The sequence below is a fragment of the Phaseolus vulgaris genome, chromosome 11 (assembly GCF_000499845.2).
Source record: "Phaseolus vulgaris cultivar G19833 chromosome 11, P. vulgaris v2.0, whole genome shotgun sequence".
Taxonomy (NCBI): Eukaryota; Viridiplantae; Streptophyta; class Magnoliopsida; order Fabales; family Fabaceae; genus Phaseolus; species Phaseolus vulgaris.
In genome coordinates this window covers 50,234,861-50,375,847 of record NC_023749.2, presented here as the reverse complement: position 1 = coordinate 50,375,847, position 140,987 = coordinate 50,234,861, and the positions used below count along the sequence as shown (strand labels likewise).

At 30.4% G+C, this 140,987-nt stretch overlaps 14 protein-coding genes, 1 long non-coding RNA gene and 4 other non-coding genes across 23 annotated transcripts; 5 read left to right on the top strand and 14 right to left on the bottom strand.

Annotated features, from left to right (window-relative positions):
• Window positions 1-8,349: 8,349 nt before the first annotated feature.
• LOC137811876 (U2 spliceosomal RNA) lies at window positions 8,350-8,546 on the bottom strand. Its single transcript, XR_011081188.1, has one exon. It is a non-coding gene; the product is annotated as a U2 spliceosomal RNA (small nuclear RNA).
• A 3,504-nt stretch (window positions 8,547-12,050) lies between these two features.
• On the bottom strand, window positions 12,051-12,246 carry LOC137811699 (U2 spliceosomal RNA). The gene has a single exon (XR_011081122.1). It is a non-coding gene; the product is annotated as a U2 spliceosomal RNA (small nuclear RNA).
• A 3,251-nt stretch (window positions 12,247-15,497) lies between these two features.
• Window positions 15,498-15,691, bottom strand: LOC137811908 (U2 spliceosomal RNA). Its single transcript, XR_011081194.1, has one exon. It is a non-coding gene; the product is annotated as a U2 spliceosomal RNA (small nuclear RNA).
• An 894-nt stretch (window positions 15,692-16,585) lies between these two features.
• Window positions 16,586-16,781, bottom strand: LOC137811929 (U2 spliceosomal RNA). The gene has a single exon (XR_011081198.1). It is a non-coding gene; the product is annotated as a U2 spliceosomal RNA (small nuclear RNA).
• A 3,925-nt stretch (window positions 16,782-20,706) lies between these two features.
• Window positions 20,707-26,647, bottom strand: LOC137828108 (protein ZINC INDUCED FACILITATOR-LIKE 1-like). 4 transcript variants are annotated; one of them, XM_068634556.1, is made up of 18 exons: window positions 26,483-26,530; window positions 26,135-26,342; window positions 25,485-25,525; window positions 24,990-25,050; window positions 24,791-24,893; window positions 24,605-24,707; window positions 24,444-24,497; window positions 24,298-24,360; window positions 24,047-24,096; window positions 23,870-23,945; window positions 23,582-23,770; window positions 23,389-23,476; window positions 22,276-22,361; window positions 22,087-22,194; window positions 21,924-21,968; window positions 21,745-21,833; window positions 21,316-21,359; window positions 20,707-21,074 (listed from the first exon to the last, which is right to left on the bottom strand). In XM_068634556.1, exons 2-18 carry the CDS (start codon window positions 26,289-26,291, stop codon window positions 20,962-20,964), a joined length of 1,470 nt encoding a protein of 489 aa, XP_068490657.1. In that variant the 5' UTR covers window positions 26,292-26,342; window positions 26,483-26,530; the 3' UTR covers window positions 20,707-20,961. The 4 variants fall into 4 exon arrangements, with proteins under 4 accessions (XP_068490657.1, XP_068490648.1, XP_068490665.1 ...); XM_068634547.1 differs by having other exon boundaries at window positions 26,135-26,647; XM_068634564.1 differs by lacking the exon at window positions 21,316-21,359 and having other exon boundaries at window positions 26,135-26,647.
• Window positions 26,648-34,896: 8,249 nt separating this feature from the next.
• Window positions 34,897-41,616, bottom strand: LOC137828103 (protein ZINC INDUCED FACILITATOR-LIKE 1-like). The gene is made up of 18 exons (XM_068634532.1): window positions 41,546-41,616; window positions 41,206-41,409; window positions 40,284-40,324; window positions 39,653-39,713; window positions 39,467-39,569; window positions 39,279-39,381; window positions 39,081-39,134; window positions 38,933-38,995; window positions 38,657-38,706; window positions 38,451-38,526; window positions 38,068-38,256; window positions 37,856-37,943; window positions 37,296-37,381; window positions 37,095-37,202; window positions 36,938-36,982; window positions 36,766-36,854; window positions 36,257-36,300; window positions 34,897-35,220 (listed from the first exon to the last, which is right to left on the bottom strand). The coding sequence occupies exons 2-18, from the start codon at window positions 41,366-41,368 to the stop codon at window positions 35,108-35,110; spliced, it is 1,476 nt and encodes a 491-aa protein (XP_068490633.1). The 5' UTR covers window positions 41,369-41,409; window positions 41,546-41,616; the 3' UTR covers window positions 34,897-35,107.
• Window positions 41,617-47,286: 5,670 nt separating this feature from the next.
• LOC137809458 (protein ZINC INDUCED FACILITATOR-LIKE 1-like) lies at window positions 47,287-55,828 on the bottom strand. The gene is made up of 17 exons (XM_068610569.1): window positions 55,669-55,828; window positions 54,934-54,974; window positions 54,610-54,670; window positions 54,416-54,518; window positions 54,225-54,327; window positions 54,020-54,073; window positions 53,870-53,932; window positions 51,517-51,566; window positions 51,340-51,415; window positions 51,048-51,233; window positions 50,834-50,921; window positions 49,813-49,898; window positions 49,616-49,723; window positions 49,481-49,525; window positions 48,971-49,059; window positions 48,062-48,105; window positions 47,287-47,396 (listed from the first exon to the last, which is right to left on the bottom strand). Exons 1-17 carry the CDS (start codon window positions 55,826-55,828, stop codon window positions 47,287-47,289), a joined length of 1,467 nt encoding a protein of 488 aa, XP_068466670.1.
• A 1,365-nt stretch (window positions 55,829-57,193) lies between these two features.
• Window positions 57,194-58,198, top strand: LOC137809450 (uncharacterized). The gene has a single exon (XM_068610560.1). It carries the CDS (start codon window positions 57,194-57,196, stop codon window positions 58,196-58,198), a length of 1,005 nt encoding a protein of 334 aa, XP_068466661.1.
• A 4,490-nt stretch (window positions 58,199-62,688) lies between these two features.
• Window positions 62,689-68,649, bottom strand: LOC137830739 (protein ZINC INDUCED FACILITATOR-LIKE 1-like). The gene is made up of 18 exons (XM_068638251.1): window positions 68,582-68,649; window positions 68,299-68,491; window positions 67,209-67,249; window positions 66,234-66,294; window positions 66,040-66,142; window positions 65,851-65,953; window positions 65,645-65,698; window positions 65,503-65,565; window positions 65,271-65,320; window positions 65,094-65,169; window positions 64,725-64,910; window positions 64,522-64,609; window positions 64,124-64,209; window positions 63,929-64,036; window positions 63,765-63,809; window positions 63,571-63,659; window positions 63,342-63,385; window positions 62,689-63,030 (listed from the first exon to the last, which is right to left on the bottom strand). Exons 2-18 carry the CDS (start codon window positions 68,459-68,461, stop codon window positions 62,918-62,920), a joined length of 1,473 nt encoding a protein of 490 aa, XP_068494352.1. The 5' UTR covers window positions 68,462-68,491; window positions 68,582-68,649; the 3' UTR covers window positions 62,689-62,917.
• Window positions 68,650-75,696: 7,047 nt separating this feature from the next.
• LOC137828094 (protein ZINC INDUCED FACILITATOR-LIKE 1-like) lies at window positions 75,697-81,211 on the top strand. The gene is made up of 18 exons (XM_068634520.1): window positions 75,697-75,888; window positions 76,011-76,202; window positions 76,625-76,665; window positions 77,136-77,196; window positions 77,288-77,390; window positions 77,466-77,568; window positions 77,723-77,776; window positions 77,863-77,925; window positions 78,070-78,119; window positions 78,464-78,539; window positions 78,761-78,949; window positions 79,057-79,144; window positions 79,439-79,524; window positions 79,614-79,721; window positions 79,879-79,923; window positions 80,028-80,116; window positions 80,483-80,526; window positions 80,718-81,211. Exons 2-18 carry the CDS (start codon window positions 76,046-76,048, stop codon window positions 80,828-80,830), a joined length of 1,470 nt encoding a protein of 489 aa, XP_068490621.1. The 5' UTR covers window positions 75,697-75,888; window positions 76,011-76,045; the 3' UTR covers window positions 80,831-81,211.
• Window positions 81,212-83,799: 2,588 nt separating this feature from the next.
• LOC137832150 (uncharacterized) lies at window positions 83,800-88,674 on the top strand. Of its 2 annotated transcripts, XM_068640175.1 has the most exons (6): window positions 83,802-84,186; window positions 85,620-85,934; window positions 86,050-86,098; window positions 87,233-87,506; window positions 87,754-87,832; window positions 88,334-88,674. In XM_068640175.1, the coding sequence occupies exons 1-6, from the start codon at window positions 83,872-83,874 to the stop codon at window positions 88,532-88,534; spliced, it is 1,233 nt and encodes a 410-aa protein (XP_068496276.1). In that variant the 5' UTR covers window positions 83,802-83,871; the 3' UTR covers window positions 88,535-88,674. The 2 variants fall into 2 exon arrangements, with proteins under 2 accessions (XP_068496285.1, XP_068496276.1); XM_068640184.1 differs by lacking the exon at window positions 87,754-87,832 and having other exon boundaries at window positions 83,800-84,186; window positions 88,334-88,527.
• Window positions 88,675-89,744: 1,070 nt separating this feature from the next.
• On the bottom strand, window positions 89,745-91,718 carry LOC137830854 (putative 12-oxophytodienoate reductase 11). Its single transcript, XM_068638289.1, has 5 exons — window positions 91,556-91,718; window positions 91,137-91,277; window positions 90,911-91,041; window positions 90,649-90,798; window positions 89,745-90,481 (listed from the first exon to the last, which is right to left on the bottom strand). The coding sequence occupies exons 1-5, from the start codon at window positions 91,624-91,626 to the stop codon at window positions 89,889-89,891; spliced, it is 1,086 nt and encodes a 361-aa protein (XP_068494390.1). The 5' UTR covers window positions 91,627-91,718; the 3' UTR covers window positions 89,745-89,888.
• Window positions 91,719-98,350: 6,632 nt separating this feature from the next.
• LOC137810154 (putative 12-oxophytodienoate reductase 11) lies at window positions 98,351-100,267 on the bottom strand. The gene is made up of 5 exons (XM_068611305.1): window positions 100,108-100,267; window positions 99,755-99,895; window positions 99,359-99,489; window positions 99,097-99,246; window positions 98,351-99,012 (listed from the first exon to the last, which is right to left on the bottom strand). The coding sequence occupies exons 1-5, from the start codon at window positions 100,176-100,178 to the stop codon at window positions 98,420-98,422; spliced, it is 1,086 nt and encodes a 361-aa protein (XP_068467406.1). The 5' UTR covers window positions 100,179-100,267; the 3' UTR covers window positions 98,351-98,419.
• Window positions 100,268-102,059: 1,792 nt separating this feature from the next.
• Window positions 102,060-103,085, bottom strand: LOC137809445 (uncharacterized). The gene is made up of 3 exons (XM_068610554.1): window positions 102,900-103,085; window positions 102,299-102,580; window positions 102,060-102,182 (listed from the first exon to the last, which is right to left on the bottom strand). Exons 1-3 carry the CDS (start codon window positions 103,083-103,085, stop codon window positions 102,060-102,062), a joined length of 591 nt encoding a protein of 196 aa, XP_068466655.1.
• Window positions 103,086-106,981: 3,896 nt separating this feature from the next.
• Window positions 106,982-108,161, bottom strand: LOC137833250 (cytosolic sulfotransferase 15-like). The gene has a single exon (XM_068641611.1). It carries the CDS (start codon window positions 108,061-108,063, stop codon window positions 107,119-107,121), a length of 945 nt encoding a protein of 314 aa, XP_068497712.1. The 5' UTR covers window positions 108,064-108,161; the 3' UTR covers window positions 106,982-107,118.
• A 4,308-nt stretch (window positions 108,162-112,469) lies between these two features.
• Window positions 112,470-115,696, top strand: LOC137810254 (putative pectinesterase/pectinesterase inhibitor 24). The gene is made up of 3 exons (XM_068611432.1): window positions 112,470-113,051; window positions 114,147-114,650; window positions 114,833-115,696. Exons 1-3 carry the CDS (start codon window positions 112,517-112,519, stop codon window positions 115,507-115,509), a joined length of 1,716 nt encoding a protein of 571 aa, XP_068467533.1. The 5' UTR covers window positions 112,470-112,516; the 3' UTR covers window positions 115,510-115,696.
• Window positions 115,697-116,019: 323 nt separating this feature from the next.
• On the bottom strand, window positions 116,020-121,613 carry LOC137832619 (probable pectinesterase/pectinesterase inhibitor 47). Its single transcript, XM_068640883.1, has 3 exons — window positions 120,574-121,613; window positions 117,360-117,717; window positions 116,020-116,885 (listed from the first exon to the last, which is right to left on the bottom strand). The coding sequence occupies exons 1-3, from the start codon at window positions 121,387-121,389 to the stop codon at window positions 116,197-116,199; spliced, it is 1,863 nt and encodes a 620-aa protein (XP_068496984.1). The 5' UTR covers window positions 121,390-121,613; the 3' UTR covers window positions 116,020-116,196.
• Window positions 121,614-130,509: 8,896 nt separating this feature from the next.
• On the top strand, window positions 130,510-131,671 carry LOC137825105 (cytosolic sulfotransferase 15-like). The gene has a single exon (XM_068630783.1). It carries the CDS (start codon window positions 130,534-130,536, stop codon window positions 131,515-131,517), a length of 984 nt encoding a protein of 327 aa, XP_068486884.1. The 5' UTR covers window positions 130,510-130,533; the 3' UTR covers window positions 131,518-131,671.
• A 4,295-nt stretch (window positions 131,672-135,966) lies between these two features.
• LOC137822590 (uncharacterized) lies at window positions 135,967-136,878 on the bottom strand. Its single transcript, XR_011082944.1, has 2 exons — window positions 136,455-136,878; window positions 135,967-136,332 (listed from the first exon to the last, which is right to left on the bottom strand). It is a non-coding gene; the product is annotated as an uncharacterized lncRNA (long non-coding RNA).
• Window positions 136,879-140,987: the final 4,109 nt, after the last annotated feature.

Sequence of the window (140,987 nt, the reverse complement as noted above, 5' to 3'; positions counted from 1 at the left end):
ATTTTTTTCGTGGACGAATACTGGTCTGTTAGACCTGAAATTTGTCGCGTTTTGCCGTTAAATCAGTGGAGATTCTTACGTGGAATTTCAGGAAAAAAATATTTCGGGAGAATTTTTCGGAAATTTTGTGCAAACCAAGGCTATCCTCTACCAAAACATGTGAAATTTCGTCCTACTTTTTGCAATTTTTATTCTGGGTCCATATTGTGATGAAAAAATTCACACAAGTACTTCCATATGTTGTTTGCACCAAGGTAAGGAGGCACGTCCATAAAACAATCACAAAAAGGAGATACGGGCAAGAAAATCCAGGACGTTTTGTTTTCGGAAAACCAGTTTTGTTCACTCTCGGTTTGGGACTTACTACACGTTACTCCTTCTGTGTTTTGGTATGAAATTTTTACCAGACGTCCGTCACTGTGTCTACTAAGTTATGGTTGAGATTTGAGGCCCAGATTCGTCCGATAAGTATGGCAATAAATTTTTTTTTTATCATTGCCAGGGCCGGAAGGAAGGTTCTTTTGTGTGTGAAACTGTTATTTTTTTTCATGGGCGAATACTCGTCCGTTTGACCTGAAATTTGTTGCGCTTTCTCCCAAATTCAGTGGAGATTCTTACATGGAATTTCAGGAAAGAACTATTTCGGGAGAATTTTTCAGAATTATTTTGCAAACCAAGGCTATCCTCTACCAAAAACTTGTGAAATTCCCGCCTTGCTTTCTACAATTCTTTTATGAGTTCATATTGCGCTGATAAAATTCACACAAGTACTTCCATATGCTATTTTCACCCAAGTAAGGTGGCACGTACATAAACAAATCACAAAAAGAAGATACGGGGTAGAAAAGCCAGGACGTTTTGTTTTTGAAAAACCAGTTTTTGCACTCTCGGTATGGGACTTACTACGCCTTACTCCTTAGGTATTTTTAATAGAAAGGAAGGTTAGTTTGTGTGTGAAACTGTCTGATTTTTTTCCTAGATGAATACTCATCCGTTTGACCTGAAATTTGTCGCGTTTTGTCCCAAATTCAGTCGAGATTCTTACATCGAATTTAAGGAAAAAACTATTTTGGAAGAATTTTTCAGAAATTTTTTTCAAACCAAGGCTATCCTTTATAAAACTTGTGAAATTCCGCCCTACTTTTTGCAAAAAAAAATTGGCTCTGTATTGCGCTGAAAAAAATTCACAGAAGTACTTTCATATGCTGTTAAGGAGGCACGTCGATAAACAAGTCACAAGAAGAAGATACGGGGCAGAAAAGCCGAGATGTTTTGTTTTTGTAAAACCAGTTTTGTTCACTCTCGGTCTGGGACTTACTACACGTTACTCAATGGGTGTTTTGGTCTGAAATTTTTACTAGACGTCCGTTACTGTGTCTATTGAGTTTTGGCTGGGATTTGAGGCCCAAATTCGTCATAAGAGTTTGGAAATAAATTTTTTATTGATCACTGCCAGAGCCGGAAGGAATGTTCGTTTGTGTGTGAAACTGTTTGATTTCTTTCGTAGGCGAACACTCGTCCGTTTCACCTGAAATTTGTCGCGTTTTGTCCCAAATTCAGTGGAGATTCTTACGTGGAATTTCAGGAAAAAAACTATTTCGGGGGAATTTTTTGGAAATTTTGTGCAAACCAACCAAGGCTATCGACTACCAAAACTTGTGAAATTTCGCCCTGCTTTCTGCAATTTTTATTCTGGCCCGTATTGCGATGAAAAAGTTCACACAAGTACTTCCATATGTTGTTTGCACCCAGGTAAGGAGGCACGTCCTTAAAACAATCACAAAAAGGAGATACGGGGAAGAAATTCCAGGACGTTTCATTTTTGGAAAACCAGTTTTGTTCAATTTCGGTATGGGACTTACTACGCGTTACTCATTAGGTGTTTTGGTCTAAAATTTTTACCAGAGGTCCGTCACTTTGTGTATTGAGTTTTGGCTGAGATTTGAGACCCATATTCGTCCGAAAATTATGGCAATAAATTTTTTTTTGATCATTGCCAGGGTCGGAAGGAAGGTTCTTTTGTGTGTGAAACTGTTTGATTTTTTTTCATGGGCGAATACTCGTCCGTTTGACCTGAAATTTGTCGTGTTTTATCCAAAATTCAGTGGAGATTCTTACGTGGAATTTCAGGAAAAAACTATTTCGGGAGAATTTTTCGGAAATTTTGTGCAAACCAAGGCTATCGTCTACCAAAACTTGTGAAATTTCACCCTACTTTCTGCAATTTTTATTCTGGGTCCGTATTGCGATGAAAAAGTTCACACAAGTACTTCCATATGTTGTTTGCACCCAGGTGAGGAGGCAAGTCCATAAAAAAATCACAAAAAAGAGATACGGGGAAGAAAATCCAGGACGTTTTGTTTTTGGAAAACCAGTTTTGTTCACTCTCGGTCTGGGACTTACTACACTTTACTCCGTGAGTGTTTTGGTCTGAAATTTTTACTAGACGTCCGTTACTGTGTCTATTGAGTTTTGGGTGGGATTTGAGGCCTAGATTCGTCCCAAGAGTTTGGCAATAAATTTTTTATTGATCACTGCCAGGGCCGGAAGGAAGGTTCGTTTGTGTGTGAAACTCTTTGATTTTTTTCGTGGGCGAACACTCGTCCGTTTGACCTGAAATTTGTCGCGTTTTGTCCCAAATTCAGTGGAGATTCTTACGTGGAATTTTAGGAAAAAATTATTTTGGGAGAATTTTTTGGAAATTTTGTGCAAACCAAGGCTATCGACTACCAAAACTTGTGAAATTTCGCCCTGCTTTCTGCAATTTTTATTTTGGGCCCGTATTGCGATGAAAAAGTTCACACAAGTACTTCCATATGTTGTTTGCACCCAGGTAAGGAGGCACGTCCTTAAAACAATCACAAAAAGGAGATACGGGGAAGAAAATTCAGGACGTTTTATTTTTGGAAAACCAGTTTTATTCAATCTCGGTCTAGGACTTACTACGCGTTACTCATTGGGTGTTTTGGTCTGAAATTTTTACCAGAGGTCCGTCACTTTGTGTATTGAGTTTTGGCTGAGATTTGAGGCCCATATTCGTCCGACAAGTATGGCAATCAATTTTTTATTGATCACTGCCAAGGCCGGAAGGAAGGTTCTTTTGTGTGTGAAACTGTTTGATTTTTTTATGGGCGAATACTCGTTCGTTTTACCTGAAATTTGTCGCGTTTTGTCCCAAATTGAGTGGAGATTCTTACATGGAATTTCAGGATAAAACTATTTCGTAGAATTTTTCAAAAATTTTGTGCAAACCAAGGCTATCCTCTACCAAAACTTTTGAAATTTTGCCCTATTTTCTGCAATTTTTATTCTGGGTCCGTATTGCGATGAAAATGTTCACACAAGTACTTCGATATGTTGTTTGCACCAAGGTAAGGAGGCACGTCCATAAACAATCACAAAAAGGAGATACGGGGAAGAAAATCCAGGACGTTTTCTTTTCGGAAAACCAGTTTTGTTCACTTTCGGTCTGGGACTTACTACGCGTTAATCCTTGGGTGTTTTGCCCTGAAATTTTTACCAGACGTCCGTCACTGTGGCTATTGAGTTTCGGATGAAATTTGAGGCCAAGATTCGTCCCACAAGATTCCCAATAAATTTTTTATTGATCATTGCCAGGGCCGGAAGGAAGGTTCATTTGTGTGTGAAACTGTTTGATTTTTTTGGTGGGCAAATACTCGTCCATTTGACTTGAAATTTATCGCGTTTTTTCTTAAATTTCAGTGGAGATTCGTAAGTCGAATTTTAGCAAAAAACTATTTCGGGAGAATTTTTCAGAAATTTTGTGCAAACCAAGGCTATCCTCTACCAAAACTTGTGAAATTTCGCCCTACTTTCTGCAATTTTTATTCTAGGTCCGTATTGCGATGAAAAAGTTCACACAAGTACTTCCATATGTTGTTTGCACCCAGGTAAGGAGGCACGTCCATAAAAATATCTCAAAAAGGAGATACGGGGATGAAAATCCAGGGCGTTTTGTTTTCGGAAAACCAATTTTGTTCACTCTCGGTCTGGGACTTACTACGCGTTACTCCTTGGGTGTTTCGGTCTGAAATATTTACCAGACGTCCGTCACTGTGTCTATTGAGTTTTGGCTGAGGTTTGAGGCCCAGATTCGTCCCAGAAGATTGGCAATAAATTTTTTATTGATCACAGCCAGGGTTGAAAGGAAGGTTCGTTTGTGTGTGAAACTGTTTGATTTTTTTCGTGGGCGAATACTCGTCCGTTTGACTTGAAATTTGTCGCGTTTTGTCTTAAATATTTCAGCAAAAAAATATTTCGGATAATTTTTCAGAAATTTTGTGCAAACCAAGGCTATCCTCTACCAAAACTTGTGAAATTTCGCCCTACTTTTTGCAATTTTTATTCTGGGTCCGTATTACGATGAAAAATTTTTCACAAGTACTTCCATATGTTGTTTGCACCCAGGTAAGGAGGCATGTCCATTAAACAATCACAAAAAGGAGATACGGGCAAGAAAATCCAGGACGTTTTGTTTTCGGAAAACAAGTTTTGTTCACTCTCGGTTTGGGAATTACTACACGTTACTCCATTGGTGTTTTGGTCTGAAATTTTTACCAGACGTTCGTCACTGTGTCTACTGAGTTATGGTTGAGATTTGAGGCCCAGATTCGTCCGACAAGTATGGCAATAAATATTTTTTTATCACTGCTAGGGCCGGAAGGAAGGTTCTTTTGTGTGTGAAACTGTTTGATTTTTTTTCATGGGCGAATACTCGTCCGTTTGACCTGAAATTTGTCGTGTTTTCTCCCAAATTCAGTGGAGATTCTTACGTGGAATTTCAGGAAAAAACTATTTTGGGAGAATTTTTCGGAAATTTTGTGCAAACCAAGGCTATCGTCTACGAAAACTTGTGAAATTTCGCCCTACTTTTTGCAATTTTTATTCTGGGTCCGTATTGCGATGAAAAAGTTCACACAAGTACTTCCATATGTTGTTTGCACCCAGGTGAGGAGGCACGTCCATAAAACAATCACAAAAAAGAGATACGGGGAAGAAAATCCAGGACGTTTTGTTTTCGGAAAACAAGTTTTGTTCACTCTCGGTTTGGGACTTACTACACGTTACTCCATTGGTGTTTTGGTCTGAAATTTTTACTAGACGTCCGTCATTGTGTCTACTGAGTTTTGGCTGAGATTTGAGGCCCAAATTCGTCCCACAAAATTGGCAACAAATTTTTTATTGATCACTGCCAGGGCTGGAAGGAAGGTTCGTTTGTGTGTGAAACTTTTTGATTTTTTTCGTGGACGAATACTCGTCCGTTTGACCTGAAATTTGTCGCGTTTTGTCCCAAATTCAGTGGAGATTCTTATGTGGAATTTCAGGACAAATCTGTTTTGGAGAATTTTTCGGAAATTTTGTGCAAACCAAGGCTATCCTTTACCAAAACTTGTGAAATTTCGTCCTACTTTTTGCAATTTTTATTCTGGGTCCGTATTGCAATGAAAAAGTTCACACAAGTACTTCCATATGTTGTTTGCACCTCGGTAAGGAGGCACGTCCATAAAACAATCACAAAAAGGAGATACGGGGAAGAAAATCCAGGACGTTTTGTTTTCGGAAAACCAGTTTTGTTCACTCTCGGTCTAGGTCTTACTACGCGTTACTCCTTGGGTGTTTTGGTCTGAAATTTTTACCAGACGTCCATCACTGTGTCTATTGAGTTTTGGCTGAGATTTGAGGCCCAGATTCGTCCCACAAGATTGGAAATAAATTTTTTATTGATCACTGTCGGTGCTGGAACCAAGGTTCGTTTGTGTGTGAAACTTTTTGATTTTTTCGTGGACGAATACTCGTCCGTTTGACCTGAAATTTGTCGCGTTTTCTTCGATATTCTGTGGAGATTCTTACGTGGAATTTCAGGAAAAAAACTATTTCGGGAATTTTGTGCAAACCAAGGCTATCCTCTACCAAAACATGTGAAATTTCCCTCTCCTTTCTGCAATTTTTATTCTGGGTCCGTATTGCAATGAAAAAGTTCACACAAGTACTTCCATATGTTGTTTGCACCCAGGTAAGGAGGCACGTCCATAAAAATATCGCAAAAAGGAGATACGGGGATGAAAACCCAGGGCATTTTGTTTTCGGAAAACCAATTTTGTTTTGTTCACTCTCGGTCTGGGACTTACTACGCGTTACTCCTTGGGTATTTCGGTCTGAAATTTTTACCAGACGTCCGTCACTGTGTCTATTGAGTTTTGAGGCCCAGATTCGTCCCACAAGATTGGCAATAAATTTTTATTGATCACTGCCGGTGCTGGAACCAAGGTTCGTTTGTGTGTGAAACTTTTTGATTTTTTTCGTGGACAAATACTCGTCCGTTTGACCTGAAATTTGTCATGTATTCTCCCATATTCTGTAGAGATTTTCTACGTGGAATTTCAGGAAAAAAAACTATTTTGGAAGAATTTTTTGGAAATTTGGTGCATACCAAGGCTATCCTCTACCAAAACTATTTCATTCTCTTTTCTGCAATTTTTATTCTAGGTCCGTATTGTGATAAAAAAGTTATCACAAGTACTTCCATATGTTAAGGAGGCACATCCATAAAACAATCACATAAAGGAGATACGGAAATGAAAGGTATGATTTGTTTGAGGTGGGTATTTTGGTTTTGTACTATGAGCTTCATCTTCTTGACAGAGTCCTGACAAATGTGGAACTTTTTCAGTTGAATAAGGATAAAAATAATTTTATATACTTCCATACAGTTTTAAGTTTCATTTTGAATGTCTTGGTAGGAGACCGCTATGGTCCAAGAAATCCGACACAGAAACATGACAAACTTGAACCTGTTAGTTTAATATTTTCTCATAAACAAAGAAAAGAAGTCATGCTAGTTATTTGTAATAATATGTTTAATATAAAAGGGAAAAAAAGGAAAATGACCACAATCCTGTTTTCTCATAGTTCACATGTTTATGTGAGGATGACTGTAGAAAGATATTGAGCCTCATGCATAAGAACAGGCACACCTCACATGATGGAAGAGTTGCAATCAAAAGAATAGGCACACCTCATAGGATGGAAGACTTGCAATCAAAGGAAGAGTGTCATGTTACTAGTGATGAAGAGTTTGTTAATATAGTTAGAAGTAGTTAGTCATGGTAATTCATGTACTTGGCATCGGGCAAACTCTTCTGAAAAAAAGTGTTAATTTTTCTTTGCTAACGGTACCTAAATCTGAGTAAATATTTTTTTAAGAATGAAATTGCAATGGCCCAAAAGTTTGCCCAACTTAATCTTTCTGCACCTACTCATTAATGAGATCATAAAACATGTAAAAAAACATCCTCCAGCAATTTTTAAATCAATTTAACACTTTTTCTTCTGATCTGTGAAGACCTTTACTATTCCAAAACGATTTTGACAAAAAATAGGTGATGGCAGACCAGCCTCACCATGCTCTGCAGCAGTGATCCCTCCACTGTTGTGAAACCAGTCTCACACTAATAATCTAGTATAAAATAGTTAAATGTTTGAACCAGTCTCACATGTTCCTTGATTTAGATGCTTTAGGAATGCTAGAGTGCAAAATAATTTTAGAATTAAATCAATGTTCAAATTTGACACTGAGAAGTGAGTATATTCTTCTTCCAATAGTTCACTTGAACTTATTATGTGTACTATGTTGTTTCTTTTCATAGTCTCTGAAGTTTTATTTTGAATGCCTCAAAATTCTAGGAGAGAGTCTTTTTAAACAAATAAGTAACAAAAACATGGCAAGCTTGAAGCTGTGAAATGTTCTAAACAAAATAGTTCTTTTGTAACAATGTCAATGAAGCTTCTTGAGACCATATTGTTGTTCAATAACATTACAAAAAAGATGAAAAAGACTCAATTTTCTCAGATTTCACATGTGTATAATGAGGAAGAAACATAGAAATATGTGGACTGATAGATAGTGGCACTGCCACTAAGCATCAGCTAGATTCATATTAAGTTTTATTCTTTTTTTGGTAAAAGTTACGCAAATCTGTTCTAAGTAAGATTATCAGATTTTGAAAAAAAAAGTGTAGTTAGTCAAACTAGGCTCACCAGGCCATTAGGGACCTAAGGAGCTCACAGTGCAGTCCAGTGGGAGGATTCAACTTCCTTACATTGTCGTATAATTCACCTATTTTAAAGGTTCATCAAACACTGATTTTAGTGGAAGTCTCAAATTTTGTTGAAGAGAAATCACAAGTTTGATTGAAAGTCTCATTTAATTTGTGAATATATAAATAACACATAAAACAGATTTAAGAGAAGATGGTAATATCCATCAAAAGCAACATAAATAACACAAGACACTCATATCACAATAAAAGGAAAATTGAACTATTTTGAGTGAGATGCACCATTCTCTTGCAGTAGTGCAAAACAAGAGCGATGCTTGAGAGCCTCAGTAGCAAGCCACTGCAGTTGACCCTCTCTCAGAAAAAAATAAATTTAATATCGTATGAACCAATGGTCCATATATCAGATATTAAACTGATAAGAACAGATACTACACTTGATCTTAGCCAAAAGGCCGAGAAAGGTATGATTTCAACAGTGTAAGTGTTGAGTTCTTATTTTGTGAGCTCCAGATACTTGTCAGAGTTCTGACTAATGTGGGATCTAAAGATGGTTAAAACACTGAAACTGATACGTACAATGCTGTTCCTCTAATGTGATATGGGTGAAGGAGGATTGTCCCTTTACTATGATAAAAAAGGAGAGAAAGATTTGTGATAATATTTATTTATTTTCATTCATATCAATTATGTAAGTATACAAATATTTCATTCATTTTCAATTATTTTCACTCATTTGCAATGAGTAGATGCAGAAATTGCTGCTTGGCTTCCTTTGCAATGGCAGGTCCATTTGTTCGTTTCAGTTCTGCAACTGCCTCAGCACTCTCCTCTGTAATCCAAGGTAATACTCTGCAACTCATGGCTATCAATGATTTCCTGAGACATGCTCTGACATAACACACGACACACTTTTTGTTTAGAATTAACACATGACTTATAATCTAGGACGAAACAGTACTTAAATTGTTTATTTTGATATGTATTTTTAGAATAAAGTTCAAATTTATAATATTATTAACACAAATATACAATATTAATACTACTGATATTTTAGTTTCTATTATTAATTAAGCAAAAGAAAATCTCAGTTTTTGCTTTCATACAAATAGGCCCATTTGAAAATAAAAACGGAGAGGACATGGCAAATGCTCCTTGCACCCAACACTTTTGAACCTGCACCCAACATAATTTCAAAAATTCCGAAAATATCCTTTATTCTGGAATTGAAAATCTGAAATTGAAAATAATACATTCTGAAAAAATAAATCCATAAGAGATTTTTGTGTTTCGGATATAAAAATCTGAAGAAAAAAAATTAAAATCCCATTCCGGATAAAAAAAATCCAGAACTGAAAATAATACATTTCCTGGAAGAGATTATTTTATTCCGGAAAAGGGGGTCCAGAATGTAATTTTATATGTACCCCATTTTTTTAAGGGTATTTTCGGTTTTTCTCCTGTGATTGGGTGCAGTGATATGGTGCAGGAAGCAATTGCGAGAGGACATTTGTAGGTTTGAGCTCAACTTGAAACAATCAAACATTCTTATTTCACTTGAACAAAATTTCTTAAAAGCATCCTTGTGATCATGTCATGATCTATCACAATGTGAACACAAAAGCTGTTTCGATTCAATTTGCCCCTTTTTCATATATCTCATTTGCACAAAGAGTCCCATTACGACAACTCTTTCTTCCTTTGTTTTGGTGATCATTTTCATCCTTTCTTCTTGTACCAAGGTTGTGTGCACCCTGTTGAGTGAAGGCATGGGCGAGAATATTGGATCACACTATCCCATAAGCCACATCATCCAACCTCATCAGGAATTGATGGACTCTTTCTTCTTCCCTTCTCTAAGCGTGATCCAATGTGCACTTGCATTCTCCACACGTGTATTTTGGAATTTGTTCGTAGTTTGCTAACTCATTCCAAAGGGTCTTCATCTTTTCATAGTAAATAACTATTGTTGTCCCTTGTTGCTTGCACTCCGCTAGTTCAACTTTTAGTTGTTGAATTCGTGACCCATTCTCCACATAAAAATGCTTCTTGATGTCCTCCCGAAAAAAAAAACATGATAAAATCTTTAAGGAAAGAATGGGTCTTCAAAACAAAAATTGGATTCTGAAGTACATTTCGTGAAGGAAAAATCACTCTACGAAGTTTGTCTTTCAGAGAATTACTTTTAATTAAATGTACTAAATTAAATTAACTCTTAAAATATTTATTTTTCTTCTAAAATTGAATAAAGATATATGTAAAAAATATTTTTTAATTTTTTTTACTAAATTAAATTAACTTTTAAAATATGTATTTTTCTCCTAAAATTAAATAAAGATATATGTAAAAAATATTTTTTAGAACTGATAAAGTCAAAAGTATTAATTAAAGTCAAAACTTTAAAATAAAGTATAATTAAAAATGTTATTAGTTAATATTAAAGAAAGTAGTAGACCTATTGTGAAGTGAAGAGAACAAAGTAATGGACTTATTAGGGTTAATATAAATAACAATGCAATTAATTTATTGGTGAGAGAATTAATGAATATTTAGAACTAAAACTGACTTAAATTGAGAGATTGTTAACACACACTGAGTAGTGGAGAATGAAGGTCAAGTAGCTGGAGGTCACATGAGCATTAGCTGGGTCCACTCTCCCCTATACATGTTTTAGGAAATTGAAGATCAGACAAAGATGAAATACTAAAAACTATACAAACACCTAAATAAAAATAAAAGTAATAGTCCAAGCAGACTAGGCTGAGCAGGCCATCATCACAGTAATGCTCCCACTTGGGAAACAAGCTGGAGTAAACCAGCTCAGCAATCTGACAACTTGTCAGTGAAATTATAAACACACTTTTGTATCATTTTCTTTGGGATGTGGGATGTAATTATCATAAAGTGTGTAATATAGCCACTCAGTTTTAAAATACTTCAGAATACTTTGGGAGCGACAAAACAGAGAAGAGTTGATATACTTTGTTTTGGTTGTTGCTTTTAGATATAGACACTGTTATGTTAGATTGTCAATCTTATGTAGTCACTCTTTTGCTAAAGCATCTAGTATTTGTATAGATGATCTCCGTTAGACCGTCTAGTCTATTTTTTGTTTAGAATATCTAAACATCAAGTCGTTTATTCTTACTAGATCGTTAAGTTGATAAACATTCTAGACCTTGTTTTATACCAGACCGTCTAACTTTTTTTGCAGATTGTTTAGACCATCTTGATGGTTAGTTAGTCTTGCTATGTTAGTTTGTTTTCTTTTGGTTTTTGCTTATGTTTTCGCTGTATGTATACACCCTTCCCTGCCTTTGCCTTAACGAGAATAATACATGTGCTCTGTTTTTTTTTTTTTCTTCACATTTTCCCTTCCTTCTCTCTCTTTTTTCTCTTTAAGTTTTCTTGCTGTCATGGAGAATTTCATGAACCTGCCAAAGTGAACCCACCAAATTCCATATAAAAAAGCACTACAATCATAAACACCCTGCCCTTCTGATGAGCTAGTAAACAATCACAGTGACCATAGTGGAAGAGTAGTTCTGCAGCAAAGTGAACTGCATATTCTCAGTTTGTAATATGTTGAGTCCAACCCTATATAAGCGATGGTATATGAGCATAGAATTCTCACCTGCCAACATTTTGCTCTGGACTGTACCCTATATCACAGGGTTTAGAGTAAGCAACTACGTGTTCTGTACCAATGCAAAAACCTCTCCGAAATACTTTTTAATTTTATGATTCCAAATTTCCTAAACAATACCATCCACATTTTCCTCCAAATAAAACTGTTCCTAACCTTATCACACCTATAATTTCAAAAGTGTAGAGCCCTTGAGGATCTTCCTATCCACAACTCACTGCCAAATGTTATCCACTATCTTACAACTAAAAAGAAAGGTGATTGACATTTTCTTCTTCACGTGGAGAACAAAAGTACACGTATGTAAACATTCTAAACTTCTTTGAGTGGGATGCACCAGACTCTTGCAATAGTGCAAGACAAGAGTTATGCATAAGAGTCCCAATAGCAAGCTATTGTAATGGACTCTTTCCCTCAAAATATTAATTTAATATCGTGTGAATCAATGATCCACATATCAGATATTAAACTGATAAGAACAGATACTACACTTGATCTTAGCCAAAAGGCCGAGAAAGGTATGATTTGTATCATGTAAGTATTCTATTCTTATACTGTGATCTCCATCTTCTTGACAGACTCCTGACAAATGTGGAACTTTGTCAGTTGAATAAGATGCATCAACAATGTCAGAGGATAAAAATACTTTTTTTAATTTCCATATATATTTAAGTTTGATTTTGAATGCCTCAAATTTTGTAGGAGACAGTTTTCGTTAACAAATCAGCGACAGAAACATGACAAACTTGAAGCTGTTTTCTCTATATTTTCTCACAAACAAAGAAAAGTCATGCTAGTTATTTGTAACAATGTCGTTGAGTATAAAAGGGAAAGAAATGAAAATGACCACAATCCTGTTTTCTCAGAGTTCACATGTTTATAATAAGGATGAACTGCCTCATGCATAAGAACAGGCACACCTCCTAGGATGGAAGACTTGGAATCAAACAAAGAGCCTCAGGTGACTAGTGATAAAGAGTTTGTTAATATAGCTAGAGTATACATTCAACTGCCACAGTTTCGTTGATTTCTTATGCTGTGTTTAAAATCTAGAGAAGAATGGATTCTGTGAAAAGTGTATAGTTAGTCAGGGTTATTCATGTACTTGTTGGCATCAGGCTAAGTCTTTTGAAAGAAGTGTTATTTTAACAGTACCGAAATCTGAGTAATTAAATTTTTTAGAATGAAACTGGAATGACTCAAAAGGTTTACAAACCTTATTTTCTTGCAGCTACTCATTAATGAGATGATAAAATATATAAAAGAAATTCTCAATGTTGTTCCACACTTTAATGCTCCCACTATGGAGTAACTCACCTCAGCAATCTGGACATGACAGTGAAGTTATAAAAAACATTTTTGTTTCATTTACTCTATTATCTGATATAAAGATTAAATGTTTGAAACTATTAAAAGCTTGTATTATCTGATACTTTATATTTAATTATTTTTAACACTCAATCAAAAAATTTAGGGTGTTAACTTTTATTCTAAAAAACAGATGAAATATGATAAAAAAAATGCAGGGTGTTGAACTTTTACTCTAAGAATGTGATATGTAACTAAAAAATGGAACAACATAAAGTTATGCTTCTAGGGTAGTGGTTTTAGTTTTTAAAGTAGGAATTACTCTAGGCTATCAAATTTACAGAAACTATCCGAAGTTGTTGTGTCCAAATTTGATTCTTTGATCAACGCTTGGGTTATTGAGGCTTCTGTTTTCAATGGACCTTTTGCTGTCTACAAGAATTTCATACTGTCCATGAATCAATATGGAGAGCCAAGGTCATATGATCCAATATATTGATGGTTGTAGTCATTCTCATCATCAAACCTTAGTAGCCATTGAGGCCAAACAAAAATCTTTAGCAAGTCTATTACATATCCTAATCAAGTTCTTGCTCCTTAACTTCAGTAAATTAATATAAAAGGCATAACAACACCGATGTGCTACATGACTGGAGATATCAACTCCGTTTTATCCTTCATGGAACACCGAGACAATGGAGTGATAAGCGGCGTGACTGGATAAGGAATGAAAAGGACAAAGAGTTTGGAAAAAATAAAAGTATTCTCAAGGTATTATTTTGCTGATATGCCTCCAAGTATGCAGAGGCACTTTGAAATAATAGAAAGTTTAGATGTAAGTTAGTACTTCATACTTTATAGGTCCAAACTTTTTAAACATTGACAGAAGAAGTAAAGCTAAAAAAAAAAGTGATGGTCCAAGCAGAATAGACTCACTAGGCCATACTGAACCATGGATGCAGCAGCATGTGATCCTTCCACTGTTGGGAATGGGAGGTGATCGCTGCTCTGTGAAACCAGCCTCACGCTGTGCCCTCCACTCTAAGAGACAAGAGGCCTTAGTCTTCACCAAGGTCACAAACTCAGTTCTCAACTTGGAATGGGCAGGCCAGCAATTTGCAAACACAGCCCAACCCAGCAAGCCTCATTGTTGTTCCATCACATTGATGCTCCCACTTGGGTCACAAGCTGGAGTAACCCAGCTCAGCGATCTGACACCTTGTCAGTAAATTTATAAACACACTTTTGTTTCATTTTCTTTCTGATGTGGGATATATTTAGCATAAAGTTTGCAGTGTAACCACTCAATTTGAAAATGTCTTTTTTACATATGTATGAAATATAGAATAGTTGGATGTATTTTGAGGATGACAAGATCTTAATCTGTATCCTAAGATCTGGTACATAGTGATTAAATGTTTGAAACTGTTAAAATATTGCATATGTCAGCATTCTCTGTAACTTTCTGGTATTCTCAAAATGTCTTCTTTACTACCATTTCATTTCATAATAAGATGAATTCTTCTGACTCAACTAAAGAATTACGGATAGAAACTTTTATAATGTTTTCCATGTCAGACATTTTGACGCCCTTATATACAATACACACTGAACATATTCAATATTTATGCATCATGCCAAACATTCTGCATTGATATATATGTCATACACATTGAACTTTCAATATTTATGCACAATGTCAAACAATAGTTAAACAGTTGAACATTCCATAGAATTGGTGCATTTCTTTAAAAACCTAAGATTCTTATTCTTTGAGCAAATTAGTTCCTTAAAGGACTTTTACTTAGTATCATTCAGAAGTTACAGAAACTATTTGAAATTGTTTTGTATAAATTTTGTAACCTGAAATCTTGTGGGAAGTGATCACATCCCTACATTGTTTTAGTCTGGAAAGATAGAGGAAAACAATAAAAGTGAACAATTAGAAAAAAAAACGTATAAACAAGGATGTAATAGAGAATTGTGTTGAAAAAAAAAACAGCATAGCAAAATATAAATAATACACATCATGAACTTAACCAAAAAAACAAAAGTATAAATTATACACACATCACATGACCCTTGTTAAATAACTAACTAACTACAATGCAGAAATATAATCTATACAGAAGTAATGCAGAAATATAAGCTATACAGAAGTATAAGCTATACAGAAGTAATGCAGAAATATAAGCTTATACAGAAGTAATGCAGAAATATAAGCTTATACAGAAGTAATGCAGAAATATAAGCTTATACAGAAATTAAGCTATACAGAAATAAAGCAGATATTAAGCTATACAGAAATAATGCAGAAATTAGGCTATACAGAAGCAATGAAGAAATTATGCCATACAGAAATATAAGCATAAGTTATAGAATTTTTAACTGATCTTGTTGGATACACTAGCTTTTATAAGCAATATAAGAACCATACAAAATTAATAAGAAATTAAACTGATTTAGTGGGATGCACCGGTCTTTGCAGTAGTGCAAAGCAAAGACAATGATTGAAGACCTCAGTAGCAAGCTACTGCAATTGGCCCCCTCCCATAAAAATTAATTTAATATCGTGTGAATCAATGATTCACATATCAGATATTAAACTGATAAGAACAGATACTACACTTGATCTTAGCCAAAAGGCCGAGAAAGGTATGAGTATGACTATCTAAGTGTTCTGCTTTTATATTCTGCCTTCCAGTTATTGTCAGAGTTCTAAGGAATGTGGGGCTTATGTTCAACAATGCTTGAGGAAAATAATTGGATATGTATCATTTTATAATGCACCAATTCTTTGAACTGTTATATGTAATTTCTTTCTAGAAAGTGTATATACAGTAATTTAATTTTGTTCTACAAAGATGCTAGTTGCAGTAATATATTTGCAGTATGAAAATACTTGTTTGTAAAAATAATTTTTTTTTTTTAAATATTGTTGTAGTATTTAGTATTTTTTTGCATTTTAATTCTATTTTAAGTCTGTTGTTTATTATATTTAATATTTGTTGTTTGCTATATTTTAAATCTTCTGTTGGTGAACTTTAGCAATCACTGTTTATCTTAATTTAAAATGCTGTTTGCTGTATTTAACCTTGTTCACTGTTGGAATCTATATAACAAAAAAAAAAAAAAATCTGTTCTGGAAAAAAAATGAAAGAGGAGGTTGGAAAAAAAATAAACGGATTCAGAAAGATGTTCTGGAATCAAAGATTCTTGGTGGAGACAGAATTCTCAGCTACCAACATTTTTGCTCTGGACTGTACCCTATATCACAAGGTTTAGGGTAAGCAACTATGTTTCTGTACCAATGCAAAAACCTCTCCTAAATACCCTAATCAATTACCATCCACATTTTCCTATAAATAAAACTGTTCCTAACCTTATCACATTATACATACTTATAATTTCAAAAGTGTAGAACCCTCAAGGATTTTCCTATCCAAAAATCACTCAACTGCCAAATGTTATCAACTACCTTACAACTAAAAAAAGGTGATTGACATGTAAAACAAAAGAACCCATTCGTAAACATTCTAAAAACTTGTTTAGAGTGGGATGCACCATACTCTTGCAATAGTGCAAAACAAGAGCGATGCCTAAGAGTCCCAATAGCAAGCTACTGTAATGGACACTCTCCCTCAAAATATTAATTTAATATCGTGTGAACCAATGATCCACATATCAGATATTAAACTGATAAGAACAGATACTACACTTGATCTTAGCCAAAAGGCCGAGAAAGGTATGCTTTTAACATTGAAAGTGCAGAGTTTTTATTTTCTGAGCTCCGGATACTTGTCAGAGTTCTGACTAATGTGGGACATGGGAGATGATCATATGCAGGATTTCTTTTCAGTTTATATTTAAGATTTGATATCTCTGTAATGCTATTGGGTTACATCTATGTTTGGGTGGTGATTAAAGATTTGTTCTCTGTGCACAACTGATAAATATATCTTGGTGCAGTTTTCTTTTGCATATACTGATAGACACAAACTATACTTTGAAACTAAGGCTTTGAAATCAACATGTAATAAAATTTCATTTTCAACCCTCTTTTCTATATTTTTTTCTCACTCCATTGACATCAAGCATAGAGTAGTTAAGGCCAGAGTTCAGTAAAATGGTTGTGCAAAGTAAATCAATGGTGAGCAGAAACAAAATTTAGCAGTTTATTGGTGGATGAGAGGAGAATTAATGAGATTATAAATGAGAAGAACCAATAAATTTAGCAGTAATAAGTTTAATATTTTTATTGGTGGATGAGAGGAGAGGCAGAGCATTCAACATGCTTATACTAATCATAATCACGTTTTAAATTATATAATTTTAAAATATATTTATCTTTTTAAATAATTAAGTATTAAGTATAAGATGTCATACACATTTTTAATCAGAAAATTAAATGTGGTGCAGAAACCATAGTTATATTTAATTTATCAGTACGAGAATCACCTAATCATTCAGACTCCTTGCAACAACATGTGTACAATGAACAGATTTTGAAAAAAAAAAGTGATAGTCCAGCAGACTGGGCTGACCAGGCCATTAAGGACTGAGGTTGCTGCAGCCTGCGATCCCTCCCACTGTTGGGAGTGGGAGGTGGTCGCTGCTCTGTGAAACCAGCCTCACGCTGTGCCCTCCATTCTAAGAGCCAAGAGACCTTAGCCTTCACTAAAGTCACAAGACCCAACTCTCAACTTGGAGTGGACAGGCCAACATATTGCAAACAAGCCCAAACCCAGCAAGCCTCAGTGTTGTTCCATCACAGTAATGCTCCCACTTGGGTCACAAGCTGGAGTAACTCAGCTCAGCAATCTGACCTCTTGTCAGTGAAGTTAGTTGTTGTAATTGTTGTTGGCATCAGGCTAAGTCTTCTGAAAAAAGTGCTATTTTTTTTTTCTCTAATGGTACCTAAATCTGAGTAATTAAATTTTCTCTCTGCATCTACTCATTAATGAGATGATAAAACATATAAAAAAATGCATCTTCCAACAAAGTTATAGACCCAGCAAGCTTCAATGTTGTTACATCACATTAATGCTCCCACTTGGTCACAAGCTCAACTCAACAATCTGACATTTTGTCAGTGAAAATACTATACTCAGTTTTGAAAGAATTGTCCTTTTTTTATGAAATATAGAATAATTGTATAAATAAAAGACAAAATATCCTAATTTTTAGCCTACTATCATTCACTTCAAATTTGTCTAGTATTCACCAAATGTCTTTTTCTATTGTCATTTCATAATATGATGAATTTTTCTGTTACTACAGAATTTGAAACTGAACTTTCATGTTGACTTTTTAGTTATGTAGGAGGTGGTCAACATCCTTCCATAGTTTCAGTTTGTGCCAAATACCTATTTTAAAATCTTCTCAATAATAAAAAACTGATGATTGTAAATCAAAGATCATTTGTATTCTAATATATAATTACAAATTAAAAAAAATTGAACTGTTTTGAGTGAGAAGCTCAAAAGCCTCTGTAGCAAGTTACTGTTGTTGTTGATCCTCTCATTCAAAATATTAATTTAATATCATATGATTCATATATCATATCATATATTAAATTTATAAGAACAGATGCTATATACTTGATCTTAATCAAAAGTCTGATAACCCACCTCAAACACATCCCACACTTTTAAGAAATGACCTGTTTGAATATCTTATTAGGTAGGATGATGTCTTTTCAATGCACTCGAAGTTGGTGAGACTGATGCAGTTGAAGTATAAAACTCAATTATTTTATGCAATTATGGAAGAGTAAAACAACATATAACCATTTATCATCACAAAGACAATAGCATCAGCAGGTGTATATTTCCTCTCCCTCCAACCCCAAATGCAATGTTAGGGTTTGATGAATGATTGGTAGAAAAAGTGTGATAAAAGTAAATTATAAATAAATAATTAATTATATAATAATATAAATATATTTAAAATTTTCTTTACAAATCTAAAAGATTTTCTCAACTATAGTGCAGAGTCCAGTCTTCGTGTTGTTCCATCACATTTAATGTTCCCGTGAGAACCACAAGCAAGATTCATTTAGCATAGCAATCTACATCTTGTCAGTGAAATTATAAACAATTTTGTTTTCATTTTCTTTTTTTCTTTTTGATGTGGGATATAATTACCATAAAGTTTGCACCGCTCAATTTTAAAAGATTTCTGTCCTTTTATTCGATGGTACGAAATATAGCATAATTGGATGAATTGTACAAGACAAAAATCCTAATTTGTCCTTTAAGATATGGTACAAAGTGATTAATAGGGTGTTGTTTTAGGTATGCCCAATGATAAGGGAGGAAACATTAACTTTTTGTTGTGTTTGATTTAGTGGGTTTGAGAGTGGAGAGATGGTAAAAATATTTGTGTATGAATTTTATTATAATATATAATATAAAATTAATTATTATATAAATTTACTTCATAATTTTAAAAATATTTAATTATACTATTAATTATAACATATAATAAGAAATAATAAAAATAATAAAATACAATTATAATATCATAAATTCTTTATAGTTATATAAAATAAGAAATGTATATAATAATAAATATTATTCTCATAAATTTTAATACATTTAATAAATTTATTTTAATTTAACACAAAATATTTTTTATTCTTAATTTTTTATTAAAAAATACAAATAATTATGAACATTATATATTAGAAAAATTTACTTAACTCAAATCTAAAAATAATATATCATAATTTATTATTTAAATAATTTTTAACAACAAAGATAAATTTGTAAACTTACATTATTTAAAATAATTTTTAAATTCTTAACTATTACATCACTCACAAATTTTAATAAATCATCATCACAAATCAACTTTATTTTCCTTTAATCCAAACAACTTCATATTTTCTCTAATCCTCATAAATTCACTTTCTCTTCTTTTCTCAAATCCTCTCCACAAATCCAAACACAGCATAAATGTTTGAAACTGTTAAAATATTGTATATGCCAATTTTCTAGTATTCACAAAATGTCTTTTCTATTCTCATTAAAATGTCTTTTCTATTCTCATTTTATTTCATAATAAGATGAATTCTTCTGATACAACTAAAGAATTACTGACAGAAAAAATAATCTCAATGATATTGAAATTGAAACTGAATATTCCTGATGTTTCCATGATGCATTACACACTTAACTTTCAATATTTATGCTTCATGCCAAACATTCTGCACTGGTGCATTTCTTCTAAAACTATATTGAGATAGGAAATCAATTAAAGTGAACAATTATAAAAAATAACCAGAAAGTAAAAAGGATGTAATAGGGAAATTAAGATGAGTGCTGTGTTGAAACAAAACAAAAAAAAACACACCAAACATGAATCTAAATTCTTTCATTTTTGCTTAACTATGCATCACAAACTACCAATTAGGTGGAAAAGTAACCCCTTGGAATTTTATGTATTCATAAAGAACATATCTTGTTACATGTGATATGAAAGAATGTAATAATTGTCTGATTAAATGTGAAATAATTGCAAAGATTGAAACATAGAAAATTGTAAGGTCGTTTTAGAACAAAACAAAAGTTAGTTATTAACTGATGTATTGATTTGCTTAATGTCTAAGAACACCTTAAATCAGAAAATACATCGAAATTAAAAGAGTATTGTATTGTAATAACAAATATGTAGTCATAAATAATATTGTATTATAATAACAAATAAGTAGTATATAATTGTAGGGTATACTAGTCACAAAAGTATATTATACTACTACATTGAAACAATTGAAGAAAAAAAAATGGGGTGTAAGGCTTAATTGGCCTTTCGCTAGCTTTCTCCTTACTATTTTAAGGCAAGTTACAGATTGAATTGGTTCCCTTAATTTAACTTCAATATGACAGTTCATGCATCTAGTTAGCAACATTCCATGGAGATGCTATATCAGTGTAACTGATCTGATTGTGTTTTCTTCTTCTGAGCAAGGAATGGTTTGAACATCATTATTATTCCAACTGCTTCAATTATGTTCAGAACAAAGAACACCATATTGGTTCCTGCATTCAAACACATGTAAATCAGTAAGTAACTTCCTAGCAAAAGAACCAATGCTCTTAACAACTACATTGACATCATGGTCTCTAGCTAGACAGTACTTAATTATACCACCACATGCATACTGCTACTCAAGCATATCTTGTTCTGCGTTTTGATAATAGAAAAACATGCAATATCTCATGTGCACACAGATAAAAAGCTTCTGTTATTATAGTCAAATAAATTGGGTGAGTATCATACCAGGGAGGAATGAAGCATCCATCCTCTTCTGTGACCAAGTTAATCTGCATTCATCATCATCATATAAGAGAATAGGAGAGAATTCTTAAAGTATATGATACTTGTGGTAAGAAAGTATGTGGTTAAGAACTACTAATGAAAACTTTTCAACTGCTAATGGATCAAAGTGGAGTGGAGTAATTTCTGTTAAATATGATTCTATGCCAACAAGGGTCAAGGGATACATTGACAGGTAATGTGCTACCTATATCTTTCAATCTAGTTCACTATGAAAAAACCATATCATAAACAGATGAATTAGATTACTCTTCTGTGTTATTATAGACAGATCAAATGAAAAACCTGTGTATTAACATGCAAGTATATTTGACATTTTTTGAACTGACATGTAAGTGCAATAAAAGCTGAACATGTCACAGGAACACTCACACTGCACCACCTGTGGCAGGGCCAATTGCTTTGAATAGAGACATGCAAGTCATAGAAATGCCATTAGCTGCCCCTCTTTGGTGTTGTTCCTGTTTTCCAAATGAATATGTCATATATGTTACAGTTCCATCAACAAATAGTCTCAACCAATAAAAATTGCAATAATTCAAAAAGTTTACCACTGCTCGGTTTTGTAGGAGGAACAAACCAGTTATAATGGTGGTCTAAATCCAACAAAAAGAGTACAATCAGTCAAATTTGTAACATACAGAACTTTTCTGAGTCAATTTGAACACTCAAAATCACTGATAAACAATTAAATAAACAAAGAGGTGCACTTACAGACAGAATATTCTTTAGAATTGAAGCAATAACTATGACTATGGTTAGTGCTACGCCAGACAACAATGCTATGAGGGGGTAGCTTTGCAAAAGAGGTATTGATAACATCTGCATATGGAAAAACTTCAGATAACAAAAAAATTGAAATGTTAAAAACGAAATAATAGCTACAATTTGATGAAAACTAACCCCTGTAATGCGGGCAATTCCAACAGCTCCACAAGCTCTTTCAATAGATGGATAGACCGAAAGTTGGTAAATTATAAGTGTAGCACCTGAACATTTGATAAAACATTTGAGAAGTGAGTAAGTAATTATACAAACTATCAATTGTACAATAGGACAATAAAGATCAACACCAAATCCAAAAATCTTTCTACCACTCTCAAACCCAAAATGCAAACAATTTTGTAAAAGTATAGAACTAAAGGAACAAGTACAAGAAAATCATTAAATATAAACTAATTTAGAAACAAAAAATAATTAAACATTATATTGACTAAGTTAGATACTATTTTATAAATAAAATAGTCATTTATATTTAAAGTAGTTTATATTATTAATAAGGAATTTATAAAGTTAAAATCTAAAGTAGTTAACTAAAACTTTGTAACTAATGTTAGATACCAATTTAGAGACTACTTCATAAATTTGTATTAATAATAAGAACAACTTTAGATTATAATAATCTTTTAGTTTATAAAGTAATATCTAACTTAGTCAATATAATGACTAATTATTTGTTTATCACTAAATTAGCCTATCTTTCATGCTTCCTCTTTTATAAAGAAAAAGATACAAGAACTTTGCAGTAAAAGCAGTAAAAGATATAGCATCTTGGTGTTGTAACTAGAAAATTTTGGCAAGTAATAGAGCTTCGAATAGATTTACTATTATCATATGACTTCAGATTGACCAACTGAATAAATAGTTGAATTACTAACCTTTTGAGATCAAAGTAATTTTCACCATACATTTAGCACAGAAAGAGTTGATATTTGTTATGTCTATAACATATGTGAATTTACAAAGCCACATTCGGAACATGACCGCAGTTCAAAGAAGTCATTCTCAAAACGAAGTTATGGAAATGAACAAGACATGACTAAACATTATTTGAACAAAGTTTGGCAATCCAAATCAGTAAAATTCATTCAACAAGACACACAAAATAAGAACAACCCCAGAAGGAAATTACACGCCTCATGTAAATGCATAAAATTTGTGTGCAATCTTTGCTGATGAAAAGTTAGGAAGGTGAAGAGTAATAAGCATCATCAATTGTTAGTTCCAGAGATGCACCTGTTATTGAAAGAACATTGCCAACATTATTTGTTGAGAAGTTCAAACCCCCCAGCTTTCGAGGACTCACAGCCCATAATGAGAAAACCTAAAGAAAGCAAGATGAATCGATGTTGTTCACTTAAAACACAAAAAGAATAAAAATCAGGAAAATCTAAACAACATATATCAAATGAAATGCATAGAGTGATACCTCTTGATAAGCAATATCATGAAGTGAGAAAACACAATAAATTATGACAGATGACATTAAGGGCCAATTCAGGAGGAGGTTTTCATTCTTTTGGATTGTCATGTCAGTGCCAGCTCCACTGTTTCCATTTTCTAAAGCTTCAGCATCGTCTATGGACTCATCGCTAGAACTGTGGTTGTGAAGTGTTTCCTGTAAAAAGTCATCATAAAATTGTTACAAGACTAAAAAGCCACAGAACATAAAGAAGATAGAAACATATGTAATCAATGAAGAACCTTAGAAACATACCGGAATCCAGAAGCAGCAAATAATCACTATAAATGCTAATACTGATATTACAAGGTTGGGCAAGAAGTATGGAAACCTGCACAATGATTTATATGTTTTGGTAAATGAAAATCAGAGCATCATTAAAAGGATAAAAAGACAAAGAAGAGAGGAAAATTGAATCCAAACTCCACTTACTTATCCCAAAAGGAACCCTTTGGAAATATATGTGGGTACTTCTCTACTGGCTACAATGAAAATATTCCCAAAGTATTAGATAAACAAGTGATAAATGTGCACACTTACACAGAAACTTGAGTACTTATCAGTGTAAAATGTAAAAAAAAACATACATGAGGCCATTTTTTCTAGATGACACATTCCCTCATGCTAAGGCTCCTAAAATCACTCTGATAGCAATATTAAAAAGTGAAGAGTATAGAAAGTACCTGAGCCAAATAGCCTCCCAATGCTGGGCCAATGATTAAACCTGTGCCCCAAGCTGCACTGACCTAAAAGCAAATCACACTTTGAATTATTATTGTGGAAATGTAGTTCCAAGAACTAATAGTATAAAAGAGATGATGATGCTAACAGTTGAGAGTCCTAGAGAATGGTGTTCTTCTCGGAAAATTTCAGTGGCATAGGCCTGTTAAGAAAAGGAGTTAGGAAAACAGACATGTATAAAGAAAGTTTGAACCAGATTGAACATGGAATATATGAAACTGCTAACTATTTGGTGTTAAAATGTGATACCTTCACTGGTCCAAGCATACCGTTTAAACTTCCCAGAAGAAATCTCGTAACAACAGCCATCCAAAAACTTGTGCTAAGGCCAAATAGTGTGTTGAAAATGACACTGAAATAAAGTAAGCATTGAGAATTATAGGAAGCTGTACACAAATATAAAGAAAGCACCAATTCATTGACAGATATACTTACACTACAACAACCCCTATAACAATTACAGGCTTTCTACCATAGCGATCAGCAACAACTCCCCATAATACAGATGTCAAACATCTTCCAAGCATGAATGAAGAACCTGCAACATTTTTTATCATACAGAGCCTCCCTAATAAGTAACTTACAAGGATTGTTGAAGACTCAAAAAAACTGAAAATAACAGAAGTGATCTTACCGATATAACCAGCATAATAACTAATATCAGCTTCTGTTTTCGCAATATTAAAATCCCTTACCTGAAAATAAATGTTTCATTTTTGAGTAATCGTGATGTGTATTATGCGAATCCATGACATGAAGTTAAACATTAATCACAGATTTGGTTTTGTAAGTATTTCATAAAAAATGACAAAGCAGAACGGAGAACAGTAACCACTTAAAAATTGACTTTGGCATGCAATTTATCAGTGTAGTACTCCAATATTGTGAAACCATTTTTTTATATTATGCCTAAAAATGATGATTATTAAGTGAGTTGATACTTAGATTCAGTTTTGAAATGCCAGGGAGATGTTGTGAGGATTTACCAGAGGTTCCCTTTAAATCTTCAATTTAAAGTTATGAACACAAAGTAAATAAAAGCTGAAAATGATGCTTAAGCACTCAAATAAATGTATTCATAGAACCTCGAATAATGTCACAATTGAGTTCAATTGATAGCTAAACTCACCATGAAATAAAGGAACGGAAAGAGAGATGATATAGGCAGTGCTGCAGAGAACAAAATAAAGTCACATCAGAGTACACTAAGCAGTTTCAAATGAGTGAGAGAAACAGAATAATGCCAACTGGTAAAACAAAGAAACAAATGATGATTTTCTTTTCAAAATATTATGGTATCAGAAGGCACTGCTCTTTTTAGCCAAGCTACACAATATCACACATTCAAGATAAAGATGAAATAATCACGTCAACTTAATCAGACATCATTAAAGGGGGTCCTTTTCTCAATTTTCTCCAAGAAAAATACTTGTATTGCAGTTTTAGCTTAAGATTAACTGTTAAGGTAACGTGTCAACTTTATATATTCAGTTTCAGTTTTGAATAAGCACCAAAGTTTGAACTTTTAGCAACCCCTATAGGCAAATCTGTTGCAAAAGAAGATAAGAGCAGTGAAAAAAGTTAGATCATTCTCATGAGAAAGGCCCTTTCACAGTTAACAGGAAGTTAAGGAATCTAAACATTGAGTTAGAAGTTAGAACAGTAGCATTAGCAAAACATTGCACTCACAAACACCTCAAAAGTCGCACCAACAACACAAAACAGGGACAACCAACTTTTCCAGAAGTTAAAATGCTCAAAATATAGTGAAATGTTTACCATTAGACACCACCAATATCCAAATGATAACAAGATTTTTAACGGGTACACCTTGTCCCTCACTCAACTCTTTGGCTTCATCCACTTTGCAACCGGGGCAGTTCTCGTAGTACTTCTTCCTCCTCAACAATGGCTGCTTAACGTTTTCCTCTCCCATGTCTGTGATTGAACAGCACCCTGCAACTTGTTTCACTCAGGTCCCTCTTTCCTTTTACATGCATCAACCATTCAAACCCAGAAAAGATTATCAGAAAAGATGGCCACTTTGTTTTGAAGCACGTAATGGAGAATCACAGGTTGAGGAAACAAACGTAAACACGGACACAACCAAAGGAGAACCTATAGTACCCGTGCTCGCTATAATGCTAAGGTAGGAACAAGACAACACAAACTCTGTTTTCTCTCACGTGTTATATGATGGCACATGACAATTACTCTACAGAGCCGTAGACGAACAAAACTAGTGGCATCATTGCACACGTCACGGTGAAAAAAATGTGCAAAGAAGGCAATGATGAAGGTGGAAAAGTTCTGTAAGAAAGAGTTGTTATTGGGTATGAAGGTTTTGAATCTATGTATCTAACCTCATGTTTAGCATTAAAACAAAGAAAATAAGTAATAACAAAACAAAGGGGTCTTACATCAAAAGAGAAAAGATAGGAACAAGAACAGAACGATGTCGGAAGTGAAGACAACATAATTGTCAAACAGGATTAATTCCATCGTTTGAAGTGAATCGAATCTATGGCTCTAATTTGACTAGGTAAGGTTCGAATTAAAATTTGTAGAACATGTTTAATTTTTGGTTTTAAACACGTTTTTAGTTCAACTTGTTTGATCTTTGATCTTTCTCAAAAGATGGTAAATGTTTGACCAAGTAAGTGAATACCTTATATATGCTCTAAATTTAGTTTTGTAAAAATGAAAAATTTGATTTAGTCTGTCTAAAAAATACAGATAGATTATTGCATTAATAAAAAAATGTTGTTTAGTGTCTTTAAAATAAAAATAAAAAGATTTTTTTTTTTAAAAAAGATAGAAACAACACTTATTGTGAAACTTTCTACAAATCTAGGAACTAAATCATAACATTTTTTAAAAGGATTGAGTTGATAATATCTTATGCATGTAAGAATTTTAATTTATCTCAAAATATTGTTTGGCTTTCATTACTTGTAAAAATTATTAACTATTGGTTTGGTGAAAAAGAATAATAAGGAAATGAAAGAAAAAGAATGAGAAATAAAATTTAAATAATGATTATTTATTCGAAAAATATAAATATAAAATATAAACTAAGCAAGTTTGTTTTGATACTGCTTTTTTTAATGTCCTGAAGATTGAGGAAAATTAGAATTTATTTTTATTCTCACTTCTATCTTACAATTGGAAAAAATTAGAATGTAAAAATATCGTTGTCCTGTACTGCATTTTGGTAGTGGTAAGAAATATAAGAAATAAAAGTTGATGATATATTTTATAAAGTGGGAAAAAACTGAAGGAAAAGGGAATAAGAGTAAAAAGGAAAAAAAAATAGTGAGAATAGAAGTTATTTAGTTGAAGACAAATTCAAGAAAATAGTTGAAATAAGATTATTTTGAATTTAAAAATAAAAATATTCTTTTACTACTATGTTATTTTATTTTATCACTAATATTTATTAATTTTTGTTGTTATAGTAATAACAATTTTGTTATTAATATCATTCTTCTTATAAAAATATTAATATTATTTCTTTGTCTGTTATTATAATAAAAAACCAGGATTTTTACGAGAAAAAATAGGTTTAAATAATTTATTAATTCCCATATGATTTGTTGTTTTGCTTTTCGGTAAATTTCCTATCTAGCACCATTTACACTTTTACCATTTTGTTTTTATTTCCCTATCTAATACCCTTTTGTTTTTATTTCTCTATCTAGTACCATTTCAAAAATAAATAAATAAATAAATAATAAATTAATTTCTTTTATAATTTTAATTTTAAATGCATTAAAAAATAAATATTTTTAATGTTTAAAATAGTTAGAAATATAATTAATAAATAAATAAATGAGTTTTTACAAAATAAAAATAAAAAGTAATAAATTTAAAATGTTTAGTTTAAAATTATTTTATTTAAGAATGAAGAAAATAAAAAATTAAACCCTACAACAACATAAAAGTTGAATCTATAAACATAAATTAGTATTTATTTTTATTATTATTGGTGATGTAATTATGTTAATTTCAAGTAAAAAATACATGACATAATTATAAAAAAAAACAAAGTTAATTAGTATTAATTAATAGTGGACACACAAATAATATTGAAGTATCTACCTTAAATGCAAAATCCTTAAAAAAAACTAATGCAAATGTTATAATTAATTAATGCTTAAAAATGAGAAGAAGAAAAATGCAAAAATAAATAAGTCTAGAAAATAAAAACAGCAACAATAAAATAAAAACAAAAAACAGAAATAAATAAAGAATGACAGAAAATAATAACTAAAAACATAAAAGTTATAAAATAAATGCAAAATAAAATAAGATAAAGATAAAAGATATAAAAAAAATCCAAATAAGATAAATATAAGAGATATAAGGCGATATGAAATAGGTATATGTTGATCATGAAAAGGAAAATAAATGAAAGATGATCATTCATTTAATATTTTTTTCGATGGTACATTAAATATTTTGTGCGAAATGAAACATAATTAATGACGAAAAGTGCACAATCCAGTAATGTTCAGACATGTTTTTTTATGTGTGTCCTGGTGTTTGACAATATGAACATTTTTTTGTTTTATCATATTGCTCACTTATGTCCATATCAGTTCTTATTCAACTTAGTTTTTTTATAATTATGTCCTGTATTTTTTACTTAAAATTAACATAATTACATAATCAATAATAATAAAAATAAATATTAATTTATGTTTATATATTCAACTTTTATGTTGTTGTAGAGTTTAATTTTTTATTTTATTTTTTCTTAAAAAAAATAATTTTCAAACTAAAAATTTATTACTTTTTTTTTATTTTGTAAAAACTCATTTATTTATTCATTAATTATATTTTTAACTATTTTAAACATTAAAAATATTTATTTTTTAATGCATTCAAAATTAGAATTATCATTTTTTTAATTTATTATTTATTTATTTTTTAAATGATGCTAGATAGGAAAATAAAAAATAAATGATGTTAGATAGGGAAATAAAAATAAAAGGGTATTAGATAGAGAAATAAAAATAAAAGAGTGCTAGATAAGAAAATAAAAGTATAAATGGTGTAAACGAGTCTTTAATTTTTTTTTTTAAATGTGAATGTCGTTACTAGGTTTTTATAAGTGTTGACGTGTGTACGTGTATGGTGTCCATATCAACATGAGTTGGTGAAGTTATCAAATATGTTATTTCCACATATTTTTATTCATTATAAATTGAATAAAAAAAAAAGGATCAAAATGAAATAACTTTGTTGCTTCTCATAGTTCAAAGAATACAAGAAAAAAATTATGGAGATGCTCACTGAAATGCAAGTCACTTTCATTTATGGTTATGTATTTTTGTTTGATTTTTTAGGATTGGGATATTAATATTTTTTGGTTTATTTCAGGAAACAAGTAGCTGCAATTTTTGTTGTTGAATAGTTTGACTAAGGAAGTTAGAGAAGATGTTCTTTATGAATATTGTAAACAATGAAAATTGTAGGAAAAAGTTATTTCATTAATTAAGCAAAAGACAAGTCTATGTGAAAGAGATGACATATTAAAACAAAATTGTAATAGAAAAACAACATAAACATGGTAATTGTAGGTGGTGGGACAAGGTAAAGATTTGGGATTAGTTTATATTCAATAGAGTTCTAATAGGGTTTTTTAGAGGGGTAGTTTTTTTTATATCATAAATGATATGGAGATTAGTCTTTTGAGACACTACATGGTTTATGATCATTTATATTTTTATAAATTTATGTTTTCATGTTTCATGAACTAAATTGTAATTTTAAAAAGGATCAAGTTGATAATATCTGATGCATTTAAGAATTTGTAGTTTATCTCAAAATATTGTATAGCTTTCAATTACTTACAGAAATTATTAACTATTGCTTGGGTGAAAAAAAATAATAAGTAAATCAAAAGAAAACTAAATAAAAAATAAAATTAAAATACTGATTATTTATTTGAAAAATATAAAATCACTAATATAAAATAATTACTAATAAAAGTAGTATTGTATTCTTATAAAATTACTACAATATGTAACTTTTATTCATCAATCACAATCAATAACCATTATATATAAATATGATGTATATTTATAATTTTGTTACATTAAAACATACATATAGTTTATAATTTTATTATTTGCATGAATAATTAATTAAAAAAATTTAAATATATATATATATAATTATATAGTTGTTATTTATAAAAGGGGAATGATTTAATTATTAATTTTATTAAATAAAAAAAATTATTAAAAAGTAAAATCGTTGAATTAAAAAGTAATACTGGAAAAGTTATTTTGACATGGTAGAGGACAAAAGAAGAAAATAAACTCTGGCCATTACATATAAATAAGAAAGGAGAGAAAGAAGAAAGGAAAACTTTTCTTCACAATATACTTCATAATTCTTTATAATAATATTTTATATTAAAGAATAAATAAAAATAATAAAAATATTAATATTTTAGGGTATTAAGTTTTTTTTTTCTATTATTCATTATGTCAATGTATGACAACTCTATAAATATAGTTTCTTGATGTGACAAGTTTATTCTATGTGGACCTAATACCTTGACACCCTTCTTTAGTACACACATACACTTAACAAAAAGATAAATTAATATTTTAATTATTTTTATTTATTTAAAATATTATAATATTATTATAAAGAGTTGTTCAATGGTGTTATTTACTGTATAGGTGTCAACAAAACTTTTCCCTTCTTGTATTCTCATTTGGCACGACAATAAAGTAATATAAACAAAAAAAATATGTTTTCATGGAAACTTTAAAATTAATCTTTTATTTAAAAAAAAATCCATATATTTTCTCAATTTTCTCATTTATATTTTATGTAGAAATTCACACTTATATTCTGATCCATCAAACAAATATTGCCAAGAAAGCTTGTTTTGAAAAACCCTAAATGCTGTTTTTTTTTTCTTCTTGAACATGTGAGGTTTATGTAAGTGACTTTTTTTAACTTTTCTTCTCACAGAAGGACAGAAGAAGGTGTAGAGAGGTTTTCAAGTTTGATTTCGCCCTTTCTACCCTACCAAGTGGAACAACTTTGTAGGACACTCATCTGACTTCTCTTCTATTATTATTATTTTTTTTCTTTTTCTTAGTTGTTTCCAATCATTCAAAAATAATGTGTAGTATTTTGGTACAGTGGTAATAAATATGAAAATAAAAGTTGATGGTATATTTTATGAAGTGGGGAAGAAACGAAGGAAGAAGGAATTAGTGTGAAAAGGAAAAAAAAATAGTGAGAATATAAGTTATTTAGTTGAAGAAAAATAAAAGAAAATAGTTGAAATAAGATTATTTTGAATTTTAAAATAAAAAATTTCTTTTATTACTATGTTATTTTATTTTATCACTAATACTGATTAATTTTTGTTGTTATAGGAATAACAATTTTGTTGTTAATATCATTCTTCTTTTTAATAATATTAATATTATTTATTTCTTTGTTATTATAATAAAACACCAGGATTTTTTCGAGGAAAAAATATGTTTAATTAATTTTTTAATTCTCATATGACCTGTTGTTTTGTTGTTTTGTCTTTAATTTTTTTAAATGGTCAATTTATGGTGTCCATCTCAACATGTATTGGTGTAGTTATCAAATAGCTGTTTCCACATATTTCATTAATTAAGCAAAACAAGTTTAGGTCGAAGAGATGACATATGAAAAAAAGAGATTGTAAAAGAAAAATAACAAAAGCATGGTAGGTGGTGGGACAAGGTAAACATTGGGGGCATTAATTTATATTCACTAGAGTTCTAATAATTGTTTTTTAGAGTGGTAATTTTTTTTTTAATTTTGGAAGAAAGAAAATTAAATTTAGCTCTCATTTAAATCTTTAGTACACATAAAAAGTAAAATTGATAGATTTTTTTGTTAAGGATCAATAATTAATATATATATATATATATTTGGATTTCAATTAGAAAATCAAATTGAGTTAAATCAACTAGAATTTAATTAAATTTTGATACTAACTTAATCTAAAAAAAGTCAAATATATAAAAAGTTATTTCAAATATTCTAACCTAAATCATGGTCAAAAGTATAATCATGGTTGAAGGGTTTTTGATAATCTTTCTCTTGATACCCTAATTGATATATTGAGACACTAGACGATTTATCATCCATTTATGTTTTTATCAGTTTATAATTTTATGTTTTGATGATAACAAAATTAACTAAACGGTTTACTTGTATATTAGATGAAAATAGTGTTGTTGAAATATTTAATAGACCCTTTAAGCGTCTATAATTTTTGGTCATTAGACGGTATGATGTAGCAAATTTTGTTTTAAGATAGTTAATTTTGAAAAACAAAATCTCTAGAGAATATATACTTACTAAATTGTGTTTAATCAAAAGTAATATGATATCTGAAAACAAAATATTTTATTTGTAAGTTTTGTGAAATAAAGAGATATTCACAACGTTTTTAGTTCAAAAAATATGTTTATTATCTATTTCAAAATTATCTTGGTCAAACAAATTATATTAAATGCGAATCCAAGTTTTCTATCTTAAGCGTCTAACATATAAAAATAATGAAGATATGAATTTTTGAAAAATCTAAAATTAACAATTCAAGTATCAAATAAGATATTAAAAAATTATATATAAAAAGATTGGTGATGGAAAACAATGTAGAACAATATAAAAAGATTGGAGGTGAATAATAATGTAGGCACCTATTATATCTTTATTGATTGATTTAGGTTCAAAGTCCTACACATTTTTGAATTCACCAATTATTTCGTTCAATGTCATGTCTACAATAGTTGCTAAGGTGCTGGATATTACCCAAAACAACAGAATTCATAAACCAAATGAAAGAAAAACAAACAAAACAATGAAAAAACATGACAAAAAGAATAGGAGAGAAGAGGAAAACAACAAACATAACTTCTCATTAAAATAAAATGTACTTAAAAAAAAAATTATTAGTATCTAAAGTATTTTTTATTATTAATAAAAATTTATAAAATAGTTGTTAAATTTATATCTAACTTAATGTTTTAGCTACCAATATTTTAGATTTTAAATTAGTTTCTAAAAGACTAATAGAGACTAATGTAGAATATAAAGTAATTAGTAGATAAAATCTTAGTAGCTAATGATTATATACCAATTTAGAAATTATTTTATATTTTTTTTATTAATAATAGAAACTACTTTAAATACCAATAATTTTTAGTTTATAAGATGATTTCTAATTTAGTCAATATAATAACTAATTATTTTGATATATAAAATTAGTTTTTATTTCACAATGCTAATTTGCATAACCAAGAAAATCACACCCATTAAAATCTGAAAACTTTGTATTAAGATTGGAACACCTCTAAAGTGTTTTTTTTTTAATTTAATTTATTTATTCTTTGTTAAATAAAAAAAACACCCATGAAGACATTTTAGTTTTAAATGATTCAATTTGTTCTAATTTTTTTCAACATTGAATAAAGCTTTGCTTTTAAATATGCACAACCAAAAATTCCCTATTTTATGAAAAAATAAATAATCAAGTCTTTAAAAAAAATTATATATTTATAAACATTATAATTTAATCTTTTAACGTATTAGGCAAGTGTGGGTGGCTGAACTTAGCCTAATTCTGCTGCCAAAATCCAATTTGAATACGTAAATCACCAAACAGTGGCAATTATTGTTGTTACTAGTAACGTGGATCACTTTCAACCAACAATTAATGATTAATAAGAGATTAACAATGGTGCTACACCATGGATGATGTATTATGATGTGCAGAAGAAATTAAAATTATCACTCTTGATAACTTCTAAATGATTTTTTTTTTCATTTTAGTTTTCAAATGGATATTTAGTTTTTGCAATATTATTGACAACAATATAATTCTAAAAAAAAAATATAAATATTATAAGTTAATTATTTAAACCTCTATTTTAGAAAGTTATTGATACTTAAATTTGAATTAACTTTAGAAGTCTATCCGTACAAGAAAATCACAAAATATAAACCAATTTTATAGATCAAAATTAATTAGTTGCTATAGTGACTAAATTAAAGACCATTTTAAAAATTAAAAAAATTTAAAGTTTCTAAATTAGTTTCCATTATTATTAAAAGGTTTTTAAATTGGTATCTAATTAGCTACCAATGTTTTTCTACCAAATTTAGAATCCAAATAATTGGTAGTTAAAACTTTGGTAGTTAATTAGAGACCAATTTATAAACTATTTAATAATAATAGAAATAACCTTTGAAACAATTTTTTGGTTAATCCCTAAAATGATCTCTAATTTAGTTACTATCACAACTAATTAATTTTGATATCTAAAATTAGTTTTTATTTCATGATTTTCTTGTATTGTATTAATGGTTAAAAATAACATTATATCACTGTATAAATTATATATTATAAACCTAAACTATATATATATTTGACATATCATAAAGGAACTTGGACCATTAAAATAATAGTGTCATACAAAGTATTTTTTGAAATATTAAATAATCATTATCATATATCAAATCTTCTTATCAAAATTGTCCCATTTATTAAAATAATATAAATGATCTAAAAAAATCTTCTAAGCAATAAAATACCAAAATTTTAGAATAACCATATTATCAATGTTAATCTAGGTTTGATAATCATTGTGTTCAAGATAAAAAGGTTGATGCTACCTATGATAGACAACAATGTCTCACAGATTCAGTAAATGTCTTTAGCAAAATTGATTGAAATCAGCTTAACTGATTCGTTTGTGTTTTCCTCTTTTCGACAAGGAAAGGTTTGAAAGTCATTAGTGTTCCAAGTGCTACAACTGTGTTCAGGATAAAGAACACCATCTGAGTGCCTGCAATTAGATTTACAACAATAAGTAAATAAACTACCAAGAAATCACTCATTTTAATATCTAAAAAAATTATTAAATAAAAATTATTTTTAAAATAAATATAATTAATTGTTATATTCATTAGATATTAAATAAATTATTGATATCTAAATTATAAATAATTTTTAAATTATATTTAATTAGTTATTAAAATTTTAACTATCAATTATTTAGATTTTAAAATTTATGATTTTATTAAAATCAGAATATATTTGGATGGATCTTTTCATAAACTTCATTCAACATAGAAAAATATGAAGAAAAATTAAAATGTGTTTTTACATAAACTAAAATTAATTTATACTTAAAAAAATTTCTTGAAGCCTCCACAAGAAAATCATGAAATAGAAACCAATTTTTAGATACCAAAATAATTAGTTGCAATAATAACTAAATTGGATACCATTTTAGAAACTAAAAAAAAATTGGTTTCTAAATTAGTTTTTATTATTGTTAAATAATTTTTAAATTGGTATCTAATTAGCAACCAAGGTTTTAACTACCAATTATTTAGTTTCTATGCTAATTAGATATCAATTTAGAAACTATTTAACAATAATATAAACTAATTTAGAAACCAATTTTTTTTTTTAGTTTTTAAAATGGTCTCCAATTTATAATTATTTTGGTATATAAAAATTGGTTTCTATTTCATGATTTCCTTGTAATAATATAATTTTTTAATTATTTTATATTTTTAAATTGTGTATAAAATAAGTTTAAATGCAAAAACTCATCTAAACAAACCCTAAAATTTCGTGTCATTTATCTTAAAAAAATAAGTCAATGTAATTGATGTCATTTAATTTTGTTTTCAATCAATGTGGAACCACTAATCCAACCAAAAAAATATCTCAAGCATGTTTATACTTAACTCAATCTTAGAAATGGAGAAGGACCAACAAATACTATTATTGCCATTTAAATTAGGCAAATGATTACCATTTGAAGTATGTAAAACAGAAAACAAGACAAATATATTAGTTGAACATCATACCTGGGAGGAATGAAGCATCCATTCGCTTCTGTGACAAAGTTAATCTGCATCACCATCATCATGTAAGAAAATTGGAAATCATTTTCATTTTACTTAATCTCACAAAATCAACTTATAAGTCTAACTCAATCTTACAAAATCAACTCATAAATTCAGGTTTGCATCCATATATATAAAAATAAATCAGTTTTATCTCTAGTTGACGAAGAATCTCCAACGGTGTCTAATCAAATTAATTAGTTTTCTTAATCTTCCTGATTTAGTTAAAACAATTTTATATTTAAAGATGAAGAAATATATAAAATTAATAGTTAGGAGTGAAATAACCATATTATAAAGGAACTTGGCATGAAGTATCAGGCACACATGAATTAAGTTATCTAAGTTAGTATGTGATATATGAAAATACCAGAACATTAAAATGCAAGTGTCATAACAAGGATCTTCTGTCATATTAGAAAATACTTGAAAATCAAACAAAAAGCTGAAGAAATCATAGGAACACTCACAATGCACCACCTCCAGCAGGGCCAATAGCTTTGAAAAGAGACAAGCCTGTCATAGAAATGCCATTAGCTGCACCCCTTTGGTATTGTTCCTGTTTCCCAAATGAAAGTTATCATCATCAATATATAACTAGTCTCAACCATTGCTGAGAAACTAAGGCCAATGAAACTTTACCACTGCTCGGTTTTGTAGAAGTAACAGACAAGTTGTAATGGTCACCTAAATCCAATGAAAGAGTACAATGAATCAAGGTTTGTAACATAAGAGAAACTCTTCAGAATCAGTTAAACTGGTCTCTAGGGGTTTAGTGAATCAAATTAGGTGCCCTTACAGCCAGAATATTCTTCAGAATTGAAGCAATACTTATCAGTATGAACATTGCTAAGCCTGATAAGTATCCTATGAAGGTGTAGCTTTGCAGAAGTGGAATGGTTAGTATCTGCATATGGGACCAAAGTAACATGACATATTAAAAGTAACAAAATATGAAATGTTGAAATGAAATAGTTGCAGCAATTTGATGAAAGCTAACCCCTGAGATGCGGGCAATTCCAATAGGTCCACTAGCTTTTCGCACATATGGATAGATAGTAAGTTGGTAAATGATAACTGCAAGACCTGAACATTTGAGAAGTCAGTAACTGTTCATAGTATCAATAACAATAGGACAACAATGATCAACACTAAATGTAAAATTTCTCTGCATCTTTGTCGTTGTGAAACCCAACTAAGAGCAATTGTTATCATGTCAGAACTAATGTTGTGTTTGGATCCAGTGATGTACTGTTCCTAAAGACGGAAAGACGAGTGAATACGTGTTGCTCAAATGGTTTGGAGATCCTACATCGACTATAGATATGGATAAATTATGGTATATAAGTGAGCATAAGCCTTAATTTTTCAATTGATTTTATAAGATTGTGTTTGATTTTAAAATCCATTGTATTTTTGTAGATTTGTTGAACTCTTTTGTATATTTTCACTAGAACTTTATTTTAGAACTTGAACATGAGCTAATTTTAACTTAGGATATATGGAAACATGATATATGCCTAAAAATAATGTCATTTTCTGTTGTTTCCAGAGAAGTACCTGATATTGAAAGAACATTACCAACATCGTTAGTTGTAAAGTTCAAACCCCCCAGTCTTTGAGGACTCACAGTCCATAAGGAGAAAACCTAAAGAAAACAGGATGAATGAATGTTGTTCACTTAAAAATGCACAGATAAAAGAAGGAAAATAAAAACAAAAGGAGATGCATCATAGGGCATTTTAAGCCTCATTAAGTACCAGTGAATATACCTCATGATAAGCACCATCATGAAGGGAGAAAACACAAAAGATAATGATAGATGACATTAAGGGCCAGTTCAAGAAGAGTTTCTCCTTCTTTTGAATTGTCTTGTCTATACCAACCACTCTGTTTCCAACTTCTAAAGCTTCAACATTGTCTATGGATTCATTGCTACATTTATGATTGTGAAGTGTTTCCTGCATATATTTTAAACAGTGATACTGATTTAGGAGACATACTAGACAATATAAAGAACCAAGACACTGAGCTGAAAATATCATACAGAAATGGTTCTGCATTATAAATTGTCATCATAAAATTGTAAAGTATATGGTCACAAAACATAAAAAAGATAGATACATCTGGTTAAGTCAGAATCTAAGATACTAACCGGAATCCAAATACAGCCAACAGCTACAACAAAAGCAAATGCTGATATTATAAAGTTGGGGAAGAAGTAAGCAAACCTGCAGAATGATTTGTGGTTTTGCAAATAAAAATCAGCACACCATTAAAGGGTAAAATCATAGAAAAACAAAACAAAGGAAAATTGAATACTTCACTTTCTTAAATTAAAAGCAGGAGAAGTCGACTTACTTATCCCAGAAGGAATTCTTTGGAAATATATGTGGATACTTCTCCACTGGCTACAATGACATTTTTCCAAAAGTGTTTAGAGAACATAGATGAGCACATAAATTTAAGCCACATCTCCTTGCATGCACCCTCAAATTAAACTAAAGTACTAATGTAAAAGGCCACTTTCTTTTCAAGATGGAAAATGGATTGTTAATCCTCAATCAAACAAGAATTTCAGGTATCAATTCTATGAACATACACAAAATCCAGATGTCAATGAATATAGATAGTAACCTGAGCCAAATAACCTCCCAATGCTGGGCCAATGATTAAACCTGCGCCCCAAGATGCAGTAACCTAAAAATAAATCACACTTTGAATTATTGTTGTGGAAATGGTTTTCTAAGGGTTAGTAGTATAAAAGAGTTGGTGATGCTTTTACACTTGAGACTCCTAGAGCTTGGTATTCTTCTCGAACAAGTTCAGTAGCATAGGCCTGTTAAATAGAGCAGTTAGGCAAATAGATGTAAATAGAAGTTTGAACAAGTTATATATCCAACTGCACACACATTCAAAATTTGTATCCATGTTGGGGGATGAACATGGAAGTTCTAACTATTAGAAGTTAAAAATATGATACCGTCACTGGTCCAAGCAAACCACTAAAACATCCCAGAAGAAATCTCATCATAACTGCCATCCAAAAACTGGTACTAAGGCCAAATAGTGTGTTGAAAAGGACACTGAAATTGAGTAATCGTTGACAATTTGATAAGGTGAAAAACTTAACTTACAAAAAGCATTCAATTCATTGACAGATATACTTACATTGCAATAATCCCTATCATTATAACAGGCTTTCGACCATATCGATCAGCTATAATTCCCCACAGGACAGATGTCAAACATCTTCCAAACATGAAAGCAGAACCTACAGCATTTTTTAACAAACATGCATCACTAATAATTATCTTGAAGGAATTGTTGGAAGAGTTAAAAAAAAATGGAACTTACCCACATAACCAGCATAAAAACTAATATCAGCTTCTGTTTTTGCAATGTTAAAATCCCTTACCTGGAAAAAGGAATGTTGTATTATTTTGAGAATGAACATTACTAATCATAACAGATTTAACTAATGGCCACTCTAAAGGGTTGAAATCTCATCAAATAGAACACCCTAACAGCCTATATTTACTTTTCAAGAATTCTTGATTTATTGCTATACAAAATTGTACAATTAATGAAATAAATACAAGGAATAAATTAGGAATCATAGTAGAAAGTATTTTGAAATATATGAAAAACTGACAATCAGGCTGGTTCTGCTAACATCCAATTAACAAATCTGATTAATAAAAGTTATTATGACGAGTCACTATTAATTAATAAAAGTTAATATATGAAGTTTTGAATTGATTATAACACTCTAAATTAAAATATCATTACTCTGTCCCATATCAGATGTGAGCATATATGGAACACAGATACACCTAAAACCATGAAAATTTCACTGATTTGGAATTAACATTTCTTATCTTCATTCTTTCATAATTATGTCACAATCAAACTATATAGATCATGATCAATTCTTTTGTAATAATGCAAAGGTAGCAACATAAACCCAGTAGATAGTTAAACTCACCATGAAATAAAGGTATGAAAAAAGAGACGAAATAGGCATAGCTGTACAGAAAAAATTAAAGTGACATCAGAAAAGGATGCAGTTTCAACTAATTGAGAAAGACAGAAAAAAGGAAAATGTTAAACGTCCATCAAAAAGGTACAGAGATTACTGAAACAGAAAGAAACAAAAAGAAAAGAAAGATAGAGAAAGTGTTAGGATAGTAGTAAGGAGTGGAATAAAAACCAAGAATAACCAAAATCTGTGCAAGAGAGAAGAGAGGAGATTGGTTACATTCTTTTGAAAAATCCTAACCACTTCTTTTGATGCATTATACTAATTTTCTTTTATGCATTTCCAAAAGCTTTACAAGATGAATTTGAAGTGTAGAAAGTGACATTAATTCCAATAACCTTCCACTGATCTCAATGTGAAACTAACTGTTAACTGTTGTAAAAACTAAATAGCTACACTAAAGGTTATTCTTCTCAAATCACTCATACATCATAACTACACATCAATATTCCCCTCATTAAAATTTCTCTGACCTGGAGAGGAAAAGAGGGAAAATACTGTTAAGTTTCTTCACCAATTCCCCAGGTAGCAGTTGTAGGACAGTGAGACCAAGAATAAGCAAATAGGTAGCACATGCATGGCTACATTTTAACACACATCTATCAAATAAAGCATGAGTTTGGAGCATTGCACAAGGTAAAGAAAATGGAGGAAAATAATGAGTTACTTGAGTTGAAGAAAGGCTTTCTATAAGATGCAGAAGATCTGCTTCTTTTTTTATTTCTTTCTCCATGAAATAGTTACAAAGAAGTTTACTCAAAATCCAAACAGCAGAATGTCATTCTTACTCAGAACAGTTTGGAAAAAGCAAATAGAACAAGCAACTGGTATAGAAATGAAGATACTCAGAACAGAGTGAAATGCTCACAAGCACACAGCACCACCATCCATATTATGAATAGATTTTTGAAGGGTACACCCTGTCCCTCACTCAACTCTTTGGCTTTGTCCACTTTGCAACCAGGGCAATTCTCGAAGTACTTCTTCCTCTCCAACAATGGCTTTTCAACATTATCTCCTTCCATGTTCATGTGATAACCCCACCACTTGTTTCACTCAGGTCCCTTCTTTCCTACACCATTTTGCATGCATCATTCATTCAAACCCAGAAAAGATGATCAGAAATTATGTCAAGTGATTACATTTGCTTTGAAGCACAAAATGGAAATGAAAATAAGAAGAAACAGAGGAGGAGCAAAGAAACGTACACGAAACAAAACAGAACATCAATTACGAGGTTTGCCACGCGTTTACAACATGAGTCAGCGGTAAGGTGATGGACTTGTCTGAAGAGTATGTCTTATGTGAAGTCCTTCAAATCTTTCAAATTGGTCATAAGTTAAAATTGAAAAAATATTTAACCAAAAAATATAGGTTAATTTTTATTTTTTTATAAAAATTTTCATGATAGACATTATTATCCAACTTGACATATCAGCTAAGTTAACACAAGTAGCAACAATCATCTGTCATCACATAAAAAAGTATTACTAAAAAAAATAATACACAAATATGGAGGGACTAAACCAAAACTTATATGTTAACAAAAACGGTACATAGGTAGACTATACCTGTTCGTAAAGAATTCTAAGAACCAACTAGAATGGAAGTCTATTATACTAGTAATATGAATAAATCTAAATTAGCCAACCAATCAGCACACAATTAATTATATAATTATTAATTATCAAAATACTCCAACTTATATTTTAAGATGATGAATAGTTTAGTTTAATTTTTAAATGAAAACAATCACAAAACAAAAACAAAGTAAATACAATCAATAATATTTTAAAAATGGTGTTGAAATATTTTTTGACTAGCACATTTAAAATGTAAAATTGTATTAAACAAGTTTGTAATATTTAAAATTGGATTCACAAGTAAAACTAAACCTACTTTGTAATATTAACTCTGACTTTGTTACCAGTGTTTTACTTATTTAATTATTTCTTTATTTCTAAACTTGTTGTAATTAAAATAATGACCATTTCAATTACAAGTTGGATATTTTAAAGATCAAGTTAAGAATGCAAACTGGGATACATAATTATACGACAAATAGTTGGAGACAAATAATCAATTAATTATGCTAACAATCATAATTAACTATGTAATTTTGACATCATTAATTGTTTAATTTAGCATAAGTTATTAAGCAATCATAATTTATCATGTGTCTTTATCATTGAAATCTGCTCCATGTGTGTGATGTTGAAGGTACTGACACAACAAATTTGAAAGACCTCAATCATACAAAATTGTAACACAGTTGAATTATAAGTGTGGACTGTTTTCTTCAGAGAATACTATTCTCACACCCCTTTCTCTTTCCTCATAGCACCATTTTTTCTTAAATCAATAAATTAAAAAGATGAATATTAAGCATTTTTTCATACCTACTAAAAAAAAACACAAAATCCAAAACAAAGCTTAAAAGAGTTAATTTTGTCACCCTACATGTGTATCATATTAGTACAAAGTTCAAGCTTTTAAGATATGCCTTTAGATATTAGACTCCATGCTAAAATAACAAATGCATGTATTTAGGGATTTTTTTTTATCAAATTAGTGTATTTTAAAAGAAAATTTTCACTTCGAAATGTAAACAATTACAAAGTTTCAGATAGATAATACAAGCCAATTAGGCAAAATGTTGAATGTATGTTACTGTATTAGAACCACATTATCTATGTAAAAGGGTTAGTACACTTTATCATTTAGATAGTGTAATGTAAAAGTCTCACATTGTATAAAATGTGAAAGAAAAAATACTTTATAAAGTATTGACAAGGTTGTTGGTCTGCTAAGTTAAGTAACTAAAGTTTGTAACTTAAGTGAAGGCATAAAGGTGATTGAGCAACTCTTTTAGGATGATTCTTTGTCTAGAATATTATTGCAGGGTCCTTTATTAACATCACTTTTAGAAAAAAAAAAAAAAAAAGACTTTTAATATTCATTAGATCTTACATTCTAATATAAAAATTAGGATATGTTACACATCAATTCAAAAACATATTAACACATACAAATATTGACTGTTACAACCCTTAACAGAAGCAAAAGTATAAAACATAGAAATGACTTATTACTTTGATTATTGTCAATAATTGCTATAGTATATCTATCAGTGAAAAAAATGTGGAAAATGATGTAATCAAACATGTATTAAATCGATTGTCACATAAACAATGCAATATATCCCCTTTTACATCAGCTTTAACCTTGCCTAATGTAAAAGTTTCAGTATTACATTATTATGTCTCAACCATTTTAATATATTGTGTTTTTTTTAATTGGGACTTGTTTTTATGCCTTTTTCCAACGTATTACTGTAAATTATCGTACCATATTATATCTTAGTTATTCATGATAAATTTTGTTAATTGTGTCTAAACACAATGACTCTTCATCTGGCAAAAAAAAAAGTAGGACATAAATATTAGTTTTTATATCTTTTCATAATAAAGTGTGTTTTATCTTATTACATATTTCCAATAATTAACAATATTAGTCGTCGATGTAGACTGTACTCTCTCACATGGATTTTTAACTTATGTGGTAGCAAGTCTGTCGCAGACATCATGCATGTATTACGTCTTATAAGTGGTGGCAAGCTTTCAGACACATCTCAATCCAATTATACGTATTCCATAACATAAATGTCCAACTAGTGTTATCAACAATCTTAGCGGTTCGTCAGAGGTTTATAAAGACTAAGATCTTCCTTTAACTGTCGGATGTGGGTCTTGAAAAGGAAAGATGATTGAAGAAGTAATGCGGAGTAGCAAGAAAGTTGCAACAAAGCATTTACGAGATTAACATAAAAAAAAAACTACTTTTGCATGCCACAAACTCAAACATAAAATCATTTACAATATTAACAAAAACAACACTTTTTATTGCTTATTTAGGATTAATATTTCTTCTTCCTCTCAATTGTAATCTAAGATATATTCTTTAAAACTATTTAAATTTAAACATGTCTAAAATAAAATTCCTATGTACTAATCGTCAGGGCAAAATTTAATATAACAAATACTTTACAATATACAATTCTCTAATCATAAAAATTTATTTTTTTCCTAATTGTACTCTTTATTCCTCTCCATTTCCAATTCATTTTCACCACTGCATAGTTCATTTACGAGATCATTATAGTCATTACCACCAAAAAAAATAAAGGTGATTTTAAAATCAAACATAATAAATATAAATAAATAAATAAATAGGTATCGGTCAAATATGCATACACTTTTAAGCATGTATCTATTTCTGTTATGTATATTTGTAGGTGGTTTTGGTATAAAGGTTGAGACACTCTGAAATATATTTTTGATAAAAAAAATTAATAAACATAAATATTTTAAAGTAATTTGACATATAAATTACAATCTACAATAGTTATTTAATAAATTAGTTGATTTATCATTTTCTAGAAAACCAAAATTTTAAATGAAATTTTATATTAATGTTTATTCATTATATTTCTTCTTTCTTCTTTGATTAAAAATATTTCACATAGTCCTAAAGTCACATACAATAAAAAAATTATTGATATCTAAAGTAATTTTTATTATTATGTAAATTTATAAAGTAGTTTTTAAATTGGTATCTAACAAATTAACTACGAAAGTTTTATCTACTAATTACTTTATATTCTAAATTAATTTTTAAATATGCGTAATTAACAATTAATAATATAAAAGAATTATTACTACGGAAACTAACTTACAAACTTTTTTTTTTACAAAATGAAGAACTTGTTTTAAACTAGAGAAAAATATGTCTCTTATTATAACTGAATTAATAAATAAGAGTCTAGTTTAAAATATTATTAGCTAAAACTTTGATAGCTAATTTATAATTTTTTATTAATAATAGAAATTACTTTAAATGCCAATAATTTTTTAATTTCTAAAATATTATCTAATTTAGTCAATATAGTGACAATAAATATGGATGTCTCAATTCCAAACTAACTTTGACAACCCAAGTTAACCATTGTTGATTCAAGACTGCATTTGCGAAAGCTTTGCTTAAGGGCAAGCAAAGAGCTAAGGTAGGGGGAGTTGATAAGGGTGAAATTGTAGTAGAAATCATAGACCAATAAACATGCAATTTATGTAGAAATTGTGAAAAACATGTCAAAAGCTCTTCAACTCCAGTTGCACTTAGAGACAAAGAAGAAAATAGGATACATGCAGAAATCTAAAGGAAAAGGCTAAAAACCAAGCAAACAAAGATGGAGAAAAAAAGATTAAATCTTCCTAATGCATGAAGAATGACTTAGCGGATTAAGTCCAAAGAAAAAAATACATGAAGAACAGTCAAAACGCTGAGCGCATCTGCATACGTTGAGGGGATCAAGGCCAAAATAGTCAAAGACATACAAAGATCAAAAGGTTGAGTGAATTACAAAGGGTTGAGCGAAATAACATCCTTAATAATGAAGAATGCTCAAATTCGTTCGGAAAGAGCTTGAGCCAACCTGTACCAAGTTTCGGAACAAAGGAATTTCGCTTGAAGCCTAAGCCAAGCCAATTTTGCTTCATGGTTAAGAAAGGTCAGAGCTGGGTTGGGCTTGAAGTGAATCATAGACAAATCTTTAACTTTGGTAATCCCAAAAAGCCCAAAAAATGGACTTAAATCCCAAATATTGCTTAATGATGACGAATGCTAATCCATTGAGCAAATTAGCCTACCCTGAACGAATGATGAATAGTTTTAAATCTCATTAAAAAATCCTATAAATACAAATCTTAAGAAAATGTTTAAAAACATCGAAGCCTTGAAAAACAAAAGTTAATTAATTATTATATTAATTAAATTAGATATTATTTTACAAACTAAAATATTATTAATATTAAAAATTAATTTCAATTTAATGATTTTTTTATAATAATAAAATTAAAAAAACGAGATCTTCCTATCCATAAGATGAGGTTGGTGGAGGTGGGTTCTTTCTTTTCTTCTATCATGCATACGTTTTGATGTTATCTTTATGCCCTTTTTGTATGCAAGTGGGGCCCACGGTTATTTGCTTGAATTTGGCTCATTAGATTGCATGCAACTGAAATTGGAGTGTCCATGCTTTTTATATTTCATTTTATTCCTTCATCTATCACTTGCATTAACGGTACTTTTTTATTTTTACCAATTTCATATGTTTTTCTGTCATACAAAATATAAAAATATATTTTTATTCTTTTTTGTCACTTTCATAAAGTAATTTTTTTATTATTTACTTCGAACATTGAAAAAAAACTTACAGATTACATAATCTAAAAGTTAAAAAAAAACTTCTGAATTATATAATCCTGAACCTAATCATGCATATGAGAAAATGCTTATGAATTATGTAATCCAGAAGTTGATTACGAATTTGAAAAGAGATTTCTGAATTACGTAATTTTTAGAAATACAAAATTTATGGAGGTGAGAGAATAACCTATAGAGGTGTATGAAGAAACAGTTTTTTCATATTATTTTTACTTTTACACCATGAGTTTGTTCTAAAATTTGGGCCACGGTTTCTAGGCCCCTTTTTGTGTTTTATATTTTTGTTATTCGCACCCCAAATTTTGAAAAAGAATCCATGTGCTCTAAATATCATGATTAAAAACATTGATTTTGTTATGTAAAGATAAAAGATAAAAAAAAAACAAGGATAATGAAATTTACAAAAAGTTGTATATGAAGAACTCAGTTACATAGACAAGTTAGTTATATCGATCCAAGTAAAATAGTTAGACTAATTGCATAGAAAACAAACTATAGTAATAAGCTTAAAACAATTACTTTAAAACCATAAATAATAACATTGAGTATCATAATATACACTCACAAGTTTGAATAAGCTCATCCTAAAGATTATTCATCACTTTTACACATTTATATATTCCTTTTTCCATTACAAACATGATGCACTTAGTTACCATCACTTCCCTCAAGAATGATCTGTGTGCATTTTCTTTTTTTCAACAAGGAATGGTTTGAACATCATGAGTAATCCAAGTGCTTCAACTATGTTCAAGACAAAAAACACCATATGTGTGCCTGCAAATAAATGTATATCAGTAAGCTCCTTGTAATATAATGCAACTAGTTAAAGAACCAATGACCTCAATAACTATATTCACATTGAATATAGTTTAGCTATAAAATAGTTTATACTCAAGCAGAGCTAAAGCTTAGATAAAGAATTCACATTTGATTTGATCCAACATTTGCATTTTGCTTTATTCTTCAACACCATTAAATTAATAGAAATGTAAGGTATAAGGTTTAGGGTTTAGGATTTAGGGTTTAGAGTTTAGGGTTTACTACTAAAAGTTTATTAAATAAAAACCAATTTAATAGTTTTTAAATTTATATCTAATTGATTACCAAGGTTTTAACTACCAGTTATTTAGATTCTAAATTTGGTAGAAAAATCTTGATAGCTAATTAGATATTTAGAAACTATTTATCATTAACAAAAACTATTTTAGAAACCAATAATTTTTTTAGTCTCTAAATAATATCTAATTTAGTCAATATAATAACTAATTATTTTTTGTTTATAAAATTGGATTTTATTCAATGATTTTCTTGAAGTAACGGATTAAACTTAACATATTTTATGCTTTCTGAATGTGAAAAGAAGACCTTTTGACATTTGAAGTTAGGCAAAGAGTGTTCCCATCTGTCATATATTAAACAAAAACCAGAATAGAATATACCTGGGAGGAATGAAGCATCCATCCTCTTTTGTGACCAAGTTAATCTGCATTCATCATCATATAAGAAAATTGTAGATAAAAAGTATGTGAATAAAAAACTCTACTAGTGAAATAATATTCAACCATAGATCATCATATAAGAAAACTGGAGATAGAATGTATGTGAATAAAAACCTTTACTAATGAATTAATTTTCAACTGTTCAAGTGTCTAAGTGGAGTGGGGTATGTTTGGATAAACTTTTCAATAAAAACTTTTAAAAGAGAAATAAGAAGAAAAAATCAAATGTGTTTCTTTTTTAAGTTAATCCGAATGAATCATTGACTAAGTTAATATGCATGAGCTATACAATCATATAACAAAATTATTAAATAGTAAATAATTTTTAGATACCAAAATAATTAGTTGCAATAGTAACTAAATTAAAGATCATTTTAGAAACTAAATAAAAATTGGTTTTTAAATTAGTTTCTAAATAGATATCTAATTAGCTACCAAGGTTTCAACTACCAATTATTTAAATTCTAAATTTGGTAGCAAAAACCTTAGTTGTTAATTAGATACCAATTTAGAAATCATTTAACAATAATATAAACTAATTTAGAAACCAACAATTTTTAGTCCTTAAAATGGTCTCTAATTTAGTTACTATATCAACTGATTATTTTTTCTCTCTAAAATTGTTTTCTATTTCATGATTTTCTTGTAGTGAATGGAGTTAACTGAAACTTAAAGATTTTTGCAAACTTTTCATGAAAATTTCTATAATATTAACTGATTGATTATAAAAATCCAAAAAAACAATCAAATTTTTTGAAATGTTAATCCCAAAGTAGAGATCTACATTAATATTTTTTTTAACTGAGAGGTAAGTCAAACAAAAGTGGAAGAAATAATTGGAAAACTTACACTGCACCACCTGTAACAGGGCCAATAGCATTGAATAGAGACATGCCTGTCATAACAATTCCATTAGCTGCACCTCTTTGGTGTTGTTCCTGTTTTCCAAATCAACATGTTAGGTATGTTACAATTTCATCAACAACAACCCTCCAAAATTTTATCAGGGATTTTTATCATGATGGGGTTATTTATTTTTTTTTTTTACCAAAATGGGGTCTGTTTAAAAAAAATTACAAATTTAGGCAAGTTGTGTCAATTTGTCACGACTTCATATGCACAAATCGTCCCAATTTGATACGACTCTGTCATGTCATACTGAAGTCGTACCAACTTGGCATGGCAGAGTCGTGTTTAATTAGAACGATTTATGCATATGAAGTCGTGCCAAATTGACACAACTTGTCTAAATTTTTAATTTTTTTTAAACATATTGCATTTTGATAAAAAAAATAAAAAATAACCCATCATAATAAAAAAAGCTTTTATAAGAGGACAAAGAATTATCCAAAAATTTACCACTGCTCGATTTTGCAGAAGGAGCAAACCAGTTATAATGGTGATCTAAATCCAATAAAAACAGTAGAATCAGTCAAATTTGTAGCAAACAAAAACTTTTCTAAATGAAGTGAATGATTATAGAGGTGAACTTACAGAAAAAATATTCTTTAGGATTGAAAGAATACTTAACACTACGTATAGTGCTAAGCCTGAGAACAATGTTATGAAGGGGTAGCTTTGCAAAAGAGGTATGGATAAAATCTGCATATGGGACAAAAGGCCATATTTCAAATAACAAAAAAAATGAAATGTTGAAATGAAATAATTGGCACAATCACATGAAAACTCACAGATGAGATGCGAGCAAGCGAAATAGGTCCACTTGCTTTTTCCACAGATGGATATATGGTAAGTTGGTAAATGATAAGTGCAAGACCTAAACATTTGAGAAGTTAGTGAATAATATCTGTCATGCAATAGGTGTTTTACATGTATGTTAAGTATATAACGAAAGTAATAAATTTTATATGGTTCAAGTGGTACTGTATCAAACTAATCATCATGCACACTTGTCTTCTTCATGCTTTCTTCTTTGTAAAGAAAAAGATAAAAAAAAAACATTAAACCTTGTTGTTAAAGTTACACCATTATAGAGATAATAAGAAGAAAAATTTAAATATGGCACGTTAGGAAGAAGGTCGTCTTTGAAGGTTGATTAACAAATAATTTAAAGACTTTTTCTTTAGTTCAATTGAAGGTTTGGTTTTGGATATCATCTAAAATCCCATTTGCTTGTTTTTCTTATTCAGATTACTGTCTTAGACCTTTGGGTTGCCTACGTCCGATTTAGTTTTGGTTTTAGCTTGTTGGTTTAGGGTTTATGAGAATTTTGGTAGAGTAGTTTGGTAAGCTTTAGAGTTCTTTAAATGATTTTTTATTGGTTGACTATTTTTAGTAAGTTGTATAATAAGGGTTGATTCACTCATAAAATATTTCATGTTTATTTATTTATTATTGTTGATAATATAAAGAGAGAGGGGGTGAGAGAAAAGGAAGGAGAGGCATAAAAATATGAGCTATCATATTAAGTCAAATTTGACCAACCAATATATAATCTAATTCGTAACTTTTTCATATAAAAATAATTTTGATCATATATGCTCAAAAAGATATGATACTTGAGATGGCTATAAAATTTTATATATATCAAAATATACTTATGTGAAGTTTGTTAAGCCAAGTGAATAAAAATTTAGCAAGACCAATAAAAAGAGAAAAACATTCTCAAGCAATTGTTATGTGGCTTCATGTAAAATCATAAAATTTGAGTCCACCAATAATAAGAACTTATTGTATGTTCCAGAGATGCACCTGATATTGAAAGAACATTACCAACATTATCAGTTGTAAAGTTTAAACCACCAAACCTTTGAGGAGAAACAGCCCATAAGGAGAAAACCTAAAGAAAACAGTATGGAAGAATGTTGTTCAGTTAAAAATACATGGAAAAAAAGTAGGAAATATCCAAACAAGATATATAAGGACATGCAAAGAAAATTTCTAACCTCATTATTAAGTATCTTACCTCTAGATAAGTAATATCATGAAGTGAGAAAATGCAATATGCAATGATAGATGACATTAAGGGCCAATTAAGGAAGAGGTTTTCATTTTTTTGGATATTTTCTTTGTCAGCCCCATTGTTTCCATTTTCTAAAGCTTTGGCATCTTCCATGGATTCATCACTGTAATTGTGGTTGTGAAGTGTTTCCTGCAGGCATTTTAGCATTTAAGGGTTTTTCATGATAAAAATGGCATCATTGAAATGTTAGACTAAAATCCACAATACACAGAGAGGATAAAAAAATTTCATTTACTGGAATCCAGATGCAGCCAATTGCTACTACAAATGCAAGTGCTGATATTACAAAGTTGGGTAGGAAGTATGGAAACCTGCACAATAATTCATGTTTGGGAAAATGAAAATTAGCACATCATTAAATGATAGAAGGGTAGAAAGACAAAGATGAAAATTGAATCAGAAGACAACTTACTTATCCCAAAAGCTATCCTTTGGAAATATATGAGGGTACTTTTCTACTGGCTGTAATGAAAATTTTCCCAAAGATTAGAAAATGGCTGAAGAATTGTTTCAAGCATCTATGTTCCTCAACCAAATACAGAATTTCAGGTGTCAATCTTCTCAAATCACCATAAAGTCTTTCAATTCAAAATAATTGTTACTATTAAAAATAAAGAAAAAAAACATAGGATTAATTTCCCTTGTGTAAAAATACACACATATGATTGTTTATTTATAGATGAAAATAATAACAGACTAACATAGTAGAATAACAGAAACTATGAGTTAAGTCCATTACATTTAACATCTCAAGTTGGTGCATATGTACAAAACTTGTTACAAAAATATAATCAATTCTAGGTGCCAATAAAAATTTAGTGAAAATATTTTTTAGCTGATCATTCAAATTAACAAATGTAGTCTTGATGTCTCACATGATACAATACTTTCTCAAATGAAATGACCATCAATCTCAATATGTTTTGTCCTTTCATGAAAGACAAGATTTGAGCTAATATGAGGAGTGATTGATTATCACATATGAGTGACCTCTCCAAATTGTAAATTTTGTAAGTATATATTTAAGCCAAATAAACAAATTCACAAGTAGCTGAGATTATAGCTCTATATTATGCTTCAACACTAGATCTTGCTACAACATTTTATTTCTTACTCTTTCAAGAAATAAGATTATAATCACCAATAGAAACACTATCTGAGAGTGGATCTTCTATGAAACGGAGTTCCTGTCCAATCATCATCTGAATAACATACAACTCTAGTATGATTATTGTGACTATATAACAAGCTTTTTCATCTGATATCCTAATGAAAAAGGAATTTACTCACAACACTAACTGCAAATGAAATATCAGGACGAGTAACAGTAAAATAGTTTAAGTTTCCAACTACTCTTTTGTACTTCTTAAAGTCTAAGGGATGTTTCCTCTAACTAGGTAAGAATTTGACATTAGGATACATATGTGTGTTAATAGATTTTGAATTCACTAATTCAATTTCCTCCAAAATATCTAATGCATACTTCATTTGAGAGATAACAATATCATTGTTGGATTGTGTTATCTCAATCTCCAAGAAATATTTGAGTTTGAGAAGATCAGGTTTAACCATCAGAGCTGGAAGAGGAGGAGGATATGACACTAGAAGATAGTATTTCGATGGATGATAGAAAGTCTTACGTGAATATTTAGGTACACTAGACACAACAAGAGGATAAACAACAACCGAAATATGTACTTGATCAAATGGAGACATGTGTGAAGAAGATAAAGACTTAAAATAAAAGAACTCGTAGTGAATGTGTCATCAATAGAGATGAAACAACAGTTAAGAGAGGATGAGAAACATTTATATCCTTTTTTAGATCTAGTGAACCCTAAAAAAAACACATTTGGTGTGACCTAGAAAATAATTATCAAGATCGGACAAAAATTGTGAAGAAAACATGTAGACCCAAAAACTTTAAGTGGTAAGGGATGAAGAGGTTCATGAGGAAACAAAATAAATTGAGGAATTTTATTCTCTAAAATCGAAGATGGCATACAATTAATTAGATAATGCACTAAGAATAACATCACCATGAATTAAAAGAGTGTGAGTAGTGTCAAGAAGATGCCTATTCTTCACCCAACCACACCATTTTGTTGAGGGGTATAAACACAAGAGGTTTGGTAAAGAATTCCAAAATTTCATAAAAGTGGTAAAAGAATGACAAAGATACTCTCGAGCATTATGAGTGTGGTTTGAATAAAAACTCCAATTTGATTATTAATTTCTTTATAAAAATATTGAAATATAGAAAATAACTCAAAATGAGTTTTCATCGAAAATAACAAGTACATAATCATAAATAAAAGTAACAAAATACTGAAACCCTAAATTAAACTTAACACGACTTGGTCTCCAAAATGTCAGAGTGCCCTAAGACAAAAGGGAACAAAACACGTTGTGAGCCACGATTAAGACAATAATTACGAATTTGTTTACCTAAATGACACAACTCACAAGACAAACTAAACACTTTGGACAAACATGAAAGAAGGTGAGTCGAACAATGTTCTTACCGACTCAATTGGCTGTAGCAATGAAGTAGTGGTGACAATTGATAGAAAACACCAGTAAACATTCATGAAAAAGCATTAAACTCTAATCCTATATTATAGATATAAAGATAAATATAAAATTTATTACCCTTATATAAAATATAATTGTTTATTTACAAATAAAAATAATAACAAAATAAAAAAACAAAACAGAAACTATGAACAAATATATACTAACTTGATATGGAAAAGAGATATTACCTGAGACAAATAGCCTCCCAATGCTGGGCCAACTATTAAACCTATGCCCCAAGCTGCACTTACCTAAACCCAAATCACAAATTCAATTATTCAATTACTAGTATCCAAATGCAGTTCTAAGAACCACTTAAAGGAGCTGGTGATGCTTACGGTTGAGAGTCCAAGAGTTTGGTGTTCTTCTCGAAAAAGTTCAGAGGCATAGGCCTGTTCAACAATGGAGTTAGGAAAATAAATGCAGGATGAAAACTTGAATGAGATTGAACAAATTAAATGTGCACAAATTCAAAACTGGTATCTAATAGTACTTGTGGATGAAACATGAAATTGCTAACTGTTAGAGTTAAAAATATGATACCCTCACTGGTCCAAGCAAACAATTTAAACTTCCCAGAAGAAACCTCACGATAACAGCCATCCAAAAACTTGTGCTAAGGCCAAATAGTGTGTTGAAAATGACGCTGAGATCAAGTATAAGCATTGATAACTATGAGAAACTTCAAACCAAATCTTAAAGAAAGCATGCAATTCCTTGAAATATATACTTACACTGACATAATTCCAATTGTTATAACAGGTTTTCGACCAATGCGATCAGCTACAGTTCCCCAAAATAAAGATGTCAAACATCTGCCAAGCATAAATGCAGAACCTGCAACATTTTGTATCATGCACACATCACAAATCAATAGCTTACAACAATTCAAGACTTCAAAAAATGGAAATACTAAAAGTAATCTTACCCACGTAACCAGCATAAGAACTAATATCAGCTTCTGTTTTCGCAATATTAAAATCCCTTACCTGAAAATTTTCTTATTAATTACTCAGAATGACTTAGATTGAACATTATGCAGTTCTTGAGAGTTGAACTCATTCATATATTTGGCAGATTTCTTTCTAAATTATCTTTATTATTATAAACAATGACTTGATACTTAAATTCATTTTTCAGTTGTAATGATAAATAAATAAAAACTTAAAATTTAACTTCTAGTACTAGAAATAGATAACTATATATGTACTGAGAGAAGTTGCAGCAAAGCCTTCTTGATGGTTAAACTCACCATGAAATAGAGGAATGGAAAGAGAGATGATATTGGCAATGCTGTACAGAAGAGAAGAAAGTGATATCAGATAGGACAAAAAGCAACTGATTCAACCAAAAAACTGACAACAGTAAAACACTGATTTTCATTCAAAACACTGAAATCTAAACTTCCATAAAATATTTGAGCATTCAACATAAATATGAAGCAATCATCTCAATTCAATCATACTGTTCTCCTTCAAGAAAAGAAAAAGGATGAACCGAAGTTTGGATGTGTATGAGTTGCACTTCGATTTCACAGACTACCAATATGAGATTTTCCAACACAACACCACAAAAGTTCCAACAAGAAAACTGTTGTTTTCGAATATACAGTAACAAGAAAACACAGAACTTCTATTGACTTGAAGATTCTATACAGTAAGTTCCTCAAATCCAGTGTCACTACCTTACCTATAAAGTCATCTATATATAACCTTCCATATACATAAACTCCTCAACATGTAAAATACAGGAAAACCGTTTTCATTAATTAGACACTCTAATCTGCTTCACCAATGCGTATTATGATGACAACTCTTGCGTAATATGCATGGACTAACAAATCTAATAAACTTAAGATAAGTTTTAAACGATTCTATACAATATTAACTTAAAAAGTGAACTTTTAAACGATTATGAGATAGGTTTCTAATAGATCCATGATCACAAAAAGATCCATCATCACAAAAAAAGAGTGTGAAATGCTTACCAGCACAAAGCACCAGCATCCACACGATTAAAAGCTTTGTGAAGGGTACACCTTGTCCCTCATTCAACTCGTTGGCTTTATCCACTTTACAACCAGGGCAGTTCTCGTAGTATTTCTTCTTCTTCTCCAACAATGGCTGATTAACATTCTCCTCTTTCATGTTTCTGACAGAACCCCAACACCCTTTTTCCTACACATTTTACATGCATGCATCATTCAAACCCAGTTTTATTTGAAGCACATAATGAAAACCAGACATAGGTTAGTTGAGGAAACGAACATACACACGACCAGAGCAGAAAAGCCTTGGACTTTGTCGTAGGTTTTGGAATGCAAGATGATCATCACCATTCCTTCTTTATCCAATATAAATAACTTGGAACTCTTATTATTATGGTAGTAAGAATTGTAACTGAGGTCAAAGAAATGAAACTTAAAATATTTAATATTTTAATTTTAAAATAAATAAGAGCATTTAATAACTCAAAATTAGTATTATAGAATATAATAATAATAATAATTTCTTAAGTAAAATACTTATTATTATTAATTGTTTAGGGTTTAATGGTATTCAACAAAGTCCACATATGAAGATATGAAGAATGAAAAGTTGATATGAAATTATTTAGAAAAATTTTGATACTTTATATGATGGGACGTGACGAATGTTCTTTTTTCAGACTGTGAACCAGAACGAGTTCCATCAGTATGAACAATTATTTGTGAGAATGATAGAGTGGTCCATTTGCTTTTATGTTTGTTTTCACTTTTATAGGATAAATTAATGATTTAGTCTTTAATCATTAAACAAGTGATCATTTGGTCTATACAAAAATTAAGGTTTTAATTCAGATCTTGAATATGGAAAAGTCATACTGTTGAAGCTTTATAAAAGTTTTTTTGATGAATTTTTTAACTTTAAATTTGTTATAGAGAAAAAGGGGTTGAGAAATCACTAAAAATAATTAATTGGCTTACTTAACAAATAATAAATATTTTTTGTATTAATAATATAACTCAATTAGCTCTTATTTACGAATAAAATGGTCACTTACTTGTTGTACAACTAAAATGAAATCTTATTTAAGAGGAATTATTATTTTTTACTTTATCATTTAATTACAAATTATTTATTCATTAATTGATTTATTTTTATAATAAATATTAAAGGATACGGATACCAGAGTTACAGAAGGATCCTAATATTATTTGGGAGTCTTTTCTAATTATAAGTTGTTTCTCTTTATAAAAAACAATAATTGAGTGTTTTTTCTAATTATCAGTTATTTCTCTTTATATAAAGGAATAACCTTTATTTTATCTTTGTGTGTTATGATTCTAGTATTTAATATTGATTATTTCCTTCTTTAGTAAAACCCTAGAATGAGTGTTTTTATTTGAATAATAAGAAAGAAGAGATATTCATTCTCACATCCTTTGTCTTCAATTTACTCTTTTGTTCATCTCTTCCCTTTTGTTCTATTTTGTAATATGATCATCAGAGCTCTGCTGGATACATTTATTCATGGGTGAAATTGATGATCCCTCACAAGATCTTAGTTCACCTTATCATGTTAGTTCATCAGATAATCCTTCCTTTCTTATTGTCCCTATTATTCTTGAGGGACCAAATTATCATCATTGGTCTCGTTCGTTTCAAATTAGCCTAATTTTAAAGAACAAAATAGGTTTCATTGATGGAACTATAGAAGCTCCTAATCGTACCAAATCATTGTTTCCAACATGGCAGAGAGCCAATATGTTGGTTGTTTCGTGGATTCTCAAGGCTATTTCTCAATCCATCGCGCAGAGCATCATCTGTATGGACAATGTCTTTGACATATGGAATGATTTAAAGGAAAGGTTCTCACAAGGAGACATGATTCGTATTTCTGATATCCAGGAGATGATTTCTTCTTTTAAACAAGGTGAGTTGACTATTACAAACTATTTCACTCAGTTAAAAATTCTTTGGGATGAACTTGATCTTTTTCGCCCGCTATCCGCTTCTTCATGTGCCTTTAAATGCAATACTTTTGTGAATGTTTCTAAATATAAAACACAAGACCAGATTATCAAATTTCTAAGGGGACTAAATGATAATTATTCGACTGTGAGAACTCAAATTTTATTGATGGACCCTTTGCCATCCTTGAATAAAGTTTGCTCTCTTGTTACACAACAAGAGAGGCAAATATTTGGTGATCAATCCAAGGCAATGATTGCTACTAGCAAAGGAGGTTACAAAAACAATGCTACAACCTATGGCAGAGGTGCTGGATACGGAAGAGGAAGCAATGGAAGAGGATATACTTCCAAAATTTGTAGTCATTGTGGAAGGACAGGGCATACCATTGAGACATGTTATAAAAAGCATGGCTTTCCACCTCATTTCAAGTTCAAAAATCAGAATCATGATCAAAGTCATAGTAATGCAGTTTTTCAGAATACAAATTTCAATAATAATGAGAAGAATCATGAAGGTTCAAAGTCAGAAGTGGAGTCTCAACAAATTGGGTTTTACTCCTGAGCAGTATCAAACATTGTTAGCTCTTTTACAACAGACCAAATCCAGTGGCAATGCTTCTAATCAAGTCTCTATTATTCCCTCCAATCCCTCCAATCAAACAGGTAATAATTTTATTTCTTCTTTTAGTTCTTGGATTATTGATAGTGGTGTTATTGATCACATTTGTTCATCTTTAACTTATTTCACTTCATATCATCAAATTGATCTTATTTATGTCAAATTACCAAATGGAAATCAAGTCATTGCCAATTATTCTGGAAGTGTTTTTCTTAATCAAAATCATGTCATAGACAATGTTTTGTACATTCCTTGCTTCAATTTTAATCTTCTTTCCGTAGCAAAATTAATTGATAAACTATCTTGTGTTCTTACCTTTGACTTTAATGGTTGTCACATTCATGACAAAATGACAATGAAGATGATTGGAATCGCTAAGACGCAAGATAGACTTTATATACTCAGGATCCCATCTTACCAGAAATTTCAAATTAAACCCCTTGAATGTACACACACCATCAATACTGTTAATGTCAGTGCTAGTGATCTAGAAACCCTTTGGAATTTTCGATTAGGTCATATTTCAAATAAATGTATTGATGTTATCAAGAATAAATTTCCTTTTGTTAAATATAACAAATCTTTTGTTTGTGATGTTTGTCATTTTGCAAAGCAAAAAAGACTTTTTTTTCCTATTAGTACATCTAAATCAAAAAATGTTTTGATTTGATTCATGTAGATGTTTGGGGACCATACTCAATACCATCAATTCATGGTCATAAATATTTTTTGACCATAATTGATGACTATTCGAGGTAGACATGGATTTTTCTTTTGAAACAAAAATTTGAAGTTGTTAAGGTTTTGGAAAATTTTGTTATTTTTGTTCAAACACAGTTTGAGACAACAATAAAAATAATAAGAAGTGATAATGGAACTGAATTTTTCATGACTAATTTTGTTGTCAGTAAAGGAATAATACATCAAACATCATGTGTCAATACTCCACAACAAAATAGTATAGTTGAAAGGAAACATGGTCATTTATTAGATGTAGCAAGAACTCTTATGATACAATCTCATTTACCCAAAATTTATTGGTCATATTCTGTGATACATGCTGCGCATATTATAAACATGCTTCCCACACATGTTTTAAACTATTATTCTCCTCATGAAATGCTTTCAAAACTGATGCAAATTTTAATGGATTAAAGGTGTTTGGTTCTTTATGTTATGCTAGCACCTTGTCAACAAATAGAAGAAAATTTGATCCAAGAGCATCAAAATGTGTTTTTATTGGTTTTCAACGGGGGACAAAAGGATATATTTTGTTGAATATTCAATCAAGAGAAATTTTTGTGTCTAGGGATGTTGTCTTTTATGAACATGTTTTTCCATACCAAAGGGTTCAAGATACTAGCCATGAAACTAACAATCCCGACGTTAATGATCAAATTTTGTTTGCTGAAGATCAATTTGTCTTAAGTCAGTCATCACAAGTCATTCTTGCACCTTGTGATAATACACCTTGTCATAATGTTGAAAATAGCAGTGATAATAATTGTGAGTCACAAATTGAGGTTTCAGAAGAAGATTGTTCCCATATAGACTAAAACCTCAATGAAAATCATGATATAGAACAAAGTTTTGAATCAGATCCATCTGTCCGAATGAGCACAAGAATAAAAAAATCACCTGAGTATTTAAAGGATTATCATTGTAATCTTAATGTTTCCAGTACATCTTTAAGCGTTAAATATCCTTTGAATTCTGTTTTGTCTTATAGCAATTTATCTCCTTCTTACAAATCTTTTGTTATGTCTATTTCTTCACATGTTGAGCCAAACACTTATTCTGAAGCTGTGAAACATGACTGTTGGAGAAAAGCTATACAATGTGAGATATCTGCTTTAGAGTCAAATCAAACTTGGGAGACTGCTCTTCTGCCTCAGAACAAAGCTGCCATAGGTTGCAAATGGGTATTCAAAATAAAATATAAGGTTGATGGAACAATTGAAAGGTATAAAGCAAGATTAGTGGGAAAGGGATATACACAAACAGAAGGCATTGACTACCTCCATACTTTCTCTCCAGTAGCAAAGATGACCACCATAAGGTTGCTTCTTTCTTTAGCCTTCTATTTATAATTGGGAATTGAAACAATTAGACATAAACAATGCTTTTTTACATGGAGATTTGAAAGAAGATGTATACATGGTTGCTCCTCCTGGATTGACTTCTATTCCACCAGGAAAAGTTTGTAAACTAAAAAAGGCTTTATATGGCCTTAAACAAGCCAGCAGAGAATGGTTTGCCAAACTGTCATCATTTTTGCTTTCTATGGGATATACTCAATCTATGAATGATCATTCCTTGTTCATTAATTCTTCTGAAGGATCTTTTACAGCATTATTGGTATATATGGATGATATAATATTGGAAGGAAATGATAAAGAAGAGATTGTTCGAATCAAACAAGCCTTGAATCAGACATTCAAGATTAAAGATCTTGGGAATTTAAGATACTTTCTTGGTCTAGAAGTAGCAAGAAGTAAGACAGGAATAATGGTAAATCAAAGGAAATATGCATTGGAATTATTAACCGATGCAGGTCTTTTAGCCTGCAAACCTGCACCCACTCCTATTGATAATCATGAGAAATTCTCTTCTACTGGAAGTATTCCTTTCACAGATATTCAAGCCTACAGAAGATTGATTGGAAGGCTTATGTATCTTACTAATACCCGACCTGACATAACATTTTCTGTGCAACAACTTTCTCAATTTCTTGCTAAGCCTACAATTGTTCACTATAATGCAGCGATTAGAATTCTCAGATATATCAAAGGGGCTCCAAGTCTTGGTATATTTTTCTCTTCCACTACTTCTGTTCATCTCAAAGCCTTTTGTGATAGTGATTGGGGCACCTGCAGTGATTCAAGACAATCAGTGACTGGTTTTAGTGTGTATCTTGGGAATTCTCTCATATCTTGGAAATCAAAGAAGCAAGGAACAATATCAAAGAGTTCTTGTGAAGTTGAATACAGGGCAATGACCACTGTTACATGTGAAATTCAATAGCTAACTTATCTTCTTCAATATTTCAAAGTTCCTTTTGAGCAACCATCTCTTTTATACTGTGACAATGACTCAGCAAGATACATTGCAGCAAATCCAGTATTTCACGAGCGTACAAAACATATAGAAATAGATTGTCATGTGGTCAGAGAAAAATTAAAGAAGGGTCTCATCCATTTGCTTCCCATTTCCACCACAGAGCAACTAGTTGATATTTATACCAAAGCTTTAAGTCCTCAATCTTTTAAGAATATTTGTTCCAAGTTGGGTCTCATCAATATTTGCTCTCCAGCTTGTGGCGGGATATTAAAGGATACGGATACCAGAGTTACAAAAGGATCCTAATATTAATTGTGAGTCTTTTCTAATTATCAGTTGTTTCTCTTTATAAAAAAGAATAATTGGGCGCGTCTTTTCTAATTATCAGTTATTTCTCCTTATAGAAATGAATAACCTTTATTTTATCTTTGTGTGTTATGATTCTAGTATTTAATATTGATTATTTTCTTCTTTAGTTAAACCCTATAATGAGTGTACTACTTGTATATATTCAGACAATTTGTTTTGATTTGAATAATAAGAAAGAATATATATTCATTCTCACATCCTTTGTCTTCAGTTTACTCTTTTGTTCATCTCTTCCCTTTTGTTCATCTCTGTTCTATTTTGTAATAATAAATATAAAAAATCACGTCAATGATGGTTTGTAATTAAAAATTAATATATAATTATTTTACATGGCTAGTGTAAGGACCAAAAAATAGATAAAATTAGTTTACATTATTAGTGTAAAGATAAAAAAATTGTTTTAGAGTTCTACTGGTATAATTAAAATGACACTTAAATATTTATTATTAATTTGAAAAAGTGAATATGAATAGAAAAATCAATAATTCAGTTTTATTATTTCTTCTAGACACTATTTTTTTTCCTCTTTTGCTCTCTCTTAGATTTTCATAATAATAATATTTGCTCTTTCATTATACTAACAATCGGAGGTCACCACTAGACTTCTGGTAATAGATACAACAAAATTACCCGACTCGAATTTTAGTTAAAGTAAGTTTATTTTCCTCCTTCTCTCTGAGTCAATTTTGAGTTTTATGTTGTGTTTGAATATAGAATTGGAAGTGTGAGGATGTGAAGAAAAATTGTGTGTTTGGATTGGAGTATGTTAGAGTGAATGAGTGAAGAAAATTTATTGAGATATATGAGTGATGTGATGGTTGCGAGAGTATTTTGAATTATTTTTAATATAATTAAATATTTTTGTTAGTTAATATTATTTATAAATTATTTCATTTGTATTATATTATGTTATATATATATAATATATATATATATAATATAAAAATATTATTATTATGAACTGTGCTCAAAGTAGTTAAAATAAATGTTACAAACAATTACCCTAAACCAGAAATAATTGTAACAACATTACCAAGCAATAACATTGAGTAACATAATATACACTCACAAGTTTGATAAAAAAATTGTTTTTCTGTATGCCTTTTTCCATTGAATAGGTGCCATCAAATTAACTAGTCTCAATTATGACAAACTTGATGCTCTTAGTTACCATCACTTCCCTCAAGAGAGAACAATAGCTAAAAGAAATTCCTTCTGCTAATTTGATTGGTATCAGTGTAACTGATCTGTGTGCATTTTCTTTTTTTCAACAAGGAATGGTTTGAACATCATGAGTAATCCAAATGCTTGAATTATGTTCAGGACAAAGAACACCATATGTGTGCCTGCAAACAAAAGAACCAATTATCTCAATAACTATATTCACATCAAATATCTATAAAATAGTTTCTGCTTAACCAGAGCTAAAGCTTAGATAAAGAATTCACATTTGATTTGGTCAAACATTTGCCTTTTGCTTTATTCTTCAACGCTATTAAACTAATAGAAGTGTTATATCTGACCTTCTGAGCACACAGATTAAACTTAACATATTTTATGCTTTCTGAATGTGAAAAGAAGACCTTTTGACATTTGAAGTTTGGCAAAGAGTGTTCCCATCTGTGATATATTAAACAAAAACCAGAATAAAATATACCTGGGAGGAATGAAGCATCCATCCTCTTTTGTGACCAAGTTAATCTGCATTCACCATCATCATGTAAGAAAATTGGAGATAAATAAAAACTTCAACTAATGAATAATATTCAACCATCATCATGGAAACTATCATTTTAGATGTTAATTCCAAGTAGAGATCTACATTCATATTTATTGAAATGAGAGGTAAGTCCAACAAAAGTGGAAGAAATCATAGAAAAACTTACAATGTACCACCAGTAGCAGGGCCAATAGCACTGAATAGAGACATGCATGTCAAAGCAACTCCATTAGCTGCACCTCTTTGGTGTTGTTCCTGTTTTCCAAATCAACATCTTAGATATGCTACACTACACTTCCATCAATAACTACTCTCCAGAATTTTATAGAATCAGAGGACAAAGAATTATCAAAAATTTACCACTGCTCGGTTTTGTAGAAGGAGCAAACCGGTTATAATGGTGATCTAAATCCAATAAAAGAAGTAGAATCAGTCAAATTTGTAGCATACAGAAACTGATAACACGGGGTTTAGCATATTCAGTCCTCAAAATCACCAATAAATGATTACAGAGGTGCACTTACAGACAGAATATTCTTTAGAATTGAAAAAATACTTAACACTATGTATAGTGCTAAGCCTGACAACAATGCTATGAAGGGGTAGCTTTGCAAAAGAGGTATGGACAAAATCTGCATATGGGACAACAGGGTATATTTCAAATAACAAAAAATGAAATGTTGAAATGAAATAATTGCCACAATCTTATGAAAACTCACAGATGAGATGCGGGCAAGCGAAATAGGTCCACTAGTTTTTTCCACAGATGGATATATGGTAAGTTGGTAAATGATAAGTGCAAGACCTGAACATTTGATAAGTCAGTGAATAATATTTGTCATGCAATAGGTATATACAGATCAACACTATGTAAGTTTTTTTACATCTATGTTAAGTATAGAACAACACATATATGCACAAAAAGATATGATACTTGAGATGGCTATAACATTTTATATCAAATTATACTTATGTGAAGTTTAAGAACCCAAGTCAGTAAAATTCAGCAAGACCAGTAAAAAGAGAAAAACACTTGCAAGCAACTATGGCCTCATGTGAATTCATAAGATTTGAGTCCAACAATAATAAGAATCTATTGTTTGTTCCAGAGACACACCTGATATTGAAAGAACATTACCAACATCATCAGTTGTAAAGTTTAAACCCCCAAGCCTTTGAGGACTAACAGCCCATAAGGAGAAAACCTAAAGAAAACAGTATGGATCAATGTTCTTCAGTTAAAAACGCATGGAGAAAGCAGGAAATATCCACACAAGTTAGACATGCAAAGAAATTTTCTAACCTCATTAAGTATCATACCTCTAGATAAGCAATATCATGAAGTGAGAAAATGCAATATGAAATGATGGATGACATTAAGGGCCAATTAAGGAAGAGGTTTTCGTTTTTCTGAATATTTTCAATGCCAGCCCCACTGTTTCCATTTTCTAAAGCTTTGGCATCTTCTGTGTATTCATCGCTACAATTGTGGTTGTGAAGTGTTTCCTGCAGGTATTTCAACAATTATATTGCTTCTGTAGAGGAACTAGACAGCATAAACAGCAAAGAAAAAGTGCAGTTAAGCTGAGAAAAACATACAAGGGTTTTTCATTGTAAGATTCTAAATGTTAAAATAAAATCCATAATACATAAAGAGGATAAAAAAAGTTCAGTCAATGAGATACATACCGGAATCCAGATGCAGCCAATTGCTACTACAAATGCAAATGTTGATATTACAATGTTGGGTAAGAAGTATGGAAACCTGCAGAATAATTCATGTTTGGGAAAGTGAAAATCAGCACATCAATAAATGATAAAAGGGTAGAAAGACAAAGATGAAAATTGAATCAGAAGACAACTTACTTATCCCAAAAGCTATCCTTTGGAAATATATGAGGGTACTTTTCTACTGGCTACAATGAAATTTTCCCAAAGTATTAGAAAATGCAGATGGATTATTTCAAGCATCTATGAACTGAAAACAGAATTTCTGGTATAATCTTCTCAAAACACCAGAAGTCTTTCAATTCAAAAACAATTGTTACAAAGAAAATATATATTGTATACTCCAGATGGAAAAGAATAGAGATAGTACCTGAGACAAATAGCCTCCCAATGCTGGGCCAATTATTAAACCTATGCCCCAAGCTGCACTTACCTAAACCCAAATCACAAATTCAATTACTAGTGTGGAAATGCAGTTCTAAGAACTACTTAAAGGAGCTGGTGATGCTTACGGTTGAGAGTCCAAGAGCTTGGTGTTCTTCTCGAAAAAGTTCAGTTGTATAGGCCTGTTGAATAAAGGAGTTAAGAAAATAGCTGTTCTAATGGAAACTTGAATGAGATTTAACAAGTTAAATGTGTACAAATTCAAAATTGATATCACATAGTACATGTGGATGAAACATGAAATTGCTGACTTTAGGAGTCAAAAATATTATACCTTCACTGGTCCAAACAAACAATTTAAACTTCCCAGAAGAAACCTCATGATAACAGCCATCCAAAAACTTGTGCTAAGGCCAAATAGTGTGTTGAAAATGATGCTGAAATCAAGTAAGAATTGAAAATTATGAAAAACTTGAAAGCAAAACATAAAGAAAGCATGCAATTCCTTTACATATATACTTACACTGAAATAATTCCAATAATTATAACAGGTTTTCGACCAATGCGATCAGCTATAGTTCCCCACAATAAAGATGTCAAACATCTGCCAAGCATAAATGCAGAACCTGCAACATTTTGTATCATGCAGACACCACAGATAAATAGCTTACAACAATTCAAGACTTCAAAAAATGGAAATACTAGAAGTGATCTTACCCACATAACCAGAATAAGAACTAATATCAGCTTCTGTTTTCGCAATATTAAAATCCCTTACCTGAAAATAAATGTTAAATATTGAGGATATGCAGCAGCATAAAGTTAATCATTCATTGAAGATTTTTTTTCTCGAGTAATTCATAACCAAGAACAAAACAGGAGGAAGAACATAAGCAATAAAAAATTGACTTTTGTGTGTTTAACACTGAAGAAAAATTTCTAATTAATTACTCAGAATGACTTGGATTGAACATTATGCTATTTTCTGTTTCCTTCTAAATTATTATGCTATTATATATATAACATTGTAAGAAAAATAATCAATACTAATTAGTTTTAAAGACAAAAAATAATTAGTTATTATACTATTTTATAAGTTAAAAAAAATATTTTTATTTAAAGTAATTTATATTATTAATAAAAAATTATAAAATAATTTTTAAATTAACATCCAACATTATTTAATAAGAGAGCTACTAATTATTCTAGATTTCAAATTAATCTTTAATTTAAAATTATAAACAAAATTTTGATAGTTAATGTTTTATATTAATTTAAAAACTATTTTATAAATTTTTATTAGTAATAGAAACTATTTTAAATACCAATTTTATTTTAAATACCAACTTGAAAATTATTTTAAAAATCTTTATTAATCATAAAAACTATTTTAAATACCGGTAAATTTTTAATTTATAAAATACTGTCTAATTAAATTACTATAGTTATTAATTATTCTTATAGTTATTTTTTTTTCTCTAAATTAGTTGTTATTAAATAATTTAAATTAATTGTTATTAAATAAATCTTTTTAATTATAAAAATGTTGATTAAACAATGACTTGATACTTAAATTCATTTTTCAGTTGTAATGATAAATAAATAAAAACTTAAAATTGAACTTCTAGTACTAGAAATAGATATATGTACTGAGAGAAGTTGCAGCAAAGCCCTCTTGATGGTTAAACTCACCATGAAATAAAGGAATGGAAAGAGAGATGATATTGGCAATGCTGTACAGAACACAAGAAAGTGACATCAGATAGAACAAAAAGCAACTGATTCAACCAAAAAACTGACAACAGTAAAACACTGATTTTCATTCAAAACACTGAAATCTAAAATCCCATAAAATATTTGAGCATTCAACAGAAATATGAAGCAATAATCTCGATTCAATCATTCACCAATAGTTGACCTTTTTCCTGTTTTTCTTCAAGAAAAGAAAAGGATGAACTGAAGTTTGGATGTGTATGAACTTCGATTTCACAGATTACCAATATGAGATTTTCCAACACAACACCACAAAAGTTGCAACAAGAAAACTGTTGTGTTCGAATATACAGTAACAAGAAAACACAAAACTTTTATTGAGTTGAAGATTATATACAGTAAGTTCCTCAAATCCAGTGAAACTACCATACTCATAATAAGTCATCTGTAGATAACCTTCCATATACATAAACTCATCAACATGTAGAATCTAGGAAACCAATTTTCATTAAATAGACACTCTAATCTTCTTCACCAAGGCATAAGAAGCACAGACACGGATACGGGCACGGATACGACACGGACAAGAAGATACGGTTAAACAGAAAATTATAGGACACGGGACACGGCTATATATAAATTAAAATGTAGTAATATATTTTGTTATATGAAAAAAAACAAAAAAAAAACATAATGTTTAACTTTTACTTTTTGGAAATTTTAATATTTTGTTTGAGATTTTGTTTAGATTTTATCATATTTTATGTGAGATTTAGTGTGAAAGAGAAGAGGTCTTTAAAATACTGAGCGACGTTTCTTTTTCTAACTTTTCTGGCGTGTCCAAGGAGGGAAACGTGCCTCCTCCGTATCCAGAAAGAGGGTTGTTTCCGGTCCAATAAAAGACGTCTAACACCGTGTTGAGCACGCTTCCACTGTGTGTCCGTGTCCGTGGTGTATCGGAAACACCGACGACGCCATTTTGGCCGTATCCGAACTTCACCATGATCACAAAAACCAGAACCAACTCTTGCAGAAGTTATAATGCATGAAAAGAGTGTGAAATGCATACCAGCACAAAGCACGAGCATCCACACGATGAAAAGCTTTGTGAAGGGTACACCTTGTCCCTCACTCAACTCTTTCTCTTTATCCACTTTACAACCAGGGCAGTTCTCGTAGTACTTCTTCTTCTTCTTCTCCAACAATGGCTGTTTAACATTCTCCTCTTCCATGTTTCTGACAGAACCCCACCACCCTTTTTCCTACACATTTCACATGCATGCATCAGTCTAACCCAGTTTGTTTTGAAGCACATAATGAAAACCAGACATAGGTTGAGGAAACGAACATACACACGACCAGAGGAGAAAACTCTTAGACTTTGTCGTAGGTTGGGAATGCAAGAATAAACATCATCGACAATTCCTTCTTTATTCAATATAAATAACTTGAAACTCTTATTATGGTAGTCAGAATTGTAAGGTCAAAGAAAAGTGAAACTTAAAATATTTAATATTTTAATTCTAAAATAAATAGCAACAATTCAATGACTCAAATGTAAGATTATAAAATATAATAATATATAAAAGTTTCTTAAGTATAATACTTATTATTGTTAATGTTTAAGTTTAATAATCATTAAATAAAAACTAATTTTAAATAAAAAAATTATTAATTTTTATAATAACTAAATTATATCATATTTTAAAAACTAAAAAATTATTGATATTTAAATTTAGTATCTAATTAATTATTTAAGTTTTAGTAATTAATTATTTAAATTTTAAAATTATATCTAAAATCTTGGTATTTAATTAGATATTAATTTAAAATTATTTATTAATAATATAAATTAATTTAAATATCAATATTTTTTAATTTTTAAAATAGTATTTAATTTTTTAATATAATAATTAATTTTTTATCTTTAAAGTTCCTTTTTATATAATGATTTTTTGATTTTTATATAATGATTTTTTTAGTGGGTATTCAACAAAGTTTAGAAAATTATTTAGAAAATTTTGATAATTGTAGGGAAATGCTGCAAAGTAACTTTCATTTGACAACGTGTTATGATAATATAATAATATTTTAAATTAAAAAAATAAATAAATACTATTAAAATATTAATATTTTAGTTTTTAAGTATCATCACCTACTTTACATTATGGAACGTGAGAAATGTTCTTTTTCAGAGTGTGAATCAGAGACTAACGTGTGCTGACGAGTACAACCAGTGTGAACAATTACTTTTTTATTTGTTTTCACTTTTAAAGAATAAATTAATAATTTAGACTTTAATTATTGAACAATTGGTAATTTAGTCTATAAAAAATATTAAACTTTTACTTCTTTGAATATGGAAAAAAAAGTCATACAGTTGCAGCTTTATAAAAGTTTGTTTGATAAATTTTTTAATTTAAATTTGTTATTAATAGAGAAAAAGGGGTTGAGAATTCACTAAAAGTAATTAATTTGATTATTTAACAAATAATTAATACTTTGTATTAATAATTTAACTCAATTAACTCTCGTCTTTACAAATAGAACGGTCACTTTCTCTAAATTATTAGGTAGTAAAGATTAAAATAATTAGTTATTATTTGATTAAATTAAAAATTATTTTATAAACTAAAAAATTATTAATATTTAAAGTAATTTTTATTATAAATAAAAAATTATAAAATAGTTCTAGATTATTTATTGTTCAATCAATTATTGAAGCTATGTACTATTTTTTTTATTAAAAAACAAAGATGGGGTAATCAACTTTATTTCAATCTCTTAGATGTGATGTTGTACTTCTTTTATGAGAACGAAGATAAAAATATCACATTCATGGTCCCAAGGATCATTTCATCCATTTAATTATTAACCACTCACTTTCTTCAAAAATTGTTATCCTTTTGTCTTGTTTTTATTATAAAACATCATTGACCAAATGAATGATATTTATTGTTCTTAAGCTTTGTTTATTTATTGTTGTTAAGCTTTGTTATTATTTTTAGTGTTAATTCTATCATGCACTCTAAATTTAAACACTTTGAGTTAGATTTTCGTTTTGTTAGAGATAATGTTTAAACTCAACAAGTTCAGCTATTTCACATTCCACCACGTTATCAAGTTGTTGATCTGCTCACTAAACATGTGTCAGGAGTCACCTTTCTTCGGATTCGAAATAAACTCAAGGTTGTCCCTGCTTCAACCATGAGTTTAAGAGGGGTGTTAACCTCTAACAGTATGCTCTTTGTAACCGTATGAGATCCTTATATATACTCTTCTATATCATGTAATATTTTAGCTTTTGATAATAATATCAACTTTAGTTTTTCTCTCTTATGTGTCCCATTAATACTTAATATATGAATTTGATCAAACTATAGAGTTATTCTTAATATATAATAGATTGTTAAATATCAATTGAAGATTAATTTGTTATAAATTAAATCCAACTTTTAGGGATGTCCTAAAAATACTACAAAATATTGAGAGAAGTTTGTGGTTAAAATCCAAAAGAAACAAGAAAGAACAAATTAAAGTAAGTTTTATGAAAATTAAACTAGTCTTCATAAATTAGTCTATGAAATGATTAAATAATTTAATAAAAAATTATAAAATTTCTCATCCTCAAAAAAATATCAAAGAATGAGAAAACCAAATAAAAATAGATAAAATTGATTAAACTAGGTAAAAGGAGATGTTGAATAGGTGGGAATGGGGTGGTGTGTGTGCATGTGTGTAGATTTATTAATTCATTTTATAGTCTATTTGATAACAGAACACGATCATAGCATCCAAATAATTGATAAATATGAGATAAGTAATAATTCAAAACATAATAATTTCACTTCATAAATGAGTATACAAGCATCATTAAGTAATTATTATTAATTCACATTATTATCACAACAAAAAATATTGATTTTATCTACTAAAAAATTGTTGATAGTGTCAAAATTCTGTCAGTAAATAAAAAAAAAATTGACGAAAAAATTATAGTAAAAAAGTTGTCGATAATATATTTGTTGATAAATTTATCGACATACCATTAATAATATTATTATTCAATATTTATTTATTACCATTTTTATTATTATTATTATTATTATTATTATTATTATTCCATAATTTTATAAGTATAGAAACTTGTAACCACCACTAAAGAAATCTTTTTGATCATCTTATAACTTTTACTATTTTTATGATGATATTAATTTTATTGTCATTATTATTAATATTATTAAAAATTTTATTAATAATATTAATTATAATGTTATTAGTTATGTTAATAATAATATTATTAATAATTAATATTAATATTAATAGTAATAATAATAGTTATAGTAATAATATTACTATTAATAATAATGTTTTTTAATAATATTAAAAATAATATTAATGTTATTAATAATATTAATTATAATGTTATTAGTAATGTTAAATATTCTTAATAATTAATATTAATAACCTTAAGAATAGTTATAGTAATAAAATAACTATTATTAATAATAATAATAATGTTAATAATAATAACTAATAATATTAATAATAATGTTATTAATAATAATATCAGGGAGGAATCCGTCTTCCATATAGTTACTAAAGTTAAAATTTCATCGTTAGAGCAAATTTTTGTTGCTAATTTTGCTTAAGTGAGATAATTTTCTTTAGTCATAATTTGCACCACTAGAACTTTCCTATGAGCAAAATTTATTCAATTGAGTGAAAAGTTTGTGACCTTGGGTACATGAGCACGGTTAGTACATTTGGTTGAGCAAAAAGCTTGTTGCCCTAGGTCTCATAAGCATCGCCAATATATTACTTGATCAAGAACCTCTCGCTTGAACAAAAATGACACCAAAAGAACTTTTGCCTTAGAAAAATGCTTAGACTAGAAATCCTTCGATAAACACTACAAACAATCATTAAATAATAATTAATTTAGAAATAAAAAATAATTAGTCATTATATTGGCTAAATTAGATATTGTCTTACAAACTAAAAAAATTATTTGTGTTTAAAATAATTTCTACTATTAATACAAATTTATAAAATGGTTTCTAAATTAGTATCAAAACTTAATGTTAAAACTTTATCAAAACATCCCAAAAGAAAAATATAAGGTCATATAAATTAGTTTAGGGATTCAAATGTGAATTACAATTCCGCTATATAAAATAAATAAATTTACCATGTTAAAGATTTTGAATTGATAATGTTGTCATGTGATTTTTATATAAATTTTTTTATGCTTTATTGGTATTGAATTTTCCATGGTGCTTTTCTTCAAAAAATGATTGGAGTCAAGTTAATAAAATTAATTGTTTTTAATTGTTTTCAACGAAGAAAAACGTATTTACAAAATTGGTATATACAAAATCGAATATTTTACAAAGAAATAAATGTTTTAGCTTTTAAGAAGTGAGAAATAAATATTATTGATTGAATATTGTTCAATCAATTATTGAAGCTTTGTATTTTTTTTTTATAAAAAAACAGAGAAGGAGTAATCAATTTTATTTCAATCTCTTAGATGTGATGTTTTGCTTATTTTGTGAGAATGAGGATAAAATATCACATTCATGAATCCAAGGATCCTTCGTGATTTTCAAACTTTCACTTACCTATTCCACCTTTAATAATAAACATTTAATTTGTGTGTATGAATTAAAAATATAATTTAAATTTTAACTACACTTCAACTTGTATATATCTCGAGACAAGTCCTAAAATAAATACTAAAAATATTTAATAAAAGTAAATAATTTAAAAAAAAGTATTTTAAAAGTATGAAGTATCTTTCTAGTGTGTACTTTAACACACTTTAATCATTATTAAAAATTGTCAAAATGCAATATTTTTATTTTTATTTTTTAAGACAGTAAATTATATTTAAAATTCTTACAACATAAAACTACTCTCAACCCTACTTCAACATGATATATCACAGTATCATCTCGGAACACGTTTCTAGTATTTTTTCCACCGACTTCTCATCAGTTAATATTTTAATCTATGAGATCAAGGTTATATATTGTATCTGAGTGAATATTGGAGGCTAAGTAATGTTAATCCACGTCAATACACGATCCTTCTTCGTCCTTGATTGCTCTATTCTTCAGATCTCTCTTCCTCCTCGCGTGCTCCGACCGGTCGACGGGGTACCTGCGATTGCACTCCGATGCTCAAGTCAACGATGGTGCTTAGCGATAATTCTCTGATTGAATGAAAACGTACATTTTTCCTCTTTCATAAGTCTCTTTAGTAGGTTGACCTGGGTCTTGGCCCTGTGGGCCAAGCAACTGACGGCTAGAGACATGCTTACTGGTCTTTGGGTCGTACTTGGTGTTTTTCTGAAATATAGGGAGTGCTCCAGAGAACGTGCTTGACTTATTTAACGAAAGTTGTAACTGCTCGTTTCGTGTGCAACCACGTTATTTATTCAATCAAGTTGTTTAATGAAGACCCTTCGGTCGTACGGTGCCGACCGGTACATATGTAAAATTTAAAATCTTATTGAATCTGGTCTAGTATAACTCACCATACTACATCTTCAAATGTCATATATTTTATGAACACATTTGATTAAATAATGAGTATTAATTTTTACTTTCTTTTTATAAAAAATTATGTTAGACATTTCTATGAAACTTACATCTTAGTTAAATTGATAGTTTAAATATCAACGATCATATATTATCACATAAAAAAATTATTATTAAAAAAATTAGAAATACAATCAAATAAATAGTTTAGACCAAAATTCATATATAAAAGATATAAGAAAAGCGATAATTAAATAGTTTATACCTATTAATAAAAAAATTAGATGAAAACTTATTATATCAATAAAATTGTTTTGTATGCATGAATTCCAAATTAACAAGTTTCTCAACAATATCATCAATAATTACATAAAATTTAATAAAAAAAAATTTGGACCTCACATTAATTACCTTAATGTATAAGTTTATAACTATTCAATAATTCTTCAAATTTCATCCTAAATCCAAAAGACCAAATAAATTTGATTGTTTTTCATTTGAACAAGAAATTCTCACTTAAAAAAATTTGTCAAAATTTGTGGCTGTTATTAATAGTACGTTTCAAAGTATTGAATCTTAAACTACACTCTTAACTGATTCAATCCGATAAGAAGGAAATAGTCCTTACTAGTTTGATTACGGCACTGTAAATTATTTATTTAGAATATATCTTAAGAATGAACATGATAAAATTATTTATTTGTCATACATATCATACATTTCTAAGAAAATATTTATAATTCAATTCACTTAATTAAACCCCATGTGGGTATGGACTTTTGTGCTTTCTGAAACATGCACAAATATAATAATATTTTACAGTATAAATTACTCTTTATAGAAAAAAAAATTATATTAAAATGACACGAGCTCAATTTTCCGTATAATACTATTTATACTTTTACTTTTCCATCTAGCATTTTTTTTTATTTTTATATTTAACATTTTTTATTTTATTTTTTTATTTAACATCACTTTAAAAAAATTAATAATTTTAGTTTTGAATGTATTAAAATTCATTTTTTTATTTATTAATAACTATTTTAAACATTTAAAATATTTATTTTTTTAATGTATTTAAAATTAAAAATTTTAATTTTTTTACTGTTAAAATGAAAAAAAATGTTAAATAGAAAAAAAAATTTAGATGGAAAAATAAAAGTGTTATATTAAAATAATTTAATAAATATAAAATGAATAAAATACAAACTTTTCTTTTTTTGAAATAGAGGGTTCCTTTACACGTTTTCTAGTACGTTCTGTCAGAATTGCTTTTAGAAAGATCATGAAGATGAATTAATATGTTCAAGAAACTTTCTTAGAAAGTTCAGAGAAATCAACAAACTAGAATTAGGAAGAAAAATTATATATATATGCTATATTTTTAGAATTTTCTAAAAAGATAATCTCTTTAAAAGAATTTAATAAAAGTATTCTAAAATAATTTAAAATATTCTTCAGATATTTTAAAAACATTATAGAAAAAAAACTTTTAAACAGAAATTCTATTTCCAATACATTTAAAACAAAGTTTTTTTTCTTAAAAAACTATATTTGATTTTTATTTCATGTTCCTGAAACTCTTTTCTCGAATAAATTTTATCTGTCTCTTTCTAATCGTCTTATACATTTATCCTTTACTCATTCGAGACAAGTGATTCTTGGACACAATTTTTTTTAACTTACCCAACCAACTTTTGAAATTTTAAAATAATTCTTTGGATCTAAAATTGAGAATCCAGAATTAAAAAGTATATTCCAAGAAAGAAAACTCCAAATAATTTTTTTATTTTCCAAAAATAAAATTTCAGAAAGATGATCTAAAATTGGAAAAGGTGATGAGTCAAGAAATTGGGTCATGCAATTATCAATGCTATCTATCTGTAAAAAATATTAAAAACAAAATATTTAATTTTTTTATTAAAATGGTGAATTTTCAGTTTTGTGAGGTGTGCAGTGATGCACTCGGTTTCACGTTACTCCTATTATTGTGAGTTTGTGATGTGCCTTCATATAGCTGAGTGAGATCACAGAAAACCTTGTGTTACTCACGTTCATTTTTTACTTCTCAAAGCTAGAAAGGACCACAACTTGCAGAGTTTCTCTGCTTGTGTGTACGTTTGTTTCCTCAAATCTTTTGTTTTCTTTCCATTTTGTGCTTCAAAACAACACACCTTCATATCTTTTTTTCTTTTTTTTTGTTCATTCATCACCTTTTTGTGTTTGAATGGTGCAGTGAAGGAGTTTAAGAAAGAGGGTCATCTCAGAAACATGGAAGAGGAGAATGTTGAACAGCCATTGTTGGAGAGGAAGAAGTACTATGAGAACTGCCCCGGTTGCAAAGTGGATAAAGCCAAAGAGCTGAGTGAGGGACAGGGTGTGCCTGTTACAAAGCTTTTTATCATGTGGATGTTGGCGTTGTGTGCTGGTAAGCAAATTCACTCTACTCACAGTTTTTTCACTTCTGCATGAGTTGGTTGTTCTAGTTTTGTCTTGTTGAAACTTTTGGAGTGTTGGAAACTCTAGTTTCTTGATTCCTGAACTGCAACATACAAAACTAATTAGCAAAGAGAAATTGAACACACAAAAAATGGTGACTTGACTGAAGTTGATACACAAAATTCATGTTACTTAAGTAGCTCAAGATAAGGCCCTCTAATCCCATGAGTAGTGAGGGAGAATTGAAGTTGAATGCTAAATTGTCTTAATGGATTTTCAATTTTAATACTTTGAATGGAAAATCAGTGTTTGGTTGTGTTTTACTAGATGCCATGTTTTTTATCATTCTCAATCAGTTGAATTGAAACTACTTTTATCTCATCTGATGCCATTTTATTTTGCATTGTGCAGCACTGCCAATATCATCTCTGTTTCCATTCATCTATTTCATGGTGAGTTTAACCATCAAAATGGGTACTGTAACCATTTTACTCTCTGATTTGGTGACATTGTTGGAAGTTGTCTCAGTACATGTTTATTTACTTTGAGTGCTTCAAGTTCAATTTCAGTTTTTGATTATGTATTTATGATTACAATTAAAGAATGAAGAAAAGTGTACACCCCCTTCAATCTATAATTTAAAAACCATCATGAGTCATTATTCAAAAGGATTTTCTTCAGTACACCTAGTACCCTTCATTCCTGTTCCCTGTCAACCATAGAATTTTGTTGTAAGACTGATAGTTGCTACCAATTAGATGTGCCAAATTCAAGTTTTAATTGCTTATTATTGTTTTTTCTTCTGCTTTGTTATTCCTTACATACCCAAGAAATCAAATCTTTGATCAATGTTTAACTTCAATTAAGACAATTTAGCATTTAACTTCAATCTCCCCCTCAATGATGCAACATTAATTTTCAGGTAAGGGATTTTAATATTGCGAAAACAGAAGCTGATATTAGTTCTTATGCTGGTTATGTGGGTAAGACTAAATTTTATTATTCCAGTTTTTTATGTCATTAACAGTTCTTGTAAGTTATATTAGTGATGTCTGCATGATAAAAATGTGGTAGGTTCTGTATTCATGCTTGGCAGATGTTTGACATCTTTGTTGTGGGGAGCTTTAGCTGATCGCATTGGTCGAAAACCCATTATACTTGCAGGGATCATTGCAGTGTAAGTATACATGTCAATAAACTGCATGCTTAGCTCTGAAGATTCCCATAATTATCAATGCTTGCTTGATTTCAGTGTCATTTTCAACACACTGTTTGGCCTTAGCACAAGTTTTTGGATGGCTATTGTTACGAGATTTCTTCTGGGGAGTTTCAATGGTTTTCTAGGACCACTGAGGGTATCATATCTTTAACTCCTACTATTCAACACTTTCTTGTTTTATTCACCAGTACTTGGATACAAATTTCGAATGCATGTCTTGGATATAACTTCTTCAATCTCTTTCAAACTTCCATTTCTGCATCTTCCTGTCTAACTCCTTTATTTAACAGGCCTATGCAGCTGAACTTTTTAGAGAAGAACACCAAGCTCTAGGACTGTCAACTGTAAGCATCACCAACTCTTGTACTCTGTTCATTCTTAGATCTGCATTTCCACACCAACAAGTCATGTTGTGATTATTTGCTTGTAGTTAAGCTCAGCTTGGGGCATTGGTTTAATAATTGGCCCATCATTGGGAGGCTATTTGGCTCAGGTACTATCCATATTCTTAGCCATCTAGATAAGATGAATCTTGCATAAAGCCTTGAATTTATGTTCATAAGATGAAATGTTTTGAATTGAAAGTGTTCTGGTTTTCTGAGAAGGTTAACTGCTGAAATTCTGTATTTAATTGTAGCCAGTAGAGAAGTACCCAAATATTTTTCCAAAGGATTCCTTTTGGGATAAGTAAGTGGACTTTCATATTCAGTTTCCCTTTAGACTTTTTCTTTTCATTACTCTATCATTTGAACCTATTTAGATAAACTTCTCCACAAACACTTACAAAGAAAGAAAATAAGGAAAAAGGGAATAAACTTCTTAAGCTAAAATTAGTTTATGCCTGAATCATTTTATAGAAACTAGAACAAAAAAAACTTTTACAAATTAGATTAAGGATAATCTGATTTTGCTTACTTATTATGTTTTTCTTTCTTATTTTATCTTCTTGTATGTACTCATGAAGAACTTCATCCAAATAAAATCTTAATGATGTGCTGATTTTCATTTTCCAAACATAAATCATTCTGCAGGTTTCCATACTTCTTGCCCAACCTCATAATATCAGTATTTGCATTTGTAGTAGCAATTGGCTGCATCTGGATTCCAGTATGTATCTTACAGTCTAACAAATCTGTTCATTGACTGCAATTTTCATTTATCTCCTTTATATTTTGTTGATGATACTCTAAAAACTTTTATGATGACATTTTATAATGAAAAATCATTTTAGTATGATTTTCTCAGCTCAGATGTGCTCCTTCTCCACGGTTTATATTGTCTAGTTGACCTACAATACAACAATAACATAATTATTTGAATACGTGCAGGAAACACTTCACAACCACAATTGTAGCAATGAATCCATAGAGTATGCTGAAGCTTTAGAAAATGGAAGTGGTGGCGTAGGCAATAAAAAGATAATAAAAAGGAATGAAAATCTTCTCATGAATTGGCCCTTAATGTCATCTATCATTGCTTATTGTGTCTTCTCACTTCATGATATCGCTTATCAAGAGGTATGATACCTAATGTGGTTAAAATGTAATGCTTCTCCTTTTATATATGCTGTGCTCTTTATCCATTTGTTTTTAACTGAAGAACATGCATTCATTACTTTCTCTAGATTTTCTCGTTATGGGCAGTGAGTCCTCCAAAGCTAGGGGGTTTGAACTTCACAACTAATGATGTTGGTAACATTCTTTCAATATCAGGTGCATCTCTGGAACCAACAATAAATGCTTATTGTAGTAATGCAAAACATATTTCCTTCTTAACTTTTCATACACCCACTTATATACTATGAAAATACTATGAAATATTCTTATCATTAGTCGATGTTTGAGATGTGTGGTCTCCGACAATAACACTTCAGGTTCTTTCATCTTTATGAAAGAGGAAACATGAACAATTGGAATCTTTATGCTAATTTTGTATAACATTTAGTATTTTATATTTCTACTGCCTAGCAGATAATTTGTATCTTTACTGATTTTTCTAATGTTCAGGTCTTGCACTTATTATTTACCAACTTACCTTGTTCCCTTGTGTGGAAAAAGCTAGTGGAGCTATTGGTATTGCTCGCATTTCATCGGTGAGTTTCAATGTAATTGTAGCAATTGTTTTATTTCATCATTTTCCTTCTATTTGAAATATGTCCTGTTACTTTGGTTCCATATGCAGATGTTATCCATTCCTCTTTTGCAAAGCTACCCCTTCATTGCATTGTTGTCAGGCTTAGCACTACACATAGTGTTAAGTACTGCTTCAATTCTGAAGAATATTCTGTCTGTAAGTGCACCTCTTCATTTGTTTAATCGTTTATTAGTGATTTTAGGTTTTAAAGCTGAAATATACATACTGGACCTTGGGAGATTAGTTATTTTGTTTCAGAAAAGTTTCTGTAAGTTACATATTTGACTGATTGTACTCTTTTTATGGGATTTAGATCACCATCGTGACTGGTTTGTTCCTTCAACAAAACCGAGTAGTGGTAAAAAATTTCAATAATTTTTGTTAACTTTTGAATCTATACAATGGTTGAAACTAGTTATTGATGGAACTGTGGCACATTTAACATGTTAATTTGGAAAACAGGAACAACACCAAAGAGGGGCTGCTAATGGCATTGCTATGACAGGCATGTCTCTATTCAAAGCTATTGGCCCTGCAGCAGGTGGTTCAGTGTGAGTGTTCCTCTGATTTCTTCAGCTTTTATTCGTCTTATCTGCTAGTTCAAAAAATGTGAATGTAATGTAGATCTCTGAAAGGGAATAATATTTCAAATGATACATGTTGTAACACATGCATGTTAATCTAGTTCATTAGTGCCTGAACTTCATGTCAAGGTGAGATTTGAAGTCTAACTCAACCTTATAAAATCAGCTTATAAGGTGAGATTTACATTCACTTGTATATTATGAAATATTTTTATCTCTAGTCGATACGTGATCTCGAACGCCATTATCATTTAACTATTTTTTTCATTAGTGGATGTTTTCAACCACATACCATCTATCTCCAATTTTCTTACATGGTGATGGTGAATGCAGATTAGCTTGGTGCCAAAAGCGGATGGATTCTTCATTCCTCCCAGGTATGATGCTCAACTGGTTTATCTGTGCTGGTTTTTATTTTATATATGACAGATAGGAACCCTTTGTCTAAAAATTTTCTCTGTCAAAAACTTTTTCTTTTCACATTCAACAACATAAAGTCATTTTAGCATTGACCCTTTTGCTTGTTGTTTAACTATGAGCTTACATACCAGTGTACATTTAATTGCAGGCACACATATGGTGTTCTTAGTCTTGAACATAGTTGAAGTAGTTGGATTACTAATGATGTTCAAACCATTCTTTGTTGAGAAAAAGAAACCGCACACAGATCAATTACAGTGATACCAATCAATTTTTCACAAGGCACATGGCATCACAGTGAGCTATTGTTGTCCATTATTGGGGTAGCAAGTGATGGTAAGTAGCTAGGTGCAACAGGTTTGTCATCACTGATTGGGACTATTGATGATTAGATTCAAATGGATGACACCAATTGGAAAAAAGGAAAAGGCATTGAAGAAAAAAAGAATAAGAGAGAGTGAAAAGGTGAAAAAGACATGTATGTTCTTTGAAAGTGACTTTGACAACACATTTTACCCCTTTATCAGATGTAAGAAAGCGTTTAGGAATAAGGAGTCATTCAATTGTTTTTGTTAAGAAAACAAGCATTAGTGATTTTCATTAGTCTATAATTTAAATGATTAAGTGATTCTTTTATTTAGATTTGAACGAACCCATGTACCATAATTTGTTTTTATTTCAATCCAAAATGTTTTCCTCAAAAAAATAAAAATAAAAATTATATATATATATATTTATATTTTTACACTTAAGGTGAAGATGATGTTTCGTTCTTGATGTGAATTCACCTTGAAATTCAATGAAACGGGAATGGAAAAGAAACATATGAGCCATAATCAAGCACTATTGAGGCAAAGAAAAAGTGAAAATTTACTAATTACAGAAGGTGAATATATAAGAAAAGGTGTTGCCTAAAGTGGCGAAAAAAACTAATGGGCTTATGCAATAAGGTAGGTCCAATCTACTTAAAACAGAAAAGACATAAATAAAATATTTTAACACTCTCTCAAACTGGGATGTAGATATTTTTTATTTCCAAATTGGATTTCAAAATGCAAAACTGTGAAGAAAAAAGAGGCTTGGTAAAAATATCAGCAACTTGCATGGTAGAGGTGATAGGTAGGAGTTTCAGAAAACTTGTACTGAGCTTTTCACGAACCAAGTGACAGTCAATTTCAATATGCTTGTACGTTCATGAAAAACTTGGTTTGAGACAATCTGAATAGCAGATTGGTTGTCACAGTATAAATTTGCAGGTTGGGTGGTTGGGAAGTGAAGATCGTGGAGAAGTTTAGAAATCCATTACAGCTCACACTTAGTAGTAGCCATTGCTCGATACTTTGCTTCAGAGGAACTGCAAGATATGGTTTGTTGCTTCTTCGATTACCATGAAATAAGGGAGCTGCCTATGAAAATTGAATAACCAGTAATCGATTTTTTGATGGTGGGACAGGTGGCCAGTCAGAGTCGTTGAATCCACAAAGTGTAAGAGTGTTTTGGTGTGGAAAGAAGAGACCATCACCAAAAGTGCCTTTGAGGCAACAAAGGATGCGGGAGGTTGCTTGTTGATGAGAGGTGGTGGGGTTGGACTGTCTCAGATTGTGAATCGCAAAAGTAATGTCGGGACGAGTGTTGGTGAGATAAATGAGGTGGCCTAGGAGACATCATTTTCGAAGGTAGCAACACTATCTAGGAGAGTTCCTTGGTTTGGAGAGAGGCGAGAAGTGTGGGTCATTGAAGTAGCCATGGATGCATAGTCCAACATTCCAGTTTCTTCAGTCCCTTCTGGATCCCAGACGCTATAGTTGGGGACATACCACCTAGAATGGTTATCAGGTCAAATTGTTTCGAACACGTGAAATGTCACTCACCTCAAATTTTATTACCGTTAAAATTAATAAAGTTATGCACTATTTTCTCATGCAACCGTTCTTTCCTAATAAGAGTTTCGGTTGAAAAGATTTTAATGATGCATCAACTACTCAAGTAAGATAAACCTTATTTACGATCAACAAATTAACAATAAAAATAATTATTCAATAGCCGAATGAGTAAATATAAATTGATCATTGATCTGAAAACTTAATGTTAGTTGTATTTTTAAAATTATGTTTTAATGATTAAATCGTCTTACCAAAGTCATATGATTGTGAGACATTTTATAATTTCAAATACTACATCATTTTGTTTTTGTTTTTAAAGATTAAATTCGTTTCATCTTATACATTTATTCTCTTTTACTTTTTTGGAAAAGTTAGTGGCTCCAATTCTATGATATTTTCTTTCATAATTCTTTAAATGAGAATTTTATTTAATGGGATAACTAAATCTTAAACTCTAAACGTAGTTAATTAATGTCATTAAATTTTTATTTCACATATTATCTTAACAATTATATATATTGTTGAGGTGCCGATTATAAAAATAAATAAATATATACATATCTATTTTTGTACTCGTTTTAATCACAATTATTTTGTTACGCAATCTAAAAGATTTCATTTCATTAAAAAATTATTAAAAAAATTATTCTTCAATAATCTCTCACCCTACTTAATATTTTCTGGAAGCATGATTTCCCCATTGGTGAAAGACCTCTGCATTTGACCCATACAACCTTGTTCCCTTTGGATGAATACCTTAACCATGATGTTTTGACCATGATGTTATTCTGTTTGAAAGAGAATGAGAATCATTATACATTTTCTGAAATGACATTGTTCATATCAGAAAAAAAATAAATTAAAGTAGTTTTTCAAATTTCTTATTGTTCATTAATGTTAATTTACATTGTTAATATTTTGTTCTTAGTATTAAAGAACATGAATTATTACTTCTCTTTTTTCAGTTCTACAACCAAATTAACTTTCAACCTTATTTTGTTTTCATCACACTAACGTGTCTTAAATATATTAATTATAAAATAAAAAAGACTCTTAATCTAATTTTGGATATAATCTAATTAAACATAATTTTTTTTATTAAATAACTTAATATCCCTCATGACTTGATTTAAGTGGGTTTGGATTGAATTAAATTAGGTTAAATTTAAGTATGAGTTTAGTAATAAAAAAAAATCTGTTAAAAAAAAGAGTAAATATATTCAAAAACTTTAATTTTATATATAAAAAAACTATTATAATGATACAGATATTTAAATTAAGAAATGTAATATTATAATTAGGTTGTAAAATAGTTATATATAAAAAATATTATTACGTCTACAAAAATAGCATGAAGTTCCAAAGCTGATGGCAGAGAAAACGACGTTCTAGATTCTTCGAAGGCGACAGAGAGCGTTGATGGCGAACGAAAACGGTTACACGATGGAGTACAGAGGCTACAGAGACGGCGCGTGGTACACGGCGCGCGTTTCGTTGGAGGGAGAGACGCTGAGAGTGTGGTGCGTGGACTTCCCTGACGAGTGCGATCACGCGTTTGAAGCCTCCCAGTTTGGGGAATGTGAGCACCTCAATGATTTCGAGAGTCGCTTTAGGCCCTTCTCCAAACAGCTTCAAGACAGCGAGTGCGGTTTACTCGCGAAAGGAACGATGGTCTGCGCGTGTCAGCGCTTCGGCGACGATGACCTTCGCTTCTACGACGCCGTCGTGGACGGGGTTAGTCTCCACTCGCCACTCCTATTTGTGTTTTACATCTTTTGAACTTTAGGCTCTGTTTGGTTTAAGATTTTATATGATATGGTATAAGCGCTTTTGGGGATGGAAGTGGCTAGTTTGTGTAAATAATATAAGCATCAGTTTCTTTAAATTTAAAATAAATGTTTTCTAAGTAATTTTTTTTTTCAAAACCATTTATTTAAGAAGCAGCTTCAGCATTTGCTTACTAAACTAAAATAATCTAAAAAGTAATAATAGCTTTTCTATCAATGATATAATAATGATCGATCCATTATTTTGAAATTTGGTTTTGCTTTTTTAAAGAGATAAGTCTCTTAAAGCCCTTTTAAGCTCATTTGTTGAGAGAAGTGACACTTAATATGATTGAGGAATGTCATGTGTGATGGTGATAATGTGGTTATCATGAATAAATTTCCCTGAAGGATTAAATTAACTTGATTTTAAGACTAGATTATTAGTCTTTTTATTTTTTGTTCTAATTTAAAATATTTTACTTTTAGTTTTAAGTTGTGTGGTCATTTTTTTGATGTGGAATAAGATCAGAATAGGATTATTTTTAAATTATGGAGTCAAATTTGAAGATTTTATTTCGTAATTATGATTGTGTAGCATTGGGGATGGTCATGGTTCTAAATTGTGATTGTGGTGCGGGCATTGTGGCTGCTTTCATGCGAATTGGAAATGGTGGTGTGAAACTGTTATATGTTTTTCATTGAACTGAAATAGGAATTTGACATTGGTATATCTTTTATTGAAATCTGAATATTCATTCTTTTAACGTTATGAAATTTGCAAGGAAATTTGAATATTCATCCGAAGGTAGAATTGATTTTGTTTCAAAATCTCAGTTTGATTAGATGGGATAAAAATAGCCTTTGATTTGAGTTGAAAATATTTACATTAAATTTTATAGCAAATTTGAACCAATTTTATTTTTGAGAAATGCTATCAACAAGCATTTATTATGGACTAAAATTTAGGTTGCGCTCACTGACGTGGATCTATGGCCATATTTAATGAATATTTTCATTATTTGAGTAAATATATAATTTTGTTCTTGACGCATGAATATAAAAACGCTTCCAAAATTTTCAATTTCATGAGAAATTAATCAAATTTAGAAACCAAAGTTGTTGTAAATTAAGACAGAGTCCGAGGCTAAATTGTTATGAAAATAATGGGTTCGAGGACTACATTGATACAGTAATGTATGATTTTTTCCACGTTTATGAGAAGGTTATGTAAGTTTCTTAAGAGCTGCAAGTTGAAATGAACATTAAGTGAGTCCTAGATACTAGATACTAAATTCAATGAAATAAAGCTGGTGGTCTCTTACTTAGTTTTGGGAGAATAACGCAATCAACTTTTACATTCTTGATTAAATTAAATTGTTTCCTCTGTATCCTTCATAGGTGCAACGAAGAGAGCATTCTTTGACAGCAGAAGAGGAATCATGCTTGTGCAACTTCATACTCTTTTGGTTACAAGGACCAAATGCGGGAAATTTGACTGTTACAACAATTGAGGATATCTGCATAGTTCAACCTGAAGGAGAGCTAGATCCTGTATTGGTTTCGTTTCTGGAGATGGCAAAGGGGAAAATAGATTTGTTTTCCTCTCGTTCTGTTTCAGCATCAAGGGGATGTTCTAGCATGGAAATTGTCCCAGAATGGAACGGAAGCTTAGGCAATACTTGTGGAATTGGTTATTTTGAGCGAATAGAAGAGGCAAATACTATATGTTTTTTATTATGTAACCATGAGTACTTTCAACTAACTTGTTGAATGTATTTTCATTGCGTGACATGATAACTTACTTGCGTGACAATATATTACTTGACAGGAAAAACAAGATGCTAAGCCGTCTGTTGCCAAAGTATTTTCACCCGAAGGTTTGTTTCTGTGTGACAGTAGAGTTTAACAGTAGAACTAGGTTTGACTCACTGGGTTTTGCTGCAAAATCCATTTCATGTTTTCAGATATTTTTTTGGATCTCTTCTTATGATTGTCCATCTAGTTCTGTCAGTGCTAAGTCTTAAGCTGTCAAAATTACAGGTCAACATTTAGGATCATATGATTTTATTTACTAGGCGTGTAAAATTGAGTCAAAGTTTACATGACTGGTTACATGGTTACATGTAAGACTGTGTTCAAGTAAATTTGACATTGTCACATTGTCATTGTAAAATTGTTAGAACTACAACTCATAATATGATTAAAAATGAGCTATTGGCCTATTGATTTGATGGTTAGACTGTACACAATTTAAATGGAATGATGGTTATTGGGTTTAAAATGAAAAATAGGATCTATCTATTCTTGACAACTTGTGTTTTTATTCATTTAGGTTGTTTGTGTATTTGATATTCTTCACTTATATTTTGTTCAGTTTCTTTAATTGAAATTTGCTTTGCTCTTTACTTTTGCATAATCTTAAGTCTTTGCAACAATTCTCAAGCTGGTGAATTTCTGTATACAAATGGAGCATTGTTTGGTTTTTTCCCTTTGGTCACGTTACGTCTGCAGTGATCTATCATTGCTACGGTCATGAATTGTGAACAATATGACATTCCTAGATTTATGTTTATCTATCCCTTCCTACTTAAAATGTAAGCCATGTTTGTTTTTTCTGACAGGTTAAAGTATTTCTTTGTGAATTTTATGTTAATTTTCTGTGCCTCTTTCTTTATATACTTCTTATAATAGTTTGGGATCTTACGATCCTGCTTTAAATTTTATGGTCAAATGATTCAAATCCTTGGGAGACCTTGTTTGACACTGTTAAATGCTTATTCAACATTCTTATGTTTCAATTTTTCTCTACCATTATACATGTTCGTATGTATAAAGTTGGAGGCTTCTTCATTAGCCTATATGCTTTGCACCCATATATAACATTTATCAGGCTTGACTTTTATTTAGTGTGGTTGTTCTTATATATTTTAGGATGATGTTCTATAATATATATCTTTTAATTTTTCCTCAGATTTCCCTTTAGTTTCTGATTTCTTTTATTTGGTTTATAGTCAGCTGTGATGACATGAAAGATTGGGTTCTTGAAGGAACAAAAAATGTGTGTATGATATTGATTGCAAATATCAGTAGAGAATTATGTCCATCTACAGTTACACAGTTCTTGCATAGGCATACTTCAGTATCAGCTAGAGTCTTAATTTTTCCAAATTTGTCATCGGAGGTACTTACCAGGGGAGCCATTATATTGGATTCTGAAAAAGAGTTCCAAAAGATGTGTAGCTTTTTGAATGATCCCAACTGCATCATAACGTCTTCAACTGGCAGGTATTCTGCATGTACACTTCTTAAATATGATGTTTGCAGATATAAACAATCTACTTTCATTGTTGGTTCAATTGTGAAAAGTAAACGTCTGTGTCAATCGACTTAATGTTGAAACAGGTCTTGTTAATTCTTTTTGGAGTAATTATTTTAATAATTTAACTACAATGCCTACAAAAATCTGAATATGTCAATATTTTATATTTATTTTTACTAATTTAGAATTAATCTCTTCACTATCTTTTTCCAGGCCATGGGTGATACTTGAAAAGCTAGTGGGGCTGGAAAAAATTAAATCATCAATAGGAACATTGGGGCTTATATCAACGGTATCTTTCCTACACAAATTTCTTGACTCCTCTTTTGCGAACATTTCCAGGATTAGTAGTCATGAGCATGGAAATTATTCGCCATATGATTTCCGTCAAATTTGGACACCAGGAATACTTTAAGGAATACTTTAAATTTATGATAAAGTAGTAGGTCACCTAGTTCAATAGAGAAAACGTCTATAGTGAGGAATAATGGGATCATATTTGTTAGAGATTCTACATTAATTATAAATGTAACTATATTATACTAGCAGCAAATTTCATCTTAAAAAATTGTTTTTTGTAAAATTAAGTTAAATATATATCCATTTTTTAAAAGAGTATTAGGGTTTGTACATATAAGGTTTGTACATATAATGTCATTCAATATCATGTTGTAACCTATAAATATATATTTTCATATTCAAGATGTTGAATTCAATCCTTAACATGAGGGAATGTATGGAAGATTCTCCACATGCTGCATCACTTGTTGTCTTAAAGATTTTATCTTCGCAGAGTTTACCACAAAAAGGAAAGGGTGAAACAACAAGCAACAATTTGAAGGTTCTGCACTCAGGAACTCAAGAATTCAAGAGAGCTAGTGATATGAGGGACTTGTTTATGGAATTTATTAGTCACCAAGAACTGCTACACAAGAGACTTGCACTCGAGGAGAGAAGGGTATGTACTGATGAACAACTTACTTGTTTGGATTGAGGAGAGAGTAGAAGAGGGGAAGAAAAAAGGTAAAGAGACTCCAAAAAGTTTTTCCTCCAGATTTTACTGGTTTTGTATGCAATTGTGCAGATACTGTAAATATAACTATACCAGAAGGCTATGGACATGCTATTTTTTCCCACTAGATTGTTGTTAGGTTATTAAAGACAAAGGTTATACTAAAACAAAATTCAGTGCTTGTTAGGGAATATGTTAAGTCTTCTATTTTACACCTTTTCAAACAGTGTGTCTCTTTCTGAGACAGGGGGAAAGTGAGAATATAAATTTGTAGTTTTTACCTTGATTTTGTCAGAAAACGATCATTCATATAGGAAACATATATGATTAAGTACTTAATTATTCATTATTTAATGTAATTTAGGAAATTTTAGCACCTTCAATTTCAGCTTGACACCCTCACTCATGAATAAGCACAACCCCTTCAGTTTCCAGTAATGGATTTTATCTAGAGGCTCACGAGCTAATCTCTTATTCGATTAACATAATTTTTTATTTTTAATGCTAAAATAAAAATACAAACTATATTAAATAATAATTCAAATATTTCTAAATGTTGGGACAAACTTTTTAAATATTGGAACAAACCGTTTAAATAATGATAATTTTAATATTTAAACAATTTTAATGTAGGTATGTTTTTTTTTTTTTTTTTTATAAATTTTAGTCTAACAGTATAAAACAGACTGTTTCTTCCCATACATCCATATCTTTTTCTGCCACTTTCATACACAACATGGAAATACATTTTTATCCTTCTTTTGTCATTCCCATATAGTAGTTTTTAGATTATGTAATCCGTAAACTTATTTGAAAAAAGACTTCCGGATTACATAATCCAGAAGCTAAATAAGATTTTTCAATTGTGTAATCCAGAAGCTAATTACAAATTTAAAAAATAACTTTTGAATTATGTAATCCAAAATATTATAGAGGGGTATTTTTAGAAATTCAAAAATTTATGGAAGTGAGAGAAGAAGGTACGAATGTGCAGGAAGAAACAGTCCATCTAACAATGATCGGGAGAACCCCGTGTACCCATCCTCATAATCATATGGGCGTTTTTTGTCTTGCACCTCCATAATTTTTAACTACACCCCATAATTTTTAAAATGATATTTTACCCTTCATAAATATTTTACACTACACCAATTATTAAAAAATTAGGAGATGTTAACACTAAACTAACAAATGAGACAACCACATTTTGTTATTCAAAATATTATGCTATATCGGTTACATTATATTATTGGTTCAAAAAAGCAAATTAAACAAATTTTAAACATCAAATCTTCAAGAATATAAAATAAACCCTAACTTAAAACTCATGTGATCCTCAAGCAGTGGCTTCAAGAAAAGGGTAGTCAGTGTAACCAACAATTGGATCATGAGTGTAAAAGGTGTCCCTATTGTACTTGTTGAGTGGTGCATCAACCTCAAATCTTCTAGGCAAATCTGGATTAGCCAAAAACAAACGACCATAAGCAACAAGATCTGTGTTGTTCTCAGCCACAGCTTTGTTCCCATCTTTTCTGTCATAGCCCCCTGCAACAATGAAGGTGCCATTAAAGGCCTTCTTCATTGGTGCAAGAGTGTAAGGGCTTTCCATATTCTCCCCACCAACGTTCCATCTTGGCTCAACCATGTGCAAGTAGAGAATACCATGTTTGTTGAGAGATTGGGCCATGTAGAGACCCAATGCCAGAGGGTTGGAATCACTACATTCATTGTAATCTGAAAAAGGTGATAGTCTCATTCCAACTCTATCTGCTCCTATTTCTTCAACAACAGCTTCAACAACTTCTAATGCAAACCGACAACGATTCTCCAATGATCCACCATACTTGTCTCTTCTGTCGTTAACTTGGTCTTTCAAAAACTGTTCTATCAGAAAACCATGTGCTCCATGAATCTCAACTCCATCAAACCCTATACCAGTAATTGTGGTTAGAAATTGAAGACCTTCATGACTATAGTATTAATATGGAACTCCACTCATCCATGTGAATGCATTTTTTTATGTCTACTTTATGAATACAATTCATGTGATACTTATATGTAGAGTATGAATTCATATATATAACTCATTTATTTACCTGCTTCCATAGCATTCCTTGCCGCAATTCTGAAGTCATTGATTATAGAAGGAATTTCATCTGTCTGTAACGACCTTGGTTCCATGCCATTACCAGATTTTAATGGTTTGTTGGTTGATGAAATCAGAGGTTCCCCATTTGGGTCATCATCTGTAAGGAAAATAAATGAAAATCTGATCGATTACATTCTATAAAATTGACTAAGAAACTGTAATTTAAAGCAGACATTGTACTGAAAAGTGTGATGAGGTTAGTTACATACCTTGCTCTGAAGCCCTTCCAACATGAACAAGCTGACAGAAGAATATTCCACCTTTGGCATGAACAGCATCCACGACGGGTTTCCATGCTTGGATTTGCTCTCTTGACCATATACTAGGTGCGGTTGAGTGGCTATATAATAAATATATGTTGAATATGAGAGATATATGGTGTGAGAGGTTAAATATGATAGGGATAGGTAGTTAATTAAAATGCAAATAACTTACTATTTAGAAGAGGGTGAAATACTAGTAGCTTCAGCAATGAGAAGACCTCCCTTGGTAGCTCTTTGGGAGTAATAGAGGATAGCATGGGGTTGAGGAACATTATTGTAAGATCTTGCTCTAAATAATGGTGCCAAAACGATTCTGAAAATGCAAAAAAGAAGCATAATTATATAAACTTTAGACCACGAAAGTAGGTGCATGACAGAACAAAAACCCTTCAATTTTATCTCAAGTGAATTAAGAGAAATGAAAATTAAAGAACCTATTGATTGACACAGACACATGTGTATATAAGAACACAGTTCATCTTAAAATGGCTTATTAGCTAATGAATTGAAGTTTAAGTAAGTTAAATGTTATTTGCATGTTTGACAGATAGATAAAATGAGAAGAAAAAGTAAAGAAGCAAGAGAAAGTACCTGTGGGAAATATTGAAGTTGCCCATTTTGTGAGGTGTAAGAAGAGGGATGAGATCATTACTTTCACCCATTTTTGTGTAAAACTTAGTTGTCTTCTTCCTTTGAAATTGATTTTTGTGTAGTTGCCCTTTTGTTCTCCTTCACTTTGATTGTGTTAATTCAGATTGAGTTGTGTATTTATAGATGTTAGGTGCATGGATCAAAGTCCAATGATATGATGTAAGGGAGTGCGTTCAATGTTAATATTAAATGTTACTAACACAGAATTCTTCTTTGAAGGCGTTCATTTTTTTGATATAATTAATTTAGATATAATATAATAATAAAAAATAAATTTATAATTAAATAATATAAAAAAATATTAAAAAAAAAAAATCAATATATTATTATTAAAATTTATAACTGTCCCACGATATGACGCAAGGGCTCACGTTCTCTTTCAATTGGAAAGTACTTTCTTCAGAACCCAATGCGCCACCACACAACATACGACTATGACGTGGCAATGTGTCTAAGGGCATTTTTGTCCACTACTCCATTAAAAAATTTAAATTATTAAAAACTTTGAAGGGTGTTCAACGTTGGAGTACGGTGATGGGAGTGGGCAAATCAACGTAAGATCACCTTTTTTGAAAATGGGGAGTGAATTTTAAATGATTATTAAATTATGTAAGGTTAAATTATTAAATTTTGTTAATAAATTTAAATATTTATAAAATTTAAATAGAAGGAATTATAAAATTTGACAATTAAAAATAAAAAATATTAAAATTTATAAAGGATAATATTTATATCAAGAGAATGAAATAAAATATTTTATAAGTATTACGAAAAAAATAAATGAAAAATTGTTTTTTATTTTTTTTTAATTATAATAAAATTGAATTGTGAAAAATAAATTGTAATAAATTTGTAGATATATTTTTATAATAAAATTCAATTTGGTTGAAAAATTATAATAAATAAAATTATAATAAATAAAATTATAATAAATTATAAAATGATGGTATTTTTTTTTAAAAAAAGATATAAAAATGTAATAGCAAAAGTTAAATAATATTGCTGGAATATTTTATAAAAAAAAATAATTGAATGGTTTAAAAAATTATAAATAAAGTGAATAAGTGTATCATTGTGTTTAAAAAAAATAAAGTGTATAAATTATAATATTAAAATTTAAAATGAGAAATAAATCGTAATTAAAATGGAAGATGATGTAAATAAATAATGAGTAATTATAAAGTATAATAATAAATATTGTGTAATAATATTTAATTATAAATATATATAAGAAAAATAGAGAGAAATGAAATCTTTACGTTGCACACTTGGGTTAAGAAGTTGAGTACTTTTCCAATGATTAATCATTTGTTAGGCATCAACATCATTTTGTATTTGTATTGTGTCGTATACAAGTTTTTTATTGACAATTCTAGTTGGACGATGGTAGCTTATTTCTATAACATTTTTTCAGTCTCCATATTGTAGTATTGCCAATATGTTGTGAAATAGTTTATTAAAAGAACAATTATGTGAGATTGACATTGTTGTACATACAGGTTAGACCATAACCATTTCAACTTTCTATTATCTTGGATTGACGTATGACTCTGGTTATTGAAAAACACTTTCTCTTTATGGTAATCCATTTCTCCAGACAATAATTATTATTTTTTATATAAAAAACTACATGTTAGACATTACTATGAATATTCGAATCTCATCTAGGCTGACACCTTGAAATTCACCAATCATTTGCCTAAAAATGTAAGATGTAATAAATGAAAAGAAATAATACACGAATGCTCCATAGCAACAATGACACCTATAATTTCAACATATACGGAAGTATGAATCCCCAAAAAGGTAGAGAATCCATAAATGTACTCACCAAGACTACCTCTAAAAATGCCTCCACAAGCAATTAAACTAGGACTCCCACAAGTAGCACCATCCATGTTAACTTTGATCCACCACACCTCCGGAAACTGCCATAAGACTTGAATAAGAGTCATAACTTTCCCGGATCTAGTACAAACATTAAAGAAGTAGAGAAATCATGAATATTATTAGACATATTCTTCTTAGACAACTTGAAAGAGATACAAATGTGATCCTTAATCATGTGGAGAGGATAATCCATATTGATGCACTTACATGATTTCTCATGCGCCAAATCATCCATAAAGTGAACGTAATAACGGTAGGTCTAAGATGCTGAATAATAGGAATATTAGAGGACTTAAGGAAAGCAACCAAGTTCATGCCTAAATGTTAATTATGTATGGAAAAACATTATCAAGCCAATACTCTATAATAGAACAATTAAAAAATTAAATGATCAATACTTTCCTCTTTCACCCTACACAAAGAACACATAACGCATAAATCAACACCCTTTTTATGAGCCTCAATATTTAGGGAGGTGTATATCAAGAATTTTTCAAAAAACAAGAGACTCTGAGGGAGGTAAAGAAACGAAACAAACTAATTTATCCCAATCATAAGGAGAGTTAGAAACAAAGAAATTCCTGGCAGTTATTTGGAACAAAAGCCCAATGTCTTCCAAACTACATTAAGAACATCAGATAAACCATATACAATCAGATTATTCAAAGATATAAGCTCAGGATGTAACCAAAGATCACAAGATATAATCCATTCACTGCCAATCCAACCACTTGCAACTATAGTAGAGAACTTTATTCTTTTCACTACTACATAAAAGCCCTTTAACGATAGTTAAAAAGGTCATATAAAGACGATCCTAAAACCGTTGTTACTACGGGTGTTGTTATAAATCATCTATTTATACACATTAATGACACAAAAAATGAAAAAATAAAAAAAAACACTTATAACGACGATTCCAATTTGGAAACCATCATTATAAGTGCTTCTGGCGGGCTTTTAAAGATGCTTCCCACTGAAACCATCGTTATAAATGTATTTTTTTTAAATGGTTTTTTATTATATACTCACTTTAATCTTGCATAAAATATTAAATTTTCATAACAATAATGCATGTAATATCATAATTTAAATATGAAAGTCTACATACAATAAATTAGTACATATAACATTCTACAAAAAGTTCTACAAATATATGAAAAAGTTCTATGTCATTCTAATAATTCATCTATACAAGTGTTTTTGTATATAGGTATTACCTAATCCCAACCTCTAAATTTCAGCTGAACATAGTTGACATCCAAATTGCTTATTGCATTGCCAAGTTAAAATAAGTGAATTGGACACATTAAAATGAGTGAACAAATAAACTTTAAATACCTTAAGGTGCATCCAAGTGGGTTTTTTTTGCATTTGCACTTTCCCTCCCACTCAGCATATTATAAGCATTGAAATAATAAGATTTCATGTTAGAGCACATAACATTATGTAATGTATGAGTAATAAATTTGTGAATGTAATATAATCACAATGGTTTGATAAATCTCTAATTTACAGTAGGAAACATGATGCAAAATTTCATAATTTTCTGACAAGTGAAAGTATGAGAACTAAAACCTTAAAATACTTGAAAAATACCTAAATAATACTTAAAAATAAAAAAATAATAGTAAATGGTGGATTTTTGAAATTTTGGTGGACCCTAATCCCCTTCAGGAATTGGCCACGTGATTTATTACCTCGTTTCGAGCTACTTTCATTTTTAAGCATCTCCATCCGACTTCTTTGTCAAAAGTTATGATTGTTTGAAGTTTTTTCGTGCTAATTTTTGGCATGAAATCCTAAACCCTAAATCTATCACTCTTCTCCATCAAATATCCACTAAATGAAGTTCCTACAAACCCTAAACTACTAACTAATCAACATATACATGCAAATATTTATTTATTATAAAATTAATTAAAAATACTAACCTTTTATGTGCGTGTGCAGCCGAGTCCGTCTGTGGTGGTGAGGTAAGAAGGAGGCTTAGGGTTTAGGGTGTTGGACGTCCTGGTAGCGTGTGGAAATGCAGCCTGTGTGAAGGGTTGGCGCCGGAGGTGTTGTCGGTGTGAAGGGTTGTGCACACGGACAGATACGCACCACGTGGAGAAGGTATGGAGTGGCTGGAGGTGCGGAGGGTTGGGGCACGAAGGAGACAGGCGTTGACTGTGGTGGAGAGGGAGAGAGAGGCAAGGAAGAGAGCTTGGGGCACGGGAAGAGAGCCTGAGAGGGTAGGCCGGAGGCGGCACACCGTAAAGGTTGGAGCGCGCGGTGTTGGTGCATTAATGGAGAACGCGTTGATGGAGAGTGTGCGGTGCTCGCGGAGAGAGAGCGACGAGGTTTAGTGTGCAGGAGAGACCATTTGAGTTTGCAATGGTGGTAGAGGGAGGCGCAGGGGCGGCGCTTGGGAGAATGGAAGAAGATGAAGTGGAGTGAGAGGAGATGAAGTGAGTTAAGAGTCAGAGTGAGAGTGTCAAGGAAGAGCCCATGCGAACGAATAAGTTCAAGCAACTTTATAACGACGGTTCAGGAGGGAACCGTTGTTATTTGCACATGAATGTACATATAACGATGGTTCAGGTGAGAACCGTCGTTAAAAATGGGAAAAAAATTACAAAGTTACCATCACCTCTTTTATTACTACTGTTCTTTATGAACTGTCTTTATACGGGGTCGTAGATTCCATTTTCTGTACTAGTGTTTCTCATACAAAACCCGAGCAAAAAAAAAAAAGAAATACACCTTTGAGAACACCACAAATCAATCCAAAAGTTAATCCTATCACCCTTCCCAAATCTAGAAGTATTTTCAAGCACAATGTCATAATTATAGCCTTTTATCCCTTGACAAATAAAGAAAGAATGAAAAGTTGAAAATTTAACATATTTAGACTTCATAAATCTGGCCCAAGGCATGATGTAAGCAAACTCCCAAGCTTGTTGAAGAAGGCATGCCTTATTTTCAACCTACAAATTTAGAACCTGCAACCCTCTACACTCCTTAGGACTAGACCTTTTTTTTATTAACATTCCTCGTCCAAATAACTTTTTTTGACCCATTTATTAACATGTTTTAAAGGAGAATGAGGTCATCTATAGATTTGAAAGCTATAAGCCATAATACCAGATAGGGATGGAATTAACAAGCTGAAGCCTCCCCATCATGCTTAAGATTTTACCTTTCCAAGAAGCTAACTTACTTTTATCAGCCAAAAGTTGAAAGTAACAGGTCTTAGGAGCACTCAAAAAAATAGGAAGACCAAGATAGTTAAAAGGAATGGAACCCCTATTGCTGCCTAAGATGTTTTTAATGCGATCATAAAAAGAAGGAGTGTCCTGCACAGTAAAAAACAAACTTTTAGAACTATTAATCCACTTACCAGAGAAAACACCACATATATGAAGAAAGTCCATAAGAGTAGTTAAAGATTTTTTGTTGGCCCTGCAGAAGACAGTTATGTCGTTAGCATATGAGAATGGAAAATACTTCTTTTAGGACACGCCATAGGGAGAATTTGTTGATCAAGAATTAACTATGAAAGATCTTTACAAAAAACCTTCTCTGCAAGAAAAAAAGAGAAAAGGAGATAAGGAATCCCCTTGCCTAAACCCACAACTACAAGAGAAATAACAAATGAACTACCGTTTATCCTGATTGGAAGGAAAAACTGACTCTAGTATACAATGTATCCATTTGATAAATTTAGGGTAAAAAAGAAATTGTAGTAGAACCTGTAACAAAAAATTGCAATTCAAAGTATCAAAAGCTTTAGTAACATCAATTTTAAAAGCTACTTTACCTCCCTTGAGTCTTTTAGATATCAAGTTAATAGCTTAAGAGATCATGCATATGCAATCTTTTATATTCCTCCCTTAATAAAGCCATTTTGGTTATGATAAACAATTCTACTGCAAACCTTTTCAAGTGTGTCACTAAGAATTTTGGAAATAATCTTCAACTTGAAACTTGAAATTTGCTACATCAATAATAGGTCTGAAATCTTTAATATCCTCTATCCTGAGAAACTTAGGAATCAAACAATCAAATTAGCATTATTCATCCCAGAAAGAGAGAAAAAAATGCTTAAGAGCAACACACACCTCACTACTAATAATATTCCAACAACCATGAAAAAAAAGCTCCCACAAAGCCATCTGGTTCATAGGCACGATCAGGATTTAGATTGAAAACAACTCTATTAAATTCATCTTCAATCCGAAAACCATTCTCATCCTATCTAACAAAAGAATGAATGTATTGAGCAATAAAATGAGAAGCATCGAAAGCATGAATTTGTGATGTACTTTATTAATTATTTTAACTATTTCAAAGTTAAGATATGAACTAATCACTATTTCATTAATAATTTAAACCTATTTGATCCAACCCTCTTCTTAAATATGGACATCCAAAACCTTTTTTCTTTTACACATTGGATCAACTCTCTTGTACTCTAAAAGTAACTTTGATAAATAAGAGATATACTTTTTTTTAAAAAAAACTCACGTATTGACAAATAAGAAAAAAAATTAGAGAACTCTTTTATTCTAAGTTTGTTTGAGAGTTTAATTCTAAGTCCATTCCATAACTTTAAAGGAATTGCTCATAATTATTTCTCTTGATAATTTTTTTTTTTGAGCCGTTTTGAGCAGACCTTAGAAAGAGTATTTTTGTTATTGTTGTTGCAGTCCTCTTCTTATGAAACACATTTAATGTTTTTTAAATTACTTTTTCCTTTTTCAATATCAAAGCATCACATCAATAAAGTTGATGTTATTACATGTAAAATATTATACTGTTTCTGTTGCATTATATTATAGGTTCAAAAAATGAAAATACAGATTAAACAAATTTGAAACATCAAATATTAAAGAATATAAAATAAACCCTAACTTAAATTTCATGTGATCCTCAAGCAGTGGCTTCAAGAAAAGGGTAGTCAGTGTAACCAACAACTGGATCATGAGTGTAAAAGGTGTCCCTATTGTACTTGTTGAGTGGTGCATCAACCTCAAATCTCCTAGGCAAATCTGGATTAGCCAAAAACAAACGACCATAAGCAACAAGATCTGTGTTGTTCTCAGCCACAGCTTTGTTCCCATCTTTTCTGTCATAGCCCCCTGCAACAATGAAGGTGCCATTAAAGGCCTTCTTCATTGGTGCAAGAGTGTAAGGGCTTTCCATAGTCTCCCCAGAAATGTTCCATCTTGGCTCAATCATGTGCAAGTAGAGCACACCATGTTTGTTGAGAGATTGGGCCATGTAGAGACCCAATGCTAGAGGGTTGGAATCACTACATTCATTGTAATCTGAAAAAGGTGATAGTCTTATTCCAACTCTATCTGCTCCTATTTCTTCAACAACAGCTTCAACAACTTCTAATGCAAAGCGACAACGATTCTCCAATGATCCACCATACTTGTCTGTTCTGTCGTTAACTTGGTCTTTCAAAAACTGTTCTATCAGAAAACCATGTGCTCCATGAATCTCAACTCCATCAAACCCTATACCAGTAATTGTGGTTAGAAATTGAAAATTGATGTGATATTTATATATAGAGTATGAATTCATATAACTCATTTATATACCTGCTTCCATAGCATTCCTTGCCGCAATTCTGAAGTCATTGATTATAGAAGGAATTTCATCTGTCTGTAACGACCTTGGTTCCATGCCATTACCAGACTTTAATGGTTTGTTGGTTGATGAAATTGGAGCTTCCCCATTTGGATCATAATCTGTATGGAAAATTAATGAAAATCTGATCGATTACATTCTATAAAATTGACTAAGAAACTGTAAATTAAAGCATATATTGTACTGAAAAGTGTGATGAGGTTAGTTATATACCTTGCTCTGAAGCCCTTCCAACATGAAAAAGCTGACAGAAGAATATTCCACCTTTGGCATGAACAGCATCCACAACGGGTTTCCATCCTTCGATTTGCTCTCTTGACCATATGCTAGGTGCGTTTGGGTGACTATATAGACATAACAAGTATCATCAAATTAGATGAAATTTTTATACAAATGAAAATAATAAAGATATATGTTGAATATCAGACCTATCATAAAGCAGTCAAAATTGAAACACACATATAAGTCAGATAAACGCTAAAAAAGTCATATTTTTAAGTAATCAATTGTTAATTATCAAGGTATATTGCAATATTTGTGAGTATATACATATATATAATGTGAGAGGTTAAATTTGATACGTAGTTAATTAAATTTCAAATGACGTACTATTTAGAAGTAGGTGAAATACTGTTAGCTTCAGCAATGAGAAGTCCTCCCTTGGTAGCTCTTTGAGAGTAATAGAGAACAGCATGGGGCTGAGGAACATTATTGTAAGATCTTGCTCTAAATAATGGTGCCAAAACGATTCTGATAATACATAAAAGAAGCATAAGTGAATTAAGAGAAATGAAAATTAAAGAACCTAATGATTGACACAGACAAATATGTATATAAGAACACAGTTCATCTTAAAATGGCTTATTTAGCTAATGTTTGAAGTTTAAGTAAGTTAAATGTTATTTGCATGTATGACAAATAGATAAAATGAGAAGAAAAAGTAAAGAAGCAAGAGAAAGTACCTGTGGGAAATATTGAAGTTGCCCATCTTGTAAGGTGTAAGAAGAGGGATGAGATCATTACTTTCACCCATTTTTGTGTAAAACTTAGTTGTTTTCTTCCTTTCCAATTGATTTCTCTGATGCTTTTTCTGTAGTTGCCCTTTTGTTCTCCTTCACTTTGTTTGTGGTAAATCAGATTGAGTTGTGTATTTATAGATGTTAGGTGCATGGAACAAAGTCCAATGATATGATGTAAGGGAGTGCGTTCAATGTTAATAATAGAGAAATTGTGTTTGAACTGTTGATGCAATGAATAATTGACTTTGAATTGTATTTGTACTTTTTGCCACATCGTTCTTTTGTCAAACACTTGATAGTCATTTTGAGATGAAGTGGTAGTGATCATTTCGGTATTGATTGAACAGTGTTCTCCGGTGAGAACATATAGTCTTTTTTAGGTTTAATAATTTTTTTATTCTCATCTATATATTCTTAGACACCTTCTGATGCTTTCCACCTTCTTAGACATCTATATTATTGCCATCCATAGTAAGCACAAAGGAATTTGTTCTTTCCAACTTCTGATGCATAAGCTGAATGATTATGCAGGTTTGATGCTGGAGTTTTGCTGCTTGTATGGGCAAGGTAGAGAGCTTAAGGCTTGAGGTTTGTGCCATCAGCTGGTCCTTTTCTATAGCTTTTAGAACCCTCTTTAACTTAGTTGCTTTTTGGTTTAAGGATGGACTTTGTATAAGGGTTGAGATACCCCTAAATGAATTTTATATAAGGATTGAGATATTTCTAAAGCATCCATTTTAATTCATTTATTCTTTGCTGATAAAAATAAATATTCTTAGACACCAAAACGACAAAATACATTTATTTGTGACCACTAAAAGATAAAACATTAATTTAGTTTTTAATATAAAATTTAAATTATAATATTTATTATTTTATTATTAAAGTGAGAGTATTTATATTTTGAATGTTTTTAATAGTATGTTTTAAAGGAGTCTATATATATATTTATAATATAGTGTGATTCTTTATTATTTATATTTGGTATTATTTTAATTAATGAATTAACATTTATTGATGATATATTTGTTAGAATCTAAATAATTGGTAGTTAAAACCTTGGTAGCTAATTAAATACCAAATTATAAACTATTTAACAATAATAGAAACTAATTTAGAAACCAAAATTTTTTTAGTCTCTAAAATGGTCTCTAATTTAGTCATTATAGCAATTAATTATTTTTTGTCTCTAAAACTAGTTTCTATTTCATGATTTTCTTGTAGTGTGTCTAGATGAAACTCAAAGAAAACAAAATCATCTTTGACAAATTAAGTAACACTTAATAGATTTTTGGTGATATAAGGAACATGTAACAAATTGTTTAGGTTTAGAATGACATGTGAATCATAAGATGAGACAAACGAAAAGACATCAACACCACAAATACTCAAACTTCCATTGTTGCTTATGAAAATCTGGTCAAGACCATCAAAATGTTGAAGTTGCTTTATGTTCTAAGATTCACCAATAACACGGAAACTTGCTATAGAATTTGGTATCCAAATTCTATAACACTAGGTTTCCTTGTAGAGGTGGACTTCATCAACATTGCACTAGGTTGAGTGTTATATCCAGACTTATTATTAGTGTTTATCCATGTATTTGATGTCTTATATGAGTCATCCTAAGGAATATATTGTTGCGTGGCTCGATTAATAAAACACAATAAGGTTGATACGAAACAATAAATATCAGGCTCCCAAGCTTCATATTAAGGATTGATATTGTCAAGTGTTTCATTTTTCTTCCAATTTTGTAAACCTTCTCTCCAGGTTACCAAATTTTGCTGCAACACTCTACAATTGATATACCTGGACACTCCTTTCATTCAGAAGATTATGCTTTTAATTAGTCAAGAAATTGCACAATTCTTCCAAGTTACTTGATTTTTCTCTTAAACCTTCAAGCTCAATTTTTTCATCAGAAGGGACTTCTTTGGTAATGTACTCTTTAAGTTGAGTTTGAACATCCGGTTCTTCGCCATCTCCATGTTTGCAAGCACTCGTCCATTTTTGTCCTTCAAGTAAAAAATTCGGTCTTTCATGAAAATCGAATAACCTTTCTCGAATAATTGTCCCATACTAAGAATATTACTCTTCAAGTCAGGTACATAATAAACGTCCTCCATAGTACCTTGTTTTCCATCCTTTTGAGAAAAACATATTTTTCTCCGGCTTTGATGGGAACCTTTGTTGAGTCTCCAAAAGACACATGTCCCTCTTCTCTCTCTTGTATATCAAGAAAGAGATGTTTGTGCTCACACATATGACTACTAACACCAGTGTATAGATACCATACCATGTCACTATCCAGAATGACGCATTCATTGGCCATCATGAGAATTCCTTCCTCTTTTGTCTCATCTTCCTCCACCAAATTTGCATTTTCTTTCACTTTCTTCTTGGCATAACACTCCTTTGCATAATTTCCATATTTGCCTCAATTGTAACATTCAACGTTAGGACAATTTGAATGACCACCTCGATCATGACCTCGTCCATGCCAGTTTTGCTAGTTCATTTGTCCCCTAGCTTCATTTTTTTTCCATAATCGCGACCTCCGTTGAGATCAAAACTGCGACCTCCATGTCCATGCCCTCTTCCTTGGTTATGTTGCACGTACATCACCTCTTCCTCTAAGATTTTTTTTTTCCTTGTTCATGTGCTTCAAGAGAACCCGTGAGATCATAAATGGTCATCTCTTCAAAGTTTCTTGACTCCTCGATTGTACATACAACATTTTCAAAGTCATCAGTCAATGACCGAAGAATTTTCTCCACAACCCTTGTATCCATGAGAGTTTCTGCATTGCGTTTTAGTTGATTGACTACTGTTTGCATACGAGTGATGTAACTACATACATCTTCTGAATCCTTCATCTTCATGGTCTCCAACTCACCTCGTAGAGTTTGAAGACGCATTTGTTAAACTCAGACTGCACCCTTGAACACCTTTTCCAAGATGTCTCATGCTTCCTTTGAAGTGGATGCACCATCAATTTTCTCAAAAATTGCCTCATCAACAACTCGATACAACATATACAAAGCTGTTTTATCTTTCGATCGTGTCTCTTTCAACATTTTGTTTTTGGGTCGCTGAGTCACTAGTGGTATTTCCCGATTCTTCAAAACCTTCTTGAACCACCTCCCAAAAATCTTGGGATCCTAGAAGGGTTTCATTTGGATGCTCCAATTATCATAATTGGACATATATTTGTTAGTCGAGACAGAGACAAATTATTGGTTATGCTGATCATAGCTTTGATACCAATTTGTGATAGCTTTGAGTTTAATGCTAATAGAAAGAGCGAACGATGGAGCGCGGTGGCTGGATGAGTGTGTGGTGTAGGGTGCTATGTTGAGTGGTTGTTGACGTTTCCAATGGCTCTGACAATGCATCGACAACTGGGGTGGTGGTAGGCGGTGCAGGAGTGGAGGAATTGGGTGCTGTGGTGAGTGTTGGAAAAAATAAAAGGAGTGTGTGTTAATTGGAGAGTGGGGTGATGATGAGTGAATAAAAAAAGAAGAGTGCGTGAGGGAAAATGATGGTGAGAGTGAGAAAATTTGTGTTTTTGTGTAGTGTGGGTGATGGGTATAAATAAGGATGTGAAAGAAAGGAGGGAGAATATGATAGTTGTTGCCATGAGAAAAGGGGGGAAAGATAATGGGAGAAAAGAGAGGGTGTGGGTGAGAGAAAATCTAAGAACAATTGAGAGAAAGAGGGGTCAGAGAAAGAAGAAAAAAGAAAAAAAAGGAAGGTATGAAGAATAATTAGTGAAATGGGCTAGGAGTGCGTGAGAAACAAGGGTGTGTGAAGAGTAATGAGCGAGATGGACTATGGATGCCCGAGGATAAACAAGTGTGTGTGAATAGTAAAAAACTTCTGGGTAGAAGGGGTGCGGGAAGATAAAAAAGTGGTTGTCGCCAGTAAGAAACTGCTCGACCAGGAGGGGTGTGTCGAGAAAAACAGAGCGGTGCAAAAAGAGCAGGGGAATTTTATTCTTTCTTTCCTTTTTTTTTTCTTTTTCAACACTAAATAATCTTTCTGACTTTTTTTATGATTTTTCAAGAAAAAAAAAGGTATATATTTTTTATTTTTATTATCTTTTTTATTAGTAACAAAAATTTAAATATCCAACAAAATTGGATGATGACAATAATTAAGATAGAATAAATTTATTGGAATAAAATACTCTGGAGATGTTTTTAAAGTATTAATGATACGTGTTCATTATAAGAGATCCTAAATATTTGCCCACAAAAACTACTCTCCCCAAATAGTAGTCTTTTACTTTCAATTTCTTGCAAGAATTTTTCCCTTTTTATTGTAAGGTAACGACATTGTGTTCAACTTTTTAATTTATGTGTTCTATATTTCCTGATATCATGTACCAAAGTTCTCAATATTAATAAACTTAACTTCCCTAATCAATTTAATATTAGAACTTATACATTGCTTGAGTAAATTTGGTTTTTACAGACCAATTATATCCCTATAGTTTTGTATAGACAATTATCTAGGTAATTACAGTTATCTAGGTAATTTCAAATGCAACTTTTCTTTGTATCATACATAAAAATTACCAAATAACTAATTTGTTGGTCTAATTTGTTTTTATATAGAGGTTTATGTGATGTTTTGGTACAAAACTGATTACTAACTATTATTTCAATTTTATACATGCAAAAATTGATGTACATAAATATATTTCTACATGATGATCTGATTTGAGTGAGACTAAATTGTGGGTGTGCATATTAATTTTAACTTATACTTTTTTAGCCCACACTTTTCCACACTTTTATGCGGGTTGTGTATTGAAAAATTATGGGCAACCTTTGAAAATTGTAACTTAAAAAATTCACAGTTTATTACACATGGCTTATAATGCTTATTAAGATACATTAATAAATTTATTTTTAAAGACAATATATCAAAACTGTGACTTAATCATCTATAATTTTTTTTTAAAAATGGTCTATAGTTGTCTATAAGCCACACTTATAAAAATGTTGTATTTTTTACTTTTAGCACACTTATAAAAATGTTGTATTTTTTACTTTTAGGCAACATATGTAAGTATTGTCCTAAAGCAAAATTTATAAATAAAAGTTATAAAATTTAACTTTTTTAACAAAATTGAAGTATTGAAATGTTTTGCTAAATGTCATATAATTAATTTATTTTTGTATTGTAAAATAATTTTTTTTTCATTAATAACTACTTTATGTATAGCTAAAGTTACATGTTATTTATTTAGCAACTCGTTTTAAAGTAGTATTTTAACTATATAAAATATTATTTAATTACAAAATACTCTTAGCACTACAAAAAAATCATTAAATAGTAAGTAAATATAGAGACAAAAAATAATTAGTCACTATATTGACTAAATTAGAGACTAAAAAAAATATCATTTGTATCTAAGGTGATTTATATTACTAATAAAAACTTATAAAATTGTTTCTAAATTGGTATGTAAATTAGCTATCAAGGTTTTAGCTACCAATATTTTAGATTATAAATTAGTCTCTAAAAGGATAATAGAGACTAATGTAGAATATAAAGTAGTAAGTAACTAAAACTTTGGTAGCTAATGGTTAGATACTAATTTAGAAACTATTTTATAAACTTTTATTAATAATAGAAACTACATTAAATATTAATAATTTTTTTAATTTATAAAATGGTCTCTAATTTAGTCAAATAGTAACTAATTATTTTAGTCTATAAAATTAATTTCTATCTAATGATTTGTGTGTAGGGTAGTGTGACATTTATTTGAGATAATTTATGATGTTCCTATCAATGAAAAAAAATTAAAAGGCTTAATTAGGGTCCTATTAAATTTTTTTTCGTCTATTGAATACTAAAAAATTCTATATGTTTCGATTGAGTACATGCCATTTAAGTTTTCTGTTAATTGAGTAACATGACTGCTATCTTGTATTGTCACATGCTTACCTATCTCCACATGTTATTTTGTGTTAATGTTAAACAACGTGGTTGCAGTTAACATAATAGGTGACTTTATTATTTTAAATGTGTAGGTGGAAAGGTATTTTTGTTCATTCTTGTTCTGTATGAGGGTTGGACCACCCCTTAAATGGGCCGATTTAATTTAGTTGTTTCTTGCTGATAAAAAAAAAAAGGTGACTTTATTATTGGATGAGGGTGAACAAAAATAAAAAGGAAAGCAAAATGAAAATTAAGATACAGTTTTGAGACGAAACACACATGGGGTAAAACAACTGAATAAGCATGGAGTTGAAGTTGCGCATGAAGGTAGTGAAGACCATATAACAATTACGTCAAAACATCCAAAAACAGATAAATTTTTGGTTCAAAACAAGTTTAAAATTTGTTTGGATAAGATTGAAAAGGAAGTGAAAGCAAAAACATGTTGGATGAGGATAAAGACTAACGAAGAGGAAAGCAAAATAAAAAATGTCAGGAGGTTGTGAAAGACGAATGAGTTGAATAAAAAACTTACAACTAACTTGCTTATATTTGGTATTATCATTATTTTCTCCTTATTGTTCTATTGTTCAACTTATATAGTAGTCTCTCAATATTATATTTAGATTTTCATTTTGCTTTTCTTTTTATTTTTGTTTATCTTTGTCCAATAATAAAAGTTATTTTTTTAATAAAAACTCAATTAAAAGTACTCAATTATGAAAATTTGAAACATGAAACTAAACAACTCATTTGAATAAATTTAAATCAACAAAGACATCAAGGATAAAAGTCTTTACTTAATTTAGCACACTTTTTCCCATTCACATGTAAGATAACAACAATGCTAGTCACACGGTTTCAGAACATATGAAACCTCTTTATTTCAAGAACAAAGAAAAAAGTGACAATAACATTTACGTATCTCAATACACCACATACTATTTTTTGTGTAGCCACTTATTTACTTAGGAATTTAAAAAACAATGCATTATTTTAAATCATAAATGAAAGACCTGATCCATCTAATTTTTCTTCGATAATTTTAGATAGTTTTTCTCTCATAAAAGGAGAAAAATAATTTTCCCAATCTCTCATTTCTGCTTTCCTAAAAAAGTACTTTTTCTCTAGAAATTGGTATATTATTCCAGATTTATTCACTTCCAAGTTCTTCATCTTCTCAAAACTACATAGCTTGACTATGCTTTCGATCACATTGTTGTTTTCTTCCTCTTGAGTGAAAGGAAAACCCAAAAACTCTGCAATTTTTTTCACCTGAAAATTGGCATCCTCTTTAAGATCTTCATACTTTAAAAACAAAACCCTATTTGGTTTGGCTATGCTCTCCTTCCAAAAACCTAGCATGTGACTCCACCATGGACCAAACTCAATTATCCCATTGCAATACATTTCAAAAGCTTCCTCCATTTTTAATGTGGATAAAGGCTCTAGCTTAATTTTACCAAAGAAAGACATTGCTGAAACAAAAGTGTCAAAAGGGTTCCTAGAAATATAAATGATCTTACAATTAGACTCCATGATTGATTTGGACAAGGAAGGGAAAGGAGTGTGAGTTCCAAAAAGTCTTGGTTCAATCGTTGGGAATTGAACATCACCACGATATATGAATTCAACAGCAGGCACAAGTTCATGAGGATTGGAACTGAGCAATGGATGGTTCTCAAAGGAGGAGAAGCATTGGCGATTAACAATGGCAAAAGTTAGGGCTTTCAACCAAGTTGTTCCTGATTTTGGAAAACTAGCAACAATAATATCACTATCTTTTGCTTCAAAGTCCTTTTGAAAAAGGTTTACCTCTTTTATAAGAATTGAAGGGCACCAAAATTCTTGGAATAGATAGAGATCAGGGATTCCCCAACCCCTCTCTCTGGGAAGAGAGAGAATGAATTTGTCTTCTTCATTGGCTTGTTGCCCTTCCATTGCCACTCAAAAGATTCAACAGGAAAAAAAACCCTACAAAATTTGCAAATTTCTGATAAGTATAGCTGGCTAGAATGTGCTCATAATTGGAAGTATTGGATGAGAATTTGGTTTCTGGGAGATGCCTTTTATAGCAATATAAGTTGAAGAAATTATAAATTTGTTGACCAGTGAAGATAATTGTACATGCAGTGAGCACAGAACTTTGTTACTGTAGTAACATGCAGGTTGAAGAAATTATAAGCTTTTGGACAAATGTCATCAATGGCAGACAAGTTATGCACCCAAAGTCATCCTTTTATGATTGCATACGACATCAATGTGTTCAGATTTTTTAGCTTGTGGTTCAGAATAATTGGCCAAATAATTAAAAACATAACAGTGTTACTGCTCTCACAAATTTAACTCTTTTGGAACAACTGTTTTTTTTTATTAAGTTATGTACCATGTTATTGTTTCGTTTTTCTAGGAAAAAGTTATTGCATGCCTTAATTTTGTCTCTAATTTTTATTAAAATGGTTTATTTGAGTTTTATCTTATAAAAAACCATAACGTTTTTGAATGAGGATGTTGATAAGCGGATTAGGTATGAGTGAGAATTAAATGATAATCCACATGGGATGTTTTTACTAATGCAAGAATGTTAACGTTAATTAATAGTCACCAAAAATTTTCAAAATTGTTACGAAAGTTCAAATCTATTATGAAAATGTCTGATCTAACTTTGGATTCCAATTGATGAAATATTAACTTTGTGTAGAATCATTTTAAGAATTTTCATCGAAAGATTGTTTTTGAAAGAGATTAGAGAATGAAGAAACTTCAATCTACTTGACATAATAATTGAGAGAGATTGTGAGTAAGGGAAGGTTTGTTACTTTGAATTGAAAATTAAGATAAGGAACCTAAATGTTCTAATAAAAAATAAAGAGAAAATTCTCTCACTAAAAAATATTCAAATTTTTGGATGAGCAATTCCGAATACAAGAGTTTAAAAAAAAACTTTATACTATGGATCTTGTACTCATGAGTTTAAAACACTACTTTGATAATAAGGATGAGAAAAGAGCTTGTTGAAGAAAGAAAATAAAAATAAATACAAAAAACATGACAAAAAAGAAATAAAGAAGAAAATTCCATAAGGATTCTATGAAGATTTCAAAGATGAATAATTGGAGGAAGGCTTTGGAGGATGAGATTAGAAAAATTGTTCACGAGTACTTTTTTAAAGGAATTTGAGAGGATATAGAACTTGATGGTTAGCACCTTAGGTGTTGTGAGTTGATTTTGATATTGCACATTTTATGGGTTGCACTTTGTTTATGAGTTTTTGTTTTAAGTAGAATATAGTGAGAAACCCAAAGAAAATTCCAACTGGACACGAATTTAACCAAGCGGTTAAGTAAGTGTGAAGGTTCACTTATAAAGGGCAAAGTGAAAAACACAATATAAGGTGTGATGATGATGAGGTGTTGAAAAAGAACAAAAAAAGGAAGCAATTACAATAGATGAACCGAATTGTAAATGAAGAAAAGGAAGAACATAAAAAATGGAAGAAGAGTGGCGCAAAGAAGGAAAAGGAAAAGGTGAAAAGATGAAGAAAACTTGTAGAAAAAGGGAGTAAGGAGTCACGCCACTTGGAGGACGGGATACTCCAAGATGAATGGTGTAGAGTCGTCACTTCGAGTGTAGAGCACTCAAGATAAGATCCAAGGATAATAGGAGACTCGACTCACTAAACACTCTAACAAAGTTTCTTTTCTATTCAAAAATCAATGTCTAATTTACAAGAGGGGAGATACCCTATTTATAGATATGAGTGCCTTGGAGAGGAAAAGAGGAAGGGTAGGGGTGTAATGACTACAAGCTTCTAGAAACTAGGTCAAATGTGAGCACATGGGGGAGTCTTCTAGAATCTAGGTCAAAGGCGAGCACATGGGTGAGTTTCTAGAAGTTAGGTTAAGGTGGGCTTTAGCACAAACTCAATTTACTAAGTACACCCTCTTCTAGCTTATTTTTCCAATTGAAGCTCAAAGTGAACCCAACTTATTTACTTAACTTGTCTTGTAAGAAGACTAGAAGGAAAAACAATTGATATTCTAGTTCATGTCTGATTCTCCCTCTACTGAGGCTTTTCTGAGATTTGGTGGGGTCTTGTCTTGCATGTTGAGATGACTGACCTAGTTGTGAAGAGTTTGTGGTGTCCTTAGTCATTTGTTTGTCGAGGTGGTTTGTATCATTAGGGAACCATGAATAAAATTTTAGAAAGTTAGAGGTGTCTCTGGAGCTTCTAAACTATCTCATTTAACTTTTATGGTTAATTTGACTCTTCCACTTGATCCTTCAAGCTTTGAAGAGTCTTCTTATGTCTATTAGGACTTTTCAGGCGCCACCCATGTGCTTTTCCCTCAATTCATCATTACTTTTCACATGTTACCATTACATTCAAAGAACTACTTATGTGCAATCACTATTTTCCAGGGATTAACATTTTCCTAATTTAGTTACGTGAGTTAGTTCCTTTTTCTCATCCATTCCGCTCCTTAGAATGAAATCCCTCTCTATACAAAGGAGTCTCCTTTGTTTATATACATACATTCCTTGAAGATTGGTTTGATGCGCCTTGTTCCATCCGACGAGAATCCCTTAAATTCCCTTACTTTGAAAGAAAATACACCTTGTAAGAGGCCTAAGACAAAAAAATGCAGCTGCTCGATTGAAAGGAGAAGAGGCGCATAACTTCCCTTTTGGCTTTCTTGTGCTAGAAAATTGGACTCAGATAGAGTGTGAATGACTAACTTGGAATTCTCAGTCGTTCTTTGATATTTTGAGAGTTCTTTACTCCTGTTTTGGTTCTTATCTTAAAAAAAATATTCTCAAGTGATGAATCTCCTTACACTTATTCTTTATTTCTTGGATTAAATGTGATGTGTTCTTACTCTTTCCTTATCTCAGTTCCTTTGTACTTTCAATTTTTTTTACTTGTTCTTGTTTTTACTTTGAAACTAATACAAACAAATGGATTTCTCCATGGTTCTTATTAAAATGAGTTATCTTTTAAAAATTCTTCTATGTATATTTATTTTATAAAAAAAAAAAAATTAAATAAAAATGAGTATTTTGAGAGATGCCAAACCTTATAAGACAAAGAGAATAGGCTAGAAGTCTCTACTCAAAAAGTTTCATCCCTTCCTTTACCTATTCTAAAATATTTAACAAAAACTTTCAGAACATTAGCTTCAGCTTCATGTACATAAAAAAAAACCAATCTAAAAAAGCATGGTTGAACAGCAAAGAACACTTCCATAAGAGAGGTTTAGCATCCAAAAAGACAAAGGTTCACCAGCCATTGCAAGTGTCTTCTTCCATGTAGGACTCTCTGTCTTAATCAGAGGACGTTACCTCCTTTTCAGCTGCACCAAAGTGTCTTAAGATTATAGAAATTCCATTTTGTAAATAAAAGATTTCCTTCGTATGAAGATTCTGCCCAAGCCATTATTGAAAGTGAAAAAAAAAATATGTTTAAGCTTACAAAACAGGTTCATGTTCTAGCTTAATTAGTACCGGGAATATAAATTAATTTTTTTTAAATCATCTACTTTGGTATACTTTATTATTTATTCTCGTTGAATTTTGTGTGTGTAGTATTGTATAAAAAACATTTTATTAAAAATTAAATTAACTAATTTTATAATAACAAGAATTAAATAAAAAATAAATTAACGTGAAACCAATTTTAATTCATAAATAGTTTAATTATTAGTTTATGAAAACGAAGACTAAATTAACCTATAACTATATTTATATATATATATATATATAGAGAGAGAGATAGATAGACACATATATATTTTCTTGTGAACCATATTATCTTCAGACCTGAGGAAATGAAAAATAAAAAACTTAGCCTAAATAAAATACGAAAGTTAATTTTCCCCCACTTTATTACTTAATTTCAATTATTATACTTTTAGGTTAATACAATAAGTCCTTTAATTAAATTATTTTCGTCACACTTAAGCTGCAGATTTTAACCATCACACAATGACAAGAGAAACTAAATTCATTTACTTTTAAAAATCAGAGAACTAAAGTCAACAACTTAAAAATATAAAGATCCAAATAAAGTTTGACCAAAAAATACCTTTTTTTCTATTATAAAATTAACATATATTTCTGTAACATGGCAGCCACTCCATTCAATTTCATCTTCAACATGCAACAATGAGGTTAGTGCCTTGCACGTAAACCGCGTTAAGCTCAACCTAACTTCAACTCATGCATATATATATATATATATATATTACATATATATTGCACGAGTCATATACTCCAAAAAATACATATATATTAATACAATTTACAAGAAACTTCAACTCATGTAAGTATATATATATATACACTTTCACAAACCAGTTACTATTATCAGCAGAAACTAGCTATAGCATTAACCATGTCTTCCTTCAAATCTTACGGCAAAGTTGATGAATCAGAGCACGCCATGCTCGAAGTTCGCAGCAAAAGCAGAAAGAGAATCACCATCATAGCCTTGTCCACAATAGTCCTCATAGGAGTTGTGTGTGCTGCAGTGTTTGGAACAGTTGCTCATAACAACAAGAACAGCAACTCGAATGATGCTCCTTCTGTTTCCAGCTCAGTGAAGGCTGTTTGTGATGTGACACTCTACAAGAACTCCTGCTACAGCAGCCTTGGTTCTGTTGCACACTCGGGTCAGCTTCAACCTCAGGACTTGTTCCTGTTGTCTATTAAAGTGGCCTTAGGTGAGGCTTCTAAGGCTCTTGAGTACTTCTCTGAGAAGGGAGGGTTCAGTGGCTTGAATGTTGATGAAAAGACCATGGAAGATTTTAAGAACTGCAAGGATCTTCTGGGTCTTGCGGTTGATCATTTGAATAGCTCTTTGGCTTCTGGGGGGAAGTTTTCCTTGGTTGATGTGTTGGAGGATCTCAGAACTTGGTTGAGTGCTGCAGGTATATAAGCTTTGATATATGCTTGTTTAAATCTTTATGTCTTCTTGAGTCATGACTATATAACTTCTATTTTGATTCTCTAGAATTTTTTTTTTGTTTTTGTTTGTATATGTGGTTAACTCTTATATTTAACCCCTTTTGCCTGTTTAATTTCTTTGAGAAAATTGTTGTTTTTTGCATGTTAAATTAGAAAAATTAAGTAATAAGTCTCTTAAAAGTCATATAGGTTTTTTTACATAGCTATATTATACTAAATCTTAACCATCTAAATGTTATTGAATGATCTAAATTTACTATTCTTATTTATGTAAAAATGGCCATTAAGTGCTCCTATTCAAGTTTTTATCATTTTATAAGAATATTTTATGATTCTTATTAGATATTATTATTTATTTATTAAATATTTTTATTTATGTAATGAATTTATCCATATTTTTTATATGTTCTTTTTTCCAAAGATTTATTATATTTTATTATTTTATTTTGATATGGTATAGTTATAAAATTTTTATTCCAACGAAAAGTTTGTTAGATTTAAATCATCGGTTATCAAACTGTTGTTGGACCACTATTATATAATCACATGTATGAGTTGACAGATTTCGACATCAAAAAAATGTTTTAGATATCACATCGACTAAAGATAAAAACGTTTCCTAATATATAATATATATTTGTTATAGGAATTTGATGAAGGATAAGAAGATATAATTTAGAATTTTATTTTGGATGTGATGTGATGAATTCTTATATTTTTGCATAGATATATTATACTAAATCTTAACCATCTAAATATTATTGAATGATCTAAATTTACTATTCTCATTTTTATGTAAAAATGCCCGTTAAGTGGACATGCTCCTCTACCTTTGATGGCTTCAAATTTTTATCATTTTATAAGAACTCCATCAGACCAATGCTTGATGCTTCTCATTTTCTTTCTTCTATTGTTATTGGAATTTGAGCACCAAAAGGATAATAGGATCGATGTACATTTATTCTTTCCTCCTAAATTCATTCACCAAAACTTCTAAAGAAAAAGTGTTACTGAATATTTGAAGATCATTGCTTATCCGTGTGCTACTGCTGAAACAGGCACTTACCAGCAAACTTGCATTGATGGTATTGGAGAGGCAGAAGAATCATTGAAGAGCAGTGTATACAACAATCTGAAAAACTCAACAGAGTTTACCAGTAACAGCCTTGCCATCGTGACATGGCTTGACAAGGCTGCAAGCTCTTTGAAACTAAGGCGCTTGTTGAGTACTTCGCCACACCAAGATGAAGAACCAAAGTGGCTTCATTCTAAAGATCGTAAGATGCTTGAAGCTGATAATTTGAAGAAGAAAGCCGATATTGTTGTAGCAAAAGATGGCAGCGGAAAATATAAAACAATCACTGCTGCACTCAAACATGTCCCTGAAAAGAGTGACAAGAGGACTGTGATCTATGTGAAGAAGGGGATTTACAATGAAAATGTGAGGGTGGAGAAGACCAAATGGAATGTCATGATCATTGGTGATGGTATGAACACCACCATTGTTTCTGGAAGCCTTAACTTTGTGGATGGCACCCCAACATTTTCATCAGCAACATTTGGTATGTAACACTTTTTATTAAGTAGACACTGTTTAAAAGTGAATGAAATTTAAAGATAACAAAACTTTTACATTTTTTGGGGAAGAGAGGTATATCTAAGACTTCTGATTGTAGTGTATACTGATTTTAAACACTTTTGTATGTGGTAACATGCTTTATTTTTTTTCTTTGGTGCAATTTAGCTGTGTTTGGGAAGAATTTCATAGCTAGGGACATGGGATTTCGCAACACAGCTGGTCCACAGAAGCACCAGGCAGTGGCACTGATGACCAGTGCTGATCAAGCAGTTTTCTATAGGTGTCAAATTGATGCATTTCAGGACAGTCTCTACGCTCATTCAAACCGCCAATTCTACAGGGAATGCAACATTTATGGCACTGTTGATTTCATTTTTGGTAATTCAGCAGTTGTGCTCCAAAACTGCAACATTTTGCCAAAGGTGCCTATGAAGGGTCAGCAGAACACCATAACAGCACAGGGCAAAACTGACCCCAACATGAACACAGGAATTTCAATTCAAAATTGCAGCATTTCACCCTTTGGGGACTTAAGTTCTGTGCAGACATACCTTGGAAGACCCTGGAAGAACTACTCAACTACAGTTTTTATGCAATCCACATTGGGGAGTTTGATTAACCCAAATGGATGGTTACCATGGGTAGGGAACTCAGCACCAGATACCATATTTTATGCAGAATTTCAGAATGTTGGACCTGGAGCTTCAACAAAAAATAGGGTGAAGTGGAAGGGTTTGAAAACCATTACTCTTAAACAAGCCAGCAAGTTTACTGTCAAATCTTTTATTTCAGGGGAGAAATGGATTTCAGCTTCTGGTGCCACCTTTAAATCTTCTATGTGATCACTTTGATACACATAATGCAATGTATGATGCAAAATCTGTCTGTAATATTTTCAAATTTCCTTTTTTTTTTGCTTTTTATTATTAATTTGATTCTATATACAGATTAATCTAATTTGAGGCTTCTTTTGAAGATCTTGAACCTACTAGAGGCATTACACCTCTTATGAGTACTCATTTGATACTATGTTTGCATCAATCTATTTTTCTTTGTATTAAGCCTCTTTTTCTTCAACATTCTTGCAACTACTCAGGCATTGAAATGGCTGTATATAGATGCAAACACATATATATATATATATATATATATATATATATATATGATATTTGATTGAGTTGGAGAAAACAACTTTGACTTGAAGCTTCATATGAAAATAAAATGAGGCAAAAGGGTCTATCAGTGTGCTGCTCCATGTTAATGGTATTCATGTCAGATTATTAACTAATCTAATATGACAAATTCAAATTAACCAAAAATTCAAATTCCTCTGAATAATAAACAATGGTAACTCTATCCCAAGATAATTTTTTTTTGAATTTGATCCAAACATTCAGCACATGACCCTCATCCCTTTTGTAAGCTCTTCACATAAAAAATGATGATCCAGTTACATCACATTCTAATTAACCAATAGTGAATGAAATTTATTGTTTCTTACTCCATACAATTGAATTCAGTTACCTAATCTAAAGTCCTTCAGAGTAGGGTATATCTGTATCTGGAAGCCATGTATTCCCCAAGGTAAAATTATACACAGTAAAGTTCCAAGCTTGTGTAGGGCTCAGTATATTGTAACCATTCCATTGTACCCTCTTGCTTGTATCAGAACCAGGTCCAAAGTTATTGAACTCACCATAAAAGAGGGTGTCTAATCCATCTGTGCCATTCCACTCTAACCATCCAACAGATTGAATTAGTTCTCCAATGTATGACTGCATGTATACTGTTCTTGAGTACAGTTTCCATGGCCTTCCCAAGTAACTCTTAGTTGATTTCAAGTCTGCAGCCAAGTCAGGTGCAGCTTCAATCCTGCAATTCTGTATTGAAATTCCAGTGCTTTGATTGGGGTCAGTTCTGCCTTGTGCTGTGACAGCATTCTTCTGGTTTGGCAATGGTTTTCTGGCATAGATGTTACAGCTCTGGAACACCACTGCAGCATTTCCAAAAATGAAATCCACAGTGCCATAAATGTCACATTCCCTATAGAACTGCCTGAGAGAGTGGACATAGAGAGTGTCTTGATACCCTTCAAAACTGCAATGGTAGAATGTAGAGAGGTCTGCATTGTTCCTCAGAGCCACTGCTTGGTGCTTCTCAGGGCCAGCAGTGTTTCTGAATGTAACATCCACAGCAACGAATCTTTCTCCAGAGACGGCTGCATTGATCATATAAAACGTTGCATCTCATCAAATTCATTGCAGAAGAAATACTGATCATGATCATTAATTTGAAAAGATAAAAAAAAGTCACTGACATATAGGTAAAATTAGCTTCTTGAGTTATTTTTATCAAGGTTTAATGAATTATTACTTAAACTTTACTCTCTCCTACTTTGTATAGATACCATTTTTAATCTTTACTGTATGATTAAGAGAAATTAATATGTATAATCCATAGTAAATAATAGAGGATTGATAAACATGTACACAATAAATCTCATAATAAAACCTGGTTTAAGAAAATATATCAGTCTTATGAATAGTTCATCAAAAATTTCTCAGCCTATGATTTCTATTTATGAGAAGGTAAGTATGATATAACTTTGTTCCTCAATCATTTAACTAGTGAAAATGTGTTCTCTATGACCTTTTAGCAGTATATTGAGGTTCCAAAATATTAATTTACTTACCAAAGGTTGAAGAATTGAAAGTGGTCCAACCATCTACCACACTATGGTTTCCTGTGATGCAAGTCTTGTTGATACCATCACCAATAAGCAAGATATTCTTCTTTTGAAAGGGAACAGTGACATATTCCTCATAAGATCCTTCTTTTGCATAGATAAGGAAATAGCCATCTTCTGGCCTTAAATTATCTGGTGCAGCAGCAATAGCTTCTCCAATGGAGGTGAAGTTGTCTGTGCCACTAAGGCTCACAATCACAAACTCTTTAAGTAGAATCCCTTTGCTCTCAGTTTCTTTAAGAATCCTTTCACTTCTTGTGCTGCAATTGGATGATGCTGTGCAACTGTACTTTGTGTGAAGAAGCTGCCCAAAGTATAATGTTTCAATTTTAGCCTTTCAGTTGACAATCTTGCAAATGTAGAATAAATGTGAATTTAAATGTTTCTAAAAAATTTTAGAGTTTCATTTAAATCTCTAAAAAAAAATTAATTTTTTTTATTCCAATGTTAGAAACTTAAGTTTATATGTTTAAGGATTAAAATGAAAAAAAGAGAGTTTAGGGACTTAAATAAAATTCTAAATTATTTAGAAGCATATTTAATTTTTTCTTAGTTTCAAATAAATATGATATGGTAATAAAATTTCAAATATTAAATCAATTACTAACTCTATATTAAGATTTTCTTTCAATATATATATATATATATATATATATATATATATATATAACATACGTATCCTTTTTTTTATATATTAAAAAGAATTATTAAATAAAAATTAATTTTAAAAAAATATTTATTAAATTAGATATAATTTTATAGATTAAAAAAATTATTAGAATTTAAAGTAATTTTTACTATTAATGAAAATTTTAACTATTAATTATTTTATTTTTTAAAATTAGTAGTTAAAATCTTGCTAATTAAATAATAATTTATAAATTTTTTTAATAATAAAAACTATTTTTAATACCAATAATTTTTTTGTTTATAAAATACTGTTTAATTTAATTAAAATATAATAATTAATTATTTTATTTCTAAAAATTAATTTCTATTTAATTATTTTTTTATAATAATATATCATTTACATGAAAACAATTTATTGAATGGCGTCTTTTACATTAATTTGATTTTGTATAAATTCCCCACCAAAATGGTTGAAGGATACAACAATAAAAAATGGCTTAGTTAGACTATATTTTTCTCACTTTTTTTTTTATCAGCAACAATCTTCCTTACTAACAAAGACCTATATAAGATGCCATTACGTATAATTTAATAATTATCTTTATATATCAATATAATTATATATACCAATCTTTGTTATTTTTTTTACTTTTTTCTTTACTTTTTAGACATGCATTTTAAATACACTCCAACATCAAAGAGACAACATAATTTTACAATAGAAAGACTTATTTCAAAAATAATTTGAGAGATTCAAAATCAAATATATCAAAGATATAGAAACTAAAAATACAATTAGGCCAAACACTTTTTTTCACCAATAAGAAACAACCAATGACTTCAATACTACATTAATACTACAAAGGTATATAAAATGGCATGTGGTGCATGAGAAGATGCATGCGAGTTGCACGTGCATGGTTTTGTTGTTTATTCGTAAAACATGCAAAGAACCCACGTGGCAAAATCACCAGGTTACTACTCATAGTTTAAACTTTAAAACCAACCTAGGTTGACCTGAACTAACCAATCCTTGGATCTGTTGACTTTTCAAAATAAATCTATAAACTAGATACCGTAATTAATAACGTGAACGAATTAATTTTGTAATATTTTTTAAATTATTATTTTCCATCATAGTCTTCATCTTATTTTATATTTATTCTTGTTCTAAAAATGTTTTGAAAATATGATGTTGAAATAGTAGAATCAAACCTATACTTTAGAGGATGGAACTCACAAGTTCTAATTTATTGTGTGACTAGCTTTCGACACAGCCATGAGGCCACAAGGAATGTTGTTTTATTTAAACATTTTTTAGTTTATTAAAATCTATGTGCATGATAAAATATTATATATATATATATAAGAAAATTATGGGGTAGAATTTTATGGAAATGATCCAAATTGAAATGGATTTCAATGTATGTTATACTAACAGAAGAAATGTTTACCTGAAAGAGCTCTATTTTAATTTGTTGTGATATTTTTTTAAACTATAGTTTCACAATTAATTTTGTAAAAAAAATTCTCATATATATGATAATCTTTTTATAAAGTAAGTGTTTAATTAAATTATTTATCAAACTGCATCGTACAAATGTAAACTGTAGACACAACCATCCTAGACTATAAGTAAAATTAAAAAGAAAAAGAAAAAGAAAAAGAAAGTGGTTTTAGTCTTTGATTTTTTCGTTAAATTTAATTTGGTGTCTATATTTATAAATTGAAAAATTAGTATTTAAATTTCAAAAAAGAATTATAAGTTTAGTATTTTTTTTTTCTAGTCTTTTGACCGCGAAAATGTTACTGAATATTACATCCAAATATAAAAATATTTATTTCACATGTTGTTTAAAAGTTGACTAACTCTTAGGTAAAATACATTATTAAAAAGTTAAGTTTGAGACAAAAAGAAAATACTTTTCTGAATAATTGAAAAATGAGAGAAGCATAGAAACCCACAAAAATTAATATTAAGAAGTAAATTTCAAGTCTAACTCAACCTCAACAAATCGACTTATGAAATTGAGTTAGGTTTGAAATCCACTTCTTAATATGATATTAGAGTCATTTTCGGGTTTATATATCCTAGTGAATGTTTGTTGGGCTTATCATGTCATCCGCTATCAGACCGTTATCGGATCATCCATAATATGTTATCGCACGTACAAGCCGTCACTTTCAGCATGAGAGAATGTGTTAGAGATTCCATATCGACTAAAGATTAAAGCATTTTATGAGGTTGAGTTAGACTTAGAGTCCACTTCATATTAAAGTAAAATTATGTTTTTCTGTGTTTTGAGAAAGTGTTATGTAAGTGATAATGACGTATTTTATGATAGAATGATGCATGTCATTTTTAATTCTTTCATAAATTTCATCTCATTTTGTATAATTTGTATAAGGGTGAGATAATCATAAAGTGTTATCTTTTAATTTGATTATTCTTTTGTTTGTTGATAAAAAAAAAAATTTGATTATTCTTTGTTTGTTGATAAAAAAAAAATCCAAGGTAAAGAATAGTTACCTTAATGAGCTTTTTCAATGGCTGTCTGACCTTGAAATTCTGGGTGGGAAGACCATGTTTGCGGGTCTTATGCTTCTTGAGATTCTTCTTCAGAGCCTGCGCGACCAACCCAAGTGACACACTGTAGAGTTGTGTGACATTGTTGAGAGGCACAGCAAGAGCATTGACAATGTTGCTCTTGATCACCACCAACTCATCATAGCAAGTGTACTGGTTAGTGGCCACAGCACTGAGATACGTTTCAATCTTATCAACCAACTCTGTGTTGGAGGGGTCTGCAGATTTCAGCTCTTCTGAAACTGACTCCAAGTACCCAACACTCAGCTGGCTCAGCTCACTGCAGTCTTCTAGGGCTGCAATCTCTGCACTGCTCAGAGAAGAAGATTTCTTCTTTTTGAGGAAATCAGTGAAGGCTTTGGCCAGTCTTTTGGCTTGTTTTAGGCTTTGTTTGACTGAGAATTTGCCAAATTTGTAAGGATCAGAAGGTGAGGATTGAATGGACGAGAGAATGGAACGGCATAGTTTTGGATATAGTGTGGCCTTGCATGCTGAAGAGGGTGAAGTAGGTGGAAGAGGTGGAGGAGGAGCATGAGTTGGAGATGGTGATGGAGAAGGAGAAGGAGCATGAGATGGAGATGATGATGGAGAAGGAGAAGGAGCATGAGATGGAGATGGTGATGGAGAAGGAGCATGTGTTGGAGACTGTTGTGGAGAAGGGGTATGTATTGGAGAAGGTGATGGAGTTTGAGCTAAGAGTAATGGAACAAAGAGGGAGAGGAAAAAGAGGAAGAGAAAGGACATTGGTGAGGATGACATGTTGAAGGGTTAAGGTTTTGGTTCTTTGAGGATGTGATGTGTTAATTGGATGGTGTGTTATGGTGTTGGAAGAATGGGGATTTATAGGGTGATGGAGATGAAGTTACTAGGAAGCATAAAGGAGTGTGAGAAATAATAATCAGGGAAGAGAATGAGAGGGTGGGGGTGTCGGTTTGAGCATGCAAAAAGGGCGAAAAATAATGCATTGTAGACGGTGGGAACGTGGCTTTGAGTCAAATTCTAAGGGAGTACTTATATGCATGGCATGGAGGATATTGATGATTGGTATTTTGGAATAGATTATGATAAGTAATTTGTATTCACACTAGTGCGTGACTTTGAATTGTCATAGTTGTATACAAGTTATAGTAAGTGAGGTCAAACCACTCTTTTGAGATTCTTTAAAGAAAAAGCATGTGCAAAGTAAAACCATTTTTACAACTAGAAGATATGAAAGAGGTAACAGCGTATCAAATCAATATATAATACGAATAGAAGAACTCTCAGGATAACTTAAAAAAAAAAATCAAAATAACAAATTTTAAATTTTATCTCAAAATAGTAATCTCAAATTGATTCTGGACGTAACAAGTGACACGCTCTAGAACTTATAGGTGTCACCAAACTTTCATTTTAAAAACCAACACTCACATTTCTCTCTCTCTCTCATTTCCTTTCATTCAACGTTTCTCTCTTATTTTCTCGACCTCCGTGTTTCTCTTTCTTTTATTTCAGTGTCTTTTGGTTTCTCTCATTCATTTTGTTGGATTTCTTCTTCTTCTCATTCATTTGCTCTACGATTTTCTCTCATTCACTTGGGCTTTCTTTATTCTGTGCAGCAATCGATAGTGGAATAGGTTTTCCTTCATATTCATGTTTGACGAACTTGAATCCATTGTATGTTCAAGCACCGAGGTGAAATATTCTCCTTCTTCTGTCCACATGGTTGTTTTCATTATTGATTTTTTGTTGTTTTATACGTTTTTAATGGATGCTTGTTAAAGATGTGTGTTTTTTCACTTTTTATGGTTTTTATGGTTTTCTTTGCTTTGGTTTTTCATTTTTGCTCGTTGGGTTTTGTTTTCAATTGCTATGTGAACCGCATTTCGTTTTTTTTTTCGGTTCTAGGTGTCGTTTTCAATTTCTATTTGAATCACAATGTATTCATCTTTTTCTTCTACATTTGCTGGAAAAATTAGGGTTTTATGGTTTCTATGTTTTCCTTCGCTTTTGGTTTTCTTTTTTGCTCGATGGGTTTCGTTTTCAACTGCTATATGAGTGATGAACATATATTTATTCATATTCACCAGCCTTATTCATAGATTATTGGACTATAATAATAAATAAATTCACTGTTTTAATTAATATTCTTATAATTGGGTTTATTTGGGCCTTAACTATTATTATTGTTAATTTTGTGTTTTTAGAGTAAATTATTCGGAAGAAGCATTTACCTTTTTGAATGGGCCAAATATGCAAAAGTTCAAGTTGCTTCTTTGAATCAAAACAGGAAACAAATTCTAAGGAGAAGAAAGAGAAAATAAAAGCTACAAGATCCCAGAAACAAAATTGGAAGCAAATCTTCTGCAAAATAAAAAGAATTATGGAAAGTGGAAAGTGGAAATTGTTTACAAAATCTAAACTGCAATATTTTCCCAAGATCCTTGGAGAGCAGAATAGTCTATAAAAGGGCACAAACATCAAGGAGAAAAGGGAGAGCTTCATAGAGTTTTCTTAGTTTAGTTTATTCTTAGTAATTCTTTTGTTTTGCCTCCGTATGGAAGGCTAAACCTTTTTGGTTGATTCTTTTGTAATTCCCCATTGAGTTCTGAGGTTTTGTTCAATAAAAGTTTCAATTTTTAATTCTCTATAGCAGTTATTTTAATAGTCTAATCTCCTGGAAAACTAGTTTTTGTGAGAAGTTGTACTTGAACGCCTGATTGAGAGGTTGTACTTGAACGCATGATTGAGAGTCTTCCTTATCTTAAACTTTGGTTTCTTAGTTAGTTCGCATTGTTCTAATTAATTTCTTAGGCGCATGATTTAAGGGAGAGGAGGTAAGCATTCCCATGGAGTATACGCATGGAACAAAGTGGGTATTGATTAAACCAGTAGACGCATGTTTTACTGGTGAGTTTCAGTTTAATTAGATTGGCGCATGTTCGATCTGGTTTAACTCTGTTGGAGGTTGAGAAAAGATTAATCTTTAGAGAACCTGTGAAGAATTCAATGGTGGAAGAACTTGGGATCAACCGCTTTTTATTTTTTTTGTTTCAAATCTCTTTTATATTTTCTACATAACTATCTTAACCCCTTTTTATTATTATTGTTATTGTTAACTTTTATTGTTTGCAGATAGCTTCTAAACACTGATTTACTAATTTTACTATTAGATTCGTTGGGAGACGACTTGGGGTCATCTGACCACAATTATACTATCATCTCTTTAGTGTTAGACAAGTTTACGCTATAATCATATTAATTTGACAGCAAAGTGATTATCAATGAGCCATAACCTATTCATCTTCTTCTTCTGCATTTGCTGGAAAAAATAGGTTTTCTATGGTTTTCTTCATTTTTTGTGTTCTTTTTTGCTCAGTATTGTGTTTCGTTTTCGACTGCTATTTGAACCATCTTCTTCTTCCGCATTTGCTGGAAAAAATAGGATTTTATGGTTTCTATGATTTTTTTCGCTTTTGGTTTTCTTTTTTGCTTGCTGGGTTTGGTTTTCAACTGCTATGTGAATGACAATCTATTCATCTTCTTCTGCATTTGCTGGAAAAATTAGGTTTTCTATGGTTTTCTTTGCTTTTGGTTTTGTTCTGCTTTTCGTTTTTTTTTTCTTTGTTTGTGCAAATATTTCGCTTTCGTTTTCTTTTGTTGATCTCATACTTTTTGCAATCTCTTCATCTGCAGGTATCTAATTTTGTGCTTTTGATTCAAGTTTGAAAAGGTTTTAGAGGTAATTGTCTTTGTGTATTATTACCTTTCGCTTTATTATTATTATTATTTATTCTTTCATATTTTTAAAATTTACAATTTCAAGATCATTAATTACCTTTCTAATTCATATCTTTTTTTTTCTGACTTGTGCTGCACACTTATTTTCAATTCCAATATTATTATTATTATTATTATTATTATTATTATTATTATTATTATTATTATTATTATTATTATTCAAATATTTAATTTTTCAGATTTTCAAAATTTACAATTCCAACATCATTAATTACCTTTCTAATTCATATATTTTATTTCTGACTTTTGCTGTAAACTTATTTCCAATTCCAATATTATTATTATTATTATTATTACTCTTCGAATATTTAATTTTTCAAATTTCAAATTTTACAATTCCAAAATTATTAATTATCTTTATGATTCATATAAAATGTTCATTATTACTTATATTAATCATATATATTTATACATTTATTTTTATTTGTTTTGCCTTCAAAATTTTATTCCTTTTAACCTAGTTCTTCACGTTTCCACACTTTTTTTTAGGATCAATTTCATTTTTATATATTATTAGCAATACTTCTTTTGTAAAATAGACAAAAATAAAAACAAATATTTTTTACCCTTAAAATAATGTTTATTGGGAAATTATAAAATTTAGCTGACTTTTGACCTACTTTGTGCTAAATTGTAGTGATGGAATCCAAATTGAAATATTGTTTGAATCTTAGCATCTGCTTCAGACTATCACAACTTGTATATATAATATAATCTTGTTGTACACAGTTTCTGACAATCACCTTTCTACATATTATCAAATTGCTTAGGAAACTAATTATAAAAGGTTACCAGAGAAGTATAAGCATTAAAAAAATGTATAAAGATAAAAAGACTCCCATGAAAATAATGTTATGTTGCAATGTCAACTTCTTATCTTATTTTTAAATTATGAAAAGTAAAATTTAAAAATTCTTTGACTTTTCCTTTCTTATTCTATAATTTATCTTGTGGCAAGGCATGTTATTAGTAATTGTTAACATTAATTATTATCACTTGCAAAACTCTTTCTCAACTTGTTTTAATCTTTTTTTTTAAGAATATAATCTTTTACCTTTTACTGTTGCCACTCTTTCTTCAACTTAATTTAATTATTCTGAATATGGGCAAATCTCTTTGCTGTGTGGTTCCTTTCTCTTCACTCTATTGCATGAATCTTTGTTGTTAGGTAGTATTAGAGTTATAAAAATGTTACTTTGACAATTGTAGAGTGAAAGATATAAGTTTACAATGGTGATTTGATTAATATAATTTTAAACTTTTGTAATTTTAATAAAATATTATTTTTTTAGTTATAATCTAGTGATTGTTAACATATTCAAACTCGTTATATATAGAAAGAAAAAAAGTTTTTGTTCCAACATGATTATGCAAGCATTTAACATGTGGTCTACCTAGTTTGGAGGTTTTGTAAAAAAGTTGTCACAACTAAAGAAGTTTTATTTTGAAATGATAATTAATCATAATACAACAAGAGGTCCTTTATCTGTTCCCTCTCAGATTTGATTATCAACCCAAATTTGTGCATCAAAATTGTTCTTAAAAAAGGATGGGTGCAGGGGTGAGTAATAGAGTAGGATGCAGTTGGGTGGGTTTAATTTTGTGGGGGTAGGGACAACTAAGAACATATACAAGGGGAAAATGTGTATGTTGTCTTAAGTGTAAAAAATGATTTAAAGTCATTGATTAAGACTAGGATGGGAGTATTATATAAGGTTGTTCTGGGATGAACAAACGCTAGTGATGCATCTGTTATGTGTGATGTTATCTATGATGTGTTTTTTTAGTCGTAACAATGTGACACTACCTTAGCTAAAGGCTAGGAAAGGTATTCATATGTGCAGGTTGTGAAGGATCGAAAGGATGAGAACATGAAGTGAAATGAAGATGTTCAGATTATGGAGGATATGAATGTGGATGGTTATAGATTTTTCATACCTTGGATAAGAATACTTTTGAGTGGAAAACGAAGTGGTATAATAAACCAAGAAAGAATTGAATATCAATGAGCGATTGTCAAAAGGACTATGCAGAACTATGTTGCAAGGAACTTGGAGATAGAGTGAAGAAGTGGATAACTTTGAATGAGCCATGGACTTACAACATCAAGGGTTATGCAGAAGGGACGAATGCCTCAGGTCGATATTCTTCTTAGTCGAACCCTGATTGCAATGGTGGTGATTCTGAGACTGAATGATAAAGAGAATGCAATAATCTCATAAACTATATGACAAGGATGTTAATACAACTAAAATAGAAGTTGTTTTCAGCTCTCTATCAAGTGGAGTTTTTGCAGGTTTTTGAAGAATAATAACATTCATAGATTCTAGAGGGCATCATACTTAACTAATTTCTAATTGTATAGGAATGGGGTAGGTGGTTCTACAAAAATTTCTATGGAGCAAAAAACAGGATGAGTAGAGTCATGTATGATTTAGTTTGAGTGCTTGTTATGACAACAAATAAATATTATTTTTAATTTGTTTGCTCTATTTGTTTAAAGTTGGATTTTGTATAAGGGTTCGGACACTCCTAAAATGTTCTTTTTATATAATTTATTTATTTATGATAAAAGAAAATCATAAAAAAAAAGTTCATCACAAAAATATTAATTGTAGAATCTATGACGAAACATATATTGTTAAAGAAATAATTAATTAGCTAACTGTGTCTAATGTCTAATAAGCTTTAGAAAGGAAATTGTAAATCTTGATATGAATAGTGTAATCTTTCTAAAAAAATTTAATCATAAATGTAAAATCATAAAAAAAAAATCATACTGAAATTGTAGTTGAAACCTTAAGCAACCTCTAATAGTAGAAAAGAATCTCTATTTACTATTTAAAATTCAGATTTTACATGATTTTACTGTTAATATAATATTTGACTTTACTAAGATCGAGAAAGATTATACATAGGATTTTTAGCATGAATTTAACAAACCATTAAAAACTCCAGAAGAAGTACATGATTTGTGAGAAACAAATAAACATTTAAGAAATGTGACACAATCACTAATAACAAAGTCATGTCAAAAAAGATTTGTTACATAAAAATTTGACAAAAGTGTAGAAGAAGAACACTAATATAGAATTTCTGAGGAGGAGAAAAATTTGAGAAATTAATAGCATAGATTTTGCAAAACATGGATTATGATGTTTTTGAGAAGCAGAATGGTAAAGTTTTGAATTTTTTTTGTAAAGTTTTGGTAAACATGGATTAATACCTTCTTTTGTAAAGTTTTGAATTTTTTGTTTTTTCAAATTTTTTCAACAGAATTTGCGTAAAAAGTTTCCATTTGTGTTTCTTATAAATAATATGGAACAGTGACCAATATATAATACTATAATGTTCCAAAAGGTGTGAATTAGAAAGAAGGTTCATACAAATATTTGACTTTGCATATATTCCAAATGTCAGAGGTTTAACGTAACTATTTGTAATCATAGTATTACTTTGTATAGCACAAATTCCAATTCACACAACGCGTATGCCAACTATAAACCATATGCTAAATCTATTTTTTCATGGTTAAATTGTAAAGTGGGAAGAAGCTTAGCGTGTAAACCCATGTGCATGTACCACACACATGCATATTAATAATTAAGTAACTCACCAAAATGTTGATTATACTATGTTTTCCAACTTTCACTTTCATGGTTGCTTATGAAATTGTTTAGTTCAATAGTATAATGCAGTTGATTTTTGTTTTGTAATTCCATTCTTGCCATTTTACACATTATTTAAGTGATATATATGTTGATGATTTTTTTTATGAGCAACAAAAGAGTGATTTAATCACATAATACATTTCAAACAGCTATTAAAAACACTAATCCTTAAAAAAAGAACTTCAACTCCACACTAAAGCGGGTAAAGACATACAATACAAGGAAATCCTGAAATAGAAACCAATTTTTAGAGACAAAAAATAATTAGTTGCTATAGTGACTAAATTAGAGATCATTGTAGAGACTAAAAAAATTTTGGTTTCTAAATTAGTTTCTATTATTGTTAAATGATTTCTAAATTGGTATCTAATTAACAACCAAGGTTTTTGCTACCAAATTTAGAAACTAAATAATTGATAGTTAAAACATTGGTAGCTAATTAGATACTAATTTAGAAATCATTTAACAATAATAGAAAGTAATTTAGAAACCAAATTTTTTTTTAATTTTTAAAATGATCTCTAATTTAGTTATTATAATAACTAATTATTTTTTGTTTCTATTTCATGTTTTTTTGTAGTGATACTAGAGGATTCAGACACCAATTAGAGAAAGAAAAATAAACTGAGAGAAACTTAGATGTGAACCAAGACCACTAATGAATGTAAATTGGTATTATGTAAGGTTGACTTTAGATTTATTTTAATCTTTCAAATTTGTTTTAAGTTGTTATAATTTCTTATTCTTTAAGTTCTTCTCAATACATTATTTTAGATACTAAAATATTTATTGGTATTTAAATTTACTTTAATAATTAATAAAAATTTAAAAACTAGTTTCTAAATTGATATCTAATTTGTTAATTTGTATATAATTAGATTCTAAGTTTTTAGCTACCAATTTTAGAATATACAATAGTTAGTAGTTAAAATTTTAGTAACTAGTTAGATACTAATTCTAAAGTTTATAAATTTTTATTAATAATAAAAACTACTTTACATACTATAATTATTTAGTATGTAAAATAATATTTAATTATTTAATATTTTTTATAGTGTGTAGATAAAAAAAATACTAGAAAGATAAACTTGGTAATAAAATATTTGATGATAAGAATTAAATCATCATATAAATAGTTTGTAATTGATATATCAAATTTCATTAAATGATATTGAATAATTTGACCATATTTCGATAACAATTATTGAAATTAGATGGTTCACCATAATTAACAATTAATGTGAAACTCTTAAATTTTAAAATAATGTATCAAATCTCATTCAATGTCATTAAAATAATTTTACAATTTTTCAATAATAATAATAATAACATGATCATTGTTGGATAACAACTAATATATCAATTCATTATTTACTTGTTTTTCACATCTCTTTTTATGGTTGTTTTTTTAGTAATCTTGAAACATACTTCTTCTTTACTTATTTATTAGTATTTTTTTTATAAAAAAAGTTCACTTTTTAATTATGAGACTCTCTTGTAGTTGAATGTGTATTAATTTTTTTCTAAAATATATTTAATTAATTTATATGTTTTAAAAAATTATTAAACACTTGAAATTAATAACACATTTTTTTCTTAATCTGATATGCGTCAATTCTCAAAGAAATCACAGTTTAACTCAACTACTTTATAATTCAATATAAAAGCACATATTTTAAATAATAATATAAATTACTTATAAATTCATTGTTTTCGATTAATTTTATTAAAAATGTGAATTTGTTGAAACAGTCAATAAAGAGAATAATAAGTTTTCTTAATTTTTATAAAATAGCAATAAATATTTTATTCCTTCTTTATTCCCCACAATAAATATATATGAAAGATATTTCAAGATTGAAAAGCACATAAATATATAATTGATAAAAAAAATTAATGTGATCTTAAACTTTATAAATAAAAAATAAATAGGAATAATTCAATAATTTAACTGTAAAAAAACTAAATGGGTTTTTCTCTTTTCTTATATAATAATCACTTTCTGAAGAAGAATTTGTTTATTTTTATATATTAATTTTTGAATTTTAAGATAATATAATTTCTTTTCAATTATATTTTTATTTTTATCATTTATTAGAAATTGTTTTAATAAATAAAACTTAAAGGATATAATAAATAAATAACTTATTTTAATTTACATTAAAAATATAGAAGAATTAAGTGTTTTCTGTAAAAGAACTACTGAAACAAAGGAAGTTAATTCAATGTATTAAATCTCATTAAATGGCATTAAATATTTTTGAAAAAAAAATTAATGTTAAATCATTAAACTTTAAATTAATATGTATTGTATAATTCAATGATATATACACACACTGTTTTTCTTCAAGTTTAACCACTAGTTGGTGCTATAAAAACTATCACCAAGTGACTCAAATCCACACAATTTCAACTAGTATCAATTAGAAATCATCACCTTCTATCTACTCCAATGGCTTCATTGGGAGGGCAACAAGAAAATGAAGAAGATGAGTTCATTTCCTCTCTCCCTAAAGAGAGGGGTTGGTCATTTTCCCATGTCTATCTCTTTGAACAATTTTGGTGTCCATCATCTCTCATTAGAGAAAGAAATATTTTTCAAAAGCACTTTCATGCAAAACAAAGTGATGTTCTTGTTGCAAGCTTTCCAAAATCTGGCACTACATGGTTGAAAGCCCTTACTTTTGCCATTGTCAACCACAAAAAGTTTTCCTCCACAGAGAACCATCCATTACTCACTTCCAATCCCCATCAACTTGTGCCTCCCCTTTACACATTTCGTGGCAATATCCATGACCAGATTCTTCAATTATCCAACATGGCTGAACCAAGAGTTTTTGGCACTCACATTCCATTTCCTTCATTACCCAAGTCAGTCATAGAGCTCAATTGTAGAATAATTTACATTTGTAGGAACCCTTTTGACACTTTTGTTTCTGCATGGGCTTTCTTCAACAAAATTAAGGTGGAGTCTTTATCTACACTGACAAAGGAGGAAGCTTTTGAAATGTTTTGCAATGGGGTAATTGAGTTTGGTCCATGGTGGAGTCACATGTTAGGTTACTGGAAGGAAAGTGTAGCCAGACCAAACACTGTTCTGTTCTTGAAGTACGAGGATCTTAAGGAAGATGTCGATTTTCACGTGAAAAAAGTTGCAGATTTTTTGGGTTGTTCTTTCACTCAAGAGGAAGAAAGTGATGGAGTGGTTGAAAGCATAGCCAAGCTGTGTAGCTTTGAAGGGATGAAGGATCTGGAAGTCAACAAATCTGGAACAATAAATTTTGAAATCAAAAGGTTTGAGAATAAGTTGTTTTTCAGAAAAGCAGAAATAGGGGATTGGGTAAACCATTTTTCCCCTTCTATGGTGGAAAAATTGTCCAAAATCATTGAAGAAAAGTTAAGTGGGTCAGGTTTATCATTTAAAATGCATTCTTGAAAGTACTATGTGGCTTTGAATTGTGTGGCACAAGTGTTATTGGGACTTTTCATTTGTCAAAATAAAGAGGTATCATAAGTTGTAATGTAAAGACAAGTGACTACCCTAGTTGGTTCCTTCTAAAATAGTTGTATGCAGTTCAAGTTTTAAGGAAAAGTGGTTCTCTCTTATATCTACATGTAAATGATTTATTTATCTTTTTTTAGTTCTTACATCATTAAGATCAGTTCTTACATGTCAAAACACAGGGTAGAGAACTCTAATGAGAAAATCTTGCAATAAGAACTGACGAATAAGAATCTTGCAATCTGGTGCAGAATAGGGAGTAGAACATAGTCATCCAAAACCAGAGAAATACACACAAAACATTTTGCATATATTGGACTAGTGGGATCTGAGCCTAAAGCCTTGCAATCATCATTTGGTTCAACAAAAGAATATGTAAATTATGCAGTTGTTTGTATGAGTTTAATTTTACACTCTGTTCGGTTATATGACCAATCATATGCTTCAAATTTATTTTGCATAGTGTTGGTATTGAAATCTAGTAATGACAGTGGATATGTTGTGTTTACTGGTTTGTTTTTGGCTTGCAACAATCGGGTTTTTTATAATATATGCTATACCAGAAGTTGTTGGTAGTAGTTTCTTATATTTCCTCTGATGCTGCAGATTATCTGAAACTATGCTATCTACACTCTTTTATTGATCAACCTAGTATATCTGCATTCTTATTTTGTGCTAAATAATTCTATTGATGAAAATAAGAATTGTCCTACCCCAAACTGAGAGACCAACCGACAGGACATACGGACACACCATCTCTCGTTCAAAGTCACAAAACACGAAATCCTATTGGACTTGAGTCAACGTCAATATTAAAGAGGAATGACCAATAGAAAACTATAAATAAAGAAGGACCCTTATAATAAAAGATAATGATTGTTAAACTCTTAACTGAGTAACTAAAATATCTCTTCTAACTTGAGCATCAGAGTATCTTTCTCTCAGATACAGAAGAAGGACAACTGAAGTTGAAGAGAGAGAAAATAGATTTGATAGGGGATATTCGGTTTCATAAATTGTAAGAAGAAGAATAGCTTGCATATATCGGATTACTGGGGTCTGTGTTCTAAGCTTGCCCATCATCATCTGGCTCAACAAAAAGGCTTAGCTTTCTTGCAGTTGGTTGTGTAAGTATAATATGTTACACCCTGTTTGGTGATGTGTCCAATTACATGATTAATATTCCTGTTTTTAATTAACTGGTTTTGAAGTGTCCTAATGTTTGTGGATAATACCTTACATATGCTTTACAATGAGGTTTTAAAGTGCTCTTTCAAAGTGAGGTTTTTCATTAAGAATGGATCCATATTTGTTTAGTTAATCATATGCTTATGAACATGTAAAAGAGGATCATGGGGGAGATGTCTGTAGTGGATGAGGATTTATTCGTGAACTTTTGGTCTCTAAAGACCTTATCTTCGGGACAATTTATGGCTTGGAGGGTGTTATGTAATGTCATTCTCACGAAGGACAATCTCTCGAGACGCGGCATAACTTTGATGAGTGATCGGTGCCCTTTGTGTGGTGTGGAAGAAGAGTCGGTAAGACATTTATTTTTTGAATGCGGAATCTCTTGGAGAATTTGGGGTATGTGTCTAGAGTGGTTGGGGTTCACCTCGATGCTACATCATGACCCACAAATGAATTTTAGGATGTTCAAACCTATAGGCTTGAAACATGTAGTTACCAGGTGTTGGGGGGGGGGGGGGTATTTGGGTAGGTATTGTGAGTGAAATTTGGAACCATAGGAATAGGGTTGTGTTTGAGAACGGGCGGGTGGATCTAGTGGAGGTTTTTACCGTGGCACAAAGAAAGACTTGGTCTTGGGTCACAGTAAAAGAAAAATTGGCTGTTTTCTCTTACTCTGACTGGTGTTTGAAACCTCTCTGTTGTATGAGGTATTTGAAAGACTGATTCCTTGTCTTATTTAACTAATGTTTTGTTTCCTGTCCTGGTAGTTGTGGTGTGGTTTTGTGCAGGTCTCATCGGTAAATCCTATCTGTCAAGGTTGAATTGAGGTTTGGAAGGTATTGTATGTTTGTGCAGGTTGTCTTGGTCTTTTCTTTCTGGCAGGGTAGGAATGTTGTTCTGAACTGCGATAAAGGAAGTGACTCTATGCATGATTATCGGTTTGGTGTTGGAATCTTTATGAAGTTTGAGCTGAAGCAAAAGGTTACGTGGTTCTTTTTGGTTACTGGTGTGGCCAGATTGGGAAGCTGTTAAGTGTTTTTTGGGGTTTTCTGGCTTATGCATCCTCCTCGTAGGATTGGGTTGTTGCTGTTAGTATTTGGTTTATTTTGGTACAACTCAGTTTGCTACAAAGATATGGTTTAGCTGTTGTGATGTTATGCCTTGTATTGGTTTGTTGTGCTTGTCACTTGAGTATGGTACTTCAACCTGTTGCCAAAGACTATGTTGTAGTTGTCAGGTGTATTTAGTTGTTGGGTGTATGTTCTTGATTGAGGGTGTGATATTCTTGGTTGGGGTGAGGTAACTGGATTTGTTGTGTTTCTGTATCTTGTCTGAAATTCTATCTTTGATATGTAGTGTAGTGTAGTGTCTGTCGGATTCCTGTTGACAGGGTACTAGAAAACTTGGTTTTGGGGTTTTATATAAGGGTTGGAACACCCCTGAAGTGTCTCTTTTTATTTTATTTATTCTTTGCTGATAAAAAAAGATGTAAAAGAGGTTAAAACCAAAGGATTGGACCACTCGGTTTAGGGTTTAGGGTTTAGGGTTTAGGGTTTAGGGTTTAGGGTTTAGGGTTTAGGGTCCAAATTTTAATTTATAATATTTTCTTAGGAGTTGGAGTATTCCTCAAAAGACTCTATTTGATTTTATTTAATTAATTTTTTATTGCTATTTTTTTTATAATATTTTATGTTTATAAAAGAAAACTATTTATTATGTTTTTCTCTCAATGGACATATATAGGCTTTTGCAAAACACTACAACAACCAAATTCTCTATTATACTTTATACAAATTTTAACTATTGGGTGCAAAACTTGAGACTTTTGAACAAATTTATTGTTGTGTTTGATCTTTTACATTCCAAAAATTTGGTTTTTCTCTATTTTATAGTTTTTGTTATTTTTATTTCTTTAATCTCTCGGGCATCTAATATAATTTATTATTTTTTTTACTTTTAATTCTATATTATTCATAAACAATTATAATCCTTCAATTGCAGGGTTTTTTTTTTGAAAATAATATGATTAATAAATTCAAAAACTTATATTATAAAATATCTTAAACAACATTTTAAAAATAGTTTGAAGAACTTCTTTGACTAAGTAATGAAAATATTACGTACTAACACCAACATTGTATAAGTAATGATATATTTGAAAACATTAAAGTAACCTTTTGATATGATGTTGATTTCTATTTTTAAGTATAAAATTAATTAAAGGATTACTATGTACTAAAATAATATCGTCAAGTTAATTTCAATACCTTTATTACTTTAAGCCCTTCCATAAGGAAATAAATCATAAACTCTAAACATAAATTAACATTAGACAGAAAAGAATAAGAACAGACTAATTATAAAAATTACAAAAAAAAAGTAGAGAAAATGAGTCCAACAAGCAAGAAATAGGGCATATATTATATCATAATATATTTTAAAAATATTGGATCGAGAAATTTAATATAATAAATTATAATAATGAATAAAAGCGTTTTGATGTTCTAAATATTATTATATTGATAAAAAAATAATTTCAATGAAGAAAAATAAATTTCTAAAACTTATTTTCAATAAACCTATCATTATATAATAACTTAAATGATAATATATAATATTTATTAAAAATATTTTTTTTTAATTTTAATGTAAGGCTTATATATCATGTAAGTGAGTGGCATATCCAAATTTAAGCTTTAATTATTTATTTAATCTTTATAATTATGATTTTTTTTCCTATAGTTCTTGTTAAAATAATATATTTATTCATGTATATTAATTTCGATATTTTTTTTATATATATACTTTTTAATCTCTTCCATCTAAATTCATAAAAACACTTATATGTATAAATATATATAAAGGGTTTAAATAAGTAAAATATGTAGCATATGAGTAAATTTAAAATTTATTTATTAAGTATAAGAGTTAAATAAGTAAATTTAATTTATGATCATTAATTAATTAAAGAAATTTGTAGCATATGTCAGTCCCATGTGCTTATCTTCAAGGTTTTAAATTTTAATGACAGTTTGATCCTACTAGACAATAGAAAATTATAAACAATTACTACTAAACAGCTGCACTAGGATCATCAAAACCATATATAGAAAATATTATTTATCTAACAAGTTTGAAGGAAAAATAGAAGAATCAAATTCAAAATATTATAGCTACTTACAAGTTTACAACTGCTAATGCAAAGTAATCTCTTTTCTAAAAACTTTGAAAACCAAAAGAAATGAAACAGTTTTGAATCTACTGGTGCCAATAATTTGATTGCTGTTATTTTTCTCCTTTACATTCATAAGCTGCTATATTCTCTACAATCTAAACCAGATAAAAACAAAGAAAAATCTGAATTCATGATATGAACTATACCACTCTCTCTCTGATAAACCTAAGAATTTGAATCTGGGAAACATTAAAACACTAAAAAGAAAGTGAAAAACAAAAACTAGACCATCAGAGAGTTCATCTCACTGCTTTGAATCTTCATATATAGCTTCAATCCATGCCATCAGTTCCTCTGCTTATCCTCTTATCCTAGGCTTTAACCTGCTACACATGCACCCTTTGTATATCAAATTTCTAGACATTACGAAACCACAGAAGGTTGAAATATCTCTGAAAAACCACAATGAACATACACTACTTGTGAGGAAAAAGGGGAGTGTTACTTGTTCTGTGTAGGATTTGGTCTGCTGGGTGGTATCCTTCTAAGGTTAGCAGCTACCTCAGGCACAGTTGGATTTGGTTTAGTAGTTGGTATTCTTCTAAGGCTAGCGGCTACCACAGGCTTCTTCTGAGTTGATTTTTGCTCCTCTCTTTGAAAATGTGAATGTGAAAGAGAATGGGAAGTTTGTGACTGTTTTGAAGGAAAGGATGAAGAAGGGAGAACCCTAGCTTGGGACATGATAACCCCATATGAAAGGATGAATGTGATGGCAAAGATAGCAGCAATCATTGCACTGCATAAGGAATTCATGGTCTTCTCTGACTTGGAGGATGTCTTTCACTTGCCCTATATGCTTCTTGCAATGATAAGATGTGGACATGACTGTATATATATAAAACAAAGTTTTGATTACTTGTATGCAATATTCTTGTTATATTGATCAAGGAAAATGTTATTTTCATAACCATACATTTAAGTTAATATATACAATTTCAAGATGACTATTGATGTTATTTTTTTTTAATTTTTTTATCAGTAATAAAAAAATAAAAAATAATTGATTTGATCTATCACTACATACATGAAAATCATGAAATAGAAATCAATTTTTAGATACCAAAATAATTAGTTGCAATAGTAACTAAATTAGAGACCATTTTAGAAACTAAAAAAACTTTTGATTTCTAAATTAGTTTCTATTATTGTTAAATAGTTTGTAAATATGTATCTAATTAGCAACCAAAATTTTTGCTAACAAATTTAGAAACTAGATAATTGGTAGTTAAAACCTCAGTTGCTAATTAGATACCAATTTAGAAACTATTTAACAATAATAAAAACTAATTTAGAAACATTTTTTGTAGTTTCTAAAATGGTCTCTAATGTAGTTACTATTGCAACTAATCATTTTGATCTCTAAAGTTGATTTTTATTTCATGATTTTCTTGTAGTTTATGTATAAAACTGTACAACGAACAACACATCTTTTATAGAGACTTATCATTAACTTCTTACTACAACAATCACTAGAAATCAATTCTTTAAAGATTTAAAATCACTCGTATCTCAAACATTTAACTAAAACAAACCTCTCACGCAAAGTCAAAAAAAGTCTGACCAATTTAAGTACATCACTTATATTTGATCGAATAGATACAAACTAAGAGATTAAGACACTAATAAAAATAAATAAATAAATCTAAAAATTGTAGAAATTATCCAAAATTAAACTTTTAATTAAACCATGAAAAAAATTCAAAATAATTAATTTTTTTTTTCAATTATAATATGATGGATGATTGTGAAGATATATTAACCCTCATTCTTTATATAAGAAGTTTGAAAATGGGAAAGGGTGTGGGGTGTCATGTGACAAATCTTTGACTAATTTAGCTTACAAGTCCCAAAGCTAAATCAGCATGAGATTAGGTTGAACGTTGATTTTATCTTTGTGGGGTGCATGTCACGTGATGTTGAACGTGCTTTATTTACAGTTGGTGGGTTGGCAGCTTTGGATTCTACTGTTTCAGAACAGATCAATGTTGCTCAAACCAAGATGAAGCAAATGGCTTTGGTTTAAAAAGACTGAGTGAAAACCTTATAAAATTGTGCCTCGTGAAATGGACTCATCAGAAAATACTACACTTTGTATGCAGACCCAAAAGTTGTGTCTAGAAGAACATGGTTAAACCCCTCTTGGTCTTCCTTGGACTTTTCTGCCCTAATCATGAGAAACTTTTCAATTTACTATTTTGATTTTATATCATAACAAGTATTTATAAAGTAATAAAAAATGAAGTGAAAAGTAATTATATAAATTATAAAAAAGTAAGCAATATTATTTTTGATTTTTGAAAATGAAGAAAAGAAGTCTTGTTTAATCTCATGTGCAAACACAAATTTTAATATGCAAAATAATAAAGGGTATATAAAGTAAATTACTAATATTATTATTACTACTACTACTTACATTAAACATATTAAATAAAAGTTATAAAAAACAAAATTTTAAATTATCACTACAAGAAAATCATGAAATACAAACCTATTTTTAGAAAAAAATAATAAATTACTATAGTCACTAAATTAGAAACCATTTTAGACACTAAAACTTTTTTGGATTCTAAATTAATTTTTATTATTGTTAAATGGTTTTTAAATTGAAGTCTAATTAGCAATAAAAGTTTTTGCACACCAAGACTATCCTCTACCAAAACTTCTGAAACTTCGGCCTACTTTTTGCAATTTTATCCTAGGTCCGTATTGTGTTGAAAAAAATTCACACAAGCACTTTCATATGTTGTTTGCACCCAACTAAGGAGGCACGTCCATAAAAAAATCATAATAAGAAGATACGGGGAAGAAAAGCCATGACGTTTTGTTTTTAGAAAACCAGTTTTGTTCACTCTCGGTTTGGGACTTACTACGCCTTACACCTTGGGTATCTTGGTCTGAAGCTTTTACCAGACATTCGTCATTGTGTCTATTGAGTTTTAGAAGAGATTTGAGCCCCAGATTTGTCCCACAACATTTGCAATAAAAATTTTATTCATCATTGCCAGCGGTGAAGAGAAGGCTCGTTTGTGTGTGAAACTGTTTCATATTTTTCCTAGGTGAATACTCATCTGTTTGACCTGAAATTTGTCGCGTTTTGTCACAAATTCAGTCGAGATTTTTACGCGGAATTTCAGAAAAAACTATTTCGGGAGAATTTTTCATAAATTTTGTGCAAACCAAGACTATCCTCTAACAAAACTTGTTAAATTTCGCCCTCCTTTCTACACTTTTGTCCTGGGTCCGTATTCCGTTGAAAAAATTCACATAAGCACTTTCATATGTTGTTTGCACCCAGGTAAGGACGCACGTCCAAAAAAATATCACAAAAGGAAGATACGGGGAAGAAAACTTAGGACGTTTTGTTTTCAAAAAACCAGTTTTGTTCACTTTCAGTCTGGGACTTACTACGCCTTACTCCTTGAGTATCCTGGTTTGAAACTTTTTCCACACATTGGTCATTGTATATAATGAGTTTTGGAAGAGATTTGCGCCCCAAATTCTTCCCACAAGATTTGAAATCAATTTTTTATTCATCACTGCAAGCGGTGAAAGGAACGCTCGTTTGTGTGTGAAACTGTTTGATTTTTTTTCCAAGGTGAATACTTATCCGTTTGACCGGAAATTTGTTGCGTTTTGTCCTAAATTTAGTCAAGATTCTTACGTGAAATTTCAGGAAAAAACTATTTCGGGAAAATTTTCATAAATTTTATCCAAACCAAGGCTATCATCTACAAAAAAAGTGTGAAATTTCTCTCTACTTTCTCCAATTTTATCCTGGGTTCATAGTGCGTTGAAAAAATTCACACAGGCACTATCATATACTGTTTGAACCCAAGAAAGAAGGCAAGTCCATAAAAAAACGACAAAAAGACGATACGAGGAAGAAAATCAAGGACGTTTTGTTTTCGGAAAACTAGTTTTGTTCACTCTCGGTCTGGGACTCACTAAGCCTTACTCCTTGGGTATCTTGGTCTGAAAAATTTACCATACATTGGACATTGTAACTATTGCGTTTTGGCAGATATTTGAGCCCAAATTCATCCCACAAGATTTGCAATAAATTTTTAATTCATAAACGCCAAGAATGAAAGCAAGGCTCGTTTGTGTGTGAAAGTGTTTGATTTTTTTCCTACTTGAATACTTATCCGTTTGACCTCAAATTTGTCGCGTTTTGTCCCAAATTCAGTCATGATTCTTAGGTGCAATTTCATGAAAAAACTATTTCGGGATAGTTTTTCATAAATTTTGTGCAAACCAAGGTTATCCGCTACAAAAAGACTTGTGAAATTTCTCTCTACTTTCTCCAATTTTATCCTGGGTTCATAGTGCGTTGAAAAAATTCACACAAGCACTATCATATATTGTTTGAACCCAAGAAAAAAGGCACGTCCATAAACAAACCACAAAAAGACGATACGGGGAAGAAAATCCACGACATTTTGTTTTCGAAAAACCATTTTTGTTCACTCTCGGTCTGGGTCTGACTACGCCTTACTCCTTGGGTATCTTGGTCTGAAAAATTTCCCATACATTGGTCATTATATCTATTGAGTTTTGGGATATATTTGAGACCAAATTCATCCCACAAGATTTGCAATAAATTTTTAATTCATCAACGCCAACAATGAAAGGAAGGCTCGTTTGTGTGTGAAAGTGTTTGATTTTTTTCCTACGTGAATACTTATCCGTTTGACCTCAAATTTGTCGCGTTTTGTCCCAAATTCAGTCAAGATTCTTAGGTGGAATTTCAGGAAAAAACTATTTCGGGATAGTTTTTCATAAATTTTGTGCAAACCAAGGCTATCCGCTACAAAAAAATTGTTAAATTTCTCTCTACTTTCTCCAATTTTATCCTGGGTTCATAGTGCGTTGAAAAAATTCACACAAGCACTATCATATATTGTATGAACCCAAGAAAGAAGGTACGTCCATAAACAAACGACAAAAAGACGATACGGGGAAGAAAATCCAGGACTTT

Coding starts and splice junctions, on each gene's coding strand:
- LOC137809458 (XM_068610569.1), bottom strand. CDS start 55,828: ATGAAAGAGGAGAATGTTAATCAGCCATTGTTGGAGAAGAAGAAGAAA. Junction 49,724..49,812: donor CGCTTGCTCGCATCTCATCT/GTGAGTTTTCAT, acceptor TCCCATATGCAG/ATTTTATCCATACCTCTTTT. Junction 49,060..49,480: donor TTCTGCAAAATCGAGCAGTG/GTAAATTTTTGG, acceptor TTTGGAAAACAG/GAACAACACCAAAGAGGTGC.
- LOC137810254 (XM_068611432.1), top strand. CDS start 112,517: ATGTCTTCCTTCAAATCTTACGGCAAAGTTGATGAATCAGAGCACGCC. Junction 113,052..114,146: donor AACTTGGTTGAGTGCTGCAG/GTATATAAGCTT, acceptor CTGCTGAAACAG/GCACTTACCAGCAAACTTGC. Junction 114,651..114,832: donor ATTTTCATCAGCAACATTTG/GTATGTAACACT, acceptor GGTGCAATTTAG/CTGTGTTTGGGAAGAATTTC.
- LOC137828094 (XM_068634520.1), top strand. CDS start 76,046: ATGGAAGAGGAGAATGTTGAACAGCCATTGTTGGAGAGGAAGAAGTAC. Junction 77,777..77,862: donor AAGCTCTAGGACTGTCAACT/GTAAGCATCACC, acceptor ATTTGCTTGTAG/TTAAGCTCAGCTTGGGGCAT. Junction 79,145..79,438: donor TAACATTCTTTCAATATCAG/GTGCATCTCTGG, acceptor TCTAATGTTCAG/GTCTTGCACTTATTATTTAC.
- LOC137828103 (XM_068634532.1), bottom strand. CDS start 41,368: ATGAACATGGAAGGAGATAATGTTGAAAAGCCATTGTTGGAGAGGAAG. Junction 37,203..37,295: donor GAATTGCCCGCATCTCAGGG/GTTAGCTTTCAT, acceptor TCCCATATGCAG/ATACTAACCATTCCACTTCT. Junction 36,855..36,937: donor TTCTACAAAACCGAGCAGTG/GTAAAGTTTCAT, acceptor TTTGGGAAACAG/GAACAATACCAAAGGGGTGC.
- LOC137825105 (XM_068630783.1), top strand. CDS start 130,534: ATGGCTTCATTGGGAGGGCAACAAGAAAATGAAGAAGATGAGTTCATT.
- LOC137832619 (XM_068640883.1), bottom strand. CDS start 121,389: ATGTCATCCTCACCAATGTCCTTTCTCTTCCTCTTTTTCCTCTCCCTC. Junction 117,718..120,573: donor CATTGAAAAAGCTCATTAAG/GTAACTATTCTT, acceptor TACTTTGGGCAG/CTTCTTCACACAAAGTACAG. Junction 116,886..117,359: donor TTTCAATTCTTCAACCTTTG/GTAAGTAAATTA, acceptor TGATCAATGCAG/CCGTCTCTGGAGAAAGATTC.
- LOC137833250 (XM_068641611.1), bottom strand. CDS start 108,063: ATGGAAGGGCAACAAGCCAATGAAGAAGACAAATTCATTCTCTCTCTT.
- LOC137830854 (XM_068638289.1), bottom strand. CDS start 91,626: ATGGGTGAAAGTAATGATCTCATCCCTCTTCTTACACCTCACAAAATG. Junction 91,278..91,555: donor AACTTCAATATTTCCCACAG/GTACTTTCTCTT, acceptor TTGCATTTTCAG/AATCGTTTTGGCACCATTAT. Junction 90,799..90,910: donor TGGAAGGGCTTCAGAGCAAG/GTATGTAACTAA, acceptor TTTTCCTTACAG/ATGATGACCCAAATGGGGAA.
- LOC137830739 (XM_068638251.1), bottom strand. CDS start 68,461: ATGGAAGAGGAGAATGTTAAACAGCCATTGTTGGAGAAGAAGAAGAAG. Junction 65,321..65,502: donor TGGGAGGCTATTTGTCTCAG/GTACTATCTCTA, acceptor ATTTCATTGTAG/CCAGTAGAAAAGTACCCTCA. Junction 64,610..64,724: donor ATGATATTGCTTATCTAGAG/GTATGATACTTA, acceptor TGTTTTCTTTAG/GTTTTCTCCTTATGGGCTGT.
- LOC137809445 (XM_068610554.1), bottom strand. CDS start 103,085: ATGCGTCTTCAAACTCTACGAGGTGAGTTGGAGACCATGAAGATGAAG. Junction 102,581..102,899: donor CTGATGACTTTGAAAATGTT/GTATGTACAATC, acceptor AATTATGCAAAG/GAGTGTTATGCCAAGAAGAA. Junction 102,183..102,298: donor TCAAAAGGATGGAAAACAAG/GTACTATGGAGG, acceptor TTTTACTTGAAG/GACAAAAATGGACGAGTGCT.
- LOC137810154 (XM_068611305.1), bottom strand. CDS start 100,178: ATGGGTGAAAGTAATGATCTCATCCCTCTTCTTACACCTTACAAGATG. Junction 99,896..100,107: donor AACTTCAATATTTCCCACAG/GTACTTTCTCTT, acceptor ATGTATTATCAG/AATCGTTTTGGCACCATTAT. Junction 99,247..99,358: donor TGGAAGGGCTTCAGAGCAAG/GTATATAACTAA, acceptor TTTTCCATACAG/ATTATGATCCAAATGGGGAA.
- LOC137828108 (XM_068634547.1), bottom strand. CDS start 26,291: ATGGGAGAGGAAAACGTTAAGCAGCCATTGTTGAGGAGGAAGAAGTAC. Junction 24,361..24,443: donor ATTCTCTAGGACTCTCAACT/GTTAGCATCATC, acceptor ATTTGCTTTTAG/GTCAGTGCAGCTTGGGGCAC. Junction 21,360..21,744: donor CCTGCCACAGGTGGTGCAGT/GTGAGTGTTCCT, acceptor TGATGAATGCAG/ATTAACTTGGTCACAGAAGA.
- LOC137809450 (XM_068610560.1), top strand. CDS start 57,194: ATGGGTGAAATTGATGATCCCTCACAAGATCTTAGTTCACCTTATCAT.
- LOC137832150 (XM_068640175.1), top strand. CDS start 83,872: ATGGCGAACGAAAACGGTTACACGATGGAGTACAGAGGCTACAGAGAC. Junction 84,187..85,619: donor ACGACGCCGTCGTGGACGGG/GTTAGTCTCCAC, acceptor TATCCTTCATAG/GTGCAACGAAGAGAGCATTC. Junction 85,935..86,049: donor ATTTTGAGCGAATAGAAGAG/GCAAATACTATA, acceptor ATTACTTGACAG/GAAAAACAAGATGCTAAGCC.